The 144179-nt window shown below is 42.1% G+C and overlaps 1 protein-coding gene and 1 non-coding gene across 10 annotated transcripts; one reads left to right on the plus strand and one right to left on the minus strand.

The window, feature by feature from the left end:
- The first annotated feature begins 3098 nt into the window (after positions 1 to 3098).
- GPATCH2L (G-patch domain containing 2 like) lies at positions 3099 to 63105 on the plus strand. Of its 9 annotated transcripts, none has more exons than XM_020901060.2 (11): positions 3099 to 3182; positions 5367 to 6038; positions 20695 to 20759; positions 26559 to 26735; positions 28616 to 28695; positions 31691 to 31758; positions 33045 to 33099; positions 34607 to 34642; positions 34991 to 35076; positions 51448 to 51542; positions 57989 to 63105. In XM_020901060.2, exons 2-11 carry the CDS (start codon positions 5377 to 5379, stop codon positions 58147 to 58149), a joined length of 1485 nt encoding a protein of 494 aa, XP_020756719.2. In that variant the 5' UTR covers positions 3099 to 3182; positions 5367 to 5376; the 3' UTR covers positions 58150 to 63105. The 9 variants fall into 9 exon arrangements, with proteins under 9 accessions (XP_020756719.2, XP_020756720.2, XP_020756718.2 ...); XM_020901061.2 differs by lacking the exon at positions 33045 to 33099 and adding an exon at positions 32954 to 32993 and having other exon boundaries at positions 3101 to 3182; positions 5363 to 6038; XM_020901059.2 differs by having other exon boundaries at positions 3101 to 3182; positions 5363 to 6038.
- On the minus strand, positions 31465 to 31538 carry TRNAT-AGU (transfer RNA threonine (anticodon AGU)). Its single transcript has one exon. It is a non-coding gene; the product is annotated as a tRNA-Thr (tRNA).
- Positions 63106 to 144179: the final 81074 nt, after the last annotated feature.

Here is a 144179-nt window from a genome sequence, read left to right on the forward strand (position 1 = left end):
AAGTGACACTATGGGAGCTGATATGATTTATGGGAGAGAACTTCACTTAAGCAGAAAAGAGGCTGATGGCTGTGGACACCTTTTGAACATTTCCATCTTTTTGTCCTGTGAGAGTCACAAATTCAGCATGTCCAAAGTGGAATTAATCATCTTTCTACCAAACTTTTTTCTCTCCTTGACTTCTCCAGCTGTACAAAAGGCACCAACCCCTCTGTTAGCCCAGTATTCTTGGGCTTCCCTGTGGCTCAGCTGGTAAGGAATCCGCCCACAATGCGGGAGACCTGGGTTCGATCCCTGGGTTGGGAAGATCCTCTGGAGAAGGGAAAGGCTACCCACTCCAGTATTCTTGCCTGGAGAATTCCACAGACAGAGGAGCCTGGCAGACTACAGTCCATAAGGCTAGTCCATGGGGTTGAAAAGAGTTGGACACGACTGATTTTCACTTCATTTCACTCTGCTGGTCACTCTGGCTCAAAACTTTGTCTACTCCTTTCATTCTTTACACAATGTGTCACCTATAGAAAATTCTGAAATCCCATAAAAACAACATGTAGGAGATACAATAACTTATAATGGAACTATTTTGGATGATAAGTAATGTATTATTATGGTCATGTTCCTATGCAAGTATAGATTTAATTTCCTTTATGCATGAACAGTCTCATACATTTTTAAAAGTTTTTTTCCCCACTTTCTTCTTTAAAGGAATGCTTTAATTAAAGCACAACCATTGTACAGAAATGTACACAATCAGAAATTGATGACTTTTCATGAAATTAAATATTCTTCTATAATCACTGTCAAAAGGCTGCAAGGTATTCCATCCAATAGACATACTGTAGTTTAGATAAGTAACCCCTGCTGTAGGATTTCTGGCTTTTTCTGGTATTCTCACGCCTCCCTCCTACAGTGCTCCTGTCAGCTACAAACTGGTACTTGCCATCTACCTCTACAAGGAATAAATCATACTGACTTTCAACAATTCAGGGTGGAGGGCAGAAATAAGCCACTCTCTGCTCTGGGGAAAACTGGCAGAACAAGTCTTCAGAGGGTTAAATAATTTCAGAGTCGATTTTATGAGCCCAGTTCTTATATCTTCTTACATCCAGAGAAGTCCTAAAGTCCTTCATGGTGATGACTGCTTCTGGTGACTAGCAGAAACATTCTGCCAAACAAAAGAAAACGTGCTTGACTGCATGTGCTCCCGCTTTACCAAAACCACATACCCACTGACCTTCCCCTCCACCTCTTTGGAGCAGTTTCTCAGAGCTATCTGAGATGCTGTCTCCTGGGCTCTAGTCCTCATTTTGCCCAAATAAAACTTAACTCGCAACTCTCACATTAGGCATTTTTTCTTTTTTAAGTTGGTACTACAAAGATTAATTATCTGTACTTTACATTGTCCATTTCTAATTTTTTCTTTAGACAAAATTCATAGAGGCAGAATTTCAGGGTCAAAAGTTATTTAAAAATACATTTTAAATTTCACAATAGCTTTAGGTTTCCAAGAAAATTCAGAGGTACTACTGTTCCCACATACCCCACACTCAGGTTCCTCCATTATTAACATCTCACATTGGTAAACAATATTTGTCACAATTAATGAACTAATGTTGGGACATTATTATTTACTAAAGCTCATAATTTATCCAGATTTCTTTAGTTTTTACCAAATATCTTTTTTCTATTCCAGTATCACATCAGGATACAATATTACATTTACTTGGCACGCCTCCATAAGCTCCTTTTGGCTGTGGCAGTTTCTCAGACTTTATCTTTGAAAATCTTGACAATTTTGAGGAATACTGGTCAGACATTTTGTAGAATGTCCCTCATGTGGGGGCTGTTCACTTTTTTCCTTTCATTGAGACTGGGACTATGAGTTTTAGAAGGAAAGTATCACAGAGATAAAAAGCCATTTTTGTCATATCATTGGTAATGCACATACTATCAACCTGATTTATCACTGTTGATAATAACCTTGATCACCTGACTGAGGCAGTGCTTGTTTAGTTTCTCCACTATAAAAGGTACTCTCTTTCGCCCACTTTTCACATGGTACTCTTCATAAGGAAGTCACTGCACAGTCCACATTTAGAATGAGGAATTAGGCCTCATGGTGGAGTATCTATAAAAATTGTTTAGATTTCTACACCAAAGACTTACCTCTCCTTCCCCACTTATACATTTATTTGTATAAGTGATTCATTTACCCCAGTTTCACTATGGATGTTACCTTTCAGTTTAGTTCAGTCCAGTCGCTCAGTCGTGTCCGACTCTTTGCGACCCCATGGACTACAAGGCCTCACTGTCCATCACCAACTTCTGGAGTTTACTCAAACTCATGTCCCTTGAGTTGGTGATGCCATCCAACCATCTCATCCTCTGTCATCCCCTTCTCCTCCCGCCTTCAATCTTTCCCAGCATCAGGTCTTTTTCAATGAGTCAGTTCTTCACATCAGGTGGCCAAAGTGTTGGAGTTTCAGCTTCAGCATCAGTCCTTTCAGTGAATTTTCAGGACTGATTTCCTTTAGGATGGACTGGTTGGATCTCCTTGCAGTCCCAAGGGACCCTCAAGAGTCTTCTCCCACACCACAATTCAAAAGCATCAATTCTACACTTCAAGTTATAATCCAGTACTACTTTTTTGTTACTCAAGGCAAAGTGCATCTTTAAAATAGTCTAACTCACTACGACGCTATCCTTCCAAAGGCTGTACAACTCCCATAGTTAGGAAATGAAGATTCATTTCCCTAACTTCCACACGCCTGTATAAAGCCGGTCAGCAAGCAAGGACAAGGCCCCTCCCTAGGGCCCAATTTCCTGACGTCTCCAAGGCAGACGAGGCCTGCACGGGGAAGGCTCTTCCCCAAGATGGGCACCTCAGCGCCACGGTCCTGTTAACCCCGGTCCTTGGTTTGCCCCCAAAACACCACCGATCCTGACCCCCTCGCCTTCCTTCCGGGTTCTCGTTGCCCCCAGCGTCCCACGGGACGGAAGTGGCCGGGGCTGCTGGCAGGAAGCGCCGTGCTGGGGCGGGGCCTCCCGCGCCGCCAAGTTCCTCCCATCCCGCCGCCGCCCCACCCCTCCGGCCCAGACCGGAAATGAGGTCAGAGAGGAGAGCTCGGCCGGGGAGACTCGGCCCCTCAAGCGGCGGCCTTTGGAGGTGGCTGCGGCTGCGGGTGAGGGGGACTGGGCATGAGAGGGTCGGGGTCGCGGGAGTCGGCGCCATCGAGGTTCCGGGCTCTGGGCCGCGGCGCAGCGACCGGAGGGTGTCAGGGGGGCGGCAGAGGCTGGCGGGAGGGGGTGAGGGTGGTGGGCCTTGTTTTTCAGGGCCCATCTCCCCCCGAATCCGAGGGGGATGAGGGTTTCGGGCCATCTGCCAAGCGACAGTCATCTTCTCTCTCCTCTACTTTCTGGCTCTTTTGGGGCTGGCGACAGGGTTTGGTGTCCCGAGCTGTGGTCGCCCTCGTCCTCGGGGGCGGGCCCCTGACGTGGGAGGAGAACCCTTGGAAACATTTTTTTTTCCCTCATAGATGTGGTCATGTTGCGACCCCTGGCACGGAGGGAGTTTAGATCTCCAGGGCTTGCATCTTCGCAGTTTCTGCCCTGGAAGAGCTGACTCCCTGCTCCTCGGTCGCCCCAACTGATAAGTTCTGTCCTGTCTTCCCCCAGCGTCTCCCCCCGCCCCAACCCGGTCTCCACCTACACGACCCTGCCCCTGCCTGCCTCTTTTTTTTTTTTTTTTTTAAACTTCTGCTGGTTTCTGGTCCCTTCCTTTGCGCGACTCGGACAGCCTTGCCTCTCCCCGAGTGCTTGCTTGCCTGGCCCCGGATCCTCTCGGACGGTGCATCCAGGGAGGGTGGGAGTTCCAGGGTTCTTCTGTCTGCTGTTCCAATTTTTGCAGTCTTTGAAAGGCTGGCATTCGACTGCACAGGCAAGGCATTCAGCTTCTAGTTGTTTGGTAACTTCGTTCCGTGTTAAAGTTTGTACAGTTTTACCTGAGTTTTTAAAGCAGGATGTCTCAATGAGGGAAATAGGTAAGTGCGTCCCTGCTACCTATTTGGTTTTTAGGGATAGTTGTCTCTCCAAACCCCCGTCATGGCATTTTTAAACTACTTACTGCTTAAGTGAGTGTGGCTTTTGACACTTTGAGAAGTTTTGTTTGGTTGGTAGTTTTGGAACAAGGTGTCGCCATTGCTCCTCCTGCCTTTGAGTTGGTTGGAATGGGGATGGCATGAAAATAGGTTTTTAGAAAGTCCTTTGCAAAATGTAAACTGTGTGAACGGAAATACTGTTTGAGAGTGGCACCATAGAGTTTTAAGCTCTAATTATTGTCTTGAAATAGGTTGAACTTTTAACGGCTAGGGACAAAGTGCTAATTTAACAAGTATTTATTTAGGTATACATTTCCCTTTAAAAAAAGGCGTTTTGAAAATTGTTCCTCCTGCTCTCTGCCTCTGGAAGGTTTGCCTCTGAAGTGATCCCTGAAGTATGATGGTTTTGAAAATAATGAGTTGGAAAATAGGAAATTTTGGAAAGCTCTTATCTAGAAATCTTAGAGACTACACGCATTGTCATTTCAGCCTCAGTTATATCCTGTTTCTGTGTGATTGTCTGGCACCGAAGCACAGAATTTGGATGATCACTTTACTTTCTGAAGGAGAGTGAGAAGAACTTAAAAGTTGCTAATTATTCACAAGTTTATGACACACTCTTTAAAGCTCTTTGCTTCATAGCCTCTGGGTGGTAGCTGGAACCAGAGTGAGTGCAAAGCGTCTTTATTTTTTTTTCCCCGTGCACGCTGCAGACCTGGGTCTCTACAGGTTCTTGGGTCACCAGAACTGCAGGCAGCCCTGTAGAGTGCGTCACTAGGTTGTGTTTCTGTTCCTGCCAGGACACTTCTTCTAGGGACCCAAGACTACAGAACAGTCTTTTCAGCTATGGTTTTGAAGTTAGTGTTTTTCTGTTCCTGTCTAATGAGACATTCTCTAAAGCTTTTAGATCTCATCATCAGGTAATTTTGTTGAGCAAGTTTAATTGGGAAAAGGGAGAGATTTATTCCCCTGAGTTTGCTTGTTTTTTCTAATAACCCACTTGTCATCTGGTGAGTATTTTGAGTTTTTGTGCTTAAGAACATGATGGCTATAGGCATTTAACAAGGGCCAGACACCTATTTTTAGTGACTTAATGGAGCATGGATGGTAGGAATATAATCTTAAGTGTAGCCAGGTGAACACAGGTTAATTTTCTATAGATGGAGTGGACTCTGCGGTGCCACAATCTATTTAAAAAATTATCCTAAAGCAACAGATCCTTTTCAGTCTTTCTCTTGTCTTCTTTTCTTCTGAACCTCCTTTAGGTAGATGTGGCCTCATGGATGAGCTGGTTCATGACTTAGCCTCAGCCTTAGAGCAGACGTCTGAGCAGAATAAGCTTGGTGAGCTCTGGGAGGAGATGGCTCTGAGCCCGCGGCAGCAGAGGCGGCAGCTTCGCAAACGGAGAGGCCGGAAGCGCCGTTCAGACTTCACTCACCTGGCAGAGCATACCTGCTGCTACAGTGAGGCCTCCGAGTCCAGTCTGGATGAGGCTCTCAAGGACTGTCGAGAAATGGCCCCCGTCACCAATTTCAGTGACTCTGATGACACGATGGTAGCCAAACGGCACCCAGCTCTCAACGCCATTGTTAAGAGTAAACAGCATTCTTGGCATGAATCTGACTCCTTTACTGAAAATGCACCCTGTCGACCGCTCAGGCGCCGGCGGAAGGTGAAGCGAGTGACGTCAGAGGTGGCCGCCAGCCTTCAGCAGAAGCTCAAAGTGTCAGATTGGAGCTATGAGAGAGGCTGCAGGTTCAAGTCGGCCAAGAAGCAGCGTCTGTCCCGCTGGAAGGAGAATACTCCCTGGACCTCATCAGGTCACGGGTTGTGTGAATCAGCAGAAAACAGGACTTTCCTAAGCAAAACGGGAAGGAAAGAAAGGATGGAGTGTGAAGCAGATGAACAGAAACAGGGCTCTGACGAGAACATGTCAGAATGGTGAGATCTCCCTTACTAAGTCAAAAGATTTTCCTGGTTAATTTTACCCAGAGCACAAATCCAGTCTTGATGATTTCAACTTTTTTTCAAACCAGCCTCTGATAAATACTGACTTTGTAGCTTGCTTTTAACCAGTCAGGTTGTGTTTATCTCTGGCTTCATGATCCTGTTACCCCGTATCAAGAAGGCTATATTTTATAGCAACACATTTATTTCTGAAAGTCATTTAAAATGTGTACCTCAAATGCATAACCGAGAGTTTTATTTTTAAAACATTTTGCTGCTCTTTATGCCATGCAGTTCAAACATACATAACTATTCTTTATGTATAGTTATGCTGAAGGAGGGCCTCAGCAGAGACGTGTGTGTGTGTGTGTGTGCGCACGTGTGCGTGTGCGTGTGGGGGAGAAAATGCCGGCGCCAGGCATATGGAGTTTTTAAATGTCCTTGGTAAGCTGCCTTTACCCATTAAGAATCATGGCTTTAGATGGTGATATCTCTGGGCTCTATTTGTGTTCTCTACTCCTTACAGTGTAACCGTATGGAGTTTATTTTAATGGCTGACATTCAAGTTGTCGAAACACATGGTAGACTTTGAAAATAACAGTACTGAATCCCATTAGTCTTACACCAAATGTCATTGAGCCAGCAAAATTTGCTCTGATGGGTCCACGCTTAAAATGTCAGTGTAGTTTTGGGTGACTTTTAAATTTTTTACATCTCAAATAGGTAGTCTTAGAAACATCGATACTCCTCAGCTTGATGCTTTAATGTTGTTATGAATATTAATGTGTGATGTCTATTTCTCCATGCTGATGCTGTTGGTGTTTTGGGTGAGGCAGTTCTTTGTGATGAGGGATGTCCCATGTTTGGCGTCCTATGTAGTTGTCACCACCCTTCATAGTATCAAAACAAATGCCTTCATGGATGCTCCTTCGTAGGGTTGAGTACTCTCAATTGAGGACCAGTGTATTACTGTTACTGTTGTGGTTTAGTCGCTAAGTTGTGTCCTACTCTTGTGATCCCGTGGACTGTAGTCCGCCAGGCTGCTCTGTCCATGGGATTCTCCAGGCAAGAATACTGGAGTGGGTTGCCATTTCCTTCTCCAGAGGATCTTCCCGACCCGGAGTTGAACCCAGGTCTCCTGCATTGCAGGCAGATTCTTTATCGACTGAGCTATGAGGGAAGCCCTTAACAGTGTTAGTTAGCATTTATTAAGCACTAACTGTGTGCCAGGCCCTGTACTGTTGTGCAGAACATACATTCTTTTTTAATGTTCACAACTCCCCTGTCTGGTAGGGACCACTGTTTGTATTTTATAGACGAGGAAATAGAGCTTATGAGTGTGGAGATAATTTGCCCAAGGTCATCTAGTAGCAAAACTGGGAATCGAACCTAATTCCATAGCTCATATGTGTTTCATTGCTCTTTGAGCTTGCTTTTTCCATGGCACTTTTCTGTCTCAGCTTAACTTTTACAATTGATAGAACAGATGATCTTTCTTAGGGTTTTGCTTCTTCTGACATTTGTCTGAAAAACAAAGGTGTAAATCTTAGGAACTTCAAGGTGAGACTTTGTCAGGAATAGGAAAAGCTGTTCAGGGCTGTATGCCTGTACCTTTCATGGATGGTTTTTAATCTAGCTTTAAAATTTTTTCTTACTAACTTTATGTTTGCCAGGCTGTGCAACTAGGTGGGGCTTCCCAGGTGGCTTAGTGGTAAAGAACTTCCCTGCCACTGCAGGAGATGCAAGAGACAGGGGTTTGATCCCTGGGTCGGGAGGATCCCCTGAAGAAGGGAATGGCAATCTGCTGCAGTACTCTTGCCTAGAAAATCCCATGGACAGAGGAACCTGGTGGGCTACAGTCCATAGGGTTGCAGAAAGTCGGACTTGGTAGGCTTATAATTTGGCTCTCCTGATTTTCCTTCACTGTATATTCTAGGGCCTTTTTACCCAATTTAAATGTATGATTTTGGATTATAAACCCTTTTTTTCCCCTCATCATGCTATATTTAATCAGACAAGAAATGCTTAGTTAACTGGTATCCTTGCATAATGGTGAAACTCTCAATTGAGGTGTTCAAGTTTGTTTCAATATCAAGCTTACATACCAAATAATAATCATCTTACTATTAAGAATGACAAAGAAACAACAACAGCTTTTTGGGATGATATTTTCAGGTGTATGTATTTCTTCCCCAGAATTTCTTGTTAGACTGTGACTTAATTGTGTGTGTGAGTGACTGTTAACTCTGTCTTCTCTCTAAGATCACAGCCCAAGTGTGGTTGCAGATACAGAGCCTATAACTTTGCAGTGAGGCACTTCAGTCTTTCTAGGTCCTTCTTACCCCAGATACATCTGTCACACGTTATAGTCAGATTGTGATAATACATATCTAGTTATCTGCGAGCTTGGGTAAGTTGAAGTAGGTCATAGTTCTTAAGAAATTCTTCTCTTTTCAAATTGAGGAGACCTGTTCCCACATTGGGGCTATCTTCCTGGCGGATAACTTCAGAGTTCTTTCAAAGAACAAGAGATTTTTGGTGGACACCAAAATCCTTGTAGCTAAGGGAATATTGGGTGGAGAAGTAGCAGACACAGAATGAGAAAAATTCTTTAGAGTGTATTTAGGAGTCTTCAGCTCACCTTGACTGATGCTGATTCATCTTAGTTACAAGCAGATGTGCTTTGTATTTTTCCCCTCCTAAATATACTCTATGAGGAAGGAAGGTGATTCTTTTTTTTGAGGGGGGGCATGCCTTGTGACATGTGGGTTCTTAGTTCCTTGAACAGGATCCTGTGTCCCCTGCAGTGAAAGTGCAGAGTCTTAACTACTGGACCACCAGGAAAATCTCATGGTGATTCTTAGTTATTCTTTGACTGCACATTATGTTCTGCCTGTTAACAGTAAATTGGAACCAAACTCTCTGCCTTAGATTATTAAATGCACCCTATAAACAGGACTAGCATTAGCATATGTTTTAAGTAGGCAGTAATTCATGATTTAGATGTTATACTGTCTTGGTGAGTTGATTCTGTCAAAAATTTTCAACCTTTTTTCTGCGTTAAAAAAAATCCTTTTAAGAATCCTCTTGGTTATTACTCTGTCATAAATCTGCTTGGATGTGCCAGTTTGCATACAGATCAAAGTGTAAAACTTTGTATTAGTGTTTTTGAGGGTTCGCAGAATATGTGATCCAGTTTGTAAAATTATTAGGATGAAGTTGATCATTAAGCTTTACTTTGCCTAGTGAATAGATAGTTCTTTTAAAAAGCATGTATTAGGTGTTTTAAGTTTGAAAATCTATGTCTCAATCAGACAACTTTATTTCTACTTTCCTTAAAATTTATTTTACTTACAAATATAGGGTAGTTTTAAATTTAACCTATAATTCTTTTTGCTTTTCTGTTTCTGTTCTTTCTTCAATTCTGTACCAACCAATCCCTCAAGAGTTCTGAGGGACTGAAAGTGGTTATGATGTAAAAAGCTCAATTATTATTTTAATATTTTTCCATTCGTGTGTGTTCCATTCTAGAATGGATCAACTCTTTTGTAAAATTACTTTCTACTCATCTTTATTCAAATTGTCTGTACAGTGACTATTAATTAGGTGAGTCATAGCCCAATTTTGCTTTATTCTTCACTAACATCATTCATTTTTTCCCCCTTGAATATAATTTAGCTTCTTTTCTTTCGTAAGTGAATTGGTTTGGTGGTGGCCTGAAGTCGCAGTCAGGAGCCTTCCTAAGGTGATGTATTAGAAGCCAATCTCACAGGAAAGAAAATATTCTCTTCTCTTGGAAGTCAAATGACAGAGATACAGTGCTAAACCTCCCCCCTCCTGCTCTAGCCCAAGCTGACCTTCTGCGGCCCCTTGGTGCCTCTTGTTTTCTTATTTTTATAGAAAATCAATATCCCTTCTGACACAAATAATAGCTCAGAAGCAAGAATAAATGGTGGAAAGCTGAGATCTCTGTCCATCACCTCTCACTTTAACTCTCCCAAACTCTTTTTAATTATGAGCATGCTTTGCTCCAGGTGTTTGCAGCAGTGAAATTGCTAAATGAGGACCATTTTAACCAAAGATTGGGTGATCAATAACACTCTATAGCAGTAGCTTGTTGGATCAATAGCATTCATTATTTCATGGTTAAGGTAAGTAGCCTCCTTTGCAAGTGGAGGTCATTAATCAGGGGTTTACTGGAGCTGTGGAAAAAACTATATGTGGTAGGTTGAGGATGTTCTGTTTTCTATTCTGCAAATAGGGATGCTGACCAAGAGGATATTTACCATTGTTGCCGTTGTACCGTCTCATTTGAGAGTATTGCATAGCTGGCACAGTGTGCTTACATAGATTTATTCAAAGCTCTGCTACTATATGCTAAGGAATAACTGGGGGGAAAAAAAACCAACTTGGGAGGTGGATTTAATGTTGCATTATTGTATTTAAAGATCTGTCTCTTAAATGTTATGATTATTCTGTGACTCTAGAGGAAGGAACTAGAATTCATAGATACAAAGTGGAGAGTGTGAAGTGTTGCCTCACTATAAAATATAGCATTCTGAAAATTAAATCTCCATAAAAATTGAGTTGTTTTACCAGGTAGATCACTTCAAGTCTGGGCGTGATGACCACTTATTGAATTATAGAGTTGGAGAGGCTGAACTGAATGATCTATAAGGTCCCTTGTAACACTGAGATTCTATAATTGTTTTGTCACAATCTCCTTCACATCATTATAACTTAACATCTTAAAAAGCATCTGATAAGTAACCTCAGCCGCCCCCTAAAATATTTACGAAGATGTGCAACATTGCAAAGTCACATTGCCAGAGACCAGAACTTAAAGCTGACTTATTGCCAAGATTTTGTCAAACTCCAAGGTTGATAGAACTGCTTTGGAGAGTGCAGTAGGAAGCCCATAGCAGTGCTGAGCACACCCTGACTGTCAGTACTGAGGCCCTGCATTCTTTCCCTGTAGTCTACTCTTGGTTCAGAAAGGCAGGATTCGGTTCAGTCAGGAAATTAGGCAGCTGTAGTTTTAGCCAGAGTGTTGTTGCACCCTTAACTTCCCAATCAGTATCCTTGACTTTCTGTTTGGAGGCTGTAACTCCCAGAATGTACTCGGATAGGGAATCATAGTGTTTTCTGTGTGTATATATATGTTTGGGAGTAGAAGGCAGTCATAGCATATTGAGGCCTGGTAAATAAGTCTCCAAGAGTAGTTGGCGTAGACAGAGAAGGAAAAAGCACTCCTATTAGTAGTTCATTCTGGAGACTGTAGTATTTTATATACCTTCATTTATTGCAGACTCCTGGAATGGGGTCAGAATCAGGCAGTGAGGATCAGAAGAAGATCCCACCTCAATCTCCCACATAGCTGTATGAAATAAAAATCTATGGGTGAATTAGGCCAGGGGCTCTGCCTATCTTCCTGACTTGTTGTAGATATGAAAAGAGCGTGTAACCTGTATCCAAGGGAGTAGAGAATGGGACCAGGAGTAATTTAGCTACCCCTTCTGTTGGCAGATACCAAATTCTAGGTAAACCAATTCTCAGCAAGAGGCTTTTGAGCAAGTTCTGCAGAATAAGGGGGAGGGCACACCCTCCTGAGTGTTCAGAGGAAGAACACATCTTTGAAAATGCCAGCCAGTGAAAACTGGAAGAACATTTTAGAAAATCTTCATAAGGATGCAAGGAAGTATAATCACTTTGAAACAGGAGCAGTAAGTCATAAGGACAGAAAGATAGCTGTTTGACAACCCAGCAGTATGGGAGGAAAGAGTGTAGGGAGATTTGAAATGTAATGTTAAAATGAAGGACAATTCATTCTGCAGAAAATTGAGTTGATGATGTGGAAAACTTTGGAAGCCCTCCCAAAATGCACAGAGGAGATAAAAATGAGAGAGAAGGTGATAGATCTGGAGCACAGGAATGGAGGCCCAGTCTGCAGGTACGTGAATACTCCCAAGGAAGAAACCAAAGCATTGGGATAGAAGAATGATTTAAAAAATCTAACTGGAGAGAGAAAATGTTCCCGGGTTGAACAAATTAAGCGTATAGATTAAAAGGGAAAGCTAATGAAAAGAGACCTTTACCGAGTCATATCCTAGCAACATTTTTGCATTCTGCATTGGTGGTGGGAGTGGAACAGTTAAAAAGAAAGTCTTTAAAGGGATGAAAATAAGGTTGGTGTCCATCCCTAGAGTACTATACTCCAGGGGCTAATAGACTTGCCTGTAGAATTTTGAGGGGGAAGGGTTGCTCCCCTCCTCCTCTCCCCTCCCTACCCTGAATTTTATGTATAGCTCAAATAGCTGGGAAGACGCCAGAAAGATTCTCAGGTAGTCAAGTCGCAAACTACATGCTTTTTAAAAACTTACTCTGAAAAGGCATCTTGTCTTACTGAGGATGAATCTGTTAACTAAGCTGTAAAAGGAGGGGGTGGACTTCTCTAAGTCACTGCCGCAGCTCAGTAGCAAAATCCTGACAGAAACCATTAGCTCCATGAAGTATACCTGATTGCAGTGGCCATGTTAATTGACCTGTGAAACTGGAGAGGTTGCTGCCTTCTTTCGTGGGTGCCATTTGAAGAAACTGAAAAAATAACCTCGTTCATTACACATTCTCATAACTTACTGTGGGAATAATTTTGCAGTTGGTGAGAGATACTTCTCTGAAAAATCTGTCCCTCAGTCATGTTTGCTTTCATAATCAGAAGTTATTACATATGATTACAAATATACCACTTTAGTTTAGGAAAAAAAATCCAGGAGAGGTGTTTCAGGTGATAGGTCTGGGAGTGACCTTTCTGTTTTTGTAAATTCTAAGACAATTAAATTTGTTTAATGTATTTATTATTATTTGATAAAAATTAAAATGAAGCCCCTTATTTTTTAGCATGATACTGTAAGCCATTAACTCTATCCCGCTTATTTCTTTTAAAATTAGTTGTAAAAGATACATCTTACTTAAGCTACTTGGTTCATAATCTTAAATGGGTGAGAATCCCAGGTGGTAAAGTTACTGATACAACTTTTGAGTATAACTGATAGCACAAATTCTGTACCTCCTTACTGTAATGGTGACAGGTATAAAGTACTCCTATTCAGGTCTAAATATGTAGTTTTCTGTGGTCAGGAATTTGATAGAATTAGTAAGCTCTCAGGTCAGAGGCTTCCCTGGTGGGTCAGATGGTAAAGAATCTGCCTGCAATGCGGGAGACCTGGGTTCTATCCCTGGGTTGGGAAGGTCTCCCGGAGGAGGGCATGTCAAGCCACTCCAGTATTCTTACCTGGAGAATCCCCATGGACAGAGGAGCCTGGAGGGCTACAGTCCATGGGGTCACAAAGAATTGGACACACCTGAGTGACTAAACACAGCACAGGTCAGAGAACTAGCTCTTAGTTGTGGGAATTCAGAGATTCGACTTCTTGAAGTTAGAAGCTTCTCATTAGGGCTAGAAGGCAAGGAGAATTCATAAAGATGCTGTATTTATTGCTACGGAAAACGTTGCCCTAAAACTTAGTAGTTTTATAAAACAATGGCTTCAAGTTCAGTTCCTGAAGTCAGGAATCGAGGAGCAGTTTGGCTGTGCGATTCTGGTTTAGTCTCTCTTTTGCGATCTCACTGTCGGTAAGGGTTCTCGTCTCAAGGTCAGCTGGGGCTGAGGAATCCACTTCCATGGTCACTCACAGGGCTGTTGGTAGATCTCATTTCCTTATAGCCTGCTGGATTGAGAGTCTCAATTCCTTTCCATGGGCCCCTCTTACAGGGCTGTTAGCATCCTTGAGAAATTGTCGTTGGCCTCCCATGGAGCCGATGGTCTGACAGGAGAGAGCAGGCTCTCCCTTAAGTGCCCAGATCTCAGACGTGAACAACCATTACATCTGCCTGTGCTGTTGGTTACCCCGGCCAACCAGGGTGTGAAATGCCAGAAGGCTGGCGGCGTCGGGGGTCACGCGGGAGTCTGGTTACCACAGGTGGCTACTGGTCTTCTGAAAATTGTTTGTTACTTAGCGTGAAGCTAAATTCAGGAATAATATTCTCAGAGTAATTATTTCCCCAGAACAAACTAAGAGAATGTTTTTATTTTGACTTCAAAGAAAGGACATTCAGGAACTATAAAGGCCAGAGATGTAGATTCCTGAGAATGTATTGTTGTATTTTAAGTATACGGAAAATGGATGTTTATATTTTAAATTTTAAGATGTAGCACAAAGGGAGAGAGGATCTTTTCTGGAGTGAGTTTGTAATTCATTTTGATGCTATTCAGCACATATTATGCATTTTTAGCTTATAAGCTGTAGCCATCAAAATACAGCTAGAATTTCAGCTGTTGTCTGAATGTTCTAAGTAGCAAAAAGCAAAGAGTAAACTCCCTAGTTCAGTCAGTCTGTTTGCGTTTTCACGTAAATGAAAATGAGAAGTGCTGAAATGCATAATTATGTTCTGAGTAAATCTGAACTGACTTTCAGTAAATGAGATGGCTCTGCATCACCTGTGTTTCAGTGGCCATTCAGTGAGTACCTGGGCTGTGGAGATATACTACCCAGCTTCTGATGCTTGTTGTGCAGTGTGGGGCAAGTTGCTTAATCTTTCTAAGCCACCTTCCTTCATCTGTAATATGAGGTTGACATAGTTATCTCATAGACCTTTAGGGTAAAAGAAATGAAATAATAAATATAAAGCACTTAGTACTTTGTTGGGTCTATAGTAAAACACAGTAAATGATGTTATTGGTGTCAATAGGTAATAGTAGCCTTTGTTTTAATAATTAAATTTATTTATTTTTAGTTGAAGGATAATTGCTTTGCAATACTGTGTTAGTTTCTGCCAAACATCAACATGAATCAGCCATAGGTATCTATGTCCCCTCCCTCTTGAAGCTCCCTACCACATCCCTCCCCAACCCACCCCCTAGGTTGTTACAGAGCCCTGGTTTGAGTTCCCTGAGTCATACAAAATAGTAGCTTTCTGTATTAATAGTTTTTCTAGTAATTCAAGGGCCAAACCTCTTCTTGGGACCCTTGTCTAATATCTGCTGAGAGCAGTGTCTCCCTCTCTTGGGTGAAACCCAGTGTGGAAAAAATGCTAGATTTCATAGGTCACATATTAATTTTCCATTCAAAGTGAAAATAGATTTGAGTCCTACAGAATTTTTAGATTGAGGTATAATTGAAAGTCTCATTGAATTTAGATGATTATTTTAATAAGAATGCCAGTGAGGAGATTACTACTATTAGCCTCTAAAATAATATTATTTGGAAACATACAAAAATTACCACCCTAGAAGTAGCCTTTGAGTCTTTCATCCTTTGCCTTTCTATAATAGCTCTAGACTCCACAGATACATCCGAGACTCCATACGTGATAATGTACGTGATACATCCTCATATCACATCCTCAGAACAATCCATCCACATTTTAACGTGCATGGAAGTAGGATTAGAGAGGTGCAGGGACGTGACACAAAAGCTGTACAAGGGGAGGCAACAGAGCTGATTTGAATGAGTTCATTTCATTTACGCAACATTTACTGAGTGCCTGTTGTATGCCAGGTGCTATATTAGGCATCGGGGACATTGAGGTGAGCGAAGTATTTCCTTCTTTCCCAGCCTGGATCTTTCTCTTCCATGGCTGTAGGATATTCTTTCTGTCTGGGCTAAGCTGGGAAGGGTGACCTGTACAACTCGTAAGGAGTTTCAGTTCTTCAGACCAGTTAGCCTGAAGGTCCAGCTACCTGCTCATGGTGGGATCTGCTAGACCTCAGACTGAGGCCCTGACTCAGTCCTGGCGACAGAATGACATTGTTGTCATTGTTTCTTCTATACGATGTTGACCTCTGCCCCTCCTCCGAAGTGGTTTCCCTCCTTAACTGTGATGTCCCACCCCCTTCATCCCTCCACTTTATTCATCACTCTAGATGAGGATTCTCACCTTTGATGCTGCCAACAGTTTTGGGCCGGATGATTCTCTGTTGTAGGGGCTGTCTTGTGCGTTGTAGGATGTTAGTGGCATCCCTGGCCTCTGCTTGCTAAATGCCAATAGAATACCAGCTCCCTCTACCTACCTCCAAGTCCTGACAAAAAAAGCCTTTCCCAGATATTGCCAAGTGACCCCAAGGGCTGGGGTGGGGCAGGAAGATAGGAGAAGGGGGACAAAATTACCTCCAGTTGAGAACCACTGCTCTCAATGTTTCTGGTACTGAGATGGAGTTTTTTACTTCATTGACTCTGCTTTTACCAACAAGCATGACTTTCAAATTAGAATACTCAGTAAGACCAAAACATTGATTTCTTTTATAGAATAAAAATACTATGATTTAAAAATGGAGAGTTTTTCCTAATTTGAAAACCATATGTTTTAAAATTGTTCTTGAAAAGGACAGGCAATTCATTTTCAGAACTCGGAAAGAAGAGCAGTTCAGATGAAAGCATTTAAAAATTTGCACCAAAATTTACAATGTTTAGCTAACTCCACCCTGGAATTAACTATTTAAGTGGATGAAAAATATCAATAGTATTTTATTAGGCTTGATTCCTATAATAGTCTATCCCTCTGAAAATGGATGCCATGCCCAGGCATTTGGTTTACCCAGAGTGCCTTGAATCACCAAGATGATTGGTTAAGGTTAGGCAGACAGATGTGTGACAAGACAAAAAAAACCAAAATGTTAATTGCAATATCTAGGTGATAGAGTGTGAGTGGTAAGTTCTTTCAGTTTTTTTGTTTGTTTGGATGTCTTCATAATGTTGAGAGAGGAAAGCCTTTGGAACTGCTGGTTAGGTTGACTTTCTTTACATTTATGTATTTCAGTTGGATATGGTTCAGTTGTTTTTCTAACAATATTATAAAAAGTAGGTAATATTAATACAATTAATTGGTCATCCAAAAATCTAGGCTTTATTTATTTTTTTGGTCTTGTCTTAAATAGCGGCTATGCTGCTAAATTTTGGAAACTTTTCTTTTTTCAGTGAAAACCAGGGGAGTGTGCTGTATTACTACTATTTTTACTCACATATGAATATTTTTGAGGAATTTTCTGGCTTCTAATATGGGGTGGTTTTCTCAGTATTATAAGGTTAAATTCTCAACTTGCACCATCCCTCATTGAAGAATTTTCTTCATTGGAAAGCACTCTTCTTTACGTGTTTTCACAGTCTTCTCCCATGGACTATACCAAGTTTTTTTTTTTTAAATACATGCATTTAAATCGTAGTTGGCCTGCTTCCTTGTTAGTTTTAGTGCTGGTTATAGCAGGGTCTGGTATAAAGTAAAACTTAATAAATGCTTACTAAGTGAATGAGTGAAAATTTAGGGGAAATAGTGGGGAAAATCCTTCCTCCTCTTTTTCCTGGTGGAGACTTTTTATTGCCCCAATTTACAATAGAATATTGTTGAATGATGTATTGTAGATTGATACATTTCTGCCCCAAAATATTTTCAAAATATTCAATGAAGACTTTTATATGCAAACTCTCTATAGATTAGAATCTTGTGAGACTAGGAGCACAGAACAGTTCCCCAGGCAAAGGCAGGAGGCGTGGTGCCTGTAGGAGTTGCTGTCATTTTGGGAAAAGACAAGATTTTCATTACCTGCCATCTTTGTGGGCTGTGTCTTGTTACTTTTTCTGATGATTAATCAAGGCTGAGTTTCTGTCTTCCTGACTAAGCTTCAGAGAACTATAGTGAAGTGGATACTAGAGGTAGGATCTCATTTTCTTTTTCTTATAAAAATGAGGAACAGAGCTATTTTCCTTGCCTAGTAAAATTGCCCATATCAAAAAAAGGTGTAACCTCTTCAAGATTTTGTAATAGGAAAAATGTGTAGTAGTCTACCATCTTTTAACTTTTTGACCTTGTGATCTGTAAAGGTACTAAAAGACAGTTATTTTTATTGGAAGATAAGTGCTTATTTTTAACAGAATATTAAACATTCTGTTTAATTAACTGAATTAACATTTTACAGTTGACTGAATCATTATTAAAATCCTACTAAATCTGATTAATTTTTTTAATGGTAATCTCTGATTCAGAAGTGAATGAAGGCCACAGGACTCTGGCCTATAAATTGGAAAAGGAAAAATTTGCTTCTGTTTCATAGCTAGCCCTACATTTTTGTATGCTGTATCATAGTGTTTATGTGCAAAAAAAAAAAAAAACTTATGCCATGAAGTTCTGTTTTTTTGTCCTCAGTAAATTATGCAGTTTTTTTTACCTGCAGTTGGATTTTCACCATGCAGGTTCTCCTGGGGACATAGATAGAATTAGCAGATGCTATCAGATGAAATAGTCATTTCCAGATATTGGTGGAATGATGATACTTCTATGTAATAAGTGTTCTGTAAGGCACACATTATTTTCTCAGTGAAGAAAATATATATCTCCCTTGAACACAGTCTTAAAATCCTAGGGATATTTCTATGACATCATTGCTGTTACTCTAATTAACTATATATAGAAAACTTACAGACAAGTTTAGTTCAAGCTCTTTCAAGAACAGTGAGTCTCCTTAAATACTGTTGACAGAAATAGAAAATATACAGGGACAGGAAGGTTTTAGGTTACCCATACCTTCCTGGATCCAGCAGATCATTCCCTTTATTTAGAGTCTGAGGAGATAATGGAATCCATGCAAAAAAGGATGAAAGAAACATGGTATCTTGTAGTGTTACAGGTGGCTGGAAATGAATGGGGGCAGAATCCACAGACTTTGTAAAAAGGCCATAGTTTTAATTTCTTAATTGGAAATATTCAAACAGAGGAGCCCATAGACATTGCAGGGTAGAACTTGTAACACACGTAGAGCAGGAAGCAGCAAATTTCCTCTGTAAAAAGCCAGCTAGCAAATATTTGGGGGCTTCGTGGGTAATATGTGTTCTCTATTGCAACTCCTCAACTTTGCAGTTGTAGTGTGAAAGAAGGCAGAATCTGTAAGTCAATGAATGAACAAAACTGTATTGGAACTTTTTATTCCAATAAAACTTCATTTATGGACACTGAAATTTGAATTTTGTGTCATGTCTCTATGTCACAGTCTCCATATGATCTCCCCCCTACCCGGTGATTTAAAACTATAAAAACCATTCTTAGTTCACAGCCTATACAAAAATAGTTGACGGGCTGTTGTTTGATGACCCTTACATCTCAGTGATATGCTAACCAAGAATGCATATAACACAATGGTGGAGTAGAATGTTTGTTTTATGGTCTGATGTGCTTTTTAAGCCCTCCTTAACATCTAGAGGAGCTGAAAAATAAACAAAATATGCTTTACCTTTGAGATAAGATGATAGTAATAAAGTAGTTGATATGAGAGAATGTGTAGTAAGATTCAGTGGAGTTAGAGTATACCATTAATACTCTCAGGAACTTGCTAAAAACAAAAACAGCACCATCAAGTTAGCAGGCCCCATTCCTTAAACTCGGAAGTAGGGAGAATGCGGTACCCCGTGAGGATGTCTTCTGGATTTAACTGCAGAGCACTTTGAAGATTCCAAATCCATCAGAATCCAGTGGTGCTAAGTTTTGTGAGACATTTCTCCTAATGACACTGGAGAATGTTCCCATTTATAAGTGCAGAGGAAAATGAAAGAAGCTTTAAAGAAATCAGGTATGTTTTATTGGCTCTTACTGCAACAAATTTCTTGGATCTGTTACCCAGAGACGAGCTTAAGTGAGGAAACACTGCTACATAATTTAACTGGCATTTTTAGGATTTAGTGTTGGCAAGACATTTGGAAATGTTGCAAAATACAAAATATTTTCAGAGTTTGGATCCAGAAGTGTAGACTGGGATTTTGCCAAGCCTATTCTTTATACAGCAGGGTGAGGATGCGTCTCCTGTTTTCTAGAGCACGTGAATGAACTTGACTAGCTTGGAAGGAAACATCCCCATCAAGGAAATGGCTAGTATTGTAAAGAATAGAGAAATTTTTCTTGCGCCAGATAAATCGAATTTGATGATTAGGTGGGAGAAACGCAGCATCCAAAGAGGCAGAATCAGTTGTTGGAATTAGCTCAGGATGAAGCTGACTTGGACAGCATTCTGTGGCGCCAAAGTTTTTATTTTGGTGAATTCAAATGGAACTTGTTTTTACATTTTCATTTTTAACCTTATTTTTAAAGTGCATTTTGTTATATCTACTTGATATCAAGAGACATTAAATTTAGAAAATATAATTTTTGTCATACTGATTTTTTTTTTGTGGATTTTTGTTTGCTGCTTTGTAAACTTGAAACATGCTGGATATCTTTTAAGTTGCATGGCTTCATTTGAAATTGATAGTTGACAATATTTAAAAATAAAAATCGTTGATAAATTTGTGTTATTTAATATACCAAGGCAGGTTGGAAATTACCTGAATGAGCATCTATAAATAACTTCCTCTTGGTAAACTAACAAAGTGACTTGTGATCTTTTGAAAGTAGTTTAAAATATAAGTAAAAGTTTTACAATTCTCCTCTTCTTTTGTTTGGGGGAAAATGAATTTATCCCTATACTTAAATGTGAAATTTATATTTCTGATTGGCTAATGAGTTCGAGTGAAATGAGGGAAACTTGGGATCTTTCGACCTGAAAACCAGAAGATGAATGGACAGTTTTGTTTTGACTGGGCCTGATGTGTTCTCTTGTTTTACTTTCTTCCAGTGAAACCAGCAGTGTGTGTAGCAGCAGTGACACGGGGCTCTTTACCAATGATGAAGGCCGGCAAGGTAATCATGATCCTAGCTTTGGGACGTTGGTTCAGCGTTTCTGGGAGGATTCGGATGGTTCTAGGAGTGCCTCACTGCGAGTATGATGGTTGTCTGTGAAAGTGGTTCTCAAACTTTAAGGCATAAAAACCATGTGGGGAACTGTTAAAACTGCAAGTCCTGAGCTCCTCAGTTTGGTCTGGAGTTAGCCCCGGGAGTCTGCATTTTCCGTAAGTACCTGTGGTGATTTTTTTTTTTTTATGCAGGTAGTTCAGAATTTGAGGATCATTGATCCAGGGGTGTTATAGTGTCAAGGATGGAACTTTGGAAAGTTGCTTTTTATTAAAACCAAAAAATAACCTTATGTATTACTGGATGATAAGTTGCTTTTTATTAAAACCAAAGAATAACCACAAGGTTATTTTGTAACATTGTATTACTGGATGGTAAGACATTCTTATTTTCACATGGAGAGAATTCACTTTTTTAACCTTATTTATAAATGACCATTTATATAGTTCATGAGGTTCTCATGACAAGTATACTGGGGTGGTTTGCTATTCTCTCCTCCAGTGGATCGCGTTTTGTCAGAACTCTGCTGTGACTCAGTCATCTTGGGTGGCCCTGCATGGCATGCCTCAGCCTCATTGACAAGGCTGTGATCCATGAAGGGGGCATCACTGAAACAATGAATAGGAACTTGGGCAAACTCTGCGAGATGGTGAGGGACAAGGAGGCCTGGCGTGCTGCAGCCCATGGGGTCGCAAAAGAGTTGGACACGACTAGGCGATTAAACAGCAACAATAAATGACTGTAGTGTTCTGGGTGAATAGATTATAGAAAAGATCTTTTTTCTGAAGTCTAGTAGAAACTTCCTGTGAGGAGGGCTTGTGTGTGTTAATTATCAGTTCTTTATTTTTTACTATTTAAACAGTAGTTTGATCTTGTACTATACACTTTAGTGCTACCCTAAGTGTATAACAGTAAGAATTTTATATAGCTCTTTTAGACTGTGGTTTTCTTTTCTTTTTTTTTTAATCTTTTGCAGAAATCAGGTATAAGGCAATTTATTTATTTGTTTACATATATTAAGTTTTTAATTCTAAACAGATATCAATCGTATGGAAAGTAAACAAAATAGAATAATGAACCTCATGAGCCAGACAGTTTCAACACTTATCAACTTTCTTCCGTTATTTCATGTTTCCACCCACATTCTACCCCACATTCCATTTATTATTTTTATCACTTTTTTGAGTTATAATTTATATAAATTGAAATGTGCATATCTTAGCTACACGATTTTGACAAACAAATGAAGTCTTGTAACCTCCCAACTCATAATATAGAACATTGCTATCTATCCAGGGATTTCTTTTGTGTCCTTTCTTTGTCATTCCCTGCCCTGGCAATTAATGTTCTGATTTTATTTTCCACTTTAGATTAGTTTTGCCAGTTGGAGAACTTCATAAATGGAATTACAGAATGTCCATTTCTTTGTGTTTGGCTTCTCCTGCTCATCTAAAGTCTGTAAAATTTATCTGTGATATTTCCATTTATGAGTATTGTTCCCTTTTATTGCTAGTTCAGTTCAGTCGCTCAGTCATTTCCAACTCTTTGTGACCCCATGGACTGCAGCACGCCAGGCTTCCCTGTCCTCCACTGTCTCCCGGAGTTTGCTCAAATTCATGTCCATTGAGTCAGTGATGATATTTAACCATCTCATCCTCTGCTGCCCCATTCTCCTTTTTGCCTTCAATCTTTCCCAGCATCAGAGTCTTTTCCAATGAATTGACTCTTTGTATCAGGTGACCAAAGTATTGGAGCTTCAGCTTCAGCATTAGTTCTTCCAATGAATATTCTGGGTTGATTTCCTTTAGGATTGACTGGTTTGAGAATGTAATTTTATAAAGGGTAGACTGTGGTTTTCTTAATCTAAGTGAGTGATTTGTAGATCTCTAAAGTCCTTTCTGAAATCCAGTGATTTTTCTCCGCGGGTTAAGTGATTGAAAGCCAGAAGCACAGTGGCTATATGTCTAGGGTGATCCAGATTGACTCCTTAGTAACTGAAGGGATCCCAGGACTGTGAGACTTAGGCGCCAAATCCTAATTTTGTAAAGAGACCATGGGGAGGTGTCTCACCCATGCCTCAGAGTTGTGGGCACAAGTGGAGTTGTTGAGTTTCCCACTCTAATGGAGGCTGTTGTGAGTGCATTCCTATCCCTTTCTGGTCCTGAGGGAGCTAGGTGTCATTAGAAACTGTGCATATATACTCCTGCATAGTCTGTAGGTACGGTTTTGATTCTCTTATCTCATACCAGGAAAGTTTGGTTGTCTTTTCATGAATGAACTGGAACATACTTTCAGAATTACTAGTATTAATATTTGCTCTTTTTCTTTGCTTTTACTGTAGTATCATAATGCATCTCTCAAAGGTTATGATGTGTATACAGAGGTGTAAGAAAGTATCGAGTTACTACAACAGATTAAGTTTTGGGCCTTTGGAAGGCCTTCCAATGACAAGAAATCCTTGGTGTATTATGGAAGGTCATAGAATATTTTATAGCCCCAGCTTTCCCCTTTGTCTCTGCCTCAACTTCACACATTCTGGTGATAGTTAGATGCTTAGAGTTCTCAGCACAAAGGTATGTTTCTTCCTGCTTCTGTGTCTTTCCTTATGTTGGTCTCTGCCTGAAATCTCGTTTTTACCTTTCCTTGAATGGCTGGTTGTCATCCAAGACTGTTCTCAGTTTGCTCCTCCAGGCCATATTTATGGACTACATCCATGGGTTTTTTGCTCTCAGCTTCTGGTTGGGTTTGGCTGTTCAGGAGGCAACAGTGTAAGTGTGTGTGGGGGGGGAGGTGAATGAGATTGGTTGTATCAGTTAAGTTTTTATTATGATGATACTGTTTAGCAGTCCCTAGGTTTCAGTGGTTTATTGTTCGGTTGGCCAAACAGTCTGTTCAGGTTTTGCTGTAAGATGCTACGGGAAAACCCGAACAAACTTTGTGGCCAATCCAGTGCATTCATTTCTTGCTATGGAGCTGGGGGTTGGCTGTGGTTCAGCTGCTCTTGCCTGGGCTCATCCTGTCTCCAAGCTTCAAGTTAGGTGTGTATCTACTCATCTTTTCCTTATTCTGGGACCTGGGCTAAAGGAGCAGTGGCTTTGCGTGACATGGACTTCTCAGGCAGAGGACGTGAGTGCCAAGTGACCAAGCCAGATCATGTGTGAATACTTAAAGCTTCTGCTTGAGTCACATCTGCTAGTGTTCTACCTGAAGCCAGTCTGATGACTAAGCCCCATGTCTGTGGGATGAAAAAGTGTGCTCTTCCTCAAGGGGTAGGCTCTGTGGAATCCCAGGGCAAAGGGCAAAGGGTGTGAATATATCATTCTACTATGGGGAGGCAGTGAAGAGGTGAAAACAATAATGCAGGATACCACATTGGATTAGAACTGTCCCTGGCTGTCTTTCTGCTGGATGTCATGTTTGTGTTCTTCTGCTGAAGGCTACCACTCCTGTTTGGACCCTTCTCCTGTAACCACAGTTCTCTATGTTCTGGTAACCATTCTTTCCTCTTGCTTCTTCAGGTCTAGGAATGGTAAAGACTCACTGCTCTGCTGCCCCGGGGTGCTTCAACATCCCTTTGGCGTCTCTTAATACTGTCGACATGTTTGTAAATAATCACTGAAGTCTCAAATACCCCGTTTAAGTGTACATGTTTCCTAAAGGGATTCTGATACAATCAGTGTACACATCATCTCCTGGAACCCTTAGTTCTTTTTCTTTCCCTGAGCTTACTGCTTTCTTCACTAACCGTATTACTTTATTGTTAAAAGATGCATGTGTTTTCCATTGAAGCTTTTAAGAGGCAGGAGTTTTTTGTTGTTGTCTTTTTTTTTTTATCTTCTACCACAGTAGTGACACATTATCTGGCATATAATAAGCTCTTAATAATTATTGGGGAGCACAGATAAGGGGGAAATGATCCTTTCTCTTCCTGAAACAAAATTGTACACAGAACCTCAAATTATAAAACAACTAAACTCACTGTGATTGAAGCAAGCTCCTAGAGAAGCAGGAGGTCAGAGCCTGACCCACTCAGCCTCTCCCTTATTCTCTGGCAGCCCTCTTTTGAGGAGCTCCTGCATCAGGCATCCTAGTGAACCAGGGTTGAAGACTACTGGCCTAGATGATGTCACAAGGTTCCTTCCAGTTCAGTGAGTCCCTTTTTGTATTATCAAAAATCTGGAGTGAATGCTTGAGAACCAAAACAAACAAAAAAATTCCCTTATAGTCTGCCATTTGCTATCAGAAAATTATGATCTAGGTAAATATACTAATTAATAAAGGGCCCAAGGAATGCTTATGAATAGGAAGGAATCAGTGTATTGACTTGCAATGAAACTAATCATTGTTAATTCTGATGCCTATCTTTTGTTCTTTCTTGTACCTGGTTAGGTTAGATGCTTTTAGACTAATGGTTCTTCAAATGTGATCTCCAGACCAGTTTAGCATCACCAGGGAACTTGTTAGAAATGTGCGTTCTTGGTCCTGTTTAGGCCAGAATCAGAAATTGTGGCAGTATAGCCTAGCAGTCTGTGTTCTAGTAGCCCTCCCCCATCCTTCTGAAGCACACTAAAGATTGAGAACCACTGTTTTGAAAAACAGCTGTTGATGTTGTGTTTTTATGAGGGAATATTTGGAGCAGCTTCTTTAGTGGCTTCTTTTCCCTTTTAAAGATCTCTACAGTGATTTAAGAGTTATCATTAGTGATCCATGAATCTGATACTTCTTGTGATTAACAGGTCTGAGCAGCTTCCCTGAGATCCAGTACCGATCAGAGAATGAATGCAATGTGAACTCTTTAGATGTTCTAGTATAATTTCCTTCATCCTTGCTGTTTTGAAAAGGGTGAGGGGTAGCAGACAGAAAGTTATCCATCTTACTCTTTGTGGGAAGGAATAAGCTCTTTTGGAAATTGAGATGCTATCATAGTAGCCGGTAGAAAGAAGTTTGAACCAAGAGTCTGGCTGTATGGTTCTAGTCTTGACTTTGTCAATAATTGAGTATGGCCTTGGGCAAATGGTATAACTTCTCGACAAGCCTTGGGGGGTTATATTGTCTTTGTGGTTAGTTTTTTTTTTCTGGTAGCTTGGGTTGCTACTGTCAAGATGATTTTTTGTCCCATTAGTGAGGTATCAAGGAAGAAACAAGGTATGAATATACATCGTTTATTCACCTATTACAAGAAATAACAGCAAGAAATCCTGCAGAAATAGCAATTCAAAGTGAGAAATATTTGTGGGTTTTTAACCTCCAAGTTCATTTATGCCACTTAGAATGGTACATGAGAGGCAGTTTATTTTTATGTAAAAGGCTTTGGAGTTATTCAGGCTTTGGATTCATACCGTGGCTTTACCATTACTAACTCTTATCTTGATTTTTCTGGGCTTTAGTTATCTAATTGATAAGTTGAAGTTAGTGTAATGTTTGGAAGAGATAACAAATTTACAGATTTTTTTATCATGGGTTCTGGTAGGTGGACAGGATTTAGTAAGCGGTAACTTTGTTAGTTTTTACTATCAAAAGCTTTCCAGTTTGCCTCAATGTGACATTTATGTGGAACTAGTTTGATGTCCCCGTTTTTCTCATAGTATGGATCAAGAAGTAGCAAACTTTTTTTTTTTTTTTTTGGGTACTTTGATTTTATTTAAAAAAATATGATCAAACCTATAGCACCGAGACATCATCTTCCCATTTGGCTTCTCTTAGAGCACGTTAAAAATTCCAGCTTATGACAGAATCTCTTTCCTTTAGGTGACGATGAGCAGAGTGATTGGTTCTATGAAGGAGAATGCGTCCCAGGATTCACTGTCCCTAATCTGCTGCCCAACTGGGCTCCTGACCACTGCCCCGAAGTAGAGAGAATGGATTCTGGACTGGATAAACTTTCCGATTCCACATTCCTTTTACCTTCTCGACCAGCTCAAAGAGGTGAGTTCCACGGAGACCAAAACACACTTCATACTTTCATGTTCTCTCTGGGGGCAGTCCGCCCATGGCCAGCCTACTCATGCCTGTAAGCATGCATTGACTGTTGAATTTTAGAACTAGGCCAGGGAGTTGTCCAGGAGGTTTAACAGTCAGTCTCAAAGCTTGAGTTTCCCTCCACTCTTACCTGAATCAGTCCACGGAGACTCTTGAGAATTTATGTTAGCAGGGCATGCCTTCAGCTGGCTGTTGCCGTCTGTGCCGGATTTAAGAAGCCTAGCACTGTGTCACTGCTGCATATCCTGCTGTGAAGCCGATGGGCTCCTGACTGCTCAGTGGAAGCCTGAAACCTGGATCTTGGAAGAGAACAGATTTCAGTAACAACATTCACAACAACAACAGGCATAATGTCATTTTTTAAATGGATGATTTTAAATATTAAAAATAAATTTTATTTTAGTAATTCTGTTATTGTGGGCTTTAACACAAATGTGTATCCTTTCCCTGGGCTTTCCCACAGATTATGATGTAACAGAGTGGAGTGGGTAGAGCCTAGGACAGGGGAAGGAAAGGTGAGACTACTCTCTGGGACTGTCTTCCTAGCTCTGTGACTGGCAGTCACTTCATTTTCCTGGGGCATCACAGTGATGACTTAGGATATCATGACATTGAATAGTGTTGTTTCAGAGGTTTCTTTTAGCTCTATAAATTTATGATGCCAAGATCCCCAGAAACCAATAATCATCTAGTTTCCAAGTGTATGTTGAGCATCTGTCGGGGCAGCTTTGCACTAAGAGTTGTAAATTCCTGTTCTGCGGTGTTTTGATATGCATTTGGGTGATTGAAACGCCTTCTTAAAACAGTTGGTTCTTGGTAAGGACGCCTGGCCAAGGCACATAATTTGATACCTTAATAGTTTTCATAAACATGTCAATGACCATTTATAAAAGTCCTTTATGGACTACTTAAAGTACATGCAAACAAGCAAGACTAGAAAGAAGAAACTTTAAATGGCCTGTAATCCCACACCCAGAGTCACTGATAACATTTTCATGTGGATTCTTCCAGTAGTTTCTTCTATGTATAGAACATATACAGCAATTAGAAAACTGGGATTATATTATACATGCTATTTTTTTTTTACCTGTTTCATGAATTAGAATGTCTTAAAAAATTTTTTTTTAAATACTCTTGTTTATTTTTTTTATTTTTGCTGTGGTGGGTCTTCATTGCTCTAGCTGCGGTGAGCAAGGGCCAGTCTTCACCGTGGCACTCAGACTTATTGCCATGGCTCCTCTTGTTGCAGAGCACGGGCTTAGGGCACGTCGGCCCCAGTTGTTGCGACCCGTGGGCTCTAGCGCTCAGGCTCAGTAGTTGTGGCCCGCAGGCTCGGCTGCTTCGCAGTACATGGGATCTTCCTGGACCAGGGATTGAACCTGTGTCTCCTGCACTGGCAGGCAGTTTCTTTTACCCCTGAGCCACCAGGGAAGCCCCTGAGTTAGAATGTTTTTGAGATGATAGCTAACATTTGATTTTTAATTCAAAATTGTTGAGAATACTTTATGTAGTGTTTTCAGTTTATAAAATACCTTCCATGTGCTGTTTCATGGAGTCTTGAAATTCTGTAAAAGAGGACTGAGCAAATGATTGTTCCCTTTTTATAAACAAGGATGCCTAGGTCACGGGTAAAGGACATGCCTAAGATCATACCACTGGTGACAAAGAGAAAGGAATAGTAAATACTTGGCAAGTAGCCTAATGATACTAGTTTAAGGGTCAGTCTAGTAAGACCCCATGTGAAAGGCCTTTGTGTGTTAGAAGCATATCACTGCTAATCAATCTTGTGCATTCAGTTACTGAGGTCTGTCTTCTTTTTTGTTTAGGGTACCATGCTCGCTTTAATCGTCTGCCTGGAGCTGCAGCTCGATGCCTCAGAAAAGGGCGAAGAAGGCTTGTGGGGAAGGTGATAGCTCTCACTATCTCCTAGGCTCACTGGGAGGATAATATTCCCCAAGAGATTTGTATACCCTGTTGGTAATCGAAGGTGCTGAAGAACTCCTTGGGGTTAATAAACCAGATGTATTTTACACGTTCACAAGACTGAACATGAGTGGACATGAGTGGATACATACATGAAAGATGAAGCTTGATTCATACAGAAGTTCTGAACAAGCAAACACTGTCATGACAGTGTCAGTGGTCTGTAAACCTCGAGGCTCTGTCTCTGTCCCTTCTACTCTGCTGATTCTATTATTATCATAGAAGTTGAAATGCTCTTGGCTTCTTTATGACTCCTCTTGAATTCACGAATGCTTCTTTGGTTTTAACTTTGGTCTTTTATTCTAGAATTCATTTAAAAAAAGAGGGAAGCGAGACCTGTTATCGGATTTCAGAAGTCCCTGCTAGGCCATCAGGGAGGACTGCCTGCCAGCTCACCCAGTTCTGCCTCCCAGGGCCTGTGCTGGCGCTCAGTTCACTTAGCCCTCCCAGAGCTCTTGTTAGAAAGGCGGTATTTTCTTTAAAGGACGAGGAAAATGGGCTCAAAGGTGTTACGGAATGTAGAAGTGGCAAAACGCAGAGAATTGAACCCAGGTCCACTTCTCTTTTATCTTTTTAAATGTAATTAATTACTTATTTTTCACTCTGGCTTTGAGATTGAAAATAAGACTGGGGCTCACTACCAGTCAGAGAAGATTGTGGTGGAGAAAGAGTAAGGGTGGGAGAGGCATTTTTAGAGCATTGATATGTTTGTTCATTCAGTAAGTATCTAGAGTACCTGAGTGTGACAGGCCCTGTGCCCAGCCGTGTATGTGGTGATCAGAGCCATAGTCTTCCTGCCTTCAGGGAGCTACTGTTTTTATAGATTAATCAGAGGACTGTTTTCTGCAAAAGGAAATTAGTCTGTTTATTTTCAGATGAATTCATATTTTTATCGGTTTTTAAATTCTATTTCGTAATTAGAAAAATATTTGATTATTGGAAGAATATCTTTTCTTTTGGATTACTCATTTTATAGACAATACAGTGCTGCGTTTGCTATTGTCGGAGCTTATTCTAACAGGACAGCTAGCAGGTAGGAATACATGGAGTGGAGGGAGGCTCCAGGATGTTGGGAGAGGGGAACAGAGCAATGGTTTGACTTTTTTTCTTTATTGGTTAGGCTTGACACTTGGTGTTGTCCCTAACACCTACCTTTTTTTGTTTCAGCTCCTATAAAAGCCTTCCACGCCCATGGAAGTAAATAATTTCATCCTGGAGACCCCCTTTAGCTTGCCTGGAAGGAAAGTAGGGCCTGTTGGATGTGCCTGTAATGATTTCAAATGAATAGGATAATATTTACTTGGTTAATTCATCTTCATCACCTTAAAGGGATATTTGTCATTTCTAGCAGAGGTCACTGTTCTGCCCCCCTTCTTCTACCTCCCCTATCTCTCTCCTCTTTTTCTAAATTGTAATCATAAATAATGAGTTTCATTCACAGCTCCCTGCCAGCGAGCTGCTAATTACGCAAAGTACTGCTTGTAATTTACACAGTAATAAACTGTAAATTTAAACATTACGGCACTTTAAGTTAATAATTTTTCTGCTGTAACAAATAGCTCATTTTTCACCCATCTTTTCTCTTGGCCGCTTTACTGTGGCTGTGCCTGTGACCAAGAGGCGTAGGTGTAAGGAGTGAAAAATAGGAAGAATACAGTATGGGAAGCCTTTTCATTTAGCTCCACTCCCACCCCAAATCTGACCTCCAAGTTAATTTTTCTACAGCCAGTTCTGCTAAAATGTGTACCCTCATATCTAGGCTAATCCACACACAGATGAATACAGATAATAGTGTTGGCCCAGAAATAGATGTCTTTGAGTAACAGGTTTGACATTTTTGACATTCATGCCCATGACTTATGCTCTTTCATCTTAACAAGTCCTCATATGCGTGTAACTCTTGCTCATGTACTGTCAATACGCTTCCCCAAGTTCTGTGATAGATACTCACTGTAAATGTACTCAAGTTAAATGAAGGGTGAGTGCCTTCTGCCATTTTCCAGTTTTTTTGAGATGATTAGTTTCTGAATTGCTCGTGTTGTTATGGGTATGATTTTGTATTACAATCTTGAGAACCACTAATTTAAGAACAAGTTTATACAAACTTGTATTTTTACTTTAGGAGATGATGTTTAACAGACCAAATACAGGGTGATAATTTTTATAAGTTACAGAAATCTTTTGACATGCATACATTTAGTCAGTAGATACTTAGGTGTTCCTAGTGAGGACTCTGTAAATGTCACATTATGAAGGCTCTTGAGGCTTTAAGTGAATGACTCTAGGGATCTTGGTGTGCTGGCTTGTTAAAAATTGGCTGCTGTTGGATTTTTTAAAAGCTGTTTCTATTTTGACATTTTTTAGTAAGTCCAAGAGGTATATTAAAGTACTATACATAGTTTCAAAAAAATACTTTTTTTGAGCACTAAAAGAAACTAAGTCTGGAATAACATGCAATACTTTTACAGTAGGTGTGAAGGTATGAAGTTGCTCAGTCGTATCCAGCTCTTTGCAACCCCATGGACAGTAGCCTGCACCAGGCTCCTCTATCCTTGGAATTTTCTAGGCAAGAGTACTGGAGTGGGTTGCCATTTCCTTCTGCAGGGAATCTTCCCAACCCAGGGATCGAACCCAGGTCTCCCGCATTGTAGACAGACACTTTACCGTCTGAGCCACCAGGAAAGTCAGAGAGTGGCCTGTACGGGGATCAAACCCGCGACCTTGGCGTTACTAGCACCACGCTCTAACCAGCTGAGCTAACCGGCCCTGTAGAGTTCCACAAAAAGGTGTCTAGTTGCTATTGGATTTTAAGATTGACATCTGACATGTGCTTTGGGGTTGCTGGTATAATCGTGGGAAGGTGTGAGTTTGGTGACAGATCATACTTAATGCTTGTTTTACCTTCTTTGCCTTTTCAGGAGTCCAGCATAAGTAATCTGGGTACTGAGAGGATAGGCCACCTCATTAGTGACCCTCGTCAGAAAGAGTAAGTGCTTCTGTATTTACCGGTGCTCTCCTAGCCTGTTCCTTGGAGGAGACCGCAGAAGAATGTTTTATGAAGAAACCTGGAGATTCTGTTGTAGAGCTGAGTGAGGTCATCTTAAAGATTGGTACTTTATACCATGGCTAACATGCTAAGTTCATGAGAATGATTGTTTTTTCCTTTCTAGACTAGTTTTTATTTCTTTGCATTTTATGTCTCTAGGTGCTCTGTTATAAAAGTAGCCTCTAATGAGAATGTTATATTTTAAATCAGTTTTACCATCTTTTAAAATTTTTTCATTCAAAGTATGTGATTGCTTCTGTATTCTCTTCTGTATGCGCTTCCCATTTTTAAACCTCTAGACAGAGAAATATCTTTTTGTTCTGACTACTGTGATAAGTGCTACTGGAGAGCCTGTGTGTAGCTCCAGAAGAATTGTTCTACCTTTTCCTGTGACAGCCTTGCCCCCTAACATGATTGCCTCTTTGGTGTCTCTAGTTTGTGTCGTGGTCAGTGTCCAGTTATGATCCTATATCCTTTCAGCCTGGTTGGTTGTTATAAAATTGACAAGGTGTGGTTTGTGCTCTTGTTGAACTGGGGTCCTGTTCTCACTGCACAGCTGAGAGTGCATTGGTTTCACACCATCATCTTGAGTTGTTTTAGTGTCCAGTCTTCTGTATTCCAACTTTTTACTTTATTTTTTTCCCCCATTTTATTTATTTATTTATTTTTTAAATTAGTTGGAGGCTAATTACTTTACAACATTGCAGTGGTTTTTGTCATACATTGAAATGAATTAGCCATGGATTTACATGTGTTCCCCGTCCCGGTCCCCCCTCCCACCTCCCTCTCCACCCGATCCCTCTGGGTCTTCCCAGTGCACCAGGCCCGAGCACTTGTCTTATGCATCCAACCTGGGCTGGTGATCTGTTTCACCCTAGATAATATACATGTTTCGATGCTTTTTACTTTTTAGTTTTTTATGCTTTACTTTTTACTTTAAAGAGTCATTTTCTGCCAAAAAAAAAAGTTCATACACATTTAACATCTCCTTTTCTCCTCTGATTCCATTTTTTTTTACTGATTTCTTTTTTCTTCACTTCATTAATCCAATATCTTTTTTATCTTCTCATCTCTAATAATGTTCCTACCACTTCTTTTATTGTTTTCTTTCCTCTTATTCTCTCCCTCTCTTTAGTTTCTGGTTACCATCAGCTGGGAAAAGAGAACGAAATCAGGTAAGATTATTTTTCTTTGTCATCTTTATCATTTGATTTCCTTTTCTTTAGAAAGAATAAAGCCTTGGCTTCCGATTTTCCTCACATTTCTGCTTGTGCACATGAGGTAAGGTTCCTGTTCCTTAAGTTATTCTGATTTTCTTGGAGAACTGTTTTCCAAAAATATCTTAGTATTCACTAATAAGAACAAGAGCCAGTTCCCCTTTTTAGGTTCAACTGTGATCTTCAGTTTATTACTTGTAACATATTTCATAGGAATCCAGTTTTTATTCTGGTTTTAAACTTTGCAGTAAGAAATCAGAATGAACTTCATTTGCCTATTTTTGAGTTCAGTATTAGCATCCCATGCTGAGAAATGCAATGTTGAATCCTAAACACATGAAGCAGAGGAAGGTAGAGCTGCTTTGGGTGAAATGGGGTTGAGGCCTTAGAGCCTCTTACTCTTCCCCAGCTGCTCCTGAGGGCGCCCTTGGCACATCTAGGACTTTATAAGGGACCTGATTTAAAGTCGCTGGCTGTGGCTCTCAATGTGTCCCTTTAATGTCTGAGCCTCTGAGTCTTGTTGGGAGAGTTTGCATCATCTTGATGATTGGTTATAAAATAGATGAATACTGATAGGTGTTTTGATTTTTCTGCTTATTAGCTTGTTAATAAGTTGATAATACTTTTTAGACTTGGAATTTTTGTCTTGAAGTTACTATTTCAAAATGGACTAGAACAGAGATAGACCTAACTGGTATGAATCTATATGATTCTAGATGGCATGTGGGTACACAGTTTTTACTTTAGTTATAATAGTTTATAGAAAAATGTAATCATTTTATCAAACTCATTATTTCACAGAAATATAGTGATGACGATGCTGAGTAAAAATTAATATGATGGAAAATATGAAATAAGTAGTAGAGCAGGTGATGGGCAGATAGAGTCATTAAGGTGGAATGTGAGAGACTAAAGTTTGGGGATTGCTATGCTAGAGTATTAACTGTGTTTGCCTCAGAATCTAAAGGCACAGAGACCTGTGATGATCATCTCATCCAGATCTGTTATTTACAGATGAGATGGATTATTTACAAATGAGCTTTAAACTATTTGCCCAAAGTCACACAGCACTGGGACTGGAACCTCTGTGACACACAATTGCTTTATTTGTATACTTTTTAAGTTCTTTTGAAATTATTAACACCATTCACTGTTCTTCTAGTATTCATATATATTTATTTCTGAAATGTGGGGGGAGGAGTATTTATTGTGGAAAAAAATGCAAAGAAGGCTAGCCAGCATAAAGTGAGGTACTTGTATATAGTGTCCCAGTTGATCCTTACTGCCCCCCCCACCCCGCTTTTGAGGTGAATAGGTGTTTTACAGATGAGAAACTGAAATTACTTTCTAAAGCAAAAGCAATATTTTATGTAGCCCTCACCATAATCCCATGAAATAGGTAAGACAGATAGTAATACATCTGTTTTATAGATAAGGATAGTAAACCCCAAAGAGATTTTGTAGTTTTTAATATATGACAACTCAGTGGTAGGCTGGAACTAAACGTTGGATATTCTAATTCCTAATCTAGTTCTGTTTCCACTACACTGCTGCTGGTTTGTGCTAACCAGTTATTCACTGGAAACATCTGCCAGGATAAGGACAAGGTAATTTCATGCTAGTATTCTTGGGAACAAGGGCTGAAAATCAGTAGGCATAAGTTCCCTTTATGTCAGTTAGAAAGTACTGTATTCTGCCACTTAAGTAATTATTATGTATCAGAAGTTTTTGAAAAATTGCTGCTTACCAAGGAATAGTCTGTTTTTGAGGCTGGCTAGATTAGTTATGCTACATTTGTGGGTACACTGCTGACTGTGCAGTTGATTGAACGGTGTCTGTGGTATGACAGGAGAGTTGAGAGTCAAAGGGGAAAAGTAAGCAAGTAGCAGGTAGCCCTTTAGGATTAGGTCTGTTTCACATAAGCCTTACTGAAATAATCTCATTTATTCCTGCAGTTTAATCCTCTCTCTCCCCTTTACTCCCTGGATGTTCTTGCTGATGCTTCTCACCGAAGATGTTCACCAGCACACTGCTCTGCCAGGTAATTGTGTTCCAGTGACTGTTTTTTCTAGATGATACTGCTGTCCTTTTATAACCCTCTTCAGATTAAAGTATGTTAGTGTATACTGTCCACTTTGATTTCTCAACAACTTTTGAGGTCAGGAGTTGTTTGAGAGAGGCAGGAACTGAGGCAGAGTGTTGAAGTATCTTTCCCGTGATCCCATGGCTTCCTGGATGATTTAAAACCTCAGCTTTGACCTAAGTTCTGACTCATCCTCTGTGATCTGACTCCTGCCTTCTTGTCCAGCCTCCTCTCATAGACTTCTTCCTCCTCTCTGAGGGAGAGACCCAGCTGTGCCTGGGAGCTCTGTTTTATTCTTCAGATTCACAACTCTTTCCTGCCGCTGAACCTTCACACGCGTTCCCTCTGCTGGACTGCCGTCTTGGAGCTCTTCCTGTGGTTGGCTCTTTCTCACCGCAGCTGGGGCCAGCTCCTCTGGGAGGACCCCCTCGGGCTATCCTGTGTGAAAGCGCCTGCCTGTACCTCTCACTGCTCGTTATCTCTCTCTTTCCTTCAGAGCTGTAATTACAATCTGTAATGACTTTATTGTTGTTTTGTTTTTCTTACTTTTCCCCTTGTCTCTCACTAGACTCTAAGCTTCAGAGTGCCTGGACCTTGTCTTGTTCCCTGATAAGTCCGTCCCCCACGCCTAACACGGTGTCTGGCGCTTACGGGGCATTCAGTATGAATTTGTCAGGATAAATCCTGCACTTGCATAGCAGAATGAAATCAGTGCCTCTGAATATACATTCTCTCAAGTTGGGTGAAATGCAAAGTAAATATGGTTTCTGTGATGGCATGCCCTAGTGGGTTATTGCGCACACGGAGCAGCTCATAGGCTGAACCATAGAACTTTATTATTTCTCGTGGCATGAAGAGTTTCTTTCCAAGGTTCCAGTGGTTTTTTTTTTTCTTAATTCTTCCTAACACATTGTTAAGCAGATATATTCATAGATTTGGGGGGCAGGCTGCACAAAGAAATTATTTTTTTCATGGATATACTTAGGATATTTGCTATGGCCTGTAATAATGAACTCTGCACTATAACCGCCTGCCTGACCTTCTACTGGAAAAGTAGTATTTCAGTAGGAAAAATCTTTTGAAAAGAGAGACTGTCACGCATGGTGTTAAGTAAAAGCTTGGAAAATTAGAGGATATTAGTAAACTACTGTAATGCCTTTTCTTAGTCGCATGCTATTTAGCCATCATTCATTCATCATTTGCTGACTCCTTACTATGTGCCTTCCTGGGAAGCCTTCATTAGTGGCTCAGATGGCAAAGAATCTGCCTGCAGTGCAGGAGATCCAGGTTCAGTCGCTGGGTGGGACAGATTCCCTGGGGGAAGGGAATGGCAACCCACTCCAGTATCCTTGCCTGGAAAATCCCACGGACAGAGGAGCCTGGTGGGCTACAGTCCCTGGGTTCTCAAAGAGTCAGTCACAACTGAGTGACTAACACTTTGACTTCCTTTCACTTTACTATGTGCCAGTTACTTTGTTTAGATATTTAGTACTATCCTAAAGGAGCTTATATCCTCATGGGAGGGTCAGATGTGGAAATGGACAAGTACAGTTAGGAATGACAGACAGGTACCTAAATGTGTGCACCGGAGTGATAGAAACTTAGAAGAGCAGCTCCTAACTCAGGCTCAGGGAGCTTTTCTTAGAGGTGGTAGTGCTCAGGCTGTCTTGGAAAATGAAGTTGCATTTCATAGGAAAGCAGTCCTCCAGCTACTTGTCTTAATACAAAATAAAATAATGTCCATGTGTGCTCTTTAGGAAGACTATATGAGTAACACTGTGTCATGTCAGATACTGAAGGTGAATTATTTGTCCTCCTCCCCTTACTTCTGCTGCCTTGAGCTGCGTTGAGATTGATATATCCACACTTTTGTCAGGTTTCCTATTGCCTTTAAGGCCTCGTCCTAGTTGGAGTGGGTGTGAGCTTCATGTTTCTTTGTGTGTCTCATTATCCACATCATTATCTTTGTTCTCTTACTGGCCGTGCTTGTGGCCAGACTTGGAAACGTAAGGAAGCCGAGGCTGTGTTTCTGGTGCACTCAGCTCTGTGGAGATAGTGCTTATTGCTTCAGACTATTGCTGAAAGCTGGATGAGAGAGTGTGGATGCTTACAGCTCATCCTTGTCCTGCCTGACATCATTCCTGGGGCAGTGGATACAAAGTGGGGTTGCAAACATGAAGGTTCTTTGGGGCAAGGGAAGAACATTTTTAAACTTACATTTATTTATTATCTTATCCTTTAAGTTATACATATATTAGTCTAGCAGCACATATTGTTGTTTTATGTGTATGTATTACATATATAAGGACTGTTCAGATTTTTTACTGATAAGGGCACATGAGCAGTAAAGTTTGGGAACCCCCGATCTGTGGGAAATGGTCAGCACAAGTGACCTCCACAGGTTTTAGGAAATGTGGGTGATGAGACGCTTACCTCGGGGCTCCCTGTTTTCCTTAACAGCGAGGTCCCTGCCCAGCAAGGGGTCAGCAGAGAAGGAGCAGTCTAGCTCCAGTGTGGCTGACGGATGCAGTTGGGTTCAGAAGTGGATGGTGGGCTTTGCAAAGAGTGGACCATTTAACAAAACCTGGCACCTAGGGAAGGACTGTTAAAGAGCAGTGGTATTAGGGAAGGAGCAGGTGAATGGCCATATTAAAAACTGTTTTGAATGGAAATTTTGTCTTGTTCCATTTTATTTGCCATAAAGATTCCTTTCAAAGCATCTGGGCAGCATTGGGAATTTCACACCCATCATTAGAACGATTTGTGCGTGTGTGTGTGGTGACTATGTTATCATTAGCGGTATAATTTTATTTTGCGAAGAGAGAAGTGTTTCCTGTTTTATCACTGCTTTCCCCGAGGAGGCCTGGTGTATTAATTTGCTGTATTGCCTCCTGGCTGTTCCCAGGCTGTTTTTCCTCTTCATCATGGAATTTTTAATGGCCCTACTGCCTCTTGGGAAGCATGTGAGGAAGAGTTCCTCGGGGAGTGCTTCCCTTTTTTCACATGCCTATAATTACTCTCCTGTAAGAGCACAAAGAGTTTGATAATCATGCCTGAACTGTGAAGGTTTCCTCCTGTTGGGTTACTGAGCTGAGGTTGCTTCCTGCCTGGATGGGACCAGTTCAACTCCCCCCCCACAAACCCTCAGCTGCGAGAGAGGGAGGGTTCCTCAAACACCTCACTGCAAGAGCCTTCTCCAAGTGAGGCTTGGGGCCGCTGGGGGGCGGTGAGTGACCTCAAGGTACTCTCTTGTTTAGCATTCCATTGCCATAAACAGACATAATGGGGACTTGATTTTAAGAGAACATTTGATCAACGTGTCATCTCAATACCGCCCAGATGGCGGGTGCAGTGAGCGCGAACCTTTGTGGTGTTCATACCACCTAACTCATTTGTGGGCTAAGAGGTGTTCAGAAATACCATCCTAAAAATACTGAAGTTTGCTGGTTTTCAACCCTGGCTGTACTTTTGAATCACAGGAGAAGCTTTAAAAAAAAAAAACAAGTATATTCAGGCTGATCCCCAACTTCGCACGGTTCTGATTTAATTGGCCTGGGATGAGGCCCAGGCATTGGCAGTATTTTGAAGCTCCCAGGTATCTGTAACATGCAGCCAGGGTTGGGAGCTGTTGCCCTAAATGCATATGGTTTTATGACTGGTGCTTTGTAATTTACTTAACAGGAAAGCCCATTTCATAATTGGCCTGTGCTTGGGTGTTGTGAGCACAGTTCTGTATGGAAGGGACAATGCTGGGCTTCTCTTACCGTTGGAGAACTGCTGCAGGTGGGGAGAAGAGCAGTCGTGTCCAGCACAGTGCCCAGCTCATAGTGGTGGGCAAATGGGCAGAGCTGGTGGGTGGGTGTGTGGGTAGCTGGATCATGGGCAGGCTATATATGGATAAAATTCGTAAGCCAGCTGTTTGGGTTTGGTTGTTTTGGTTGCTGGTATTGGGCTGTTGCTATTAAAGTAGTAAGACCGGGTGCCGGTGTTAAGAATTGCTGCTGCTCAGACAGCAGATGGTGTGATTGGTGTTCTGGTAGAAGCGCTGGCATTGCTGTCAAGGACACAGTCCCAGAATGGTAATAAGGAACTAGTGCTGTAGGCAGCTTTTTCCAAAATGAGAGATCTATTGATTGAAAGGTAGTTGTTTTTTTTTTTTTAAACCATTATTGTCTTAGAGAACCATAACTGGAACTTATAAATTGCTACATCTCTTTGTATGATGCACAAGTCGCCAGTTGTAGTTTTTGAATATCTTGCGGCAGTTTTGAGTTTCTTCAACTTTCCTGATCTTTCCTCTATTTTGGGTGATCACTTCGTAGTATATCACCACTTCTTTTATTCCTTCTTTTAAGTTTTTAATCTCATATTAGTTTGAGGCAGACTTAGGTAAGAGTCTTGGCTTTTACCTGAGCAAAAGAATTAACCTCCCCATACTTCAATTTCCTCACCTTAAAAATGAAAATATCATTATTTTGGGGGCTAGTGGGGATCAAAATGAAATAGTATACTTGAATATTTAGCATACTGGTAGCTAATACTTATTTTTGTTGTATAGTTAACTACACTACCCTGTTCTAAGGATAACTGCAGTTTTACAAACCTTGAGTTGGCTTCCAGAGTCATTTGCTAATGAGTATTTAGTATAGATTCTTGAGGTGTTTAAAATGACCCCAAGTGGGCTATAAGAGAAGACATTTGGACAGTACTTGGGTGAAAAAGAGAGAGACCTTCCTGTTAGTTGAAATATGATGGGCTGTACTCATTGTAATTCATTTTATCTGGTCACAAACGCTGTGATCTGCATATCAGAGTTGTGTGCCCAGCTGGCTGTGCCACTTGACAAGGAGTTTCAAAGAGCAAAAAGAAGACTCAATTCATGCTATTAATTTTGACCTTTGGAGCCATAGTAAACAGCCTCAGGTTTTACCTCAGGGCTTGGGGGAAAGAACCTTTTATTAGTCCTCTGTCTGCTGGGGATGCTGTGATGCACAGCAGCTCTGCTCACCTCTTTAGTGCTTGGTTTCAGTCTTGTGTTAGGAAATGTTTGTGCTGTAATATTGTCCATAAGGCAGCCCACTCCTACCGGAACTTCCCATTCTGTAGTGCACAGTTCTGGAATCTTCTGTCCTCCGTTGGACAGTCTTGTTTATAGCAGCTCTCAGCCAGCTCGCATCTTACTGCCAGGTATGGAATGATGAAAGCATTTTCTCTCTCTCATTTTGCTACTGTAATATACCCGTCCTTCCAATGGATATGGAACTGTTCTGTTCCTGTGGGTGGCATGAGACAGCTTCATGATATGCCAGCCTTTGCCCAGCAAAGGCAAGTAAGTGGATTACAGAGAATGTTCCGGTGCTGGCGAGCAGTTTGTCACAAACTGCTGAGGGTTTGGTTTGAGTGAAAACACGAGTGAGGTTGCCAGGGTCTCTTCCTAAAACCTCCTTTGTGTCCTCTGATCGGGAGGTGGTTCTCTCCTCCCTACAACACTCCTGTTTCCAGTGTCATGGGCCTGGGTCCTGTCATATGTGCAAGTCTGTGAAGATAATCTCCCTGACTGGGTATTTAGTAAATGTCACCTAGCCCTGAAGGTAAAATCACACGTGAGGGAAGGGATCTGTGCTCCTCAGGGTTAATCCTCTTTTCGGTCATTCTCCTCTCTCACTTTCCTTGCTCTTGGATTACAGCTCTGTGTCTTGTATCACCTGTTAGCTCTTTATGCATCGGCCGCCTTGCCTCTGTTGTGAGCTCCTGGTGGATGGGCCCCTGGCTCAGTCATTTTGTGTATAACCTCTGCACCCAGCACAGTGTAGGCCTCATAAATTTTTGTTAAAAATAATTGAGGTGAATAGATTAGTAATTAAGGAGAATAATTGGAATATATGATGTATGTGACCTTTGGTCTTTAGAAATATCAATAGTTTTTTCCTGGTGTTACTTATTTGTGTGTTTTAAAGGAAAAGTACAGCAAATAAATATCTCTTTAAAATAAATTTTATTTTTATTTCATACCAAAACATGAACTTTTCAATGAATTTTAAAAATGAGTGCTTTTTGAAGGTGAACCATTCCTTAAAAATTAGCTTGCTGTTGACAGAAGAAGACTGTTTTCTTTCCTTAGGAATGACTTTAAACATCTTTGTTCTAAATCTAAAGCAGTCACTTCAGTTATTTATTTTTTGCCAACATTGGTTCTATTAAACATGCATGTATTTCTCAAAGTAAGTTTTTCTTCCCCTAAAAGTACATTCCTGCCCCAAGGACATAGTGACCTGCCCAGTTTCCTAAGTAACACTGCAGTTTTAACAACTCACCTGATCTTTTTAGTTACCTGCAGTAAAAAATAAAATAGATGTGTTGTGTTTACGTGTGAATATACAGAATACTCTTTCAATTAATTTTTAATCTTTAGCATTCACCTTCACAGTTACAATGTGAATTTAGTGATTTTTTTCCTGAAGTAAGAATTTTTAAAGAGTGTATTTAATGTCTTTAATGTTCATTCCACCCCCACCACTCCCAGATCTTTTCAGCAAATGCTGCTGAATGTGATGCTTTTAGGAGAAGTACTGACCCAGCACTCATGCTGTGAAAGAAGTAGTGCCCGAAGAATACTGAGGCCCAGATCAGACGAAACAGAACGAGCGTAGCCTGTCTTTTCTCTGGGTTAATTGCTTGCATACTGGGGAATAATAAATATATTTTTCATCTACATTTATATTCATTTAGTCATTCTGTTATTCTTTAAGTTAAATATTTAGATCTGTTTTATGGACTAGCTTGGCCTTGAGAGTTTTTTTTTTTTTTAAGCTCAGTAATTTTCACAGTAGGTAGAAGCTTATCAGAATTACCTGAGGTAGAATTTCAAAATAAACATATTACAGATTCTTCTTCCATCCCTGCATGGTGGGAGATGTGTATTTTGCAAAAGCTCCTTACATGATTCTGTTAACCATATGACACTTCAGTTGAGAAGGGAGTTTTAACTTGGTGGTGGCTTTAGCTTAACTAGTACTTAGCTTTTTTTTGCCTCTGCATAATTGAAAGATCCCCTCCCTCCTCACACAGTACGTGGTTCACCACACAAGAGCAACTTGTAGTGCTCTTTAAAAGAAAAAAAAAAAGAGTTTAAAGAAGAAGAAACCTAGGTACATTTGCTGCCGCTCAGTGGGTGCGGATCGGGGTCTGTGAGCCAGCGAGGAGGGACTGTTGCCCAGTCCTTTGTGACGCCTCCTCAGCTGTGTGGTGTCCTTTTCAGTTTCTGTCTTAGGAGACAGCGACATTGTCAGAGTGAAAACAACACGGTATTCGTTGTTACTCAGCCCTCGGTTGTGAAGTTATTCTGCCTCTTACGAAGTAACTCTCCAGCCTGGAAATGGTCTTAAGAGAAATGTTCTAAGAGGGAAGGAGCGCTAACCCGAATTTTAGGACTGAGCGTGACGTCTCTTTAGGCCTGCCTCAGTTCCTTTCTATACAGGTTCTGTGACTGGGAAAGCTGTGCTTCTGGAAGTGGGCCCAGGCTATACAGCCCGTTAGGGAAGAGACTGTTTTGTTCACCACCATATCATCTCCCCCACCACGTAGTAACTCAGTGAACAGTGAAAGGAGCAAAACTCCCCTCCTGAGTAGGAAGGAAATAGTCCACACAGAACTACCTACTTTTATGACAAAATAATGTTATCGATTTAAATGTGTTATCTGGTTTCAGAAAGCCTCCAGTTCTTTCCTAAGAGGAATTTATGAATTTTGAAGATGTAACAATTAGGAGTGGGAATGGGATGGTAGAAGTAGACTGTTTACTGCAGAGAAGTGACAGGCTGAAGACTTTAGCAGTAGCAAGTCATTTAATGTAGGGACAGTTAACCCTGAAGCTCTCAACATCACTGAGCAGAGACCAGTGGGGGATCCAGGAAGCACGGCCCAGGGGGCAGGTGGTGCAAGGACCACCTTGAGCACACAGCAGCCTCCTCAGAATGTTGCACTATATAGTGCAGTGGATACCTGTGTGTAGAACCGTAGGCAAGTAATACTTATTTTAATTTTACTAAAATAAGCATTAAAAAAACCCATCACATTTCCATTTAAAGTGGTTTAAAATGTAAACATTTTTATTCCAAAATGTGTCATTCCTTGAAAATGTGGGGCAAATATTACTGACTGGGTCCATAAAGAGTGGTAATATGTGCCCTCAGCCACCTTCCTGACATGTATCAAGCACGCAGAGCTGTGAAATGATGGATGATATGTAAATAAAAGGCAGTGTTTGTTTTGTTTAGCTCATGTTGATACTTTGAAAATTACTACCTTAAAACCCCTTTGAGTGTTTTTCTTATGCTTGTTATTTTATATCTGTCAAAACTTAGCATTTCATAAACATTGACCTTGAAGAAGCAATAGTTTTTAATTAAACTTTTTACTGATGGATAATATATGTACAGAGAAGTGTACAAAGAAATACACACCTGATGAATTTTCATGAAGCCATATCCAAGTAACCCAGCATCTAGATCCAGAAATGGAACATTCCCAGAAAGAATCCCACAAGTTCCTTGGAGCCTTTACTGGTCGCGGTCCCTTTTCCTCCACTATCCACAGCTCAAGGGTAGCCACTGTCTTGATGTCCAGTAACATAGTTTAGTTTGAAGAAATGGGGTTAATGTTTAATCTGAAACATTTTAAAGAGTCCTTTAGTGAGCTTAAGGTAAAGAAGAAAGGAGCATGGCTGTAAACTGTTACCCTTTGCTTGACTTTCTCTTTCTCTCGGTCTTTAGGAGAAGCATGATTGAGCTGGGTTTCCCTGGTGGCTCAGCTGGTAAAGAATCCGCCCGCAATGCAAGAGACTTGGGTTCAATCCCTGGGTTGGGAACATCCCCTGGAGAAGGGAACAGCAATCCTCTCCAGTATTCTGGCCTGGAGAAGTCCATGGGCTATCCATGGGGGTCGCAAAGAGTCAGACAAGACTGAGCAACTTTCACTTTCACTTTTGATTGAACTAGAACAAAGGGCTTGGATAGTATTTACTCAAGCACCTTGCTTGTGGAGAAGATGGAAGCGCTATTCTGTACATTTCTCTGTTTTGAGGAGAAACAAGATTTGTAGTGTCACTTTCTTTTCTGCCTGTGTCTTTGACTTCAAAGGCAATTAATACCTCTACATTTAGACCTGTCTACCTCTGACATTCTGTCTTATATGTTTCTTATTATTAAATCAGCATGCTGATTTAGACTTATTCCCAGAACTCTGTAAGGTATAAAAAATGGATCATTTCCACTATTTTACACATTTATGCTTACATTTCACTTGGGATTTCAGAATTAACTATTCATGGAGTACCTAACTTACAGTCTTTTGCCATATACATGCGAATGATCAATAAAAGGAGACTTAGGTGGAATTTTTTGGACCATAGGCTTTATATTGTAAATATCTGCCTTTTGTAGTATTCTTTGCATTCTAAAATATTTCTTATGATTTCAGTCAAATTCTTATTTTTTCTTGTTTATAAATTGAATTGACTCTTTAAGCTTTTGCTATTTAAAGAGAGAGAGTATATGTGTGTATGTGAGGGTGAGAGGGAAGCATGTGGGTGCACATCCCCATATGCTTTTAAACTGTGGAAGTTGCCAGATTGGGGACCTCTGAATAGGAAAATTTGCCTATTCAACAGTAGTCTTGTTGCTGTGCTAACTAGATTCTCTTAGATTTGACTGAGGTTTCATTTTTAAGGCTATTAAGCTGTGAGACTTGATTCCCCAGCTAGGACTACCTATTCATACCAATTAGGAATTCAAGAGTCTTTAGTATATGCTTTGTACTCTGGCGGTGTTTTTAAAGTTGTATTAAAATATCATAACATAAAATTTACCATCTTAGGGAATACCCTGGTGGTCCAGTGGTTAGGACCGACTGCTTTCACTGCCTTAGGCCAAAGTTTGATCCCTGGTCAGGGGACTAAGATCCTGCAAACTGTATGGCATGGCTAAAAAAGAATTTGCCATTTGAATCCCCCGTAAGTGTACAATTGAGGATTTTTGTTTTTAAAACTTTTATTCATTCACATCCGTTTTAGTCAACAGATACTTAGTGGGTGGGAGTCAGCTATGTGCCTTGTGCTGAAGTTGGTAGGTCACTGGAAGATTATGAAAGAAATGTAAATGTGGTCCTTGTTCTCAAGGACGAGCCTCTTTAGAGAAACCAGATACATATACACCAGTTAAATAATGATTAATGGGCGATAAGGCCTAGAATGTTCAAGGAAAGCTGTGTGCAGATGTGAGACTCACTCAGCTTGGTCCTTAATCAGGGGTAGGATCTGTCTAGGTTGAGAGGAAGGAGGAAGCAGGGAACTAAAATAGCATACCAGCATCCTAGCCATGGCAATCAGAGAAGAAAAAGTAATGAAAGGAATCCAAATTGGAAATGACATATACTATACATAGAAAATTCTAAAGATGCTACCAGAAAACTACTAGAACTCATCAGGGAATTCAGTAAAGTTGCAGGATACAAAATTAATACACAGAAATTTCTTGAATTTCTATATACTAACAACAGAAGACTAGAAAGAGAAACTAAGGGAACAGTCCCATTTACCATCACATCAAAAAGAAAATACTTCTGAATAAACCTACCTAAGGAGACAAAAGACCTGTACTCTGAAAACTGTAAGATACTGATGAGCACACAACATATGGAAAGATATACAATGTTCTTAAGAATCAATATTGTCAAAATACTGTACTACCCAAAGCAGTCTGTAGATTCAATGCAATCCCTATCAAATTACCAATGGCATTTTCACAGAACTAGGACAAAAAATTTTAATTTGTATGGAAATACAGAAGACCCCAAGTAGCCAAAGCCATCCTGAAGAGTGCTGAAGGAATTGGGTTCCCTGACTGCATACTCTACTACAAAGCTACACTCATTAAAACAGTATTGGTACTGGCACAAAAACAGAAATATACATCAGTGGAACAGGATAAAAAGCCCAGAAATGAATCCACACATCTATGATCAATCTGCGATAAAAGGAGGCAGGAATATACGATGGAGAAAAGACAGTCTCTTCCACAAGTTGTGCTGGGAAAGCTAGACAGCTACGTGTACCATTAGAACATCCTCTAACACCATACACACAAAAAAACTCAAAATGGATTATAAACCTAAATGTAAGGCCAGATGCTCTAAAACCCTGAGAAAAACATAGTCAGAAAACTCTGACTTAAATCACACCAATATATTTTTGGGTCCACCTCCTTGAGTAATGAAAATAAAATAAAAAATAAACAGGTGGAACCTAATTCAACTTAAAAGCTTTTGCATAGCATAGGGAACCATAAACAGAATGAAAAGACAGCCCATAGAATGGGAGAAGATATTTGCAAGTGAAGTGACCAACAAGCAGTTAATCTCCAAAATATACAAACAGCTCATGCAGCTCAATATCAAAAAAATAAACAACCCAGTCAAAAAATTAGCAGAAGATCTAAATAGATATTTTTCTAAATAAGACATACAGATGGCCAAAAAGCATATGAAAAGATGCTCAATATCACTAATACTTAGAGAAATGCAAATTGAAACTACAGTGAAATACCACCTCACACCAGCCAGAATGCCTATCATTAGAAAGTGTACAGATAACAAATGCTGGAGAGGGTGTACAGAAAAGGGGAACTTCTCACACTGTTGGGAATGTAACTTGGTGCAGCCACTGGAAAACAGAATGGAGGTTTCTCAGAAAACTAAAAATAGAATTACCATATGTTCCAGCAGTCCCATTCCTGGGCATATATCTGCAGAAAACAGTAATTCAAAAAGATACATGCACCTCAGTGTTCATTGCAGCACTATTTACAATAGCCAAGACATGGAAGCAACCTAAATGCATATCGACAGAGGAATGGATAAAGAAAATACATGTGTACTACACACACACACACACACACACACACACACACACACACACAATGGAGTATTACTGAGCCATAAAAAATGAAATAATGCCATTTGCAGCAACATGGATAGGCCTAGAGATTATCAGACTGAGTCAAGTAAGTCAGAAAAAGACAGATACATGATATCGCTTATGTGGACTCTAAAATACAATAGAAATGAACTATACTTATGAAACAGAAATGACTCACAGACATAGAAAACAAACTTACTGTTACCAGAGGGGAAAGGTTGGGGGGAGGGATAAATTTAAGAGTTTGGGATTGACATGTGAACATTACTATATATAAAATAATCAACAAGGACCTACTGTATAGCACAAAGAACTCAATATTCTGTAATAAGCTATATGGAAAAAATAAAAAGAATGGCTATGTGTATATGTATAACTGAATCACTTTGCTGTACACCTGAAATTAACACAATACTGTAAATCAGCTATTTATTGTTCAGTCACTCAGTCGTGTCCAACTGTTTGCAACCCCATGGACTGCAGCACACTAGGCTACCCTGTCCTTCATTATCACCCAGAGCTTGCTCAAACTTAACGTATATTGAGTCACTGATGCCATCCAACATATCCTCTGTCGTCCCCTTCTGCTGCTGCCTTCAATCTTTCCCAGCATCAGGGTCTTTTCAAATGAGTCGGCTCTTTGCATCAGGTAGCCAAATTATTGGAACTTCAGCACCAGTCCTTCCAATGAATATTCAGGGTTGACTTCCTTTAGGATTGACTGGTTTGATCTCCTTGCAGTCCATGCGACTCTCAAGAGTCTTCTCCAACACCACAATTCAAAAGCATCAGTTCTTTGGCATTCAGCCTTCTTTATGGTCTAACTCTCACATCCATACATGACTATTGGAAAAAGCATAGCTTTGACTATATGGACCTTTGTTGCCAAAGTAGTGTCTCTGCTTTTTAATACAGTGTCTAGGTTTGTCTTAGCTTTTCTTCCAGGAAGCGAGTGTCTTAATTCCATGATTGCAGTCACCATCTGCAGTGATTTTGCAGCCCCAGAAAATGAAGTTTGTCATTGTTTCCATTGTTTCCCCATCTATTTGCCATGAAGTGATGGGACTGGATGCCATGATCTTAGTTTTTTGAATGTTGAGTTTTAAGCCAGCTTTTTCACTCTTCTCTCACCCTCATCAAGAGGCTTCTTGGTTCTTCACTTTCTGCTATAAGGGTGGTGTCATCTGCATATATGAGGTTATTGATATTTCTCCCAGCAGTCTTGATTCCAGCTTGTGCTTCATCCAACAGAGCATTTCACATGATGTACTCTGCATAGAAGTTAAATAAGCAGAGTGACAATATAGAGCCTTGATGTACTCCTTTTCCCAATTTGGAACCAGTGCATTGTTTCATGTCCAGTTCTAACTGTTGCTTCCTGATCTGCATACAGGTTTCTTAGGAGGCAGGTACAGTGGTCTGGTAGTTCTGTCTCTTTAAGAATTTTCCACAGTTTGTTATGATCCACATAGTCGAAGGCTTTAGCATAGTCAGTGAAGCAGATGTTTTTCTGGAATTCTCTTGCTTTTTCTATGATCCAGTGGATGTTGGCAGTTTGATCTCTGGTTCCACTGTCTTTTCTAAATCCAGGTTGAACATCTGAAAGTTCTCAGTTCAAGTACTGTTGAAGCCTGGCTTGGAGAATTTTGAGCATTGCTTTACTAGCATGTGAAATGAGTGCAATTGTGCAGTAGCTTGAACATTCTTTGGCATTGCTCTTCTTTGGGATTGGAATGAAAACTGACCTTTTCAGTCCTGTGGTCACTGCTGAGTTTTCCATATTTGCTGGCATATTGATTGCAACACTTTCACAGTGTCATCTCTTAGGATTTGAAATAGCTCAAACTGGAATTCTATCACCTCTACTAGCTTTGTTCATAGTGATGCTTCTTAAGGCCCACTTGACTTCATACTCCACAATGTCTGGCTCTACGTGAGTGATCACACCATCATGGTTATCTGGGTCATGAAGATCTTTTTTGTATAGTTCTTCTGTGTATTACTGCCACCTCTTTTTAATATCTTCTGCTTCTGTTATGTCTCCATTTCTGTCCTTTATTGTGCCCATCTTTGCATGAAATATTCCCTTAGCATGTCTAATATTCTTGAAGAGGTCTCTAGTCTTTCCCATTTTATTGATTTCCTGTATTTCTTTGCATTGATCACTGAGGAAGGCTTTCTTATCTCTCCTTGCTGTTCTTTGGAACTCTGCATTCAGATGGGTATACCTTTCCTTTTCTCCTATGCCTTTTGCTTCTCTTCTTTTCTCAGCTATTTGTAAGGCCTCCTCAGACAGTCATTTGCCTGTTTGCATTTCTTTTTCTTGGGGATGGTTTTGATCACCACCTCCTGTACAATGTCATGAACCTCTGTCCATAGTTCTTCAGGCACTCTGTCAGATCTAATCCCTGAATCTATTAGTCACTTACTACTGTGTAATCGTAAGGGATTTGATTTAGGTCATACCTTAGTGGCCTAGTGGTTTTTCCTACTTTCTTCAATTTAAGTCTGAATTTTGCAATAAGGAGTTCATGATCTGAGCCACAGTCAGTTCCCAGTCTTGTTTTTGCTGACTGTATAGAGCTTCTCCATCTTTGGCTGCAAAAAATATAATCAATCTGATTTCGGTGTTGACCATCTTGTGATGTCCATGTGTAGAGTCTTCTCTTGTGTTGTTGGAAGAGGGTGTTTGCTATGACCAGTGTGTTCTCTTGGCAAAACTCTATTAGCCTTTGCCCTGCTTCATTTTATACTCCAAGACCAAACTTGCCTGATACTCCAGGTATCTCTTGACTTCCTACTTTTGCATGATGAAAAAGGACATCTGTTTTGGTGTTAGTTCTAGAAAGTCTTGTAGGTCTTCACAGAACTGTTCAGCTTCAGCTTCTTTGACATTAGTGGTTGGGACATAGACTTGGATTACTGTGATATTGAATGGTTTGCCTTGAAAATGAATAGAGATCATTCTGTCATTTTTGAGATTGCATCCAGGTACTGCAGTTCAGACTCTTGTTGACTGTGAGGGCTACTCCATTTTTCCTAAGGGATTCTTGTCCACAGTAGTAGATATAATAGTCATTTGAATTAAATTTGCCCATTCTGGTCCATTTTATTTCACTGATTCCTAAAATGTTGATGTTCACTCTTGCCATCTCTTGTTTGACCACTTCCAATTTATCTTGATGCATGGACCTAACATGCATTGAACTTTACTTTCAGCACCATACATATCCACAGTTGGGCATTGTTTTTGCTTTGGCTCAGCCTCTTCATTCCTTCTGGAGCTATTTCTCCACTCTACTCCAGTAGCATATTGAGCATCTACCAACCTGGGGAGTTCATCTTTAAGTGTCATCTTTTCACCTTTTCATTCTGTTCATGGGGTTCTCAAGGCAAGAATGCTAAAGTGGTTTGCCATTCCCTTCTCCAGTGGACCACGTTTTGTCAGAACTCTCCACCATGACCCATCTGCCTTGGGTGGCCCTACACAGCATGGCTCATAATTTCATTGAGTTAGACAAGGTTGTGATCCATGTGATCAGTTTGATTAGTTTTCTGTGATTGTGATTTTCATTCTGTATGCCCTCTGATGGATGAGGATAAGAGGCTTGTAGCAGCTTCCTGGTGACTGGCTGTGGGTAAAACTGGGTCTTGCTCTGGTGAGTGCCATCTTGACAGATATTAAATCAACTATACTTCAATATAAAATAAAAATTAAATAAAATTGCCTGCCAGCAATTTCAGTGTTAAGTCCACTGCCTTTCAGAGAATCTTTTGCTTTTCTAGCTTTGAAATTCTTGCTCTTTTCTTTTTTAAATACGCTGACTATTTATTTCAGGGAACCTATTGTTAGCACATAAATTAATATTTTTAAAAATCACAGAAACTAAACTTATTTTGTGATACAGTCACTATTAAAAATCCAGATGTATACTGATAGAAGTGTTAAACCTGCCATTAAAGTTCTATGCAAATGTCTGTGTTCATGCAGCATTAAACTTTTCAATATATTACCACTTGGGAGTAAGTATTTCATTAACAAGTTTAGAACAATTGTGGTTTTTATGAAAAATAATTGTACAAAACCAGCATGTAATGAAGCACATATTTATTGAAATTAATCTTGAATGTCTGTTCTGAATTCAGGTAATAAGTTTAAAATGGGTATATATTGTGTGTAAAGAATAAGTTAGGATTAATTCTGAATAATCTTGTACTGACACTTGATGGCAAAGGGTGGTGCCCATTTTGTTAGTATATGTCTGTAATGGGTGAGGAGTTTCATCTGGGCTGAATATAATGTCTTACAATAAGAATTACACAGTTAAAGCAGTATTTTTTCTTCCTCGTATCTGCAGACAGGCAAACATACACCTGGGGCCCCCATGTTCACGTGACATCAAGAGGAAACGGAAACCTGTGGCCACAGCGTCTCTGTCCAGCCCAAATGCCGGTAATTATATATGTAGTTATCCTTTATTGACCACCTGCTATGTGTCGGGCACTAAATTATATGTTTTATACACCTTTTCATCTCACCTTTATGAGAAAGTAGGTCATTTTATTCCCATTTTATATGGGAAAACTGAGAATGTGAAAAGTAATTTGCTTAAAGTCTCTCTGACCCAAAAGTCTGTGCTTTTTCACTGTCTTATGCTTTCTTGAGTTTGAATCCCTCTATTTCACCATCAGCAATCTGGAGTCATCTGCACTTCTGCAGCAGACAGGAAGTTAGATGTGTGGTAATGAAAACCCTGATAGGGTGGCAGTTTAGTCAGTAGTGAAGGAGCCACATGGGTTTATTTACTCTCATGTTTGGTGTACAGTACAATACATTATCACTGTTTTAATGTCTATAGAGTGCTAATATTTTTCTATTCATGAAATTTCTAATTAAGTTTTCAAGTTAAGACTTAAATGTTTTCTGGGCAAAATTAGTTATAGAAACCAAAATAGTAGTTATGTTCAGTATAGGATAGGGACCAGAGGATGACATAAAATTTTCTGCGATGCTGGAAATGCTTTATATCATGAACTAGGTGGGGATTACATGAGTATATGCACATATAAAGATTCATTGATTTAGGTGCTCTGTATGTATGTTAGCCTTAGATGAAAAAGGGGGGATGATTATACATTTATATCATCAAGAATATTGGATGTCTGTAGATATTTTTCTTTGGAGTTAAGATAATTAAATGTAATTAGTAATCATGGGAAATACTTTATATATTGCAATACATTTTAGGATAAATCACTCTGGTCAAACGGAGCAGGCAGTGGCAACCCACTCCAGTGCTCTTGCCTGGAAAATCCCATGAACAGAGGAGCCTGGTGGGCTGCAGTCCATGGGGTCGCTATGAGTCGGACACGACTGAGCGACTTCACTTTCACTTTTCACTTTCATACATTGGAGGAGGAAATGGCAACCCACTCCGGTGCTCTTGCCTGGAGAGTCCCAGGGACGGGGGAGCCTGGTGGGCTGCCGTCTATGGGGTCGCACAGAGTCGGACACGACTGAAGGGACTTAGCAGCAGCAGCAGCAGCAATAGTCTGGTTAAAAATTAACCATATCAGCTTGTAGGACCTATCAGAAGTACTTATGGTTATTTTCTTACTGATGGTGAATTCACTCTGAGGGAATTGAGTATATCATAAATTATTTTATTCTCTTCAGAAAATAGATACTGGGTTGGCCAATAAGTTCATTCAGATTTTTCCATTATAGCTTAAGGGAAAACCCGAGCGAACTTTTTGTCCAGCCCAATAATATATAGATCAGAGCACTTGATACCTGAGTAAAAGAGTAGACCTCAGACAGATAGGAACTCTTATCTCTCTAACTTATTAGTAAGTTTCAGCATACTCCGAAATTGACCTGTGTAAGCTTCTGTTTGGATGGCTACTTGATAGTGGTTCATAATGAACAGTCTCAATCACAGTTCTGATGGTTGTAGGAAACTTTTTTTTTAAAGTGAGTTTTCACATGTCCATGCCATGAACTGAACATTTTGTTTGAATTATTTCACTTAATCTCTAGAAACAACTTAACAAGGGAGATGCTGTTTTTAATTCCCAATTTACACACAGGAAAATTGAGGCTTAGAGAGGTTAAAATAGTCACTGAGGTTACATGGTTGATAAATTGTAGACCAAGAATCAGTCCAGTTTCCCTATGACTCTCAAGCTGCCCTCTTAAACACGGCAGCTGTTTGGTCTTGTATATGACAGGATTGCTTCCAAACCATGACTCCATGTCAAAACCCAGGTCTTCATCCAGTCTGTGAAATTAATAGAAGCAGTGAAACATAGTCTCCCCTTTTCATCTTTTTGTTCTTTTCCCCCCCTTGATATCTAGCTCATGTTTTTAGCTTTTAATTGCTGATAATAGCAGAACTGCTGAGAAGAGTTCACAATCCTTACTCCATATTCAAATCAGGAAGTGTACTGGGAGATATTAAGAAGACTTGAGCCTTAAACATTTCCCCTCCTGAGCCCAGCTCCTCTCACTTGTTGACTAAGGCCTGCTTCACTGAACATTTTCTTTTTTTTTTCCCCTATCCACAACCTGAGTGCCCCATGGAGGTGAAGGACATAGCCCAAGCCTGCGCCATCAGTCAGTAGAACAAATGGGCTTGCTCTGCCTAACATCGGGCCATCTCGGATTCCACCTCTTTTATAGAAATGAGTGATGAAGAGAGGTGCGTTCCGCTTTGCCGCTGTATTAATACACATCAGGGGCCAGCTCCTGGCACTAAATCACGCTCCTGCATACATCTGTTATCGGACTCTTCACCAGTGTGATGAACAAGACTGCAGATAGAGGCTTCCTTGTGTCATTCTTTATAGGATTTTCCTAAAAGAATAAATAGCTCAGATCTCTGCCAACACTCTCCCCTGTCACCGTGATGAATTCAGCTTCTTTCTTAAACATGCAGCCACAAATCTTTTCCCTTTCCCCCTCCCCCATTAGTGGAAAGTTTTGAGTTGAAATTGACTGGATTTAAAGATATTAATAAGACTAGAAAGGTGAAGAACAAAAAGGAAAAACGTGCCTTCCTGTCTTTTTGTATTAATGTTAACAAAGACCAGGGAGAAGGACCTTGTCGTGGGGTCGTTGGGTAGATCCATCTCCACTCCTCTTCCCTCTGTGGCTTTGAAACATGCTTGTGCTTAGTGCACAGGGGTCCACCCTGGACCCTAGTCAGTGAGTGCGTTAACCTGCCTGTAAGGTTGATACCCCAGAACAGGGAATGCCCAGTACCATCTGTCCCATGCTGAAGTCAACCAGCCATTGTGTGTGTTCTTAAAGAATGCAACTGGAAAAGAAAAAAGGGTTATTTTCTTGAAAATTTGAGAGACTTAAGTAGTTAAAAGAAGGGTAAGGAGCTCAGATGAAAGCAAGACTTCTTTATCTTGTGATGATTTTCTTCGTTACGGTGACAAATCAGAGCTTTGGGTGTGCAAATTCCATTTTTTTCAAAAGGTAAACACATAGCCTTAATTGATGGAGAATTGGGATGACAAGATGTTCTGTTGAGAGCCCTGACTATTTTTTTCTGTGTGTGGGGGGGTGGGGATCTGAATTTCCCAACTGTGCTCCCTGCACTGAAGTACAGAGTCCTAACCACTGGACTGCCAGGGAAGTCCCAAAAGCCCTGACTATATTGGCCCTTCCAAGAGCCTTTTTTGACCTTCTTGGGATAGGATATGTGTCCTTGAAAGGGTACCCAACAGTTAACCTGTTAATTAGTTGTATAAGATTTCAGATACCAGGCCAGCCATTGCTAACAGTGCATTCACCAGGGCAGGAAGTTTTACCTGCCTTACTCACTGCTGTACCCCCAGCATCTAAAAAACAGTACTCCACACATAGAACAATCTCCTTAGATATTTAATGTATGAATTAAGTGAATAGAATCTTTAAAACAGGGTTATTCTCAATATTATTCTAACCCTGTGATTGGATTCAGTAGTTCCATTTTAGGTTGGCCCTTGTCTCAGGAGTCATAGAGCAGATTCTTATTGCCCACTATGCCTTTTAATTAGGTTTAAATGTTTTTTAAGTTAAAAATGTTTTTGAAAATAAATATTGAATGGCCGCAAAAGAACATTTATAGAATATGTACATGGTGTAAAGAAAAACAATACAAGTATCCATGTACCCACCATCTACTTTACAAAAAAGAGCATCAGGACTTTTCTGGTGGTCCAAGGCTGAGACTCCGCCTGAATTCAATCCTTGGTCAGGAAACCAGATCTCTTACACTGCAGCTGCAAGAGTTCACACGCTGCAACTGAAGATCTCACATGCTGCAACTAAAGATATCGCATGCTGCAACAAATGGTATATATTTTTGGTTAATTATTTGTCATTCTTTGTTGTTTTCAAATAGTTTTGACAGACACATGTATCTCTAAGCATTATATTGTTTTACATTTTTTGAAGCTTCTGTAAATGGAATGTCATATCAAGTTTCACCTAGTTCTTGATTCATTCACACTTTATCCTACCAGAATCCATTCATTATTGCCATATGTATAGTATTCCATTTCTGAGCATGATGAATATGTTACAGTTAATCATTCTTGATAAACATTTCAATCATATTCTTAAGCTGGTTTATGCTAGTGGGGAAAGTATTGCACATTCTGTGGAAGAACATACGCAAAAGTTTTTCTTGGCCATTTCTCAGTTCTTATGATGGCCCTATCAAAACAAGCAAACAAAAACAAAAAACAGCATACATTGTTTGAAGAATGTGGAAAAATTGGAAACCTTGTGTATTGCTGGTGGGATTATAAAATAGTGCAGCTGCTCTAAAGTCTGGTGGTTCCTCAAAAATTTAGACATAAAACTACCCTGTGATCCAGCAGTTCTGTTTCTGGATATATATCACCAAAAAGAATTGAAAGCAAGGATTTAAATAGGTATTATGTACACCTGTGTTCATAGCAACATTATTCACAGTAGTCCAAAAGTAGAAACAACCCAAATGTTCATCACTAGATGAATGGATAAATAAGATGTGATCTATACATTCAATAAGTTATTATTCAACCTGAAAACTTTCATTATCAGAATGAAATTATGACACACATTACAATATGAATGAAGGCAGTGTGTTAAGGAAAATAAGCCAGACACAAAAGGATGAATGTTATTTGATTCCACTTATAAGAGGTACCTGAAACAAATCAAATTCATAGAAACAGAAAGTAAAATGGTGGTTGCCAACGGCTGGGGGAGGAGGAGAATGGGGAGTTATTGTTTAATGAATTGAGAATTTCCATCTGGGATGAAGAAAAAGTTCTGGACATGGGTGTTGGTGATGGTTGTGCAACAGTGTGGATGTACTGATGCTACTGAGGAGTATGTTTAGAAGTTACTAGAATGGTACATTTTATGTGTATTTTGCCATAATAAAAAAATATATATTTGTAGCCAACACAAAAAGTTTTTCTCAGATAAGTTTTTTTCCCCATGGTTGATGACCTTGTGGTAATGGTAGGTAGTTTTTATGAAATTTATTTTCACTTGTATAAGAATGAATGAGCATGCATACTTGTGTATGAAAAAGAGAGATTTGGGTGATGATGTTATATGTATTTCTTGCTGCTGGGATTGAGGTTCTGAACTGTTTGAAAACTACTGCCCTCTAAAAAACTTGTATGTGTGCCATAGAGTAATAGCTTTCGATTTTTTTCCTGATAACTCACAGTAAGAAATTCATGTTTGAATATATATTGGGTGTACCTGTAAAATCTGAAATAAACCTTTGGGTGCCCTCTGATATTTTCTGTTCTTTTTCATTAAGAAAAAAAAAGTATTTGTCACGACCTACTACATTGGTTTTGTGACCCATAATTTGAAAATTACTTTTCTAGATTATATTCCTGGGAGTAGAATTATTATGACAGGATAAAAATGAAAATTTTTAATGTTTTGCTTTATTTTAGTGTATATTTGTTTTCAGTAGAGTGATGGTGGTTTGTGCTACTCTGCTCAGGGGGCATTTGCAAATGTGGGAGCAGTGTTGGCTTATCACAGTGACTGGGAATGCTTTGAGCATTCAGGGATAGGGTTCAGAAGGGTAGGTGTCCTAAAAGGAATAGGACAGCCCTGCACAAGCAGTGGTTATCCTGTCCAGAATGTCTTAATGTCCTTGCTGAAAAACAGATGGCCTGGCTGTGTAATTTTTCTACCATTTGCCTTACTGTTCAGTGTTTATTGGTGACACTGTCATATTGGAGGCATGGAACATTATAGAGAGAGCAGAGGGCTTGGAGTCTAGTATATGATTTTGAGTCTTACTGCTTAAACAGCCATGTCTCTGAATGAATTATCTGCTTCCTCTATGCCTCAGTTTTCTGACCCAAAAAAAATGGAGATGGCAATACCTATTTCTAAGAGTTTGCATTAAGAAATAAGATTGTATGTACCATTGGGTTAATTAATGAACTTTGCAAAAGGTCAGAAGAATAACTATATAAAAATGATAATTTCTTGGCTATTGTGCATCTACTAAATATTAAACCTATGTTCAGTTCAAAAAAAAAGAAGATTGTTAAGTATGCAGTGTTTATATAGTACAGTTCCTGGCACGTAAATGCTTCTTAAGTGGTTATTAGTACATTAAGAATTTGTACTCCTGAATTTATTCATTTATTCAGTTAAACCTATTTTCTGATGTAGAGAAATACTTATCATACTTAAATCTTGCCTTTAGTTTTTGGTTAAAAAAAAAAAAAGAAACCCTATGTGACTGTGTAGCTGCTTGGTTTAATAGGACATAAAATACAAGGACTGAGAAAGTTTTGTGCTGACATGGCTCTCATTCTGATTTGTCTCTCTCTGACTTTTTCCTCTTTACTTTAATGGTAACACGCTTACCCCAGCTCACACGGATGCAGTGGAGTCAGCCACACCAGCGTCACAGGCACCCAGACCTCCAGACTCTGCGTGGCTGGTCAGGACCTCTGCCGCAGAGAAAGCCACTGACTCAGCTGCAGCCGCGTTTTTTAAAATGCCGCAGGAAAAGAGCCCTGGATGCAGCTAGACCGCAGCATTTCACCCACCAGGAGCTGCCTGGATGTTGTTGAAACAAATACTAGACTTTGTATTATATTGTCTTGCATATCTTAATTGACATTCCCAGTCCTTTCGCCATCGGGATTGACTCCTCTTCACACAAAGAAGTGAACTCTTTCTCTTAGAAAATCATGTTGTGCAGATCTTTTTTTTATTATTATGAAGTATTGAGACCACAGTTTTTTAAAAAAGGCCATCCGATGCTGTATGTGTTAAATTGCTATTGTTGTCCGACAGTTACCTACAGCTCTGTTACACAGCTGCTGATGTTTGCAGATATGTCTTGTATTTCTTGAAAAACCAGTAACTGCTTCGTGTATTTTTTGTGTAGTGCTTTTAATACCATTTGAGGAAGTTCTAAATTTGCAGTCAGTTCCAAACACAGAGTTAAGACCTATGTGTGGAATTAACTTGCAGGAGATAAAGCTTGCCTTTGAGCCTGGTCTTGATTCAAGCATAGTGCCAATAAGATAAATCCAGAACGTTCTTAATATGATGCCTCAGAAGAGACACCAGCAGCATGGGCCTTGGGAACTTACTCTGTTTTTCTAGATGGCCTGTTGGAATCGCCAGCAGCTACATTGTATGTTGCCTCATCTCCAAAGTCTGTGTTCTACCGAAAGAGGATCTATATATATACACACAGATTGGTATAATGAAGAAGGTCCTTTAGGTATACAGCAATTTTAAAATAGTCAGTGAATTGTGTCTAAATACTTCATGTCACAGTGTAAGCCTTTGTGTACTAAATGAGACTTTTATTGTTAGTATTATAGGTCAATAACCTGTAGCAGAAATTCATACTCTATTATAATAATGGCTTCTTGAGGTCATACTTTGGGGAGGAAAAATGTCTTTTCGACATGGCTTTATACCTGGCGTGTTTATGACGGCTTAGCTGCCTGTGGAGTTATATATACAGCCATGCCTCAAGTTGGATGATCCTTTGTCAAAATGAGGAATACGTGACTGCCTACAGCTATTGGAGAAAAGCCACCCTTTCTAAAAAAGTATCATCAAGAGTATCTGTCATCCCGGGACCTGGTTGGCAGAAGGGCTCTTTTTTGGTACAAATTGAGTGCTTTTCCTCTGAAATACACAGGAGCCGTTCTCAAGTGCCCACTGCTCTGGTGACGCTCTGGAGCACCTCGCACGCCAGCACCTGGCGGGACAGAGCCTCCCCTCCCGGAAGCGCAGCTGTGCCTCTTTTCTCTCACAGGACGTAACGGTGGGCTGCTCCATTGTAGTCCTTTGAAAACTGTCATCCTCGCCAGTGGTCCATGTCAGTGATGTGGGTGTGAATCCAGTGGGCAAGGGGGACCGGAAGCTAAGTTTCCGTAGCACTTTATTGAAGACTGAGAACCTGGCCGTCGTCCGTAACAAGGGGTGTGGTGGAGCGAGGGGCAGGTGGAGGTTACGGGGTGAGGGGTAGTGCTCAAGCCAGCCCAGCTTCCCTGGGAGCCACCCGGGCGCTCCTGTAGCGGTGCGTGGCCTTCCTTGCCTCACGGGCTGCACCCGTACCACACCTGTGCCAGTATAGGGATCACGGTCTGTTGGCTATAGAGGGGCTCTACTCTTGTTTTCAGTGATGAAGGCAGCTTTCTGTTGTCATATGTGCATCCTTACTTAGTCCCAGGAGTGTCCTGAGGCACACATCTCTAGCAGAATTTGTTGGATTTGGGGGAGAAATCCACGAACATAATGCTTTTATTTTCTCTGCAGTAAGCTCCGTGGCTCCTGCAGAGATCAGTCTTGTGACAGCAGCCTGTTGAGACCTCTGTAGTTTGGGTAGCATCTTTTTCTTCATGACACATAACCTAATAATTCTCCTTTTTACCTCTGATTAAAAGTAATTTATATGAACAGCTTTACTTAGATTTTAAATATCTCTGTGATGAAAAGGTAGGTGATTACTACTATTTTATAGGGTTAAGAATAGTCACAGAACTTTGTGACTTACCCCAAATCACATAATCAAGCCAAGACTAAAATCCCAGACTTTCAGACTTTCTTAGTCCTGGGTTGTAATCTTTTGTTTTTCACTGATAGAACTGAGTCACTCTGAGACTCATATTTTTGAAACAGTATGCCAGACAAGCTGTATATCCTCTTTCTTGATCAGTCTTCCCTGCATATTTTGACTACTTTGAGCAGGGAGCACCCCAGAATGCCATGCTGTGCTGTGCTTAGTCGCTCAGTCGTGTCCGACTCTGTGCAGCCCCATGGGCTGTAGCCCGCCAGGCTCCTCTGTCCATGGGATTCTCCAGGCAAGAATCCTGGAGTGGGTTGCCATGCCCTCCTCTAGGGGATCTTCCCAACCCAGGGATCGAACCCAGGTCTTCCGCGTTGCGGCCGGATTCTTTACTGTCTGAGCTACCAGGGGAGCCCATGAATGCTCGAGTGGGCAGCCTGTCCCTTCTCCAGGGGAGCTTCCCGACTCAGGAACTGAACCGGGGGTCTCCTGCATTGCAGGCGGATTCTTTACCAGCTGATCTACCAGAAAGCCCCAAAACGCCATATCTACCTGCAATAAGCAGGAAAGAAAATTAATTGCCTAAGAGAATAGCCATTAAGCACACAAGTACATTTCCAACACAGGGTTATAAACTGTGCTCCTTCTTTAAAGCTGCTGCATGAGCATGCTGATAGAAGACTCACTGACTGACTCTGCTTGTTTTTTGTATGAGTCCATTCCAGAGGACTAACCTTAGAATCAAGTGTATTTTGAATCTTAAACTTTAAATTTCCTTTTTATACAGCAAAGTGTGTAATGTTACAAATTAAGAAAAATCTGTTACCTTTCAACAAAAAAATAATTTCAAAATCAAGTTTTGTAATCTGTTGGAAGAAAACCCAATAGCTTGACTTCCTTTGAGGATAATTTTTGAGCCCACATACATATGATCTGCTCAAAAGTAATAACTGAAGTAGAGTTCCACAGTTCTTCCTTATTTCAGGATTCTGATTTATCCCAGCATGCTATGTAGTCTGCCTGTCTAGATCCTAGTCTTGGGTATTTTTCACAATGGATGAAAGTCAAGACATTATCTACTTGCATGAGCATCTTTCATAAAGGGTAATTCTGCTTACAGGTTCAAGAAAATTTGAGATTATACTTCAAATTCAGTGTTTTAAAGGGAACAACATTTGCATCAGAACTTTTGTTGCATTTTGGTAAGAACTATTCAGAAGAAATTAGTAGGTGTTTTTTGGTGCCAAATTTGGAGGAGCAGAGTATGATCTTTGTTGAGTGGTGTGTTCTTGATAAATAGGCCTTGAATTCTATAGAAACCAAGCATAATTGGAAATTTCAGGTGACACTGTTTTGCTGGGCTGTACAGACAGGATGCAAAAAAGGCCATTTTGGCAACAAAATGACCAAAAGCTGAAATAAAGATTCTTAATCTGTGATGCTTATGGCATCCTTTGCTAAGTGAAGCTCAACACCTCGGACAGGTAATTAAACTATTTCTGAATCCCAAATGGATGAATCTGAGATATCGCTGCATTTTGGAACCAGAAGTGCAGTCTAGACCACAGCACAGCAAGTTTTGATGCTCCCAAGTACAGGAGCAGAGTTATCACAGAAGTCCTCTAGAGTCGAACAAGTCACAGTGTTGAGTGAGGGAGCTAGGTGAGCACTGTCGTGGCTGGTGTGATGGGTTCCCCACTTCGGCTCAAGGCAAAGGCTCCTGGTGATGCATGATTCATGTCAAGTCTTTGCTTGATTTTGACTTTACTAAATGATTCTGAGCCACAAGCTTTTGTTTCCTGGGGATCTGGGTAGGTTAAAAATCTCAGTGTTAGAATCCGTATTCAGCATTCTGTATATTTGGGGAACCTTACCTTGAGCTGGGATGAGAGCAGAGTGACTTTGTCTGGCAGCTGTGTCTACCTTCTGGTTGGGGCATAGCTAATAGACTGTATCATGGTTCGTATGATGGTGGGAGGGGTCGTGGAAGCAGGTTGCTGTTACTGTCAGCAGCTTCATTGGTTAATGCCCATTTTAGTTGTCAGTATTTCCTTATCTCCTGATCTCCCACTCTAGTCATGACAGTTAGTGGAGTGACCGACAGTGACAGCATTCAGGTTGGGTTTCTAGCCATTAGAAAATTGGCACAGAGGGAGAAGGTGAGGAAATTGGTGGGTTCTGCTGTTAGCACTGAACACAAGTGGTCCAGTGACGCCTTCATCTACGTTACGGTCACAAAACAGATGAACATCAAATGCCTACAAATAGCAACATTGAAAAGAAACAGGATATCGAGTAATCTTGGCTGAAGAGTGTGGATTATAAAGTTTGTAAGAAGCTCAGCAAAACAAACTTAATGGCCCAAAGAAAACATTTTCCTGCCACTGCACTAGGTAAAATTGCCAAATATGGGGAATAAATTTTTCAAGCACAGTATTTGAAGAGTGGGGCAGATCCTGAAGATGTTCACCAAGGAAAGGAATATTGGCAAGATCCGGAGTGAGAAGGCGAGGGGAAGAGAAGGAGACGCTTAGAGCAGGCACGCTAGGACCCTGAGACCAACAGCACCCACACATTCTCTTGCCGACCAGATTGGCAGAATCAGAAGCTGAGGGTGAGGCCCAGCACTCTTATAAGCCCTCCAGGGGACTCCACATGATGTGTTAGAACTGCAGGCTTTGCCATAGTTGGAAAGAAGTGTTTTAATATACCAGTATCCCCCCTAAGCTCTGAGGTGCTCTTATACTTTCCTCCTATAAGTATAGAAATGTTTTGTGTATGGTTCTTTGCAGAAACTATTAAATGTCTTTATTTACCACACTTTTCCCCTCAAGGTCCTGAAAGATCTGAAAATACTGAGATAGGGTGATGTGGAGAAAAATGCCATCAAGGCTGTTTTTAGATGGATGGAAAACAGCTTTTTTAAGAAGTGGATTAAAATATAACAGTGGATTTTTAGTCTGTGAGTGATAAGTTGTTTTTCGCCATTGATGGTAAAACATTTGTGTAAGATACTGCTATCCATGATTTTATGATACCTGTTCATTACATCTTAGTTTCATGGGGAAATGTCATGTATTCTCCAGCATCATAATGCTGAAGCTTTTAAAGTATGGCTCACAAAAACGAAAAAAAAAAAAGGAAAAAAACCCCACCTCTAATACATAGCTATTGTGTAATAAATACCCGTTGGGTTATTGGTAGTCTTTTGTTGGGAATTAATCTCAGTACTTCAGAGCATGTGAAAATCAATTTTCAGTGATCCCAGTTAATCACACCCTATCGTCTTTGTTTTACATTTCACCTAGTGATTCCAGGGGGGTTGGGGACCCGTAGTAACAGCGTGTTACATGTTTTCTTTGGGTGACTTCCTATTCAGTATTTCAGAAGACAATAATCTTGAAGCTTTGAAATGAAGTCATGGCCATTTTTCCTTTAGATTTTATTTCTTTGAATTGGCCTGGGTCCGACTTTATTACTAAAACCTGGGAATATGTGTAGCTACAGAGGAGTTCTCTAGTATCATTTCCTCCGATGCTCGTGTTTTGTGCCTGGATCTTTATAAATGCAACTGAGTGGTACCACGGAGAGAGGTCGGTGCCCTTGAGAGAAGAGTCTGATGTTACAGCTCCCCTAGAAACAAGAGGCATGGTTTGCCAGGCAGGGCCACACCAAGTTTGGATCAGAAGGCAGGGGATGGGAACAAGCGATAGTTTTAGGCCAGAGCCTTGATGGGGGTTTTCTTGGGAAAGGCAAAGCAGGGCAGGGAGAACAGTTTAGGAATGGCTAGTGAATAATTCCCAATAATTCCTGGTCCTTAAGGTTACATTTTAGCCTCTAGTTGCCGGGTGCCTGGCCTGGGCTGATTGCAGCCTGAGATGCGCAGGCCAAAGGGAGGAGGTATGTCTCCATGGACTTGGTTAGTTTGCACATCAGATGCACACTGGGGGCTGAGTCCCTTGCCGGGTCTAAGAACTGGCCAGCCCTGGGAGGGGCAGTCTCCCCATTCAGAAACCTTGTTTGAGGTGTCAAAACATCATAATACATAGGAAATAAAAAACCATGATTAATACACATGCATAATAGACTGTTTAGCTCACCTTTCCATTTTTGTAGTGTTTTAAAGCATCACATAATTTTTCTTTTCAATCTTGAAAACCAGTTAAAAAGCACCTCTGGCTAAACATGGTAGTTTTACTAGATTTTATCAAGATATGGGAGTATAAAACATTTTCAAGACATTAAAGTTATGAAAATCAATGTTTTCTTTCTCTAGAAGTGATTGCAGATCCCTTATGCAAATGTTTAATTAAAAAAGGAAAGAAATTATCCAAGAACTCCCCAACGGCCTTGGTGATGTAAGTCAACTCACTGGGTATAGATTCTACACCTTGCTCCCTGCACACCCGCCCGGCCCCCGTCCCCCCCCCCAGTGGGCCATGTATTTCTCCATGAAACATCTGTCACCACCAAATCATGGTGACAATTTCAACTGCTCTAAATATTTGTCTTACTCATTCTCCCACCTGTTGTCACTAGCTCTCACAAACTGACCATTTTAAACCCTTTCAATCCCCACCTTTCACTCCCAGCTGGGACTCTTACCTTCCCTAAGGGATAATAGAGCATTAGAGGGGGAAAGCCCACTTACACACCTTCACATACACCCTTCCTCACCTCCTCTTTGTCTTGGAAATGCCTGTCCTGCCCCTAAAGAATCCCTTCTCCTACACTCAGAGCCTTTCCCTAGATCAGATGCCTTGCTCAAGACAACTTCTCACTCCTGACACGTACAGCTTTGCATTTAAACATGTTCAAAGACTTCCCCTTCAAACAAAAATACCTTTCCTCAACTCTTTGAACCTCTTGACTAGCACTAACAGTACTGCCCTTTCCTGCACTTTCTGTTAATTCTCAATCCACTGAAGCAGTAGTTTTTAACCCTGGCTGCACACTGGGATCATCTGGGGAGATTTAAAAAAAAAAAAAAAAAAACACCCTCTAATTCCCTCAACTGAACCCCAGGCCAGTTACACAGGAATGGGGTGGTGGCAGGACAGTCTTTTTAAAACAAGGTGGTGCAGCCAACGTGCCCCTGGGGCTGAGAGCAGAGATGCTAAAACCTGGCTGCCACCCTCACCAGTTGAACAGTTATAATTGTTCTTGCCTGGTTCACCAATGACCTCTAGTTGCCAAAATTTAGTCTTTAGGTTGATCTTTGAGCTTCCCAGGTTGCGCTCGTGGTAAAGAACCCACTTGCCAATGCAGGAGATATAAGAGACACTTGTAAAAAAAAAATTTAATTGGAGGACAATCACTTCAATTACTGTGGTAGCCCCTGCCACACATCAACACGAATCAGCCACGGGAATACCTGCACCCCCTCCCCCATCCCGAACACCCCTTCTCACTTCCCTCCCCTCCCCATCCCTCTAGGTTGTCCCAGAGCACCAGCTTTGAGTGTCCCGCTTCATGCATTGAACTTGTGCTGTTCATCTATTTTACATATGGTAAAATACATGTTTCAATGCTATTCTCATATCATCCCACCCTCACCTTCTCCCACATAGTCCAATAATAGTCTGTTCTTTACATCTGTGTCTCTTTTGCTGCCTTGCATATAGAATTGTAGTTACCATCTCTCTAAATTCCATATGTATGTGTTAGTATACTGTATTGGTGTTTCTTTCTGACTTACTTCACTCTGTATAATAGGCTTCTGTTTCATCCACCTCATTAGAACTGAGTCAAATGTGATCTTTTTTAGAGCTGAGTAACACTCTATTGTGCCTATGTACCACAGCTTCTCACCCATTCGTCTGCCAGTGGGCTTCTAGGCTGCTTCCATGCCCCAGCTATTGTAAACAGTGCTGCAGTAGACATTGGGGTACATGTGAAGAGACACTGTTGATGTCTTGATACCACATAACTGCTTCCTTTCTGGAATTCTGCCTTTGCTGAGCCTGCTCCCCTGATCTTTCTCCTACTTCTATACTGCCTCAGCCTTCACAGATGGGCAGACTGGTCGGTAGGTCAATTCAACACAGACTGAAGTCTGCCTCTGCCCTCGCTGCCTTTACTTCATGAATACCCATGTGCTGATGAGTTCCTTTGCCATGCCGCCTTAGTGTGCTGGCTTAAAGCACTGATTGGAGGGAAGCACTTTGTTTCATGGATAACTATCATCCATAAGGAAAGCCAACTCAAGGTGTCTGTTCCTTTCGTCACGTCTCTTTGTTCCTCCTTCAAGCCCACTAGAGTAGGAAGAATTGCTAACCACGCTAGTCAAGCTCTATGTTGGATCACCCCTACTTACTAGTGGGTGGAGTTGCTGTTCTTTAAAGTCAGGCCAAACTGTGGTCCCTTTTCTGCTTTCTCCCTTCCAGGGTCTTGGACTGTCACGGAGGCCTGGGCCCACTTTTACAAATAAGGAGGCTACCCCCTCATCTAGTGCGTGCTTTAGTTTTTTTTTTATTTGCTAAACCCAAGAGTTTAGTTTGGGTTTCAGGGATGAGACAGACCCATTTTGTCACCTCTTTTTGACCTTGGGGGACTTGTTGGAGCTTCCTTTCTCAGAGAACTTCTCGTTGGGAGTCTCAGGCATTATCCTTACTAATGATGAAGTAGAACTTGATTTTCCACATCACTGCGTGCTGCCTCTGGATCTCTGTGTAGGGGTTCCAGAAGTGACTCCATATGTTTCTGTCTTCTTCATATCACTAGTTTCTGATTTAAAACCTGGGACAGGTATGTCTGATTAGTCGTCAGGTTGCCTGTGTCCTGACTGCGGGAAGGGAGAATGAGATCATCTGGAATGTTTAGCTTCTGTTGAGTATGGATGAATCCCCCAAACACAGGAGGGCAGATTAGATACTGAACAGCTGATGGGAATGATAAAGTTCCACTAGAACCATTGCCCTGTTCACTGATACAACAGGTGATTACTGAAAACTCACTCAGCTTTCCTCGTCAGGCACTTCTGGGGAAGAGGGTGGCTGCCACAAAGAAGGACATCCCTGGGTCCCTAGACACTCTGCTGGAAACCAGTAGACTACTATTCAGAACCCATCGTCCCCCTCCTAATAACAGTGACTGTTTACTGAGTATTATGTGCTATTTGTAAACAGCATCTTCCTTAATCCTCAGCAACTCTAAGATAGGGACTTTATCTCTGTTTTAAAGCAGCAAAATACACTTACAGTTTTAATTAACTTACTCAAAGTCACATAACTAATAAGTATCAACCAGAATTCAAATTTAAGTCTGTTTGATGCTGGAGGTTCTATTCCCAACCAATACCCTATGCTGCCCTTTTTACGATACTAATGAACTGTGGGCATGTATATCTGAAATAAACTTGTGCCACTGGGCCCAGGGCCGGGTGTCTGGTGAGATGCCTTTACTTCACTTATGTGTTGTTTCTGGTGGGCTGTTTCTCTATGAGAGCATCTTGTACACGGCCTGGTCTAATCTCTCTGCTTATAGCCCTGAAAGAAGACAGCCAGCTTCTGTGACACCTCCTACACTGACCTACTTTTGTTTTTGAAAGTGACAAGAGCACAAGTCAATAAAACCTAACCAATCAATGGCTACAAAAAGGTACTGTCCTTTGTGTGCAAAGCGAAACTGATCCCTAAACCAGGAGAACATGGCTCTGAGTTGTTAAGGGTAGTGAGGGACTGTAACACCTTGCTAACCTTATGGAACTGCTAGTCAAATAGCTATCTTTTAAGTCTTGGCCTTCATAAATGTCCTTTCAATCAGTAGATGTGTATGCCTGCCTGATGCCTGCTAAGTCACTTCAGTCGTATCTGACCCTTTGCGACCCCATGGACTGTAGCCCACCAGGCTCCTTTGTCCATGGGATTCTCCAGCAAGAATACAGGAGTGGGTTGCCATGCCCTCCTCCAGGGGATCTTCCTGACCCAGGGATCGAACCCTTGTCTCATGTGTCTCCTGCATTGGCAGGTGGGTTCTTTACCACTAGTGCCACCTGGGAAGCCCCATAGATGTGTATAGAACACATTGTTAAAAAAAAAACACATTGTATGCCAACCATTCTGCTGGGAGCAAAGAGGGAAGGCATTTCTGCTCTTATGAAGTTCATGGTCTTCTGAAGAAGAGACAAGGAAAGCAAATACTACAATGTGGAGTGACTTTGAGATAAGAATTTTAAGGTATTTTGGCAGCAAGGAGGAAGTGACTCAACTCAAAATGAACAGAGGGAGGATTCAAAAAATACTGTAACAGATCTTGAAGGATAAGTAAGTGTTAAGAGAGGATGAGGCCATCCAAAGGAAAAGAGCATGGTCTGTTTAGGGCCCTGCAAGTCCTTTGACATGGCTGGCATATAAAACATACAGATGGGCAGGGAACGGTAGGCGGGAGACAGAAGGTCGAGGGCTCTGTGGACACAGGCTTGCTTGTTGATTTGGAGAGCTGTGACAGTCCTCTTCTCTGTGCAGTCATGGAAACCCTACCCATTGTGTGAGCAAAGCCCTGGAACTGAGATGGAAACTGGTTTGCACCTCCTTAATTACTTTTCTGGGAAATATAATCAGATCTCCCTATTTGTAAGAGCTACTGACGTACTTCGGACATACATTAAACCTAATTGGAAATACCAGTTTATACCATGGCTGACCAGTTCCCTTACTTGTTCTATTGGTGATACCGGTCTGAAGTTATTCCCCTTAAATCATCTTATCTTGGTAGAATTTAAAGCACAATGTGATGGTCTTAATCCCTAGTACTGTTCTTCAGTAACAGAGCTGTTGCTGTCAACCACCAGTTATGCCTTTGAGGCTTTATTTCTCAGTAGTGACAGTAAATGTGTTGATCCTTTCCCACTTTTTAGATCAGGGCCTTTCACAATCTTGGCAGTTTCAAGATTGTGAAGTAGAAAACATCCATAGGATGAAACAAAGCATCTGGCCCACTCTTAAGTGCTGATCTGTGATTTTCATCTTATTGATACCATGCTGTAAGTAAATAAAGTGAGCGAAACCCTTTGAAACTGTGTAAAGCAAAGCCAATTAAGTGTTTCTGGTCAACAGTGGTGACCAGTGGCCCTTTTTCTGGTGTGCCACATTACTGTGACTCAGTCTTCTCTCTGTATTCTCTGGGGTCTGTGATTCAAAACCTTATTTTTTATTTATTTTTTATTTATTTTTATTTTTAAATAATTTTTGACTGAAGGAAAATTGCAAGAATAGGACAAGGAATTGACATATGCCCTTCTCCCAATTTCTAACCTTGGCAAATTTACATAGCCAAGATATAAGTATCAAAACCAGGAAATGAACATTGACACAATCCTGTTAACTAAACTGCATGCTTCATTTGAATTTTACCACTTTTCCCAATAACGTGCTTTCTCTGGTTAAGGATTCAATCCGGGATCAACATGCATTTGTGTCTCTATGAACTTTCTCTTCTGTTCCATTGGTCTATCTGTCTCCTTGTACACAGTACCACACTGTTTCAATTATGGAAAACTTATAGTATATTTTAATGTCTGAGAGAGCTAGTCCCTGTCATAATTTTTCAGTGTTTCCCTAACCTTACATGTTTATATTTCTATATAAACTTTAGTATAAACCTGTGTAACTCCATAAAAATAATGTGTTGATATTTTTGAGATCATATTACATTTATTAACTAACAGAGAAAACTGACATCTTTACAATCATCCTATCATCCTATCCAAGAACAGGGGGCGTGTTTCTACTGTTCAAGTCTATTTGTGTGCCTTTTAAGGACGGTTTTAAAATTTCCCTTGAATAGCTTTAATGTGCTTCTTGTTAAGGTTATTCCCTATGTATTTAATCCTTGTTGCTAGTAAATGGGGTTTTCTCTGCCATTATGTCTTCTACTTGGTTATTGTTCTTTTATATGAAGGCTGTTGATTATTATATGCTAATTTTTTATCCTGCTAACTTACCTAGTGCTTTTACTTTTGGGGTTAGTTTTATCATTGAGGGTCAAGAATAGCTTTCTACATGCACAGAGCAGAGGCAAGAAATGAAAGAATCTGGAGAGGGCAAAAGGGATGGGAAAGCTCGAAACTTGGGAGTCAAGACGAAAGCCATCTTTCACCATGAAGGTACCTGCTGAGACTTGGTCTCCTTGAGTCTCTGCCTGATGCCTTTTGAGTGCAGGAGGTGAAGCAGGGTCTGCTCAAGGCAGTAAGATCTGAGCCCTCCCAGAGCTCGGAGCTCGGAAGTGCCACGCTTGCAGTGTAAGGGTAAATGCTAAATAAACACACCAAGCAGAAATAACAGCAAGGAAACACAACTTTCTTGACCTTAGCCCTGGGTGGAGGAAGGACTTTTAATTTAACCTAAAAATCTTTAACAAGTTGTCCCTTACAGAGGTTTGTGGCCCAAATTCATACTACTTGTGTGGTCCAAAATACTGCAAGTAGGAATTTAATTTATAGTGGACCAAGGTAGGTGGTAACTCCAGATGACTGGCAGAAGCAAACACACACTTTTCTGGAAGAATGAAACTCCAATCTAGGTATCAAAAAAATTTTCACAGATAAAATTACAAAGAATATGGGTAGCCCACACTTAAAAACCACAAACCCAAGAAGGAAATATGATACCATGAGTGAAAATCATGAGAAACAATATATAGGAGAATCAGACTCACAAACAACATAGATATGGCACTTATTAGCACAAAATATAAACATGTTATACATGTTTTAAATATATTTCAGGAAGTCAAAGAGAGGCTTCAAAACACCAGGCAACAAAAGCATATACTTTTGAAAGGGGTTGATGAGGTTAACATGTCTTACTGCCCTTTAATTGTTCAACAGGGGACTAAAGAATCTTATTAATTTGGGACTTTAGTAAGTAGATATGTTAAAATATTTGGAGTAACTATTAAAAGAGTAAATATAAATAATATAGCATTTAAACTGATAATGGATAAAAGGTAAAGCAAGAAAATAGAGAGTTAAGAAAAATAAAAAGTATACAAGATGGTAAAAGGATTCAAATATAGTAGTAAATATACCAGTAAAGTGTAAATTATTTATAATTGCCAAGATAAGGAAGCAGCCTAAGTGTTTATCAACAGATAAATGGATAAAGAAGATGTGGTATATATACACAATGAACTATTACTACTACTCAGCCATGAAAAAAGAGTGACGTTTTGCTATTTGCAACAGTGTGGATGGACTTGGAGGATCTTACGATAAGGGAACTTATGATAAGTCACAGAGAGACAAATACTATATTTGTGGAACTAAAAAATATGACAGCAAGTAAATATAACAAAAAAGAAACAGACTCACAGATATAGAGAACAAACCAGTGGTTAGGGCTTCCCTCATGGTCCAGTGATTAAGAATCCATCTGCCAGTGCAGAGGACTCAGGTTCAGTCCCTGGTCCAGGAAAATTCCACATGCTGTGGGGCAGCTAAGCCTGTGTGCCACAGCTACTGACGCCTGGGCACCCTAGAGCCCATGTTCTGCAACAAGACAAGCCACCACAATGAGAAGCCTGCAGACCGCGACTGGAGAGTGTCTCCCACTTGCTGCAAACTAGGGAAAGCCGCACGCAGGAACAAAGACCCAGCATGGTCAAAAATAAATATAAAATTATTTTTCAAAAAACAAGTGGAGGTTACCAGTGGGGAGATAGAAAGAAGGAAGGGCAAGTTAGGGATAAGAGATTAAGAGATACAAAGTATTCTATATAAAATGAATAAGCTACAAGGATATATTGTACAACATGGGGAATATATTTTATAATAACTATAAGTGGATTATAACCTTTAGAAATTGTGAATATACTATACACTTGCAACCTAATTAATGTTGTACATCTACAATACCTCAATTGGAAAAAACAGTATGGAGGCTCCTCAAAAAGCTAAAAATAGAACTGCCATATGGTTCAGCCATTCCACTCCTGGGTATTTATTGAAAACAAACAAATAAAACCCCAAAATACTAATTTGAAATGATACTTGCATTATTTACAATAGCCAAGATATGGAAGCAACCCAAGCACCCATCAGCAGATGAATGGATAAAGATGTGGTGCATATCTTTATCTATAACTCTGTCTATATATACAATAGAGTATCGCTCAGCCTACAGTAAAACCTTTGACTTTGTCGATCACAACAAACTGGAAAATTCTTGAAGAGATGGGAATAGCAGATCACCTTACCTGCCTCCTGAGAAACCTGTACACAGGTCAAGAAGCAGCAGTTAGAACCAACATGGAACAATGAACTGGTTCAAAATTGGGAAAGGAGTACGTCAAGGCTATATATTGTCACCCTGCTTATTTAACTTATATGCAGAGTACATCATGTGAAATGCTGGGCTGGATAAAGCACAAGCTGGAATCAAGATTGCCAGGAGAATCTTGAGAATCAATAAGCTCAGATATGCAGATGACACCACCCTTATGGCAGAAAGCAAAGAGGAACTAAAGAGCCTGTTGATGAAGGTGAAAGAGGAGAATGAAAAATCCAACTTAAAACTCAACATTCAAAAACCAAAGATCATGGCATCTGGTCCTATCACTTCATGGCAAATAGATGGGGGAAAAAATGGAACAGTGACAGACTTTATTTTCTTGGGCTCCAGACTCACTGTGAATGGTGACTGCAGTCATGAAGTTAAAAGACACTTGCTCCTTGGAAGAAAGTGAAAGTGCAAGTCACTCAGTCATGTCCGACTTTTTGCGACCCCATGACTATACAGTCCATGGAATTCTCTAGGCCAGAATACTGGAGTGGGTAGCCTACCCCTTCTCCAGCAGATCTTCCCGACCCAGGAATCAAACCAGGATCTCCTGCATTACAGGTGGATTCTTTACCAACCGAGCTATCAGGGAAGCCTTGGAAAAATGCTGTGAACAAACCTAGACAGCATTTTAAAGAGCAGAGACATCACTTTGCCAGCAAAGGTCTGTATAGTCAAAGCTATGGTTTTTCTAGTAGTCATATATGGATGTGAGAGTTGGACCATAACGAAGGCTGGGCACTGAAGAATTGATGCTTTCTAATTGTGGTCCTGAAGAGGACTCTTGAGAGTCCTTTGGGCTGCAAGGAGATCAAATCAGTCAACCTGAAAGGAAATCAACCCTGAATATTCATTGGAAGGACGATGCTGAAGCTCCAATACTTTGGCCATCTGATGCGAAGAACTGACTCATTGGAAAAGGCCCTGATACTGGGAAAGATTGAAGGCAGGAGGAGAAGGGGGCAACAGAGGATGAGATGGGTGGATGGCATCACTGAACCAATGGACATGAGTTTGAGCAAACTCTGAGAGATAGTGAAGGACAGGGAAGCCTGGTGTGCTGCAGTCCATGTGGTTGCAAAGAGTCAGACATGACCATCCAACTGAAAAACAACAACAAAATTACCCAGCCATAAAAAGCAATGAAATTCTGCCATTTGCAACAATGTGGGTGGACCTAGAAAATATTATACTTATTGAAATGTTATCACTTGTATGTGGAATCTATAAATAAATGTATATAACAAAACAAACAGACTCACAGATATAGAAAACAAACTATTTAATACCAGTGGAGAGAGAGAAGAGGGAAGGAGCTCAAAACAGACAGGATTAAAAGATACAAATTACTATATATTGAATAGATAAGTAACAAGGATATATTGTACAGAACAGGAAGTATAGCCCTTATTTTGTAATAACTTTAAACGAAATATAATCTATAAAAATACTGAACCATTGCACTATACGCCTGAAATATAATTTTGTAAGTCAACTGTACTTATTTTTTTATACAATAAAAAAGAAAATATAAGGTAGTACCTTAAGTCAGTGAGGAGGAAAGATGACTATAGAAATGAATGGTATTGGGATAACTCAATAGTCATATGGAAATGAAAATTGATCTATTCCTCATACTATGTGCCAGAATAATTTTCAAATTGATCAGAGATTTAATTGTACAATATTAAGACATACTGGAAAAAATAAGGTGAATTCCTCAGTAGACAGGTTGGTCCAAATCTGTGAGACTATTTTTGGACTGTTGAAAGCTAAGTAAGAATTTTTTTTTCACTTTTGAAGGGTTTAATAAGGAGGAGAAGGAATAATACATGAACGTATCTGGTTGTAAACTCTAAAATATTTACTTAAATATTTTTTAAAAGTTGTCATTCCTGCTCTATAACCTGGGAGTGAGGAAACTTTCCTAACAGTAATGATTAGTCATTGCATAATAACACCACATGTCTTTCAGTCTCCTTGGGTCAGTAGGAAAATATTCTCCACCCAGGTGGTGGAAGGGATTGTAAGTTCACATGGTAAAGCGTGGGGATACAGATAAAGGGTGAAGAACTGGGGCTAATGTATCCTCCAAACTAAAGACAACTTAAAAATCTAGATACAACAGAGCTATATTTGGCTATGCTAAAAAACCAAAACAAAAACATCTTTTTTGCATTTCAAATATACCAAAGTAAGGTAGAGTACAAGTGATAACTAAGAAAACATCATCAATATATTTCACAGGTTAAGGGCTAGTCTCTCTAATTTATAGCTAAACTGATGCTCAGTCCTGTCCGACTCTTTGCAACCCCATGGACCCCAGTCCATGGAATTCTCCAGGCCAGAACACTTGATTGGGTAGCTGTTCCCTTTTCCAGGGGATCTTCCCAACCTAGGGATCAAACCCACGTCTTCCTCATTGCAGGCAGATTCTTTACCAGAGCCACCAGGGAAACCCCTCTAATTTATAAACAGCTTCTAAAAATAGAGGCGATCCTATGGAAAAATAGGGAAAGGATATGAATAGATCACAGAAAAAAATGTAAATACCCCTTAAACACTTGAAAAAATGCTCAACTTTCCATAGTTATTTGATTTTCACAGCAACGTAGTGAGTGAAGTGGATATTCTTAACATCCTATTTTACAGAAAATAAAACTGAGTCAAAAGAGATCAAGTGTCCTAATAAATGCTCAACTAGTCAATAATGGTAGTAGGATTTTAACCCAATCAACCTGGCTCTAGCTAGGAGTAGTTCACCATGACAAAATGAGGTTTATTTCAGGAAAACAAGGCTCATTTCATATTAAGACTGTTTCCTTAATATGATAAAATATATTTATCTCAATCCTAAACCAGCATCATGCTTAAATGAGAATTAGAGAAGCAATTTCATTAAAGTCAGAAGCAAGACAAAGACATTTACTAATCATTACCATCATTTAAAATTGTTCTCTAGGACTTAGACAAAACAATTAGACCAAAGAAGTTAAAGGTATAGAAATTAGAAAGGAAGAGAGGACAGGCTTTTAATTTGTAGATGATATGACTGGATTGTTTACTTAGGAACTAAAGGAAGACCAACCAAAAACAAATCAGAATTTAATCAATTAAATTGGTACAAAATTAATTTTCAGGAAATAGCCTTTGTATGCACAATGTCCAGTTACATTCTCTAAGGAAAGAAAAGGTCATTTTATAATAGCTGAAAACATAAGATACAAAATACTTGGGAATAAGCTTAAGAAACATTATTTTATAGGAAACTTTAAAATGCTAATGAGGGACATAAAACAAGACCTGAATAAATCGAAAGACATACCATGTTCTTGAGTAGGAACAATCAGTATCATAAAGATGCCACCTCTATGTGATACCTAATATCAATACCAATAGGATTAAAAAGAAAAAGATTTACACAGGTTGATTCTGAGATTCATATGGAAAAACAAATAAGCAAGAATATACAGGCAAGAAAGGGATGGTGACAGAGGGAGATTAACTCCATAGATATTTTAAAACTTGTAAATTTACAGCAATTAAAACAGTGTGGTCATACTTTATAAGTAGATCAGCATAACAAAGCAGTTCAGAAATAGACCTAAATATGTATGGGAGTTGAGTATATGGTTAAGGCAGCTTTTCATTCAGTGGGGAAAATATTCAGGAAGTGGGGACCACTGAATAGTATTCTGGAAAAAATTTAATTGAAGCCATGCTTTACTGCTAACATGCAGTTGTGTATGTGTGAAGTAACTTCTGACTTTGCTGGTCATTAGAATTCACTAGAGGTGTGTCAGGTTCAATGCACGTGGTAGGGGGAAGAGATTAACAAGGGCTTGAATGACAAGAGGTGAAGATCATTTGGAATCATTTTAAAGAAACTACTTACTATGTGGAAAAACATTTTAAAAACCTAACTCTATACTGCTTTCAAGAGGCACACTTTTAAGTGTAAAGACAAAGAAAGATCGAAAGCAAAGCAATGAAAAAATACACCCAGCAAAGACTAACCCAAAGGAGGCTGATGTAGCCATACAAATAGCAGTCAAGGTAAATTTAAGTCAAGAAGTATTACTGAAGATAGAAGATCAGTTCATAAAGATAAAAAAACAAGTCTGTCAAGAAGATATAATAATTCTGTGTTTTGATGCACTTAATTCAGCTTTAAAAGCACAATCACAGAACTATAAGGAACTGATGGAATAAAGAGTGAAAAAAAAAGGAGAATATGGAAGAGAGGCACCTGGCGGGCTACAGTCCACGGGGTCACAAAAAATCGGTCACGACTGAGCAACCGAGTGTACACACAGGAGACTGCAACTACGTGAGTAATAAATTTAATCTAATTGACATACATACCATACTACAGTCAACCTTATCTGAGTATGTATTCTTTCTAAGTAATCATGGAACATTTACCATATGCTGGTAAGTTCCAACAAGTTCCAAAAGGTAAAACCATCCAAAATATATTCTTTGACCAAAGTGGGATTAAGGTAGTAATCAATAACATAAAGGTAACTAGAAAACCCTCACATATTTGGAAATCAAGCAATATATTCTAAATAAACAATAATTCAAAAGAAATTACAATGAACATTAGTATTTTGAGCTAAATGACAATAAACTATGGCATACAAAAATTTGAAGAAGAAAACTAAAGCTGTACTTCTAGGGAAATTTGTTTCTTTAAAATTTCATATAATAAAAGATAATAAAGGTTAAAAATCAAGCTAAGTGTCTGTCTCAAAAAGTAGAAAAATAATAGCACATTAAGTCCAAAGATAGAGGAATGGAGGAAAAAACTGAAGATATGAAAATACTAGCAGAAAGTAATGAAACAGAAAAATAGGTAAAAGAAAGTCAACAAATCCAGAGGTAGGTTCTTTGAGAAGACCAATATAATTAATAACTGCTAACAAGGGAAAAACTGCCAGATCAAGAAAATAAAGAAGAAAAAAGAAGGTACAAGTTATCAGTGTCATAAGTAGATACTACAAAGAATTTCATGTCTATAAATCTGAAAATCTACATGAAATTTCTAGGAAAACACAATTACCAACTAAAGGGGAAAAAGAAAATCTAAATGTTTTATATTTGTTTAAGAAGTTGAATCTGTAACTGAAACTAGCGATTTTGTCTAAATATTTAAAGAAATGACCATAATCTTACACAAACTTCCAAATAATAGAAAAATAAGAGAAAATTTCCAACTCATAATTTTAAATACCAAAGGGTGGCTGGTATGCTATAATAAGCAGAATTATAGACCAATATTTCTCATGAGCACATTTACAAATATGCTAAACAAAACTGTAGCAAGTAGTGTCCAATTACATGCTTTATTTTAGGAATACAAGTTTGGCTTAACATTACAAAATCAAACTGTTTTCAACAAATGGTGCTGGCACAACTGGATAGCCACATGTGAAAAAAAAAGTTGGATCTCTTCATATACCATATGTAAAAATTAACTCAAAATGGATCAAAAATCTAAATGTAAGAGCCGAAACATAAAACTCTTAGAAGAAAATACAAGTGTAAAACTTCATGACATTGTTAGGCCATGGCTCCTTAGATGTGACACCAAAAATACCAGCAAGCAAAAGACAAAGAAAAGATAAATTGAACTTCATCAAAAGTTTAAGCTTTTGTCCTCCAAAAGACTCTATAAAGAAAATAGATAACCCACAAAGTAGGAGAGAATATTTGCAATTCATACATCAGATAAGGGTCTAAATTCAGAATATTTAAGTTATTCTTACAATGAAGCAACAAAAAGACATACAACCCAACTTAAAAAAAATGGCAAAGGACTTGAGTAAACATTTCTCTAAAGAAAATATACAAATGGCCAATAAGTCGTGAAAAGATGCTCAACATTATTAGTCATTAGGGAAATATAAGTCAAAACACAATGATATACTACTTCACACCCATGAAGAAGACTGTAATAAAAATATATATATATTATATGTATAGGCAATAATGAATAAGGCAAGGATGTGAAGACATTGGAACTCTCACAGTTGCTGTGGGAATGTAAAATGGTGTAAGCCACCCTGGAAAAGAGCTGGACAGTTCCTCAAAAAGTTAATCACAGGTTACCATATGACCCAGCAGTTTTACTCCTAGGTATTTACTCAAGAATGAAAAACCTATGAGCCTATCTCCCCATGTGCATAGGAGCATGATTAATAATAGAAGAGGAGTGGAAACAACCCAGATGTCCATTGACTAATGAATGGACGAACAGATGTGGTCTATCCACATGATGGAATATTATTCAGCCTGTGAAAGGGGATGAAGTACTGACTCAATACAATGTAAATGAATCTTGGTAACATTGTGCCAAGTGAAAGAATTCAGACACAAAAGGCCACATAGTATGAGTCCCCTTATATGAAGTGTCCGGAAAAGGCAAATCTACAGGGACGGAAAGTAGGTTAGTGGCAACAAGTCTGGGAGGGAGAAGTTAATGAGGAATGATTGCTGATGGGTAGGGAGTTTCTTTCTGGGGGTGATTGAAATGTCCTGGAATTCGATACTGTTGATGCTTGTACAACTTTATAAATATCCTGAAAGACCACAGAACTGTACATTTTAAAAGGATGACTATTGTGGTATATGAATTATATCTCAATTTAAAAATGAGTCTGTTTAACCAAGTTAACATAAAAAAGTAGAAAAAGGATGAGATCATCTCAATAGAATGAAATATGTAAGTATGCGCTTGGTTGTGTTGGACTCTTTGAGGCCCCGTGAACTGTAGCCCACCAGGATTCTCTCCTGGCAAGAGTACTGGAGTGGGTGCCATTTCTTACTCCAGGGGATCTTCCTGATGCAGGGATCGAATCCGTGTCTCTTGCATCTCCTGCATTGGCAGGCAGATTCTTTACCACTAGTGCCACCTGGGAATCCCTAAATGATATAGATAGATATAGAAAAAACATTTAATAAAATCAAGTGCTTTTCATGACAAATACTCTTAACACACTAGGAATAGAAGGAAACTCCACTAAATTGGTAAAGATCATCTATAAAAATCTTACAGAGTATCATAGTTAATAGTGAGATATTGAATGCCTTCACCCTGAAATTAGAAATACCTCTTAATATTCCTTCTATTCAGTATTGTACTAGGTTAGGAATTCTAGTGATTCTAACCACTGTAACAAGAGAAAAAAGAATTAGTGAGTCTAACCATTGTAACAAGAAAAAAAGTTATAAAAACTAGAAGTGAAAGTCGCTCAGTCGTTTCCAACTCTTTGGGACCCCCTGAGTATACAGTCCATGTAATTCTCCAGGCCAGAATACTGGAGTGGGTAGCCTTTCCCTTCTCCAGGGGATCTTCCCAACCCAGGGATCAAACCCAGGTCTCCCGCATTGCAGGCAGATTTTTCACCAGTTAGGCCACCAGGGAAGCCCAAGAATACTGTACTGGGTAGCCTACCCCTTCTCCAGCAGACCTTCCTGACCCAGGGATCGAACCCAGGTGTCCCACATTGCAGGTGGATTCTAGAAAAACTAGAAAGGAAGAAATTAAACTGTCCTTATTCACAGATAAAGTTACTGCTTAAGGTAGAAAATTCTAAGGAATCTATAGCTAGAATTATTAAAAATAAATATAGAAAGGTCTCTGGATTCAAGAACTACATATTTCTACATATCTGTAATAAACTGAAAATGAAAATTTAAAATACTATTTATAACAGCATCAAAGATACAAAATACCTGGGAATATATCTAATGAAAGATATACAAGGCCTTCACAGAGAAAGTATTGAAAGATCAAAAAGACTTTATGGAGAAGTTGCAGTGTTCATGAATTGAAGGCTCAACTATCAGTTCTTAGAAGGAATGCAATCCAGTCAAAATCAAAGCTTTTGCGGGGGAGAGGGGGTGGGAGGGGGAAATTAACAAGCTAATTTCAATATTTATATGAAAATGTTAAGGACCAAGAATAGAGATGATAATCTTGAAGGAATAAAGCTGGAAGACTTATACTGCTAGGTATCAAGACTTCTTATAAAGCTATGGTGCTATGCGGTATTGATGTACATATAGATAAGTAGACCAGTGGCATAGAACAGAGATAAGAAGTGACCCATATACATATGATCTCTTGCTAAGGACAATGATGACTACGTAGCATAGTGAGGAATGGATGATCTTTCATAAAGGTGCTCATTCAGCTGAATATTTACTTGCAATATAAATCTTGAACCTTATCTTTACCAATTAAACAAAACCAGTTCCATAAAAAATTGTATTATAAAGGTGAAAGAATAAAACAATAAGGCTTCCAAAAGAAAAACAAAAGCAAAGCCAGGAAAATGTCTTCATTACCTTGAAGTAGGTAAATATTTCTTATGCAAAATAACAAGTACTACCCAGTGAGATAAAGACTGATGTATGAGGTTAAATTAAAATTAAAATTTTTTCATTCGAAGAACTCCATTAAGGGTAAGAAAAAAAAAAGCCACAGGGTAGGAGATTATACTTGCAATACAAATACTTGACAAAAGACTTGCATCCAGAGTCTATTTTAGAAACGGCTACAGATCAATTAAATAAGCAGATAATCCAACACCAGGCAAATGACTTGCAGAAAACGTCACAAAAGAGGATATCCAAATGGTCAGTAAGTGTATGAAAGAGGGTTAAACATCATTAGTCATTCATGAAATGTTAATTAAAACCACAAACCATACACTCTCAACAGAATGGCTAAAATGAAAAAGACTGACAGTACTGACAATGAGTACTGGTAAGGATGTGGAACAACAGACAATCCCCTCAACTGCTGGGAAGGGTGTATATTGGTCTAGCCACCTGAATGGTTATTTGACAGTATCCACTAAAGCTAAACATATGCAAACCTCGCCACACAGGAATACCATTCTTAGCTATACATGAAATAGAAACGTGTACATATGTGCCCCAAAACACAGGGACATAGCCACCCTATACATAGTAGCCCAAACTGAAAATGACACAAAAATCCATCAACAGAATGAATTCATATATTGTGATATAGTCATACAGTGGAATACTATTAATACGTACAAATAAAGATTAACAAATGGCATGAAGCAACATGAATACAGCTCAGAAACGTGATGTGCATTTTTCTGGAGATATGTCATAGTCAATGATGCTGCTGCTGCTAAGTCGCGTCAGTCGTGTCCGACTCTGTGCGACGCCACCAGGCTCCCCCGTCCCTGGGATTCTCCAGGCAAGAACACTGGAGTGGGTTGCCATTTCCTTCTCCAGTTATAGTCAATAAAAATAACACAAAACAAACACCAAAATGTATGTGAGCAGGGGCAGTGTTTTTGAGTGTAGGAGTATGTCTGAGAGTCAGGACAGGGCATTATAGACCTCACCTCCCCTTGACACTGAGGAACTGGGCAGGAAGTACTGCTCAGAGGCCCTCCTGGACCACCTTGAGGGGTCCTCCCACCCTGGCATTTGGGGATTCTTGAGGGGCTCCAGCATTTCCTTTCAGAGTAGGTCATGGGGCCACATGTAATTCTCCATGATGTTTGGAAAGGATCTTCCACAGTAAAGGCCATGCTGGGACTCAGCACCCCAGGCTTCTGGCCAGCATTTTCTCTAGGATAATTGCTTTCCCTATAGGATTATCTCTGGTGTGGTGGTGTTTGGTCACTGTCATGTCCAACTCTTTGCAACCCCATGGACTGCAGCATACCAGGCTTCCCTGTCCTTCACTATCTCCTGGAGTTTGCCGAAACTCATGTCCATTGAGTCAGTGATGCCATCTCACTATCTCATCCTCTGTCACTCCCTTCTCCTCCTGCCCTCAATCTTTTCCCAGAACCAGGGTCTTTTCCAGTGAGTTGGCTCTTCACATCAGGTGGCCAAAGTATTATCTCTGGTGTGGGACTAAGCAATTGCCCATGGATGTCTCCCCAACCTCAAAGCACCTATCTGGTCAGTGTGGAGTAGAGGGGAAAGCACTCAGGCAATAGGGGAGGGAGACTGAGGGAGCCCCAAAGCCCAGGGGAGAAGGACTCAGGCAGAAGTGACTGCGACCAGCTGACGGGGTTAGAACCCAAGGCATGAAGTTGACCCACTGTGGGGCGTTGGATCTGGGGACATGTGGAGTCATGGCCTCAGGACCATTCTAGGATATTCGTGATCCACAGTCTCTCTGGTGGCGTTGCTTGCAAGTCATTTGTGAATTGAGTAACATAAAATGAATCATGCTCCTGCTAGGGACACATGTTTTCTCTAAGTTATTTAAGAGTAGCTCATGTTTGTAACACAAATATGATTCTATACGTGTAGAAATGCATTGGGAAAAGTACTGCCTGTAACTATTGGAATTGGAATCCACATATGTAGGTATGTAAAACATGGATTACTCAATTCTACCTATAAGCAGAGAACAGCCTCCTAGTCCCGGCCACTCTGGCCATCACCACAGAGACCCTACAAAGAGACTGAGAGTTGGAAAGCTCATTGGAGGTCACCTGGTCCAGCCTTCCCCAACTAGAGGGCTTAGTCCGTGATTCCTGGGCCTAGGACATAAAGTGAAAGTGAAGTTGCTCAGTCGTGTCCGACTCTTTGCGACCCCATGGACTATACCCTACCAGGCTTCTCCGTCCATGGGATTTTCCAGGCAAGAGTACTGGAGTGGGTTGCCATTTCCTTCTCAGGAAGTGGAGTTAAAAATGTCTATTCAGTTCTCCTGGGTCAATTCCTACATGAAAGGAGAAAATAGCAGTAGATAATCCTGTAGCTTTGCAGAAGCAACACGGCCTTATGGGTCTCTGTGGCTTCAACTCTGAGGAGGTTAAATGCTAATAAAAAGCCCTGTCTGGAGCTAGAAAGTAAGTATAAACTCTAGGTATCAGGATATTTCTGGTTTGCACCTCTACTTAAAAGACAGTAAGGTAGTGTTGCTTTCTCTTCCCACAGACCCCATAGGGAACAAAAGTTCCCCTCTGTTAGATCCCAGATTCTCAAGCATTTTGTTTCAAAATGTTGAGTTCCTTTTGGGGAGGGAGGAACATAAACAGTTTTGGTGTTTGATTTGTGTGTGTGTGTGTGTGTGTGTGTGTGTACACAAAGGAAGGTTGCTTCTTCCCTCTCACCTCCCCACATTACAAGTCTCTGCCTCTTTCTCTGAACTTGTAACTTTCAGCATTGTGCCAGGGGGCATGCAGTTTCTAGGTTGTCAGTTTTCCAAGGTCATCCTTTGAGACTAGCTGACTGCTGGATGCATCAGTAATAAGTCAGACAAGGGTTTCTTCGGCTGACTTAGTTGGCTCTTCCCCTCTGATCTGAACCTGCTGAGAAAGTTTCTGTGTATCCTATAGCCTGTTTAGTGACTGTGAATTCCGAGAAGAAAATGAAAGCTGAGTTGTTTAATAATTCCCGGTGCCTGTTCCTTATCTCCTCTCCCCTTCCTCCCTGTCCTTTGATGAGTGTGAAAGGACATGACAGAGTCTAGAGGAGTTGGTGGAGAAAAACAGTGGCCTGTGGGTTGGAACTCAGAGAAAGAGGTTATCCTAGGATGAAATACAAACCATATCACATTGATTTTCCCTTTGGGGGCCCGGATATCACATCCTTCCATTTCCCTTTAGTCCCTGCCCGCCATCGACAGGGAAGCATTAACAGGGAATAATCAATGGAGCTCTGTCCTGAAAATAAAAGGCTTGTCATGTCTCTCCATTTGGTGGAATGGATGTGGGGCCAGAGGTCATGTGGCCAGCTTCCATCTGTCTCCTGACACAGGCACTGACTCAGACACGCTTTCCATCCCGAGGGCTGCAGCCCGCAGCCAGGTGATGGCAAACTCTCTACAGGCATCAAGAAAAAACCTGACTTCAATTTCTTTGAACTCTTGGGTTAGGAGCTCTGCTAACTACCAAACATGGCAGCTTAGGAGTGGCTTTACTAAACTTTAATTTCTGGGTTACATAATGGACTGATGTCCCTTAATATAATAGATGCTATGCTTGCCATTAGAACAAGGCTGTGTATTCATGGTTTCTTGATAGAATCACAGAAATTCAGAATTGACAGGGACTTAAATCTGTGGTCTGGCCCTATTCCCCATCTGATTTATGAAATTTATGTAATTTATCCCATCAGGTAAACCCAATGGTTTCCTGAATACTACTGCCTCCCAGAGTTGCTCATCCATTGTCAGAAAACTCAACTCTTCGAACGTATTTTCTCACACTAGCCCAACTCTGTTCTATGCTGCTCGTGGACATCACTCATAATTTCCTCTTCAAATGCCCCTCCACCTTCACTTAGATCCTATTCTCACATGGTTCCCAACCCCTTGTTCTTTCCCATTCATAATCCTATTAAGTTCCTTAAGATTTAACCCTTGTGTTTTGTTACTCATCAAAGAGTCTGGTTTGGAAGCATACCTGTGGTCTTTCTCCTTTCAAACTCCTTGGGTATCCTTCCTGCTCCTGCCTAATCCCCCATCATCAGCCCAGACGTAAGTGGGAGGCATCCCCTTCCATTTTCTGTACTTGCAGTCAGTAAAGAAAGCTTTGGAAGACATCCTTTGGATTTGTTTTGAAATAGCTCTAATCTAAAATCTCTTTGCGTTTCTAATATATGCTGCAAAACCATTTTTCTACCCTATGCTCGTATGATTTGACTATATTTGGATCTATATGAAGAACAGTACAACTATTACTATCACATTTTGTCTTGTTAGATTGGTTTGTGGATCCACCTTCTTCAGATCCTGAATATCAGATCCTGCCATTGCAAGCATGTACCTTCATTCACAGCTTTGGTTTTCCTGCACTTGGATAAGCATACATTTTTGTCTTGCCCTCTATCACTGGTGAAGATGAGAGGATGGCATCCAGGACAGGGTCCTTTAGAAACTTTCTTTAGTTAATATCTCTGAGGCAATCCCACTGGGTATAATAGTTACTGACTCTCCCAGTTAAACTAACAGCTGTGCTATATTTTTAATGTTTATTTGTTTAAATTGAAGTATAGTTGATTTACAATGCTGTGTTAATTACGGCTGTACAGTAAAGTGATTCAGTTGTACGTATATATATTATTTTTTAAAAAATATTTTTCATTATGGTTTATCATGGAATATTGATTATAGTACTTTGTATTATACTTTAGGATCCTGAAACCCCTCCTTTCCCCAATCCCCTCCCCATTGGCAACCCTTAGTCTATTTTTTATGTCCCTGATTCTATTTCTGTTTCATTTGTGTCACATTTTAGATTCCACATAAGTGATATCACATGGTATTTCTCTTTCTGACTTACTTCATTTAGTGTGATAATCTCTAGTTGCATATGCTGTTTTCTTAACAATGATGATTACTTACTGAGCCTTACTATGTGCCAGATTGTCTCATTTAATCTGCATAATAACCTAGTGGGGTTGGTACTGTCACCAATCCCATTAAACAGACAAGACCCAAAGAGGTTAATTAACTTACCTAAGACCACAGAGCAGAGCCAAAACTTGACCCCAAGTGATCTGATGGAGTCCATACTGTTACCCACTCTTATATCGCTACCTCATCCACTGCAGTGTGAAATTCCATGTCACGTGTGGGTCCTCTGGGACCTTCAGCAGCTGCAGGCTTATGCAAGCCAGTGTGAGAGCTAGATTAAAGTCACCGTGAGCATGGAGCCCCACTCGGGGACCCGTTCCAGCTTGCCTTCCACCTGCCGCCTTCGCTGTGGCTTGCTCATTGCTCTCCTGGTTTCCCTGAGATTGGGTTTGACGGGGGTGGAAGTGGATGGTTAAGATCCATTTTCCTTCCCAACTTGAGGACCAACTGAGAGACAGACCCAGTTATCAGAAAGATGGAGACCAAGAAGCCAGCTTAGCCCACCCCACCACATTGCTACTAACAGAGCAGCGACTCCCGTGGGCAGGCTTCAAGAGAACCCAGAGGGGGCTGGTGGACACACTCCGCTCCTTCTCAACGTGCACCAAGGGAGTTCTGCTCCTCCTGTCCAATTAGTAATGTTAAGCCTTTTATGGCACCTTTCCATTTATGAACCACTTTGCTGTGCGTTCTCTGATTCACTCCTATCTCAACTCTCTCATGGGCAGAGGAGTGGTTTTCTCACTAAAATACTCCACGTGTAAGCACAGGCCCAGAAGGCAGATCACCCCAGGGGTCCAAACGTAGTTCATTCACCTTATTTCCAGCAACATTTCTGTTCTTTGGGGATCTGTCATCCTCTGCTGTTGCTTCACGAAGTTTAGATGAAAAGTCTCCTCCCCTTCTCCAGACTCAAGGGGTGGGCCCACTAAATGGAAGGTTGGGACAGTGAGTCCCACTGCTAACCATCTTGAGTGCTGAAACAAGGACAGTGTCCGCTCCCCCAGAGACAACACCAGATCCACGCGTTCCAGCGAGAGTGCCCTGACCAGACAGCTCTAGCCAGCTGAGTCCTGCTCATCCTTGCTCGGCCTCTCCACCTTCCTACTAATTCCATAAGTTCTCCCATACTTACCATACTTCTCCCACTGTTCCCATTAAAAGTATGAAATTATCTGTTGCTTGTTGCAATATAACTAAGAAAAATAAAGTATAGGTTTTGGCTGTTACCAGGCTCTGACCTAGCTTTCCCTGATTCAGCTTTTGGCCCCATTAACACAGGTTTCCTGGGTGATGCCCCTGACACGCATCCACATCCATAAGGATAGTCGGCCTTGTGCCTGAAGGGAGGGGATCAGGAAATCCCTTTGTTGAATTACAGATATGCCATATCAGAGAGCCTAACATGACAAAGACAGAAATGATGTCAATCTGATATTTCATGGGTATATTTATACATGAATCCATACAGCATCCTGAAGTTCGCCATTTTGTATTCTAGTGCTTAGAGCTTACTTAGAATTTGATACTCTTGTTTGGGTGGCAGTAATAAGCTCCTTTATTTGCAAAATAAGCTACCAGTGGGACATTTGGCAGGTTTCTTAGAACCTCACCATCCTCATCTGTAAGATGAATGGAACAGTTAAATCCCTCCCACTTACAATTTCAAGCTTCTGTATGCAGCTTTACCATTTAGCATTTATTCTCACTTAATCCAACTATACTTGTTTGCTGCAAAGAACAGGCAAGAATTTGTATGAAGATACTTAGTGAAACATAATGCATTAGATCTAGGCTACACTTGCCATAACCCCACTCCAGTACTCTTGCCTGGAAAATCCCATGGACGGAGGAGCCTGCTGGGCTGCAGTCCATGGGATCGCTAAGAGTCGGACACGACTGAGCGACTTCACTTTCACTTTTCACTTTCATACATTGGAGAAGGAAATGGCAACCCACTCCGGTGCTCTTTCCTGGAGAATCCCAGGGACGGGGGAGCCTGGTGGGTTTCCGTCTATGGGGTCGTACAGAGTCAGACACGACTGAAGTGACTTAGCAGCAGCAGCAGCACACTTGCTATAATAGCCCCAACCTGCCTCTTCCAGAATCTTCTGTTCTTCCAGTTACATCCAAGATCCTTGACAATAATTTAGCAATCCCATTTGCAAGAGTTATCAGCATCTAGGAGAATAATTCATTGAGGTAAGTGACTTTAATTCGTTAGAGTAGCTAGAAAACAGGTGCACTTTTTATAATCTCTTCACTCAGGGCTTTAATTCCCTCTTATCAACATTTGTGTTACACATTTCATGGTAAAAGGTTTTATTGGACAGTAAAAAGGGAACAAATTAGGGAATATAGAAGTTCTGCCTTATTTCTGATAAAAATCTCTGCCATTCCGCAACAGTGCCCATGGCATCTTTTTCTTTAACTTGCCCTGAACTTAAACAGCAGAAACCATTTTTAATGCCTTGGCTGTTTGCAAGTGTCCCGTCATTGCTGGCTTCAGCCAACTGACCCTTTAACCACAACTCATCTTGTTTATTAAAGTTTTTATTCACATTCAGCTCTGCTAAGAAGCCCATGCGAAGAGAGGCGGTGTTTGGGAAAGTGTTTTGAGTACTGTGTCAATTCAAGGCCCCGTTGCTTCACCTAAGGACTGAAGGCTCCGCTGTTAGTGTTAATCTGGAAGTGATCTGAAGGGTTTGCCAGGGCACAGCCCCCATTATAGACACACATCACCTTGTCATCACGGACTTCTCTTCTGTAGCACTGCCTGTCACTGTTCGTAGAGCTATGTGGGTCCCTGGTTTCATGTTTCTTCTTTCTACCCTTCATATTTGTGCTTGTCAGAGCTCCTCTTGTAGCTGCTTAGATTTCCTTACAGTGCATCTTCCTTTCTTTCCTTTGGGTGACATTTTTAGTTAGTCAGGTTTGAGCTTTTGAGAGTTTCCCAATCACAAACTACCTTATGCTATGGAATCATTGCTAGAATTGAGGGATTAAACACACTTTTCTGATTATTGAAGTAAGTTATACTTATTGTATAATCTCCAGTCCCTCCAGACACAGAGTGTATGCTATGGGCCATATAAGTTTAGAGAAGTAGAAAAATCTCCAACACCACAGTTCAAAAGCATCAATTGTTCAGAGAAGTAGACAAAAAAAAAGTCACAATCTTACTAGCCCAGAACAGCTACCCACTGGCATTTTGGTGTACTTCATGTACATGTTATTCTACCTGTATTTCAAAATCTACATGCGTGTAGTAAAAATACCCTACATCAGACTTTTAGTTTTGGACATGTAACATACCTTCCCTCTTATTAACACAAATTCTTTATGAGTGCTACAATTAATGTCTGCATAATATTGCACAAGTCTGTTCCATTATGGAACACTGAAGTCATACCTGGGAATTTTTCTTCTATAGGTAACCCCATGTGAGGTTAGAGGGGGCACAATCCGCAAGACTGCCCTAATTTCTGACACTAACTGCAAAGTTAGGGAACAGTTCACATGACCACCCTCACTTGTGACACCCTTGTAAATTTAGGGGTCCTCAAGACCACCTTGAGTTTCCATAATTCACTGTAGGACTCACAGAACTCACTGATAGCTGTTATACTCATGGTCATGGTTTATCACAGCCCAGAATAAAGATGAAAATCAGCCAGGGGAAGAGCTTCTAGCAGTCCTCTTCCCATGGAGTCACAGACTCTTCTGGCAATGGTGTGTAACATGAATCAGTACTGCCAACCAAGGAGGCTAACCTGAGCCTTGATGTCTAGAGGTTACAGGTAAACCATATCCAGTTTCCCTGGGAGAATGACCCTTTAGTCTCCAGTCCCTCCAGACACAGAGTGAACACCGGTTGGCCCAAGAAAAAGTGTGAAGTCGCTCAGTCATGTCCAACTCTTTGCGACCCTGTGGACTATACAGTCCATGGAATTCTTCAGGCCAGAACACTGGAGTGGATAGCTGTTCCCTTCTCCAGGGGAATCTTCCCAACCCAGGGATCGAACCCAGGTCTCCCACATTGCAGGCAGATTCTTTACCAGCTGAGCCGCCAGCGAAGCCCCCACTTGGCCTGAAACACCCATCGTAAATCACAGCGTTAGACGTTTCAGTGGTCAGGACTGGACTTCTCTTTGGTATACGTCCTGTAATGACTATCTTTATGCATAACTTTTATCCATTTTGAGGGCTATTCCTTTAGGGTAAATTCCTAGAAATGGAATTATTAGATCAAAGGATATTGAACATTTAAGATTCCTGATACATATTATCAAGATGATTTCTTAGACTCCACCCTGTCTCCATCACCATCCAGCAACACATCCAGCCTCTGTTTCATCACATCCTCATTTTGCAATGGGTACCATCACATAAAAAAATTTCTTGCAATTTGACAGACACAAAGTGACCTAACGTGGTTTTTGCTTGTCTGTGATTACTAATGGGGCTTCCCTGGTGGCTCAGATGGTAAAGAATCTGCCTGCAATGCAGGAGACCCAGGTTCGATCCCTGGGTCGGGAAGATCCCCTGGAAATGACTAACAATGATTACTAATAAGGGTATATGCTTATGTTTATTTTTAAACTTTTATAACACAGGATTTTGAGTACCTATGAAAGCTTAATAACTTAATGAACTCCCATGTGTCCATCATCCCAGCCCCACAGCCATCAGCCTCTGGGGCACCTACCTCGTTCATAGCTCTACCTTCTCTCACTCTCATAGCTTTGTAAAGAAAATCTCTTAGCGTATCATTTTATCTTTTATATTTCAGTATGAATTTCTAGAAGGTCAGGACTCATTAAAAGTCCACAAGTAAAATTTCAAACTTTAATAATTTCTTTATGTCTTCAAATATCCAGTTGATATTCAAATTTCCAATTGTTTCATAATCAACAGGTTTCTAAACATTAAAAACATCAGGATCCAAATGCAGTCCAGATGCTGAGGTGTGCAGGTATAGTTTTAAATCTCACATTCTTTAATCTCCAGATTCTCTCTCACCCTCCCACTTCTCTGCTCCCATCTCCTTCACCGCCTCCCTCTAGGACACGGGCTGTTCATGACTGTCCTCCTGGTGTCTATACCTTTGTGTAACCCCATCCTCTTGACTGATTTCCTTCTACAAAGAGAATACAGTAAAGGCAATGGCTGTCGCTCCCATGACTCTGCTATGTAAGACTCCATCTTGCTGTCCACCTTTCTTTTCTTCGGTCTCCGTCTCCTCGCCACTCCAGCCTCTCTCTGTTGCTGGCTTTGGAGAAGCGAACTGCAGGTCAGGTGACAAGGGACAGTGCTCAGTCACTAGGAGACGAGGGTAGATTCCAGCAAGAAACTAAAACCCACACTCTGCCACCCACAAGAACACGATATATGCTAATAATCTGAAGGAGCCTGGCATCAGGTCCCTTGGTTGAGCCTCTGATGAGAGCACAGTCCCAAGTGACACCTTGATGTGAGGCAAAGAACTCAGACTAACTGTGTGCAGACTTCTGACCCGCAGAGACTATACATCGTGAATGTGTCTTTAAAGATGCTAGTGAAAGTTGCTCAGTCACGGCAGACTCTCTGTGAGCCTGTGGACTGTAGCCCACCAGGCTCCTCTGTCCATGGGATTTCCCAGACAAGAACACTGGAGTGGAGTGCCATTTCCTTCTCCCAGCCCCACAGGAATTGAACCCATTGAACCCATTCCTGAAACAGGAATTGAACCCATGTCTCCTGCGTTGCAGGCAGACTCTTCACCATGTGAGCCCCCAGATGCTAAGTTTGTGGTAATTAGTTAAATGGCATAGAAAATGAATATGGTGGGTGTTTGCTAAGCCTCAGTTTAATACTGAAGGGTAGTTAAGAACTGGTCAGATACTCTGCCTCTAGCTGAATGAGTCTTCCAGCCTTTGACCAGGTGGTCAAATATCACCATCTCCACCATATTGCCTTGGAGGTGGTAGTATGACCCCTATGGGCACTGGCTGAGTTGGCCAGGTCCTCCTCCTAGCCAGGATGACTGCACTATACTCTAACCAACTTGCCTTCCTGCCTCCTTCCCCCATGATCTCCTCTTGGCCTGCTTCCCCTGACCTTAGGATGAGCTTCTGGAGGGTAAGCACCCTCAGGAGAACTCTAAGGATTTCCACCTTCTCAATATGCCTGTGCTTTCTTCTGATGTGGATGACACTGAGTGTGTGGGTTTAGGGTGTCTACCTTGCACTTTGTTCACACTGTGACGATCTCTGCCTTTGATATAATTTGTCTTCTCCTCTCTGCACAGCTCCCCCAGTCTGATTGTTGGATGGTTGTGAACTGCTCCCAACAAAAAGCTTTTGAGGGGGACATGAGCCTGCATCCTTGAGCTGACCCTGTCGGCTCACCATGCATACAGGCCACCCTAGGAAGCTTCCTTGCCTCCCACCTGCAGGAGCAGCTCTCCTCTTTGTCTCCAGGGCCCAGGGCTTCACAAACTCCCTGTTCCTAGTGCTCTCTCTACCACCTCCCCCATTCCATCCAGCCTGGGGTTTAAAAACAAGCCTTGTCAGAATATGCCATTCAATCGGTTTTCATTTTTTTCTTGTAAAATGAGGAAGTGAGAACTAGCCGTAAGACCGCAGATGAAGAATGAAAGAATTCCTCCCAGCTGTTCAGGGATATATATTTTTCCTGCAGTGGAGTGAGACGGATTCCCATCGCAGCTCAGGGACCTGTTCCATGAAGCCTTTCATCTTTCATGCCCCTGGGGGAAGGGGAAGGTGCAGAGATGGCATTATGGATGTAACTGGTCTCAGAAGGGACTGATCAAGGTTGACGCTGCAGTTCTGATGGAGCTGTGGATGGAAATTTTCCTGGCTGGGGAGTGGGCCCCTCCACACAGCCCCCACCACCCTGCTCTGTGGCTGACTCCCGAGTCCTTTCCAGTCAGCCTGCCTTGAAGCTGAAATAAGTCCCTCCAAGATAGCTACCCAGGGAAAATACCCTTGACCTGTTCCAAACTAGATAGGAAATCAAAGCAATATTCTTTCAGTTTTGCAATAAGCCTGAACCAGAGGCCCTTAATTGACTATGCTTCCCTGTCCTGAAGCCAGCCCGTCTCCCTGGGAACTCTGAGCCGAGTGGAATCAGGGTGGTCTGTCCCTGTAGCTGGTTTGTTATACCCAAAGGGAGAAAGGCTTGGGTCCAGAAGGTAGGCCAGCCTTGTGTGGATGCTGACTTAGTCTTTAAACGAAGGAAGACAGAAATAGGTCCATTTCATAGATGGAGAAGCTAGAACTCAATTTCCTCTCTGCCTCCCCCCTTCTCAACTCTAGAAAACAACTTGCACAAAGCTTTTCTGCCACCAACAGCGGTCTTTTCCTGTTTGCCCTTGCTTTTCCAGAGGCTGATCCGGATTGCCATGCCCTCGGCCACCACTGCTGGAGGGGGTCAGGGAAGTTCCCGTTGGACCCTTCTGCTCCTCCCAGGTTTTCAGTTTGCTTGGGAAAAGAATCCCTCCACCTTTTGAATTCATATTGCCAGTCTTGTTCCTAAAAGGATTTGAGATGTCTGACAAAACTACGAACAATGCAGCAAGGTAGACGGTCAGGGAGCAACATCAGGCAGGGGAAATAAAGGCAGGAAAATAAGACAGCCACACGAGGCTCTTCTACCAAAGGCCGATTGATGTGTACTTGCTAATTTGATTCTGAGTTTTCCAGAAGAAGGAAGCATAATCAACGATTCCCTTCTCAGTGTCTAGGAGATAAAAGCAAACGAGTTGTTTGGGAGAAAGTTCTGAAGTACCAGACACATCTCTGGTGGGATGTTTGTTCTTTCAAAGCTGTGAACAACGCCCTCAATAATGCTGAGTGTCGTGGGGCATAGGATTGTTGAAAATGTTTAAGGCTGTCTTGAAGATCACTGGTGTTTGAATTCTGTGATTGTCTTAAGAATTGATGTCTTAGGGAACCAGGTCTGAAATACATGATTTTTCCTCCTCCTTCTCCTTTTCTTCTCTGCCTCCCTCACACCGCCTTATTTTTCTTAAAGACTAGACATTTTCTACTTTCTGGAAATCAAGAAACCTAGGCTCTGATGCTGATTCTAAGCAGTTATCTGACTACAAGCCACGCGTCCTAATCTCTGTGTATTTCTACCATTTTTTATGCACAAACAAGAGTAAATGAAAAGTATCCAGTCCAATTTATTTAACCAAGTGATTATCAATTACATGTTGTAAGTTGAGGATAGGATTTTTCTAAAGCTTGAACATGTATCAGAATCTCCTAAAATGCTTGTTAAGACACAAATGGCCAGGCTCCACCTCCAGAGTTTGACTCAGAAGGTCTAGGTGGATCTGAGACTTTGCATTCCTCCTAAGTTTCTAATAGTTAGTGCTGTTGGTCTTTGTCCACCAATCAAACTTTGAGAACCACTATTGTAGAAAATGGAGAAGGCAATGGCAACCCACTCCAGTGCTCTTGCCTGGAAAATCCTATGGACGGAGGAGCCTGGTAGGCTGCAGTCCACGGGGTCGTGAAGAGTCGGACACGACTGAGTGACTTCATTTTCACTTTTCACTTTCATGCATTGGAGAAGGAAATGGCAACCCACTCCAGTGTTCTTGCCTGGAGAGTCCCAGGGACAGCGGATCCTGGTGGGCTGCCATCAATGGGGTCGCGCAGAGTCAGACACGACTGAAGCGACTTAACAGCAGCAGCAGCATTCTAGAAAAACTTCCTTTTCCCTAAGCCATCTTAAGTTGGGCAGCCAGTTAATGTACATCTGGGAGTTCCCATCCCATTTTTTTCATGTTCAAAATGAAAAAGGGAAAACCAGCCAAAAATAACCTCCGTCTTCCGGCTTTATTCTTAACCCAAACTAGGACTCTGTCTGGACACAGTTTAGAGAAGCTCCCTCTGGAGTCGCAGGGGCACAGATTTAGACCTTGTGAATATATTCACTCTATATGGACTAGTGCTGGATTTTTCCACAGTGCTGGATTTTTGATGATGATACTCAGATGCTAGAGAAAGTTCTGAAAATGAGATGAACATTATCCACATGTGTGGAAAAATATGTCAATACAGGTGGCAGGCTAAAAGATTTAATTTGCTGAGGAAAGATCCAGGCTCTATTCCCAATACTGTCATCTGAAACTAAAAGCACCTGCTAGTCAGCATTCATTTTGGCCAGAGTCTGGCCAGTTCCATCAACCGAAGAGGGTTTAGAGAGGGCAAAGAGCAGGTAGGGACATGATTTTTTAGCCACCTGACACCTTGCATTCCTAGGGCAGTTGGCCACTTTGGCAGTTGTGTGTGTATTCAGCTATATCCAACTCTTTGCAACCCCATGGACTGTAGCCCACCAGGCTCCTCCATCCATGGGATTTTTCCAGCAAGAAGTCTGGAGTGGGTTGCCATTTGTTTCTCCAGGGGATCTCACCAATCCAAGGATCAAGCCTGCATCTCTTCTGTCTTCCCCATTGACAGGCAGATTCTTTAACTCTGAGCCACCCGGGAAAATGTTATTAAAAGTTTGATTTTCTCCTGTTAATCAGTCTCATGTCAGTTTAATTCTTAGATCAGCCAGAAAAATCTAGAAGGGTAGAGGAAAATTTCTTCCTCTCCAACACATGTGATAGACAGGGAGGCCTGGCGTGCTGCGATTCATGGGGTCATAAAGAGTCGGACACAACTGAGCGACTGAACTGAACTGAACACGGCATGTCTTTCCAGTTCAAGTCACTGTGTTTTTGTAATGTTTTACATCTTTTATAGGAGTACATACAGTTTTTGTAATCTTATTCCTAAGTATTTTACCATTTCTGTTGCTATTGTTCGTTTTCCCCTCTCTTCCCCTCCCCCCACTTTATATCTTTGTATGTAGTCTCATTTGTATTGATGAAAATACAGATTTCTAAATAAGTGGATGCCAACTGTACCAAAAAACAGTATGGGGCCACATAAAGTCAGGTACATAGGTCAATGGAACAGAATTGAGAGTCCAGAAATAAACTCAAGCACATACAGTCAACACATTTTTGACAAGGGCACCAAGAATACACAATGGTAAAAGGATAATGTCTTCAATAAATGATGCTGGGAAAATGATATTTACATACAAGAGAGTTAAGTCAGACTCATCTTACACCATGAACAAGAATCAACTTAAAAATGAATTAAAGACCTGAAATGAACGTAAGACCTGAAACTGTAAAAATTCCTAGAAGGAAATATGTGGGAAAAGCTTCTTGATATTACCTTGGTGATGATTTTTTAATATGACGCCAAAGGCAAATATAAAGTGAGACTATTTCAAACTAAAAAGCATCCACACAGGATTTTCCTGGTGGTCCATTGGTTAAGAAATCTACCTGCTAATGCAGAGGACATGGGTTCAGTTCCTGGTCTGGGAAGACGCCACATGCCACAGGGCAACTAAGCCCGTGCACCACGACTACTGCGCCCCTGCTCTAGAGCCCATGAGCCGCAACTACTGAGCCTGCACATTCTAGAGCCTGTGCTCTGCTACAAGAGAAGCCAACACAATGAGAAGGCTGTGCACCACAGCTAGAGAGTAGCCCCTGCTCACCGCAACTAGAGAAAGCCTGTATGGAGCAACGAAGGCCCAGTGCAGCCAAAAACAAATAATAAATAAAAACATATTTTTAAAAAGCATCTACAATCAACACAGTGAAAAAGCAAGCTATGGACTGAGAAAAATATTTGCAAACCATGTATCTAATGAACCATCAATATCCAAAAAATATAAAGGAACTCATACAACTCAACAGCAAAAAAGCTAAATGATCCAATCTAAAAAAAAAAAAAAAGATCAAAGGACCTGTTGGACTGCACCTGCAGGCCTGCAAGCTTTGTAGGGAAACAACGGCATCTCACTGCAGACCCAGCCATCAAACTCATTTCACAGTGAGGCCACTATTGTCACCCAGTCTGCAAACAGGTTTCCCTCTACTTAGACTAGGGGTGACATGGAAGATGTTTAACAGGCATGATACAGGGGAGATCGTGATCATTAGGCAGAATACAAGCCGTGGTAGCACTCTGAGATAACACTGCCCCGACCTGAGGTCTCCATCCTGGCTGGCCCCCTCAGCCCCCACAGCTGATGCCAAGTACTGGAGAGGCGGATTAACAACAGAACACAGGGCTAATATGATGGTGCCTAGCCTCCTGAGTGGTCTTGAGTGGGGCAGGTAGAAGACAGGTGAAATCTAAGTTCTCTTCTACTCCTGTTCCCCATGGGGTGCAAACCCAAACCACCAGGGACATATCCTCCTGTCCCACGGCTTTTTATAATGTGACCCCCGGGTGGGTCCTGTGGCAAGGGCAAACCTGAGTCACTGTCCTGACCGATAGTTGGCAGGGGTCCCTCCACGGTTAACGGCAGAACTCACATGGTGTTGACTAGTTGCCTCTGTGGGTTAACACAGCACGGCACCAGGATGACTGCTCCTGGGATGTTCAGTTATAGCAGTAAGGCTCCAGTCAGCCCCCTGTACCTCATGCTGAGAAAGCAGGTTTCCCACCTCAACTCTTGTTTAGGTAGTTTGTTTACCCTTCCAATTAGCCGGATAGTGGTGGGGCTGTGGACAGGTGGAAGTGCCAGTGTTTGTCATTTTTATCAGCCCATTTCTGAACTTCATGGCTGGTAAAGTGGATTCCACGTTGCTATCCAACGTCCATGGGGGGGGGGGGTCCTTATATCATACACAGGTGTTTCAGACCCTGAATAGTGATTTCTCTGCCTTACTGGATGACCCAGGTAGGCCATCTGTAAGGTCTTCCACCTGCTGCAATGCTCTGTAGATGCACGGGGCTGGTGCCCCAAGTATGGCAGCTCTGCCCGCATCCATAGCTGCCCCAGAGGCCCAGGGGCGCTCTTACTACTTTGCTGTTGCCACAGGCCCCAAGCAAGCCCTGCCGGGTAACTGGCCACGTCCAACTCACAAGTCTGTCCCTGAATCAATATCCCTATAGCCTGTGTCCATAACTATTTAATGATCGGATAACACCTAAGTATTTGACAGATAATCTCAGTCCTTGAGATTCTGTCTGTGTTCACCAGCCACCCCCATGCAGTCAGATGAGCCAGGACATTGGGCTGCTACTTTTAAGCTAGAAAGAGACTCTGAGGTTTAACAGGACGCCACCAATATAAGGGAAGAGAAAGACGTCTTCCGTGGTGGTCAGCTGCCACAGGGCCCCACAGGCTGGCGGACGGCCACCTGAGAATTATCCCTGCCATTTCCCATTTCCCATTCCCATGTCCACATTTCTCGACATCTCAGTGCTCACGGGAGTTTCCTTGGCCTCCTGACTGGCTCTTCAATGGCTGGGCCACACCCTACAGGCCAACAAGCCTTGTAATTGCCCAGCCTGGGGACTGAAGACAGAGCACAGAGTCGGCGAAAGAGACATCACTGGATTATTGGATGGGGATCTTACCGGCCTGTACCAAGAGCTCCTGGAGTGACTTCTCACTGTGTGCGGCAGCCAGCAAGCAGACCATGGCGGCCATTGTTGCTACTTGGTGGGGAAAGAGGCTGCTATTGCTGCTAAGTCACTTCAGTCGTGTCCGACTCTGTGCGACCCCATAGATGACAGCCCACCAGGCTTCCCTGTCCCTGGGATTCTCCAGGCAAGAGCACTGGAGTGGGTTGCCATTTCCTTCTCCAATGCATGAAAGTGAAAAGTGAAAGTGAAGTCGCTCAGTCGTGTCTGACTCTTAGTGACCCCATGGACTGCAGTCTGCCAGGCTCCTTCGTCCATGGGATTTTCCAGGCAAGAGTACTGGAGTGGGGTGCCATTGCCTTCTCCGGGGAAAGAGGCTACTGACATTTATAGGGGGAATTCACATCAGGTTGGCTCTTCAGTTACCAGGGAAGCCAGCAGCTGGGGCATGTTTCTCAGCCCCTCAGATTAACGACCCTCACGAGGTCAGATATTTCCCTTTAATAAACTAGCAGGTGCAGCCATTCTGCCCTGAGGATTAGAACAATCACTAGCTAGGGGTAGGGGGCAAGCGTGTTTATGCAAGTAGAGTGTCGGTGAAGCCGGGACTGGCCAAGCAGGGAATGCACAAAGAGCAAGAGAACAGCCCTCTTGAGTGGTCTGACCATGCAGGAACTTAATAGACAGTCTTCCCAGAGAAGATCTACAGATGGCCACCATGAAAACTTGCTCCACATCACTAATCCTCAGGGAAATGCAAATCAAAGCCACAACGGACTTTGTACGGGTGGCTATTTTCAAAAGATAAAAGGTAAGGGTTAGGATGTGAAGGAAAGGGAACCCTGGTACACTGTCGATAGGAATATAAATTGGTACAGTCATTAAGGCAAACAGTACGGAAGTTCCTCAGAAAATTAAAAATAAAACTTACCAGATGACCCAGAAATCCCTCTTCTGGGTACATGCCAGAAGGAAATGAAAGCAGTATTTTGACGAGATGTCTGTGTTCCTTGCAGCATTATTCACAGTAGTCAAGATATGGAAACAACTTAAGTGTCCATCAGCTGATGAGTGGATAAAGAATGTATTGAATTGTATATATGTATCCATTTCCTACATTGTAAGTGAAACTGGAGGACATTGTACTAAGTGAAATAAGCCAGAAACAGAAAGAAAAAGACCATATGATCTCACTTATATACGCAATCTTAAAAAGTTGAATACATAGAAGCCAAAAGTAGAACCAGGGAGGGAAGGCGAGGCAAAAACAGAGATGTTGGTCAAAGGATCCAAAGTTGCAGTTATGTAAGTTGAATAGTCTAGACAGCTAGTGTACAGAATGTTGATTAAAGTTAATAATACTGTATTGTATACTGAAAATTTGGTAAGAGGGTAGATCTCAGGTGCTTTTGCCATATACAAAAAAATGATAACCTTGTAAAGAGAAATGTAATTAGTTTGACTCTAGTAACCATTTCACTATGCACGTGCATATCAAAACATCATGTTATACATCTTAAATATACCCAATTTTTATTTTGAAAGATTAAATACAAGTAAAGTTTTTACTTTCCCTTTCTCATTCTTTTCCTTATCCACTTTTAATCACCAGCCCCTCTCAAGGGTAACTGCTCTGCTTACTTCTAAATACATGGATCAGTTTTGTCTATTTTTAAATTTCATGCAAATGGAAGTATACAGTGCTATTTTTTTAAATTTTTTTATTGAAGCTTTACAGAATTTTGTTGTTTTCTGTCAAACCTCAACATCAATCAGCCATAGGTATACACATAGCCCCTCCCTTTTGAAACTCCCTCCCGTCTCCCTCCCCATCCCACCCCTCTAGGTTGACACAGAGCCCCTGTTTGAGTTTCCTGAGCCATACAGCTATCTATTTTCCATATGGTAATGTAAGTTTCCATGTTACTCTTTCCATACATCTCACCCTCTCCTCCCTTCTCCCCAGGTCCATAAGTCTATTCTCTATGTCTAGTGCTATGTTTTTGGTCTGGCTTTTTTTGCTTTTTATTATGTCTGTGAGATTCATTCAGTTTGTTATATGGATCAGTAGTCCATTCTCATTGCAATAGCATTACATTGTATAAACATACCACAATTTCTGTGTTCATTCTACCATTTATGGACATCCAGGTTGTTTCCACTTCGAGACTGTTACAGAGAGTGTTGCTGTGAACATTCTTGTCCATTCTTTTGGTGAATATATATGTGCATACATCAGGGCTAGGTTGATGATAGAGTAACCTGTTAAAAGTATATGTTCAGTTTTGATATCTATAACACCAAATGGTTTTTCAGATGTCTTCTTAGTCATCTACTTACATTTCTCACCCTCTTGTCTTTCTCCCTTCAAATAACCTACTTTGCACACAATGGAGACTTAACAAAAAGTCATTATATAATATTGTATATATTGTGTGTGTGTGTGTGTGTGTGTGTGTGTGTGTGTTAGTTGCTTGGCCGCGTCCAACTCTTTGCAATTCATGGACTGTAACCCTACAGGCTCCTCCGTCCATGGGATTCTGGAATATCCAGCAAGAATACTGGAGAGGATTGCCATGCCCTTCTCCAGGTATATTACATATGTGTGTCTATATCCATATCTATGTCTTTCCTTGCTGTATCTAATAGAGTTAAATATAATAATAACCCTAATAAGTCAACAGTCAAACTTGCTATGCTGGGGTCACAAAGGGTGCGAGGTCAGTTGGGGGTGACTGGGGGAGTCCCATTCCCACCTGAAATTTGGGTCAGCAAAGGAGTTATTCATTGGTGTATTGCAGTTGCCCTTTGTCTGAATTCTAGAAGCTGGTACAACTTCTTTCTTGTGTTAGTTGACCAAATGGAAGCAAACCTTTGGGAGGAAGTGAAGTTAATGAAGAAAAAGGTTATCTTTCCTCCACAGTGCTGGAATGGGAATGAAAGGGTCATGGTAGGATGCTTGGAGAAGAGGAATGAGATCTTCGGTGAGGGAACAATCCAGTAAAAAGCTTCCAAGTCAAGGTTCTTAGATGTTGTATTAATTTTCTTAGACTCATTTTCATTTCAACAAACTACCCTTTCCTGGATGTGTTTTCTGATTCAACCTTTAGAAAGGACTTGGCTTGTACAGTGACGTTAGCACAGCTCTTCTGTGAACTGTCTTCCAAAACTAGGAACAAATTTCAGAATTTCTACAAATGGAAACGTTATAGTATTGGGGGATTTTTTTTTTTTTAATCACAGGAGAACTTTAAAATGTGTAGTGTAATTTGCTTGCATCTTGACTGGTCTCATGTGCAAATTTAATGTCACTAAGAAACATATTTCTCATTGATGCTGAATCTCTTTCTTAAACTATTAGTATCCAGGAACCCTGTGTGCTCCTGAAAAGGGATAGAATCTGTGACTTTGGCTAGCCACCTACCTGTTTTCAGTTTCTACTGGAAAAAAGAACTTGATAATCGCAATCCAGGACCTCTTACAGTGAAATTGTGTGTATGTGGTGGGGATTCATCAATCTATCTTTTTTCATAAGGGATATGGGTGATTCACACTGAATGGCAACATTGCAGATCTTTAAATCAAGTAATTGCAAAAACTGCAGATTCCAAGTAGATCTGCACATGTGTATCAGAGAATACTACAGAATTCATAACAAAGTTGATATTTTTGAAACCAAACCACGTCACTAATAATTTAAAAGAAAGAAGGATGAGTATTAAAAACCCTGATCGACTTAGGACAACGCTGACTGACAGCACACTGATAATAAATTGTCCTTTTCAAAAGCCGTGGGACTTGGAGGAGCCAAGATGGTGGAGGAATAGGACGGAGAGACCACTTTCTCTCCTACAAATTCATCGAAAGAACTTTTGAATGCTGAGCAAATTCCACAAAACAGCTTCTGATCGCTAGCAGAGGACATCAGGCGCCCAGAAAAGCAGCCCATTGTCTTCGAAGGGAGGTAGGACAAGAAAAAAATATATATATATAAACGATAATAAGGGAGTCAAAAGAGCTACGGACGGAGACCCGTCCCGGGAAGGGAGTCTTAATAGAGGAAGTTTCCAATCACCAGGAAACCCTCTCACTGGCGGGACTGGGGGAAGTTTTCTGCATTCTAACTGGGAGGAAAAATTAAACAAGGCCCACAGATTACGTGCCTAAAAGCAACTCCCAGCAGAAAAGTACCCCAGACGCCCGTACCCGCCAGCAACAAGCGGGGCGGAACGGAGAGGAGCGGGCGGCATTGCTTAGGGTGAGGTCCGGCCCGAAGACCCTGAGAGCAATTGGAGGGAGCTTTTTTAAAACTGTGGGATAGCAAGGGACAAAATTAACCGGCCCGAACACACTGCCGGTGGTTCGCAAAACAAAGGGACTGAGAATCTCCAGAGAAGAGCCGGCCCATCCCCGCTGGAGGTAGGAGGCAGGGGGGAGGGGAAAAGGGCAAACTCAGCCCCTGAGAAGCCACCCCCTCCCACACTGCAAACAGGCCTCCGGGTTCTAGCTAAAGACTTCCTGAGACCCGACTGGCGGCGCGCGCCGTACCCGGGAAGATTGCGCCCAAGCCTCTGGCTGCCTGGGCCGCTCGCCGCGGAGGGAAAAGGCGCGCCGCACCCGGGAGAGTACGCCCAAGCCTCTGGCTGCCTGGGCCGCTCGCCGCAGAGGGATAAGGCGTGCTGCACCCGGGAGAGTACGCCCAAGCCTCTGGCTGCCTGAACCGCTCAGGCCGGGGAAGGCACAAAACGCAGGAGCAACCGAATCTGCGCTTTTGTGGAGTACCCAAAAACTGGAACCGCACTCAACGCAGGGCCCGCTCCATATAGAGCAGCCGGGAGCCTGAGCAGTGTAGACGGCGAAAGCACAGACACCCGTGAGCGGGGCAAACCCAGTGTGGCCGGAACACGGTGAGCGCTATCCACACAGAGCAGTATCTGTCTGCAGCGCCCCGCCCTCCCCGTAGCAGGACTGAACTGAACTAGAGAACCTAAATAAGAGATCACCTCCGCCCGCCTGTGTCAGGGCGGAAATTAGACACCGAAGAGACAGCAAACAGAAGCCAAATAAACAAAGGGAACCGCTTCAGAAAGGACCAGTGCAACAGATTAAAATCCCTGAAGGTAACACCGACTACACGGGAAGGGGCCTAGAGATATCGAGAAGTGTAAGCTGGAAAGAGGAGCTATCTGAAATTGAACTGAACCTATGCTGACCGCAAAAGCTGTGGGACTTTAAGTCTATGCATCCATGTTCAGGCTTCCCAGGTGGTTCTAGTGGTAAAGAAACTACCTGCCAATACAGGAGACATAAGAGACATGGGTTTGATCCCTGGGTTGGGAAGATGCCCTGGAGAAAGGCACAGTAACCCACTCCAGTATTCTTGCCTGGAGAATCCCATGGACGGGCTACAGTCTACCAGGTCACAAAGAGTCAGACAGGACTGAGCGACTAACACTTTCACTCTTCACTTTTAAGGGGTTACTAGTAAGAACCCCTTGTATGTCTGCTGTGCTCAGTCATGTCCAACTCTTGGTGACCCTTTGGACTATTAGCCTATCAGTCTCTTCCATCCATGGGATTTTTCAGGCAAGAATACCAGAGTGGGTTGCCATTTCCTCCTGCAGGGGATCTTCCCGACCCAGGAATCAAACTCATGTCTCCTGTGTCTCTTCCATTGCAGGCAGACTCTTTACCATTGAGCCATAGTACCCCTTAGTCATGTAAAAAAAAAAAAAAAAACAACTTTGCAATTGTTCATTATTTGCCCTGAGAAAAACCAAGAAAGAACTCGTGCTAGTTCTTGGCCCAAAGGGAACCCTACACAATGCAACAGTTGGGTGTAGACCTCCTGAGAATCAGAGTCCTATCTTGCTATGGAAATAGGAGTGAAAGCCCCAGTCCTCTTTGCAAAGAAGTTTAAATGGGATGGGTTAAGAGACATGCCCTAAAAGAGCAGAGTGCAGTGCTAGCTATGTCTACACAGAAACCCTGTATCAGCAGCCAAGTGAGTTTGGTTGAGACTTGGGTGTGAGGTGATCAATTATCATACATGTTATGGTGGGGTGAGTGTGGGTGTTGAGGGTAGCCTAGGTTGGGAGAGGCCTGGTCAGCACATTGTCTGATTATTTCTAGTCTTCTCTCTAGGTGATTTTCAATCATCTGTCATAGCTCATAGATACAGTTAATTATCAAATAATTTCCTTAAAAGGCAATCAGTAAGCCGGGAACTGATTTACAGCTGAAGTCAGTTTCCATGTATTTGGTTCCAAATATATATTTCAAGGCTCTGCATGGTATACAGAACCATACAGAGATCAGAAAATATACAAAGATCAGATCCTGTCATTTGTGAATTTGGTGAATTATATTATTTGAATCACCACTTGAAGGTGTGTTATCTTACAAGTCTTATGTATTCTCGAAATAAAGGAGGCCTTCGGATACCCAGGTGTCCAATTTCTCTCTTTTTTAGCTACCTAATATATTTTGCATTAATCTCCACTTTGCCTTTCTTAGTCCTCAACCACTAAGCATTGCTCTAACCATATTCCCAGTTGATTATTTTTTAAACGAGTGTGCTTGTGAAGGTTGCTTATAAAGATAGTTGCACATCCTGAGTTCCTGCAGGAAATCAAAAGACAGAATTAGACATGAGCCTCCCCCTCTGTGCTCACCATGAAAATATTAAATAGGCTAGAGGCATGAGGAAGGCATAAGAACACACACCTTTGTAGTTGGGCTTTTCCACTAGAACCTGCAGGTCCGTCTACATTTTGTGGAATATTTTTACAAATGTGTTTATTGACTGAGTTTTAGAAAGGTAGGTGTACCTGTGGTTTATCCTGTGTTAGCTACCAGTAGGCTTAGGATTTCCTGCCTCATGTGTTAACTAGATGTCAGGGACCTGTCATGCTAGTAAGTGATGGAAGGCCACCGGGACCTGAGGAAGTGCCTAGTGTGTGGACAGCTCTGTAATTGACTTGTCGACATATCTAGTTTGGTCTCAGAACAAAAATAGACAAATTTAGAAAGTCTGCTTTATTTCTGTGGTTGGTATGTCTTTATTCTTTACTCTGAAGTGCTAAAGAATATTCTCCCAAACTGCAAATTTTAGCATTCCAACCTGTTGTAACTGCATTAGAAGTTGTCAAATACAATTAATTCTTTCTACCCCTAGGAACAGAACTTTTACACAGAGCCACTTCCTATACTGGCAGGGGGAAATATGAACTTTCCTATAATTGCCACTTAAATGTCTTGTACCCTTCCAAATGCTTGGGGTCTCCCAAAGCTTGATTGGAAGATGACTGGGGAGGTGTGAAAGTCTATTGGGAGTGGCAGGCAGGAATGAGAAATGTGTGGAGTTGGAGAAAGAAGCAGAGAATTGAGTAGAGGATGAAGCTGTCATGATGATGGAATCAAATCCTTGGAAAAGTGGAGAAAGCCTGTAGCTCAGAGAACCAGCACCGATGTACTGACACACCTTGAGTTAGACAGGATTCTGGGATCAAGAGTCCTTGGTAAAAAAAGCCTTCCTCTTAACGTGTATGTCCACTTTTCACATACTCAGCGGCAAGGGTGCCTTCACAGTCTAGGGAAAGGCGAGAGCATCTAGCGATTAGAGTCACTATCTCTTCTTCCAAAAGGACTTCTCTACCTGAAGGAGGATGGTCAGCTTGATGTCTCTTGGCACTTACTGCTCAGAGATATAGTCAGAGAAAGGGAACTATTCACTCTAAAAGTCCTAATACTATCTCTATTCCCATCATCTGAGTGGCTCCTTTTGTTTTTGTAAAGGATGTTTCACGGAAGGTCTTTATCTTCATGCTTCTTGCAGATAAAGCTTTCCACTTGTTTCTAACCACACTTCAGTGGCAAAGAATCCAAGAAAGATGATGAATTAATTAGTGTTATTGACTTCCTAAAAGGGTGAGCAGTTCATCTCACAGAGTCCAGTAATTTTCCAAAGCGAGAGGAACGGGTTTGTGCATGTAGACATGTGCATATGTAATGAACTTTCTAATGTATAGAACGTACCACACACTGGGACCATGCTTAAAAAATTAAACAGATTCTCATTTAGTTTCGTCACATATCCAATCAAGCCTGGAAAATGGCTAACAACTCTGGTCAGTTAAGCAGACACTAATACTAGTGCCAGAGCTAGTGTGATGGTGGGCTTCTCATGTGTGTGAGACAAACACCCCAACAACACACATCATTTGAGTCCATAGATTGAAGCTTTTCTTTTCCACCCAGCCTCACTGCTCCAAGCAACATCTCTTAACTCTTTAATTCAAGTCACTAGCAACAATCCACACAGTTTGGCCTCATTTCCTCTCTCTTTTTCTATCCTTTCTTTCTTTCACACACCTGCGCCTTGCGGCATACAGGATCTTAATTCCCCCACCAGAGATGTACACCCTAACCCCCTGCTGTGGGAGCACGTAGTCTTAACCACCAGACCGCCAGGGAAGTTCCATTTCTATCTATTCTTAAATTGATATTCTGGGGAGTCAATAAACAATCAAAAGCAAAACATCATGAGCGGTCTTCAGAAAAGCAGAGCTCCTTGGACACCTATGGGCTTCGCTGGTGGCTCAGAGAGTAAAGAATCTGCCTGCAATGCAGGAGACCTGGGTTCAAGCCCTGGGTTGGGAAGATCCCCTGGAGAAGGGAATGGCGACCCACTCCAGCATTCTTGCCTGGAAAAGTTCAAGGACAGAGGACCCTGGTGGGCTAGAGTCCATGGGGTCACAAAGAGTCGGACTTGACTGAGCGACTAACACTTTCCCTTGGACGCCTATAGAGTAGGAGTGCTTTCTGTATCCAGATTAGTTATGTGTACTTAGGAACTAGGGGGCCAATCCCCTCATTCTCTCCCTCTCCTTTCTCTCCTGAAACCCAATTCCACCCCCCCCCCCACAACTGAGTGCCTGGATGTATCCACCATCGCTCACCCTAAAGCTGGGAATTAGAGCTGCGAGGGGAGAGTCCATCTGCCCTCATTACCAGTTTTGACCTTGTTTGCTGGCCGTATGTGTGTTCGCGTGTGGGCGTCTGCACCTACGGATTTCTTTATTCTCTTTGCATGTACCTCTAATTGATCTTGAAAAGAAGGGACAGTTAAAGAAGACGTTAAGGTGAAATGAAGCCATAACTGCAGCTAGAGACTTTTATTAAGTGTGGCAAAGTTCCCTGGGCTGCGCTGAAATTGTTTATTGATTTTGGTATGGCTGGGTGCTCGGGAGTAATCGCCCAGAATGCCGCTAGAGAGAGCGTCTTGTTAGCTCACGCTCCGCGTCTCCTCAGCACAGCGCTCACTCTGGAGCTGGCCTCTTTAACCTGTAAATAAATACCCCTGGTTAACTCCTGAGGTGCCTCGGCCTGGGACCAGAGCTGCTTCGGATCCGAAGTTGCGATCCCCAGCAGCATTCAAAGACTGTAATGGGGCTTAAGTTCCTCCTTTGGAAAAGGTGGTCTTGAGGGGGAAAGAAAACAGGGTTAGATTTGACAGTAAAGACGTGTATCACTTTCCATCTTTAGCTTATGTCTGGTTTGTTTTTTTGTCATTTCCCTTTTAGTGTTTAGGTGGGAAGTCTGAAGCAACAAAGTAAGCTGAGATTTTCCCCACTGTCCTGACTCTGTCTTTCTTGGTGTGTTTGTCAGATTCATGGGCTTTGTCCTTGCCTGGGCCTTCCTGGCTTTCCCATTGTTCTCTCTAAACTTTCTCTGGAGGAGCCGTACAATCAGTTCTAGTAGGGAAGTTGTATGGCAAGAACAGGGTGTGTACATGGTCATATGGTCCACGCCCTGTAGCTAGCGAGGAGCTGGGAAGAAAAGGCTGGTCCAGGAACACGTGAGGGAGGGATCCAACTGTGGGATGAGAACCAGGATGTTTGGGGCAGCTGGAAAAGGGCAGGCTTAACCCTGGAGCATCCCTTCTCCAAAGATCAGTAAGGTTAGTGTCTCTCGGGGGTTGACTTTGAATAGAAGTACATTCCTGAAGGTACTCTGCTTCAGAATTAGGGTTGGCAGTGATGGGGAACTGCCATCAATTGCATTGATGGATTTTATTCTACATCATCCAATAAAATATCCCCATGGTTTTTCTTTCCTTTCCTTTGAGATCCTTCCATAATTCCCAGGGACATCATTTTTTTTTTTTTTTTTTTGCAAACTCCATGACCATGCTACTCACGGCACTGGACAAATTGTTCCAAAAGAGCTTCAGAGCACAGGGGACCAGGGGTTTACATTAATGTCCTTTGGATCTATTAAAAAAATAACATTCTATGAATTATTTCTTTTCAATTATTCCTAAATAATCTCTCTCAAGACGCTGATGTAAAAAAAAAAAGATGCTGATGTCATGTCATGTCCTTTGAGAATCTCTCTGTACTTGCCTTTTATTCCTCACTTAATACTTCTTTTTTTCAGACAGTAGCATGTTTCATCATTCCATTCTGACCACAATGAGGGTTTTTTTTCCCTCCTCTGAGTTATCAGTCATCAGTTCCTATGAGTTATCCTATCTGTTCCTATCAGTTATCTGAGAGAATCAGATATTCTTTGGAAAGTGTTGCACTCTGAATAAGTTCTACAATTTTCTACCTCCTTCATCCTGAATATTATGACAGCTGTGCCCAGTGTCTGTGGAGACGACTCTTCTGCCAGGGGAGGGAGTGAAGATGAAAGACAAACACAGAGAAGACTTGAGTTGTCCCTAAATCACTACTGATTACACCTTATCACTGCCTTTTCATGTCCCTACTTAGCCTCCTTGAAAAGGGGATTCATATTTGTCCCCCGCATCGTTAGTACTGGTCAAGATAAAGGAGGAATGTAGAGCTATACAGACGAAATGGACCATAAGTTGACTCAAAGACAAATACCATTACCCTGAAATCTCAGCATAATCAAAAGATTTCTAAACCTAAGATGATATCTTCTTTAACCTCAAAAACTACTCAATTGAAAGAGTGGGGTTTAAGTAGTCCTTGGGCCAAATTTGACTTGTAGATATTTGACTTAAATAAATAGCATTGTTAAGACTGAACACACTATCTTCTTCTTTGGAAAACGGCACACATCTATGGGAAATTTTTTTGCATCAAGCAGACTTGTATTCAAATCCCAGGACTGTCCTTAAATCTGATCTTGAATAAGTTATTTAACCCATGAGTTAAAGTTTTCTTATGTAAAATGGAGATGTGACAATTAACCAAGATCCTATAGATGTTTTCTGAAACAGGCCAGATGGTAAATATTTAAGGCTTTGCACACCATATGGTCTTAGAGCTGATACTCAACTCTATTACTATAGCAAAACAGCCATAGACAATATATAAATGAATGGACATGACTGTGGTCCAATAAAACTTTATTTACAGAAACAGCCAGTTGTTGGATTTGGTCATATTTTGCTGACTGCTACTACAGATGAAGTATTTGGCAGATGATCTGGTATTCATAAATATGAAACGCCTTCCCTTTCATTGATCATAGAATAGTTGACTAAGACTATATTCAGCAAACTGGTGTGTCCAGTATGAAAAACTAATTAAAAAAAAAAAAACTTCTAAAAGCTTGTACTGGGTATTGATCCTAAGTTGTAAATCTGTTCCATCTTCCTAGTTAATTTTTTCTTTTCTCCCTAAGCTTGAATGTCACAGACCTCATTCTGAGCCCCCCACCCACCTATTTGGCACTGGGTTACCTTGGTCTTCCATTACTTCCGCAGCCCACCCCCTTTAGAGAATCCAGAATTCCTGTTAGAATTCCGCAGTCTGTTGCCTCCATTGGAAAGAGTTATTTTTGACCTACCCTGACCCCGTCTTGAACAACAATAAAATGGGGATTGGGAGAAATGTGACACAAATCAATAGGTTAGCCCAACAGACGTGATCTTTGAAGCTGTTTTTTCTCGGACATTTGCAGCAGTAACAAAGATAAATAGCGACTCCCTCGCATGGCCATCTGAGCCGTCGGTGGCTCGGTGGATCACGAGGTGACCGCTAGTCTGGGTGAGAAGCAGGTGTGAGCAGGATGCGGGACAGGGAAGAGCACAGACTCTGGCCACCAGGAGGGAAAAGGAGGTGGCCAAAGGGCGCCTGGCACCTGTTTACAGTCACAGTGGCTGGTACACGTGGGTTTGCTGCCTGCTTTTCAGTCTGCTTTGCTCACTCACTCACCCGCTTTCCCATTCATTTTACAGTCATTCACTAAACACTTCTTGAGCACCTGCTCTGCACAGGGCACTGGCATGATGTCTCAAGCGTTAGTAGTGGCTCTGGCGTTCCTCTGCCTGATTCCGAGGCAAGTGAGGTTGAGAATTGATTGCCGTGGCTGATTCCAAGACCTTGCAGACAGGGCAGGGGAATATAATGCCGTGCCTTTCTCTTCTACCTTCCTGAATGCTGGAGTGAGTAGCTATTCCCTTCTCCAGGGGATTTTCCAGACCTGGGAATTGAACTCAGGCCTCCTGCATTGAAGGCAGATTCTTTACCATCTGAGCTACCAGGGAAGCCATCTGGGTACCCAAGCTGGCTGAAGAGTGATCAAGAGCAGACAGAAGAGATGAAGGGAACTCTAGTGCCTCTTGTACGGGCTGTGTGCTCCTTTCTAAGCTCCTGCGGTATAGTGAAGATGAAACTAGTTGTGATGATAATTGAAAGAAAAAAAAAGTGAAAGTGTTAGTTGTTCAGTCGAGTCCGACCCTTTGCAACCCCATGGATTGTAGCCCACCAGGCTTCTCTGTCCATGAACGTCTCTGGGCAAGAATACTGAAGTGAGCTGCCATTCCCTTCTCCAGGGGATCTTCCTGACCCAGGGATCAAACCCGGGTCTCCTGCATTGCAGGCGGATTCTTTACCATCTGAGCCATCAGGAAAGCCCAATGATGAAAATAGTTAACAGAAATATCAACCAGTTGCTATATACAACGTATATTCTAGCCATCTTACCTGTATTTACTCATCTAAACAACCCCATGAGGCGAGCATAATAATCATTCCCATTTAAATAAGAGGAAAAGACCAGCAGAGGCTAATTCACTTGTCATCACACGACTAGGATGTGGTAAAGCTGGGAGGGGAGGCCAGGCCTGGCTCATCAGCACATTTATCTCACTGTGTGATAAGTGTTTGATTACATTTCTGCTTTCCCAGCTCGATTGTGAATTTGTTGGCTGTACAAACATTCAGTTGAAAAAACAATTTATAAGATATAGCACATATACAGAGAATTGCACAAAACATAAAGGAAAAAGTGCAATGAACTATTGTAAAACAAAATTCTGTGTTCACTGCTCAGACATTGCCAGCAACCCAGAAAATTCCCTCCATTCCCTCTCAATCCTTACCCCTCCTTATCCCTGCAAGTAACAATTCCCTTGACCTCTAGCACCACTGTTAGTCTGGTCTATTTCTGAACCAGAGCAACTTGGGATCTTGACATAAATTCTCTTTTGTGCCTGGTCTCTTTTGCTCAACTCAGTTTTGTTACAATTAGCTGTAATTAATTTATTTTCACTTGGGTATGTACTCTATTGTAGGAACTTGCCCAACAGTTTATTTATCTAAACTATTGTTGATGGATATCTGAGCAGTTTTTAGCTTTTGAATATTATGAAAAGGCTTGCTATAAACTATAAACATATGTGTCCACATCTTTGGTGTTCCTGTGCACACATTTTTCTTAGCTGTGGATCTAAGAGAGGACTTTCTGAATCAAAGTGTTCACTTTGCTATTACAAGTTTCCCTCCCCCAACATTGCATGACAGTCCCTGTTGTTTCACATTTCTCTAGAACAAAGATGTCAGGTTTTTTTTAAATAGATGGAGGTAACTCATTCCAGCCTTAATTTGCATCTCCCGGATTTGTAATGAGGTTAACATTTTCCTCTTTACTGGCTCACTGGAATACTCTTTCTGAATTGCCTGTTCAAGTATCTTGCCCATTTTTCTTTTTTTATGTTTGTCTTTTAAAATAACTGATATGAGGGAGTTATATATTTGAATGTAAGTCCTATGCTGGTTATATGGTTGATTCTTGGTAAGAATCTTCTCTTACCGTGTTGCTTGCTTTTCACTGTCTCAATGAGGTCTTTGATCAAGGTTGGAGAACAGTTTCTTAATTTTAACAAAGTTAGATATATCAATCTCTTTCTTTATAGGTAGTGCTTTTTTCTTACATACTGTCCTCTAAAAGTTTACTATCCTCTAAAAGTTTTGCTGTTCTGTTTTTATTATAGTTCATTTGCAGTTGATTTTTGTGTATGATATGAGGTAAGGGTAGTCTTAATTTTTTTATTTTCCTTACTGAAAGCGATTTGACCCAGCTCCATTTATTCAAAAGACCATCTTTTCCCCGCTGTTCTGCAATATCACTTTTGTTATAAATCAAATGACCCTATAAATATGGGTCTGTTTCTGGACCCTATTTGGTTCCACTGGCCCATTTGCCTATCTTTGAGCCAGTTCTATAAAATCTTAATTATGATGGCTTTATAATGTCTTATACTCAGTGGATGAACTGCCACCCAGATCTTACCTGAATCCTATATTTCAGCGCCCAGTGCCTATCACAGGGCTTGGCGTGTTATAGATATTCAGTAAGTATTTGTTGAGTGAGAGGGCCCTGGCGCTGGTTTTTGTGGAGGTGCCACTGTGGAAGGCTATGGAAGAGGATGGTTTCACCCCTCTTCCAGGATGGAGGCTGGGTCTAGAGGGTGTTTTGGACCCATGGGTGTTTTGTTGGGGTAAAAAGACTTTATTGTCTATATTAGGCCTATGCACCAAGGCCATGGGGGTTAGTGGAACTGGGAAGCTCTGACAGTGACTGGCATTAAGGCTGGGGCAGAAATGGTGGGGGGAGTTAGCTGTGTGCCCTTGGCAGTGACAGTGGCCTCCAGCTGTGCTCCTGGGGGGAGGCACAGTGTAGAAATGTAGAGAGCATTTGCAGACTGAAGCTTTCACCGACTCTAACCCCAAAGCTCTCCAGGCCACTCACAGGGGCTCCTTAACCTGGAACTGGGCCTTGTCTCAAACAAACTGGTGGGCTGCCTCCTTCTCTCTCCACCTCCCAGTGCGATTCTGGGAGCAATCCTTATTTTAGTCGCTTCCCTGACTCTGGCCTCTCCCTGTCCCTGTAGGCAGCTAAGCTTCCTCAGACACCACCTTCAAACTGTCACTCCTCTACCCCAACACTCGCCATTTACAACATACATTCCGAACTCCTTAGATTGGACTTTAAACCTTTCCACAATCTAACCCCTAAATACCCAATTTTCCCTTTTCTCTCCCAACTGTTCTCTGGTTAGTTTGCTTGCACGTGTGCTAAGTCGCTTCAGTCGTGTCTGACTCTTTGTGACCCCATGGACCACAGCCTGCCAGGCTCCTCTGTCCATGGGATTCTCCAGGCAAGAATACTGGAGTGTGTTGCCATACCCTCCTCCAGGGGATCTTCCCGACCCAGGGATTGAACCCTTGTCTCTTTTGTCTCCTGTATTGGCAGGCAGATTCTTTACCACTAGTGCCACCTGGGAAGCCCTGGCTAGTTTACTTATCTACTATACATAAAATGCTTACTTCCAACCTCAGTTTCATCTTTCCCCTAACTCAAATCCTTTCTATTTCAGCACCCTGTTCCCCCTCATTTCTGAAACTCTTCCTGTATTTTTATCCAGTATTGAAAAGTTGCTTTTTATGTTTCTTCCCATAGATTGAGCAAAAGAAAAACCAAGATTCTTTTGGTAGCTGTATTAGGATGAAATGGTTAGATAGCATCATGGACTCAATGGACATAAATTTGAGCAAACTCCAGGAGATACTGGAGGACAGAGGAGCCTGGTGTGCTGCAGTCCATGGGGTCCCAGAGTTGGATACAACTTAGTGATTGAACAACAACTGTATTAGTCAGGGTTCTCCAGAGAAACAGAACAAATAGCATGGATGCATAGATAGATTGATAGATAAGAGGAGATTTATTATAAGAACTGGCTCAGGCTGTTATGGAGCTGAGAAATCCTACACTCTGCCATCTGCAAGCCAGAACCAGGAAAACTGGGGGTAGAACTCCAGTCCTAGGTTCTAGAGTCTGAAGGTCTGAGAACCAGGAACTATGATGTCTATGGCAGAAAACAATGGACATTCTTCTTTCTGGAAAAGAGAGAATTCACCTTCCTTTACCTTTTTGTTCCATTCAGGCCCCCAACAGATTCCCAGGTAGTGCTAGTGGTAAAGAATCCCGCCTGCCAATGCAGGAGACATAAGAGACACTGGTTTGATCCCTGGGTCAGGAAGATCTCCTGGAGGAGGAAATGGCAACCCACTCTAATATTCTTACCTGGAGAATCCCATGGACAGAGGAGCCTGGCGGGCTACAGTCCACGGGGTCACAAAGAGTCAGACACGAACGACTGAGTGCCTAAGCACACATGCACACTGGAGCGGGTGAATCTCTTTACTGTTTTCTGAATCAAATGCTAATCTCTTCCAGGACCACCCTCCCAGACACACCCAGAAATCTTGCCTTATCTGTTTTCTGGGCATCCCCGTAGGACTGTCAAATTCACATAAAATTAACCATCATGGCTGTAACAACGAAATACCACTGACTTAAACAACAGACATTTATTTCTCATAGTTCTGGAGGCTAGAATTCTAAGATCAAGGTGTCAGCAGTCTGGTTTCTTCTGAGGCCTCTATGCTTGGCTTGCAGACGGCCACTTACACACTGTGTCCTCACAAGGCCTTTTCTTTGTTTGCGTGAGACTGTGGGACTTCTCAGTACATGCAATTTCCTCTTCTTATAAGGATACTAGTCAGATTGGGGTACAGCCCACCCTCACAGATGCATTTCAATGTATCACCTCTCTCTAAAAGTCTGTATCTCCAAATCCAGCCACATTCTGAAGTACTGGGGGTTAGAGCTGCAACCTATGAATTTAGGGAGACACGTTTTAGCCCATCATAGTGGCAAGCCAACTGGGGCTTCCCTGGTGGCTCAGATGATAAAGAATTTGCCTGCAATGCGGTAGACCTAGGTTCGATCCCTGGGTTGGGAAAATCCCCTGGAGGAGGGCATAGCAACTCACTCCAGTATTCTTGCCTGGAAAAGTTCAAGGACAGAGGGGCCTGGTGGGCTACAGTCCATGGGGTTGCAAAGAGTCAGACAAGACTGAGTGACTAAGCACAGCGCAGTGGCCAACTCACAGTGGATAAAGCCAAAGAGAGAAGTGATCACCCCTAGTATCTGAAAAGTTGTGGTTGATCAAATTGTTAGAACTCGGTCCAGGTACCACATGTTGTCTAGAACCTTGTGCTTTCCCTTCCTCATCTCCATGTCTTCTGTGCTGACATCATTCCTTTCCTTGGTGGCAAGATAGCAGTCATAGCTCTTGGCTTGTCTTCTGCCTGTTCAGCAACTCTAGGAACAAGAAATCTATCTCAGAGGTACCAGGAGAAATCCCAGGATCAGTTCTCATTGACACTGACTATGTACCCCTATCTTCACCAATCACTAAGATTCTATTTAGACTGACCTTGGCATCCACCACACCACCCCCTGCTCCACTCAGTTCAATTCTGTTCAGTTGCTCAGTCGTGTCTGACCCTTTGTGACCCCATGGACTGCAGCACACCAGGCCTCCCTGTCCATCACCAACTCCCAGAGTTTACTCAAACTCATGCCCATTGAGTCAGTGATGCCATCCAACCATCTCATCCTCTGTCGTCCCCTTCTTCTCCTGCCTTCAATCTTTCCCAGCATCAGGGTCTTTTCAATTGAGTCAGTTCTTCACATCACGTGGCCAAAGTCTTGGAGTTTCAGCTTCAGCATCAGTCCTTCCAATGATTATTTAGGACTGATTTCCTTTAGGATGGACTGATTGACTCTCCTTTCAGTCCAAGGGACTCTTAAGAATCTTCTCCCACACCAGAGTTCAAAAGCATCAATTCTTTGGCACTCAGTTTTCTTTATAGTTCAACTCTCACATCCATACATGACTACTGGAAAAACCATAGCCTTGACTAGATGGACCTTTGTTGACAAAGTCCACTCACACACACTGCTCCACTCACACACACACACACACACACACACACAATGTGGAGTTAACCTGATGAAATGACAGAGATTGAAGGGGACAGTGGTTCCCAGTAGAAAAGTCAAGACTTTGTTTTAGAAGAAGGGCAACAGGAGGCAGAGTAAGAGAACAAGAAATAGCCATTTCAGCCAGCTTCCGATCCATCTTGTTTTGATCTACACATTAACCCCAAAGAGGTAGGTTTTGTTTATTCTCATGTTCACTATGGGGAAACGGAGGCTCAGGGAAGGTAAGTTCAAGTAGCTGGTAGGCTGAGAGCCAAATGTAAGTACCAATCTATCTGACTCCAAACTCTCTACTATACCATCTCCCTCAACTTCCAGCCTGGGACTTAGCTTTCCCCTTCCTCCACAATTGGCCCAGCTGCAAGAAGTCATTTTTTTTTTAAAGTCACTCAGTCATGTCCGACTCTTTGCAACCCCATGGGCTATACAATCCATGGACTTCTCCAGGCCAGAATACTGGAGTGGGTAGCCATTCCCTTCTCCAGGGGATCTCCCCAACCCAGGGATCGAACCCAGGTATCCCATATTGCAGGAGGATTCTTTACCAGCTGAGCTATCAAGGAAGCAAGACGTTATAGGTGCTCAAGAGATGACAGAGGCCAGAGGCGGGTGGTAGTTGGCTGCATGTTGGATGTGCTGCCAGGTGTGTTCAGCCTAGGGCTGGTGTGGGGGCAGGTATGGCTCCGGATTGGGAACAGAGGGTGTGTGAGCCAAGGAATTCTGGGTTGAGACAGTGAGAGGGGTAGGGAGGAGAGAATCAGGAGGGACCCACAGGAGCAGGTCAGTGAGTGGAGCTGGTATAGTTCACTTCCCACGGCTTTGCCAGGCATGTGGGGCTCTCCTGGGAGACCTACCTGCTGTCTCCTATTTCTTCCCTCTAAGACTTGAGTTTTGATCTTTTAATGAGGGTGGATCTACTGGCTCCTTCAGATCTCTCCCTTTGTTCTTCTTCTTCTTCATAGATGCTTATCCAGACTTCTGAACACTGGAATGTTAAATTAGAGATTGCTCAGCTCACTGCAGTAGAGTGGAGTGCTTAAAAAAGCCCGGAGGTGGTCTCCCGGGCTCTGCCACTTGGTTGCTGTGTGGCCTTGAGCAAGTTATTTAACCTCTCTGGGCTTCTATTTCTTTATGGGTAAGATGAGGAGAGGAAAGAGGGTGACCTTACAGAGCTAAGCTACTAAAGCTTCTCAGCACAGTGTTCCACTCTCTGTATGTGCTCAGAAATAAACATGCCAGGTGTAACTGACTCAGCCAGAGAAGCCTGGCTGGGCGGGAGCTGCCCAGTCCAGAGCAAAGACCCTGGTGAGCAAAGGTGAGCTGGCTCCTTGTTCAGAGTGTTCCTGCAAACTTAACTCAGAGTTACTGCTTCCTTTGGGGGAGAGTTCACTGGCAGGTGGTCAGGGTTACATCTGAGTTCACTTTCCTTGAAGAGGGCTTAGAATAGGCTTCTCAGAAGAAGTGAGTCATAGGGAATGATCTGAAGAAAGGAAAGTTGTTGATTAATAGGGTGGCATGAAACTTCAGAAGCTGACCTCCTTAAAAATTTAACTGGTAAAAACAGCAATTTTGTACCCCCCGTGATTATTAAGTTCCAAGGCTCCTTTGCCTTGGAAGTCTATATCCACTGATAACCCCAAAAGCACCTTTGATTTCAGAATGCACATGTATGTATATATGTATTTGGCAGTAGATTTACTTCCAGATCATGTTTGCAGCTTAAATTAATATGGAAATTAACCCTGAAACCCCAGACCAAAGCCCTAGGTTTTACAGATCTTGAACTACTCTAAAATAAATGTTGAAAATGCGAACTGCATGAAAAAATAAAAGCTGAAAGTTTTAATTTAATTTCATCTCCATTAAAAATATCACAAATGATTTATTGAGCTTTTCAAAGTGAAAAGGCATATGCTCCGTTATGAGCACGTGCCACTTACAGATGCAGGTTGTTAGAATGAAAAATGGCGCTTTTGCCAGATGCCAGTTTATGGCTGGATCCCAACCAGGAATAAAGTTTTGTGGGTTTCACTTTAATGATAATCTCTATGAACACATATCTTCGTGCAGAAACATCTCATATCTTTTGCCAAGTTTTGTCACATTCCAGATTTTGGAGAGAATAAATTTTAAGCCATCTTTTACCATGGGTCTGAGTTCGTTCACTCACAATATGTACTGAACACTCACTACGTTCCCTGCTCTGTGCTATGTGTCTACTGGAATGGTGGGTAAAGAGAGCAGATGTAGTCTCTGCCTTCATGAAAATAGTAGCCTGGGGACAAGGGAGATACGAGGGAAATGAGCCCGGATGAATATGTAATAATAATTTGGAATAAGTGCTTGAGAGGGAATTTGAGAGGGAGGTTTAATCTGGTTTGCAAGAGGCCTAAGAAGCCATCACTGAGGAACTGACCTTTAGCCTGAGATGCAAAGAAGGGTGAGGACTTTGCCTTTCATATACACAGGTTACCTTTGCACACATGTGTTACGACGTGTCTGCAGGAAGGTTGCAATGATCCTCACGTACCATATACTTAGCTCAGGTGAGCGGACGGGGCTTTATGGGCAGGATTCTAATGTGTGTCATTCCCAGCTCAGAGGCTGTCACCTGCCCCCAGTCACACTCCTGATAAGTGGCACAGCTGGGGTTTGAACCCCTGTCCCTGTCTCACAGTGCACACTCTTTCTCTCACACCACAAAGCCTCTCAGAAAAGAGGTGCTTTCTCCCCCACTTATATTTCCAGTACTTGATCGAGGGCCACTGGGCAGGCGGTTGGAATTTCATCTGCCTTCTTCAGTTTGCGTTGAGACAATGGGTCTTTCTCTTTCCCCGAGGAACGCTTTGGACCTCAGGACCCGAGCTATCACGTCCCCACTCTGAGGCTGTCTGTCCACGAGGTATCTCACACGGACGGGCGGCTTACAGAGGACAGTTGTAACCAAAGCTGAGGAGTTCCTTTGGATGTTGAGAGGTTTCTTTATAGCGTCTTTCTTCCCAGCTAGAATCCTGTGGAGATAATTCCATCACCATCTGGGGGAAGGAGCGATAAGGCTGGAGGCTGAGGATAAGTGGACCGGCCTCGGGGGCAGAGAGCAGGTCAGGAAGTGCCAAGTGTCAGCAGGATGGCCACACATGTGGGGGTGGGGGAGATGTGGCCTTCTGAGCCCCAGAGAAGAGCAGCTTCTGGCCTTTGTTCTTTTTTTCTCTTTAACTGACATTTGAAAGAACAATTCAAGTATAATTTACTTATAATAAAGTGAGTAGCTCTTAAGCTCGGCTCCGTGGACTATGACCATGTGTTTCCAGTAGTCATGTATGGATGTGAGAGCTGGACCATGAAGACGGCTGAGTGCCAAAGAATTGCCGCTTTCCAACTGTGGTGCTGGAGAAGACTCCTGAGAGTCCCTTGGATGGCAAGATCAAAGCAGTCAATCCTATAGGAAATCAACTCTGAATATTCACTGGAAGGACTGCTGCTGAAGCTGAAGCTCCAATTCTTTCAGGTCACCTGATGTGAAGAGCTGACTCATTGGAAAAGACTCTGATGCTGAGAAAGATTGAGGGCAAAAGGAGAAGGGGGCAACAGAGAATGAGATGGTCGGATGACATCACCGACTCAATGGACGTGAGTTTGAGCAAACTCAGGGAGATAGTGAAGGACAGAGAAGCCTGGCATGCTGCAAGTTCATGGGGTCACAAAGAGTCGGACCTGACTTAGCAACTGAACACCACCACCTGTGAAATTGATATGCTATAGAACAGTTCCGTTATTACAGAAAGTTCTCTTATTCCCCTGCCCCCACCCCACCGTAGCAAACCGATGTTCTGACTTCAGTCATCATAGATTAGTATTGTTACCGTAGGTTAGTCACCATAGGCTGGATTTCAGTTACATGAAATCGTGCTCTATTGTAGTCTTTTGTGTGGCTGCTATCATTCACTGAACAGAATTCTGCTGTATGAATGTATATAATTTGTTTATTCAGTTTTCGTCGGTGGGCCTTGGGTTGTCTCCAGTTTGGGATTGTTATGAGCAAACTGCTATGAATATGTGTCAAAATCTTTTTATAGATCTGTGTTTTCTTTTGGGTAATTATCTAGGAGTGGAAGTGCTGGGTCATGGGGAAATCTAAGTACCTTTACTCTGGCTTCTAGTGGAAGGAGAAGTGGCAGGGAGATGGACTCTCACCTGCTCATGGCTTTGCTGTCTTTTCTGATAAACTTCAGTGGGTGTTGTGTATTTAGGTCCTGCCCCCACTCTGGTGCTGCTGATCAGACAGCCCTGAACAAATGCTTGTGGACATTGCTCAGTAGGGTGCCTCTGACTGGAAGGGCTGGCTCTCACCCTAAAATCGTCTTTCCTTGGCTTCATTTCCTATCTGCTCTTTTTTTTCCTTTTGGCCGCACTGCAGCACATGGGGTCATAATTCCTGGACAAAGGATGGAACCTGTACTCTCTGCATTGGAAGCGCAGACTTTGAACCGCTGGACCACCAGGGAAGTCCCCTTCCGTCCAGTTCTCTAACTGGACGGTTAGGTTAGGTCCATCTCCACGTGTCTGCTCCTCATGCAGCAGGCAGGGGCTGTTGTATAATTGGCAAGCTTTAGAGTCGAGCAGATTTGGTCTGTCTCACGCTCTGCCACTTACTAGCTGAGTGAAATGAGCAATTGCTTAAGTCTCTGAGCCTTGGTTTCCTAGAAACTGTTGAAAACATTGAGGGGTAGTTACAGGAATTACAGCAAGGCAGCCATGTATGACCATGCAGGTTGCTCAAACCCAGAGGGACCAGCCCACGCTGTGCCCCATGGAGGGCTGTGTCGCCATGGAGGAAGGGGCATCTTTGATTATTTGTCTGCCAGAGGGGGAAATTTACAAGTCCCCCCACCCCACCAGACTTGTAAATTTCCCCCCACCCCACCAGAGTGGATATCTTGTAATTCATATAAAGGCAGCTGTAGTCAAACTACAAAGTGTACAATGTTTCACATTCAGAAGGTGCTGAATGAATGGTCTCTCTTATAATGCAAATTGTGTCAGGGAAGACTCTTGGTTGCAAGCAACAGAAATTGGCTGTGGCTCTCTAACGGGTCAAAGGGAATTTTCTACAGGGATATCAAGGGCTCACAAATTTGTTAGGAGCCAGGAGAGCCAGGTATTGTGCAGCAGGAACTCCGACCAAGGCCACCTGAGCAGGAACTGGCAGGTCTGTGCCCTGAAGTGACTGCTGAGATAAACACAGCCTCCAGCTGCCACATGCTTGAAACACTTGCTCCAGGGAGACAGGTTGCCACTCACCAATTGGAACTCACCCATCTTCGCCCATCTTTGAGGATGGGTCAAAAGAGTCAAGACTGAACTTCCTTCATGATGGACATGAGTTTGAGCAAACTTCTGGAGATAGTGAAAGTCAGGGAAACCTGGCATGCTGTAGTCTATGGGGTCACAAGGAGTTGGACACAAATTAGTGACTGAACAACAACAATGATGGGCAGGCCCTTCTCTACCCCCAGGATGTCACCCGTGTGCAATTCCCCATTTTGATGGACAAGAGTTTCTTTCCCAAGAAGTCATCCAATGTGAATTTTCCATATTGGGATGATAACAGGAAGGGGGATTACATGCTGGACAGTCAATAAAATGACAAATTCCCTATTTAGGTCTGTTTTGAGGAATGGAAGATGTTCAAATTTATTGCCAGGAGTCCTCATCACTTGGTAAATGAAGCCTAAAAAATGCGGGAGTCTGTTAAGCCAAGTCTTCTCTTAAATTATAGAGGGACAAAAGCCCTCAGACAGAACAGGGCACAATGTCTCAGTATTTTCCACTTTGATATTTGGAAAAACACTCATTCATTATTATTTTTAAAATGCAGAATCACTGGAAGAGATGCCATTTGAGTTCTTGGAGGGCTGCCTGCTGACATCCAGAAGATTTATTCATCACATTAATGACTTATCATAGGAGAGTGAAATGTGACTGGGAAAAACTGTGAAAATAGTAATGATCATGGTGGTGATCAAGGCTGATTGGAGGATGCTGTTGGGGAGAGTTGAAGTTTTGATTTATAGCTTTCAGTTCAGTTCAGTTCAGTCACTCAATTGTGTCCAACTCTTTGAGACCCCATAGACTGCAGCAAGCCAGGCTCCCCTGTCCATCGTCAACTCCCAGAGCTTGCTCAAACTCATATCCATTGAGTTGATGATGCCATCCAACCATCTCATCCTCTGTTGACCCCTTCTCCTCCCACCATCAATCTTTCCCAGCATCAGGGTCTTTTCAAATGAGTCAGTTCTTCATATCATGTGGTCAAAGTATTGGAGTTTCAGCTTCAGCATCAGTCCTTCCAATGAATATTCTGGGTTGATTTCCTATAGGATTGACTACTTTAGTCTCCTTGCTGTCCAAGGGACTCTCAAGAGTCTTCTCCAGCACTATAGTTCAAAAGCATCAATTCTTCAGTGCTCAGCTTTCCCCCCCCCCCAATTATTTTTATTAGTTGGAGGCTAATTACTTTACAATATTGTAGTGGTTTTTGCCATACATTGACATGAATCAGCCATGGATTTACATGTGTTCCCCATCCTGAACCCCCCCTCCCACCTCCCTCCCCATCCCATCCCTCTGGGTCATCCCAGTGCACCAGCCCCGAGCACTTGTTTCATACATCCAACCTGGACTGGCGATCCGTTTCACACTTGATAATATACATGTTTTGATGCTGTTCTCTCAGATCATCCCACCCTCAACCTTCTCCAATAGAGTCCAAAAGTCTGTTCTATACATCTGTGTCTGTTTTTCTGTCTTGCATATAGGGTTATTGTTACCATCTTTCTAAATTCCATATATATATGCGTTAGTATACAGTATTGGTGTTTATCTTTCTGGCTTACGTCACTCTGTATAATGGGCTCCAGTTTTATCCATCTCATTAGAACTGATTCAAATGTATTCTTTTTAATGGTTGAGTAATATTCCATGGTGTATATGTACCACAGCTTTCTTATCCATTCGTCTGCTGATGGGCATCTAGGTTGCTTCCATGTCCTGGCTATTATAAACAGTGCTGCAATGAACATTGGGGTACATGTGTCTCTTTCAGATCTGGTTTCCTTGGTGTGTATGCCCAGGAGTGGGATTTCCAAGTCATATGGCAGTTCTATTTCCAGTTTTTTAAGGAATCTCCACACTGTTCTCCATAGTGGCTGTACTAATTTGCATTCCCATCAACAGTGTAAGAGGGTTCCTTTTTCTCCACACCCTCTCCAGCATTTATTGATTGTAGACTTTTGGATAGCAGCCATTCTGACTGGCGTGTAATGGTACCTCATTGTGGTTTTGATTTGCATTTCTCTGATAATGAGTGATGTTGAGCATCTTTTCATGTGTTTGTTAGCCATCTGTATGTCTTCTTTGGAGAAATGTCTGTTTAGATCTTTGGCCCATTTTTTGATTGGGTCATTTATTTTTCTGGAGTTGAGTGTTCAGCTTTCTTTATGGTCCAACTCTCACATCCATACATGACTACTGCAAAAACCATAGCTTTGACTATATGGACCTTTGTTGGTAAAGTAATGTCTTTGATTTTTAATATGCTGTCTAGGTTTGTCATAGCTTTTCTTCCAAGGAGCAAGTATCTTTTAATTTCATGGCTATAGTCATCATCTGCAGTGATTTTGGAGCCCAAGAAAATAAAGTCTCTCACTGTTTCCATTGTTTCCCCATCTATTTGCCATGAAGTGATGGGACCAGATGCCATGATCTTAGTTTTTGAATGTTGAATTTTAAGCCAGGTTTTTCACTCTCCTCTTTCACTTTCATAAAGAGGTTCTTTAGATCCTCATCACTTTCTGCTATAAGGGTGGTGTCATCTGCATATCTGAAGTTATTGATATTTCTCCAGGCAATCTTGATTCCAGCATGTGCTTCATCCAACCCAGCATTTTGCATGATGTACTCTGCATATAAATTTTATAGCTTTAGCATCAAGGAGTCACAGGTATCTCTGTTTCAGACTGTATTGGCACCTGATACTAACCATTGGGGCGGGCTACAGAAGGACTCAAGACTAAGTTTTGGGAGGGGTACGGATTCCAAGAAGAATGCATTATGCATTATGTGGTACAGTGACGATGTAGTAGGGTTGGGGATAAGTGTAGGGTGAGCACTAGGATCCCAGTTCCTAAAGAAAGAAGGTCAGTCTTATGGGGCCAGGGAGGGAAGGTTCTAATGATGACTCTTCATGTCTTGGGTCTTTCCAGGTGGCGCTAGTGCTAAGAGTCTGCCTGCCAATTCAGGAGCGATAAGAAACCCGGGTTCAATCCCTGGGTCGTGAAGATCCCCTGGAGAAGGGAATGGTACCCCACTCCAATATTTTTGCCTGGAAAATTCCATGGACAAGAGGAGCCTGGCGGGCTATAGTCCATGGGGCCGCAAAGAGTTAGACATGACTGAGCGATAGAGCAGCCGTGTCATTAACCTGTCCCAGCTGCTCTCAGGGCTCAGGTTCTCAGGGCAGATCTTTCCTGATGGCAGGAGAGGGCATGGAGCCTCATTCCAGCTACACTGATGGCTGCACCCTAGCCAGATGGTCCAGGAGAGGAGAAGTAGAAAGAAGGAGGACGGGTGAGAACTGATCGGAACTTAAGCCACCGAGGCCCCTTTCTCTAAGCAAACAGCCCCAGCAGAGTTGCAGAGAGGCCTGAATTCTGGTGGTGGAGCTGGCTGCACTCCTATCTTCACATTTGGGGTCTGTGAGCACAAGTGGCTTCTCCCTCCAACCCTGGTTTCCCATGTTTTTTGTATTCTGAAGAGATACCCCATCCCCAACTAACTGGAGCATGACCATGATTATTATTCTTGCCTGGAGAATCCCATGGACAGAGGAGCCTGGAAGGCTATAGTCCATGGGGTCGTAAGAGATGGACATGACTTAGCAACTAAACCAACCAACCAACCACCTCCTGTGTTAGACTTCCTTAAACTTGCCTCACTGAAGCATCCACACAGTCATTCATTCCCTCACCCATTCCTTCATCCCACAAATATTCACTGAGCACTGCTATATGCCAGGTACCATGTGGTCCCCACAGGTTTGGCAAGCAGTCCTTGCCCTCAAGAAACTTACAGTTTGGTGGGGAAGACAAATCACTCTCTTCTATAGCTCCCCCAACCCACAGACATCCATGCTATTCTCTCTCACCACCCATCCCCCAGTGCCTACAGCAGAAGCCCCTGAATCCTCCCTGCAGGACAGATACCACGATGACAAATGCTGGGCTGCTCCTCAAAGACTCCATTGAGAGCAGGTCCCTGCATGCAGAAAGCAGCAGTGTTAGTCCTGAACCTGACCTGGGGAGTACGGCTTATTGTCAGCATTGTTTGGACAGCGCTTGACAGCAGGTATCTGTCAGCCCTCCATTCCTCCTTCCACCCCCACCCCCAACACGCACACACAACCTCCCAGTGTCACTTCAGTTTGGAAAGCATGGAGGGAGGGAGGTGGAGAGAGGAGCCAGGCATCAGGCTGCCGGTTGACCAGGGATGGGGGTCAGGTGTGGCCAGAGGACACAGGCAGCTGTGCTGAAACAGCCCAGGGGCGTGTTGCCGCACCCCGCACCCGCACCCGCCTTGAGGATGAAGGGAGCAGGGGTCACAGGTCCCTCATCTGCAGCACTTCTCTCTGCCTGTGCCGTATCCTTGTTGGGGGGCTGCACTGGTTTGTCATTGCTGTTCACGGGCTTTCTCTGGTTGCAGCGAGCAGGGGTTACTCTCTGGTTGCATTCTGCGTGCTTCTCATTGCAATGACTTCTCTTGTTGCAGAGCACGAACTCCAGAGTGTGCAGGCTTCAGTAGTTGTGGCGTGTGGGCTCAGTCGTTGTGGAACATGAGCCCAGCGGCCCCTCGGCAGGTGGAATACTCCTAGACCAGGGATCGAACCTGCATCCCTTCATTGGTGGGCGGATTCTCAACCATTGGACCTCAGCCACAGGAAAGGCCTTTCTGCCTGTGCTTTTGAAGAGGGTCGTTTTCTTCCCTAGACCTACCATCAGAATATGTCTCTCAATGTCTCGCCCAGCAGAAACCATAGCTCCCACTGTAGGAGCAGGGTGATGAGAGGAAGGGGATATCCTGGTTAAGGGTGTGAACTGCCAGAGACTGATTTTAAGGGAGGAGAAACAGAACAAGCATAAGGTAGTGAGTTAAAGCTTTGGGGTCAAACACACCTGGATCTGAAATCCAAATATGACCCAGTGATTTCATTCCTAGATGTCTTCCGAAGGGAAATGAAAATATCTGTCCACTGGAAGATATGTATGTAAATGTCCATAGTAGCATTATGCATAATAGCAAAAAAGTGGAAACAATTCAAATGCCTCTCAACTGATGAATGGACAGATAAAATCTAATGTGTTGATACGGTAGACTACAATTCAACAACACACAGGAGTAGAGTGCTGGCACGTGCTACAACATGGATGAACCTGAAAGCATTAGCTGATGTGAAAGAAGCCAGACGCAAAAGCTCCCATGTTGCATGATTTCATTTATCTCAAAGGTCCGGAAAAGGCAAATGTCTGGATACAGAAAGTAGATGAGGGGTTGCCTGGGGCCAGGGACAAGGGGTGGGGGTGGACAGGGAATGACTGCAAGGGGGGACAAAGGTGATCTTCTTAAGGATGTGGAAAATGTTCTAAAACTAAGCAGTGAGGGCTGCACAGCTTCATAAACTTACTGGAAATTGTTAGATTGTGCACTCAAAGTGGGTAAGTTTATGGCATGTAAATTATACCTCAGTAAAGCACCTTCAGAAATCCTAATTATGCGACTCACTAGCTGACAGATCTTGACAAGTTACTTTATGACTGAGTATCCCCTTCTGTAAAATAGGGATAATGATACCAACCCCACAGTCCCATTGTAAAAGTCAAGGGGCCTGATTTATAATGAGTAGTCAGGGACTTCCCTGGTGACCCAGTGGTTAAGAATCCACCTTCCAATGCAGGGGACGTGGGTTCGATCCCTGGTCGTGGAACTAAGATTCCCACAAGCAGCGGTGCAGTTCTCAGCTAGAGAAAGCCTGGGCTTCACAACTAGAGAAAGCTTGCGTGTGCCACAATGAAGACCAAGCATGGCTAAAAAAAAAAAAAAAAAAAAAAAAGCAGCTCTTGCTACTACTCCACTTTTAAAAATGATTTGATTTATTAAGATACAGAGACAGATACCAGGAATCATGGGTATTAGTGAAATTACAGACTTTGAGAACTTGAGATGTTACCTTCTCTCCCTGTTATTAGGTAGATTTTTTTTTTTAATGGTCTGTCTCCATGTACATTCCTGAATGTTTCTCTGAATACCAAGGAGGCTGGTTTAAAAAAACCCAACTCACACCAGCCAAAAGCATAATGGAGTTGCAGGTCTTATACCAATATTGACAGCAAGGGGGGTGAATTATGCTGAAGGGAAAGCAGAGGAAACCCTTGGGGTCCAGGTGGTGGTGACTAGTGGCCCTTTCTGTTCCAGCTCTTCATTCTTATTTATGAATCCAGGAATGTCTTTGAAGTTTACTATGAGCCACAGATGGGTCAAAAGATCTTTCTGTGAGCCAAGACCCTCCTCAATGCAAGAGCAGAAACATAATGCAGACTGGCAAAGAAAAAAAAACAGCTCCCAGATCTAGAGATAGAATGGGATTTAAGTTTGTCTGGATCTGGGGTCTCAGATGAAGTTGATCCTGGGCCCTATACCTCTTAGCTTGGCTTTCCTCTTGCATTAGTTTTATTCGCAGGAAACTTGCTCCTCTCATGGTGACAACAGGGTTTTCAGCAACCCCAAGATCATAATCATTCAGCTCAACAACCCCTGGGGAACTATAATTCTTCCCCACTAGTTTCAGCCAAACCCCCAGGTTCACTCTCCTTCGGTGTACCTAGACTTCATGTGCATCCTGAACCAGTCGCTGTGGCCTGGAGAACGCACCATGCTGATTGGTCAGACTGGGGTCACATGTCTGTGGGTAGGTGAAGTCAGCCCCACCTCACACACATTAATGGAAAGGGAAGGAGGGGAGGTCCCTCAAAGGAAAACAAAGAAATTCTTACCAGGGGAAAGAAGAACCAACAGGCAGAGAAAACAGAGATGTCCACTCTGACCATCCACCCTGGGCCCTCTGCCTTCCTTGTGCAGATCTTGGAGAAATTTCAAAACTCTTATTTGGGGAACTCCTTGGCTCTGTTTGATAGATCTCCTTAGTCTGCTGTTTTCCCCAAAGCTATCCTCCTATTCAAGCCTCAGTACCAGTTAGCAACTTCATCTTTCTAAGAGAATGTTAATCCTACTTCTCACCTGGTTCATTTTCAAAGTGTATGTTTCAGCACTTCACTGGAAACACAGTATCTGCCTGATATATATAACCCCAAAGATTTAACTGGCCAACTCTGATAAAAAAATTTTTTATTTCAAAATGTAATTCATATGGAGACTGTCTGGAGCACTTACAGTGTGATCGCTTCCCCAGATATTCCAGACTTCCACCCTGGGTCTAGCCAGCACTACCCGAGAACCATATGGCTACTTCAGTTGTATGGTTTTGGCTGCCCTATACAACCATCTCTTGGGAACATGCCCTTGGCTTTTGCTGAAGTGTGCTATAAAAAGCCGTTGTATTAGTCAGGATATCCCAGGCCAAGATGCAACAACAAATAAACCCTGAGTCCTCAGGGGTTTAGCACAATAAAGCTTGACTTTGTGTTCACCTTGCAGGCGGATGTGGGTCAGTCGATCCTTCTCCCAGAGAGACTCAGGAATCTAAACTGCTTCTACCTGATGCCTTAGCTGTCTCTGATTTCTTTTCTTTCATTCTTAAGGATGAAGAGGCTGAAAGGAATGAAAACAGTGAGTAGAATTCATTGACACATTTTTTTTTTTTTCCTGAAAGTTCAGCTGCATGATCCCAAACTAAAAGGGAGTCTGGGAAATGTCATCTCCCTGAGTGCCCTGGAGGAGAAAACAGGTTGGTGAACCTAGACCATTGGCTTTGTCACATTCATTTCAGTTCAGTCGCTCATGTCCCACTCTTTGCGACCCCAATGGACTGCAGCACGCCAGGCTTCCCCGTCCTTCACCAACTCTCAGAGCTTGCTCAAACTCAAATTCATTGAGTCAGGGATGCCATCCAGCCATCTTATCTTCTTTCCTCCCCTTCTTCTGCCTTCAATCTTTCCCAGCATCAGGGTCTTTTCCAATGAGTCAGTTCTTCGCATCAGGTGACCAAAGTATTGGAGTTTCAGCTTCAGCTGTCACATTAGGTGTAGGAAAAGCACAAGCCTATTTATTATAAAAAGGCTGTTGAGACATAGGATTAAGTAGAACAGGTAGAAACACGTGCATTTATTGCTAGTCCTCCCCCAACCCCAGCTCAAAGTATGGTAAATGGATTTTCGAAAGCTATGAACACTTAAGTACAAAGAGAATGAGAAGCAGACAATAGCAGTTAGATTTTGGAAGCTGGAAATGAGCAAACAAGTGGTTACTGGCTACTTCTCGGAAAGCTGAAGCCTACTTCAGGAGTGGGGGTAGAGGTGGGAGTTAGAGAGAGGAGCCCAGAGGCAGGTTAAGCCCAATTGCAGAAAGGCTTAGGTGTCAGAGGCACAAGGTAGTATTTGGAAAATGAGCAGACAGATGGTGCTAAAAACAGAAGGACTGGTTTAAATTTGGAAAAGTACCCTCCCCGACACGTGTGCAACCCATTTCTCTACCCCACCCCAACAAAAGAAGAGAGGTTTATCTTCTAGAGAAACTGAGCCAGAAAGACTCTGGACTTCTGCCTCTGGATGCCGCTTAGGGCAGGGGTCCCCCGTGGACAACAGAAGCTTTAGTGCAAGTCGGCACACGGAGGGTTAACCCCCCAGGCCTTCCCCAACAGGCTCCCAGAGCTCCAACGGTCAGGTTTGTCACATAAGCCAAGCTGGAGAGCAGCGGAGTCCTCTCTGAGGAAACTCATGAAGCCTAGAGACCTCCAGGAGCTCGCCGTTTCCTTTATGGCGAGGTGCCCTCTCTCAGACCTTGGCTTTGCTTCTGCTGAACAGCCCAGAACACTGTCTTGTGAACGTTGTGAATCTTGTAATGAAGGGAACGTCCTCCTTTGCTTTGTCTCTGGAAAATGTAACTGCAAATTTTCTGCCTCACTCAAGAAGTTGTGTGGAGCACTCTGGTATATATTTCTGGACACTAAATTCCTTCCTGATTTCATGCTTCCCGTGGTCAAGAATCGACCTGCCAATGCAGGAGACACGGAGTTGGGGGTTTGATCCCTGGGTCAGGAAGACCCCCTGGAGTAGGAAATGGTAACCCCCTCCAGAATTCTTGCCTGAAAAATCCCATGGACTGAGGAGCCTGGCAGCCTGCGGTTCTTGGGGCCACAAAGAGTCGGACACAACTGAGTGACTGAGCACCTTACGATGCCACCTTATTTTAACACCACCCTGGTTTCCATCCACTGATCCACTCAGTCATTCAGCAAACACATGTGGACTGAAGGCGCTCTGTGTACCAGACAGTAGAATCAGTGCAGGGGTCCTGGACTTCCTCCGCTTGTACCTACACGTTGGCATTGTGTGCAGTTTGGTAGGTATCCTCAAACTTGTTTCGAAAGTATATGCAGGTGTATGGTCGATAGAAATGAACATATACAAAGATTAGAGCTGATTATCCCACTATGATGCTGGAGAATAGACCTCATTGCAGGGGCTAAATTCTAGTGATGTCTTAGTAGACCCGCCACCACAGATGGTTAGGTGGGGGTGGGGGCAGGGTGGGGGTGGGAGTGCATGGTGCAGGGAGGGGTGGGTTCGGAAAATGTGTGCCTTCTCCTAGAGGGACCCCATACTTTGAGGAATTTAAATAGGAGAGACAAAGGACTGGGCTCACAGTCTTTCTCCTCAGGTATCTCTCAGCAGAGTCTTTACTCTGAATTGAGGCTCCTAGGTGCCTGAGTTACCCTGCAAGACCAGGGTGTTACAGAAAATTGCCAGCCCATTTCAGGAGTGATAATCTAGGTCCAGTTACTATTTCCCTCAATGGCTGATATTTGCTGTGAAAGGGGGTCTCACTGCCCAGATCCACCCTCTACCCTACCACCCCCTGTTGGCTGAGTGAGGCTGGGGTGTGCGGTTCACAGAGAGAACTTGCCTCTGGGATATATAAATACATACTCTGTCCAGGTGGGTCTGAGGAAGGACCCGGCTCACCTCCGGGCAGTGTTAGCAGGGTGGCCCCCATGTGTGCACATATGCACAGGCTCACGTGTGCACACCCTACGGGGAGGTTAATAGAGATCTACAGCCCTCGTTACCATTTGCTTTCATAAATAAATATATTAAATAGGGAAGCCAAATTTATTTCCAGCAACAGCTTGCTGGCTACACCTCCCCCTCTTATTCACAGTTCTCACGGCAACCCTAGCCTCTTCCACCCCACCCCCAGGCATGATTTTCTCTCTTAAAATTTTATTTTTAATTTGTTGTGATGAATGAGTGACACCTCTGACAGCCGATTCTCGGAGATTAATAGAAACGACACAATATTTACGTCGGCGCTACGAACAATTATCCTGCCATCTATCTCTGAGATTATCTTCCTGATTGAAAACTACTCATCCATGTAATCGGAATTATTTGGAATTAGAAGGGAATTTATAGCCCCCCTGAAGCACACTCTCTCCCCTGGCATCTACACCCCGGGCTCCATCATTCTCTCGTCCCTCCTCGGGGCCTTGGCCTTCTCTTCCGTCTTGGTGACGAGCAGCGAAAATTCTCCTCTCTTCCAGGAGGCCCTCTTGTCAGGGCGGTGGGCCTCTCTCTGGTGTGGCTCCGGGGCTGTGTGATGAGGGGTCTGGATGCGGTGGTTGGTGGGAGGGAGCCTCTCGGTGATGTGGGAAGAATCAGGGGTCAGCAAGGGCGGCTTGTGAGCTCAAGACAGATGAACACAATCTGAAGAAAGAGGTTAATGTGAGGGTGGAGAAGAAAGGTGACTTTGTGAGGTGCACGGAGTCAGGTTGTGCCAACTGCGAGGAAGCCAAAGAAGCAGACTAGGGCTCCGAGAACGACGCTGAGATTGTGGTGGAGGGGCCCCTTGAGGAGGCTGAGTCGGGTGGTCCAGAGCTAGACCCTGTTAAGGACCACATTTGGGTTGCAGGGGTCGGGGAGGGGGGCGGCATGACAGCTTGTGCAGATCTTGGGAGGCCAGGGAGTGGAATTCCGTATATGAGAGAACAGAGATGCCACGGCTGTGTTCTTTCTTCTCTGCCGGCCCCTGCCTACTTGCCAGTGGCTACTGAATCAGACAGACCTCGATCAGACTCCTCACGCTGCCACTTTGAAGCTGTGTGACCCCAGGCAAGTTTCTGAACCTCTCTGGGCTTTAATTTTCAACCTCTAAATCTCCAATTTACAATCCTCCCCTTAAGAGTGTGCACGAATCTGTAAATTGAGGAGAGGACCAGTACCTGCTTCACAGGTTTGTTATGAAGATTAAATGAGATAATGTATGCAGAGGGCTTGACACAGTTCCCTGTATATAGGAAAGAAACAATGTATGTGGTCACCCCACAGGAGACAAACATAAGCCCTGGACCCCTTTAGGAGATAAAGACCTGGGCTCCAGGAATAGCTCTGCTTGCCAGGTTCCTTTCACCATCCTTGGCATCCTCATCCTGCTGACCTGCAGCCTCCTGCTCCCCTCCCTCTCTAGTATGTCCTGGTACCTGCATCTGCAGAAAGCAGACAGGTTCTTGATTTGATGTGTGCATGTTACTAGCTCAGAACCTCTTTCTGGTAGTTCTCCTGTCTTCTAATCCTTGTAACTGCTCATGTGTATTGAACATACACTTCCCAGCCACTGTTTTAAGTTCTTCACCAGTATTTAATCCATGTAACATCCCCATAGGCTGAGAAAGTGGAATTGTTAATTGCTTAGTCGTGTCTGACTCTTTGTGACCTCACAGACTGTAGCCCACCAGCCTCCTCTGTCCATGGAATTCTCCTGGCAAGAATACTGGAATGAATAGCCATTCCTTTCTCCAGGGGATCTTCCTGACTCAAGGATCAAACATAGAACTTCTGCATTAATCCCACTTCTGGGCATACACACCAAGGAAACCAGATCTGAAAGAGACACATGCACCCCAATGTTCATCGCAGCACTGTTTATAATAGCCAGGACATGGAAGCAACCCAGATGCCCATCAGCAGACGAATGGATGAGGAAGCTATGGTACATATACACCATGGAATATTACTCAGCCATTAAAAATAATTCATTTGAATCAGTTCTAACAAAATGGATGAAACTGGAGCCCATTATACAGAGCAAAGTAAGCCAGAAAGATAAAGACCATTACAGTATACTAACACATTTATATGGACTTTAGAAAGATGGTAACGATAACCCTATATGCAAAACAGAAAAAGAGACTCAGATGTATAGAACAGACTTGTGGACTCTGGGAGAAGGCGAGGGTGGGATGTTTCAAGAGAACAGCATTGAAACATGTATAGGGTGAAACAGATCACCAGCCCAGGTTGGGTGCATGAGACAAGTGCTCGGGGCTGGTGCACTGGGAAGACCCAGAGGGATCGGGTGGAGAGGGAGGTGGGAGAGGGGACCGGGATGGGGAATACATGTAAATCCATGGCTAATTCATTTCAATGTATGACAAAAACTACTGTAATGATGTAAAGTAATTAGCCTCCAACTAATAAAAATAAATGGGAAAAAAAAAAAAAAGAACTTCTGCATTGCAGGCAGGTTCTTTTTTTTTTTAATTAATTAATTAATTAATGTTGTTGTTTTCTGTCAGACCTCAGCATGAAACAGCCTGTAGGCAGGTTCTTTTACCTTCTGAGCCACGAAGGCTATGTGCTATTAATTAGTAACGTACCCATTTTACACATGAGGAACCTGAGGCCCTGGGAGGTTAGATAACTTGCAAAGCCACATGGCTATTGTGCTGGGCAGCCTCTAAGACGCCCTCACTGGTCTCTGCCTCAGGCATTCACACCCATCCTCTGTCCTTGGATGCGGGCTGGACCTGTTCCTTCTTGTTTCTAGAGAACAGAGTAAGACAAAGTGATGGATGCCACTTTAGAGATTAGGTCCTAGAGACAACTGCTCGGTCTCTTCCTAGCTTCGCTCAGGTCCCTTGCTCTGGCCAAGTCAGCTGCTGGGCTGTGAGCTGCTGTCTGGAGAAGCTTCAGGGAATTGAGGGCAGCCTTTGGTTAATAGCTCATGGGGAGCCAAAACCTGCCAACAATGCTGGGAGTAAGTTTGGATGCAGGTCATCCCCGGTGGGACCCTAAGGTGTCTACAGCACCTAGTCAGACACACTTTGAAGGTCACCTTGTGAGAGATGCTGAGTCAGAGGACCCAGGCAGGAAGGTCCCAGGCCCACACAACCGATAAGATAATAAAGGTTTTAAGCTGCCGAGTTAGGGGAGAATTTGTTACACAGCGGTGAAGAACCTGTACAACTCATAAGAACCGAGTCAGTATTTGGACCCAGGCAACCTGACTTCAGAGCCTGTGCTCTGGACCACTTTGCTCCCTGGACCCTGAGGAGTTCTCTGGAGCTCAGCCACTCAGTTCTGCAGTCCTGTCTGAGATGGGCAAGCGAGCTCACATGGCTTTTCATGTTGTCACAGATTCACATTGCTCTTAAAGAAGTGTCCTGGTTTGAGAGAGTAGCAATGAAACATGTGTATTACTATAGGTGAAATAGATGACCAGTCCAAGTTCAATGAATGAAGCTGGACACCCAAAGCAGGTGTACTGGGACAACCCTGAGGGATGGGATGGGGAGGGGGGTGGAAGGGGGGTTCGGGGCTGGGGGACAGACATGACACCCAGGCTGATTCATGTCAGTGTATGGTAAAAACTACTACAATATTCTAAAGTAATTAGCCTCCAATTAAAATAAAATTTTAAAAAAAGAAATGTCCTGATGGGAAGTAACTTGCAAACACCACCTGGACAATGTCTCTTCTCCCTTAGACCCTTAGGGTTAATTTAACCCTGTCCAAGAGAAAGAGGAGAACTATATATTGTTTAGGTCTGCTGCTGCTGCTGCTAAGGTGCTTCACTCATGTCCGACTCTGGGCGACCCCATAGACAGCTGCCCACCAGGCTCCGCCGTCCCTAGGATTCTCCAGGCAAGAACACTGGAATGGGTTGCCATTTCCTTCTCCAATTGTTTAGGTCTAGAGAAGCTTTATTCTTTAGGCAGCTGATAGGCAAGGAAAGGGGCTTCCCAGGTGGCGCTACTGGTAAAGAACCCACCTGTCAATGCAGGAGACATAAGAGAAACGGGTTCGATCCCTGGGTTGGGAAGATCCCCTGGAGGAAGGCATGGCAACCCACTTCAACATTCTTGCCTGGAGAGTCCCCTGTACAGAGGAGCCTGGTGGGCTACGGTCCATAGGGTCGCAGAGTCAGACACGACTGAAGCAACTTAGCACGTACACAGGCGAGGAAAGAGCTCGCCTTTGTGAAAAAGTGGGTGTCATCAGGGGACCCTGGTGAGAGGAATCTCTGACAGCATCCTCTAGAATGCTTCCAAGCCAAAGAGGCTTCCTGTGGTCTATAACAAGTACTCAAGGGCTGGCAGGACTTGTCTTCAGCAGGGAGATGGTCCTTCACCTCTCACATTGGAGCCCAAGCTTACCCCACAGACATGAGCTCATCTCCTCTGGGTCATGGAGAACCCCCTTCCCTTCAAGGACTCCCATCCACACCCAGTCCCTTTCCCCTGCCTGTGTCCAGTGTGTGTCCTGGAGACCTAACAGGACCGGGCAGAAGAGACGAGGGAGGAAGCAAACGTAAAACGATGGGTACGGTTTACCATTTCTCAGGAACCACTTCGGATGCAAAGCGACGATTCTGCAGAGGACCAGGGCAGGGCCCAGGGACAGACACTGAGCCTTATTTAAAAACGACAGTGAGATGTCTGTATTTGTTTGGCAGTAAGGATCGTGGGGGCAGGGGGGCACCACGGTGGGGCCGTTGGGGTCTCAGCCACCCCAAGCCGAGACCCCAAGCTGATCGGCATGAACTCTCCTCTCCTTGGGCAGCACCTGGCGCTGGAACAAAATCAGCCCAGAGCAAGTCCTCAGAAAGCAGGCTGCCTCTTCTTGAGAGGGGCCACGGGGAGGGGGGTGCAGGCGGGAAAGTCATCAGGGTAACCAGCCTTAATAAAGGTAGAAGATGAAAGGCCAGAGGGGTGAGCTGGAACAGGGGGAGTCGGGGCGGGGGTGGGGGCGGCAAGGAAATGATTGCCGGAGAAACAGATGCGATTGAACAAGACTCCTGGAGATGGATTTCCCTGCCTTGGTCCACACTCAAATCCCTGCGCTCAGATTAATTAGCAAGGAAATATTTTCCTGTCTGCAGAAAAAGGCTGCTGGATTGCCAGTGGGACACGAGGGTGGGCAGTCTATCAACTAACTACTAATTAGGTTACTTCCCACTGCTGTTGACATGCTGGGGACACGTTCCTGGGCCAAAATAAAGGAGGAGGGAGGAGGGGAGAGGAACAGAGAGAGAGAGAGAGAGAGAGAGAGAGAGGTACAGGCCACGATCCTCTCCGCTCATTGTAGGAAACTATTGGCTGAAATTAGAAAGGAGACCTGGGTCCAAAACCCAAAGGGGAGATGGCAGAAGAGAAGCAGTGCTCTGATTAGCACACAGCACTTGGCCAAGAACTGCACTTGGGCTTGCATTGTGCGAGGCTTTCTAACTCTGAAAGTATGCGTAGAATGGCAGTCCCCGAGAAGCTTTAGGTGGGAATTTGAATGACGACAGTAATGACAATAGGTGCTTTTTGAGCCTTTACTACCTCCCTGTAGCACTTCATCCATTCAAGTATGAAATGAGGGATGGGGTAAGGATGGGAGCTTGACATTCATTTTCCTCATCGTTTCTCATAAATAGGGAGAAAGTATTTTAGCCCCTTTTATAGGTGAGGAAATTGGACCTCTGAGAGGTGAAGTAACTTGCCCGTAGTCACACAGCAAATAAGAAGTAGTGAAACTGAATTTCGAACCTCAAGTGGTCTTGATTCCAGTCCTGCCTGCCCTTCATCACTGTTCAATGGATAACGCACATTCAACAAAGACATTGCCTTCCTTTGCTCAAGTTCCCTGATTCTATCCTCCCTTTCTCGAGGCATGTTTTCCAGTACGTCACATGCGGGAACTTTAAATGTCCTGCAGGAGGGCAACCATCGCGTTTCCCGAGGCCTGAGGCCACCATCTAGCACCGTATTTTAGAGAACTGAACAGGGAGAGTTGGCCAACCCTTTCCACTGGCAGCGCCATCAGGTCATCTACATTGTGCGCATGTGGAGTTCACCTCTTTCCTTACACTCTCTCGTTGCAGACAGGACAGCGAGTGAATCAGCTGCCATGTAAAGCAGCTCATGGCTATGTCCTCTCCTGGGCCAGTCCATCCTCCACCCTGCACCCTTTCCTTGGGAGCAGAGCGGGACGCAGGGTACCACCCTCCTGCTCTCTGGTTGAACCTCCTGCCTGGTGAGTTCTGCTCTGCCCCATCCTTTCTTTCTTTAAGCTCCTCCTGCTATTTAAGTAGCTCTTTGTACCCTGGCATGCTGCAGTCCATGGGGTCACAAAGAGTTGTACAGGACTTGGCAACTGAATAGCAACAATTGCAGCCTATGGACAAGTTGGTAAGTTTCTTGAGGTCAGAGACTCTGTCCTGTTCACCTTTGTGTTCCCTGAATGTAATATTGTCCCAGGGACCTCATGGAGAGTGTTTCATGAATGTTTGCCAAATGAGGGGGTGAATGCCTGGATAACTCTTATTTGGCTCACATCCAGCCTGCCTCCAAATGTTTCCCTAATTTGTAATATTGCACCAGACACCGGTACTGGAGTGTCTAAGGATTCTTCGCTAAGTAAGTATGGCAGGAAGATGACAGTGCCCCTAAGATGACATTTTACCCTGTGTGCATCCGAGTTCCCTCTTAACATTGAAAGAGTGCGGACTTCTGAACAGAGGAGTTGCTGCTGCTGCAGTCGGTGACTAGAGTTCGGGCACTGCTGGGCCTTTGAAGGCAAATCCAGACCTGAGGGCCTGGCATGGGGAGACTGATGACTGGAGTGGGGAGATACATCAGAGTGGCTGGGACCGAAAGAGTGTCCGGAAAACCTGCTTCCTCGGAGAGAGCCGTGTGTGAGCAGAAGGAATCCATCCACAGAGCAGTGAGGTTGCAGAGCAAGTGGGTTACCTAAAAATAGCAGCGCTGGTTTCCCACGTTTGGAGATGGGTCTTCTGTGAATCGTCTTGCCTGGTTTGTGCACCTTTGCTTATTTATTGAGGGTCAGAGAGAAGAATCAAATCATTCACCTGAAGAGGGAAATCTACAACCCCTTCTACAAAGAGCAACCAGGCAGAGGAGCTGAGCTACAGTCTTCTGAAAGCCAGAGGCCTGGGGATGGCTGGGGGTCAGGCAGGCAGGCCTAGGAACTTCTCCTCCTGCCTCTACGGCACAGGTGATGGAGGACAGAACCTCACTTCAGTCACGGGGGAGTTGGGTGGAAAGGGCATATGTATACAAACAAGTGCCCATAGATCTGTAAGAATGTGTATCTTTCGGGGGGAGAGGGGTACATAAATGACTTCACCCAGCACAAGGCACCTATAATAAGTGCATAATACATGTTAACTAGGGAGTCAATTGGGTGGGAGTGAAATCAGGGCGGGAAGAGGCAGGGAGTGAGAAATATAAAATAAAACAGCTGTCATATTTTTTAAGAAAAAGGATGGATTTTTGGAGTTAGGAAGATTTGGGTTCAAATCCTAACTCAGCTGTGTGCTAACACTGTAACCTCAGGTAAATCACTTGCCAGAACCACTGTCTTCTGTAAATTTTTTAAATGTATTTTTAATTGGAAGATAATTGCTTTATAGCATTGTGTTGGTTTCTGCCATAGATCAACATGAATCCGCCATAAGTATACACACATCTCCTCCCTCTTGAGCCTCTATAAAATGTTAAAGAATATTTATTTTCATTTATTTATTTGGCTGCACCAGGTCTTATTTGTGGCATGCGGGATCTTCCATCTTTGTTGTGGCATGAGAGTTTTGTTCTTTTTTTTTTTTTTAGTTGCAGCATTTGGAATCTAGTCTCCTGACCATGGATTGAACCCGGACCCCCTGTGCTGGGACCATGGAGTCTTAGACACTGGACCACTAAGGAAATCCCTATAAAAAATTTTAAAAGGGGGATAATAATACCTATCTCATAAAATTGTTGGGATTATTAAGTGAAATTATACATAGAGAGTACCTGTACAAGGCTGAGTTCAGTAAGTTAGAGCTATTTTTCTTTTTATTATCATTTGTTATGAAGAGCACCAGCAGGGAGGACTTTCAGATTACTAACAAAATATTACTTTAAAAAAGAATTCAAGTTAAAGATGCCAATTTTCCCCAAATTGATCTATAGATTTAATGAAATCCCAAACTACCAATTTTTTTTAAAATAGAAATTGATGGACATATTCCAAAATGTATATGGAAATGCAAAGTCCTCATAAGAAACCAAAGATGAAAGAGCTATACTACTAGATTTCAAGACTTAAAAGTTACAGCAGTAAAGTATTGGTGTAAGAATAGACATATTAATGAATGAATTAGAACAGAGAGTTCAAATGTAGACCTATAGATATTTTGGGGTGATTTTCTACATAAGTGCCAAGATTTTCAGTGGGGAAAGGATAGTCTTTTCAACAGATCATGCTAGAATGGCTGGATATCCATTTGGAGAAACTATAAAACCTCAGTTCTTCTTACCTTATACCATATACAGAAATTAACTCAAAATGGGCTATAGATTTGTGATGGCTAATTTTACATGTCAGCTTGACTGGGCTGCCCAGATATTTGGTCAACCAGTATCCTGCATGTTTCTGTGAGGATGTTTTGGATATGATTAACATTTAAATCAGCAAACTGAGTAAAGCAGATTCATCCAATCAGTTGAAAGCCTGAATACAACAAATATCTCATACTCCCTTGAGTGAGAAAGGATTCCTTCTATTTCCTACCTTTGAGCTGAGGCATTGACTTTGTCTTGCCCTCAGACTTGACTGAAACACCAGCTCTTCCTGGGTCTCCAGCTTGCCAACTCACTCTGCAGATGTTGGGACTTGTCAACTTCCATGTTTCCAAGAGCCAATTCCTTATAATAAATCTCTTTCCATAAAGATGCAGCTATATCTCCTACTGGTTCTGTTTCTCTGGAGAACCCTAATATGGAAAAAACAAAACAAAACAATTTTCTTCATTGAAAGACACAGTGGTAGATCGAATGTTGGCCTTCCCAAAATGTCCATGTCCTAATCTTGGAACTGGTTAATATGTTACCTTACATGGTAACAGAGACTTTACAGATGAAATTACATTACGAATCCTGAGATATGGATATGTTCCTGGGCTATCCAGTGGGCCTCATATGATTGCAAGAGGCCCTTTTAAGAGGGAGGCAGGAGAGTTAGCGATTGAGAGGAGATGTGATGATGGAACCAGAGGTTGCAATGATGCGGGGCCACCAGCCAGAACGTGTATGCAGCCACTAGAAACTAGAAAATCAGTTCTTTTCGAACCTCTAGGAAGAATGCTGCCCTGCCAACACCTTGATTTTAGACCTGTGGAATTGATCCCCAAAACTATAAAACAATAAATCTGAGTTGTTATTAGCCACTAGGTTTGTGATAACTAGTTACAGCATCAATAGAAAACTAATACAGATACCACTGAGAAAACACACACACATAGGATTTGTACCAAGACTACATAAAGTTTTATAGCTCAATAATAAGACAAACAACCCAATTTAAAAATCGACAAAAGATTCAAACAGACAAAAGAAGACATACAAAAGGCCAATAAGCACACAAATAGATGCATAATATCATTAATTATCAGGAAAATGCAAATTAAACCATAAGATACTCTCTCATGATCATTACAATGGCTAAAATTGAAAAGACTGCCAATACCAAGAGTTAATGAGGAGGTGAACCAATTGGGACACTCATTTATTACTGGTGGGAGTACAAAATGTTCAACCACTTTGGAAGATAACTAGTTTCTTATAAAGTTAAACAGAGATTTATTATATAATTGAGAATTAGACTTTGGTAAATATTGCTGCTTTAGCTGTTTTATGTGTAGTTGTGTGTCTGTTAATCCGGAACACTGAACTTACTCTCATCCCCTTGCCTGCTCCTGTTTCCTTTTTGGTAACTATGGGTTTGTTCTTTATGTCTGTGAGTCTATTTCTATTTTGTAAATAAGTTCATTTGTATCACTTTTTTAGATTCCACATATAAGTGATATCATATGATATTTATCTTCATCTGACTTACTTAGTATAATAATCTCTAAGTCCATCCAGTTGCTGCAAATGGCATTATTTCATTCTTCTTCGGGCTAAATAATATTCATATATGTACAGCATCTTCTTTATTCATTCATCTGTTGATGGACATTTAGTTTGCTTCCTTTATTGTAAATATTGCTCCTTAACATTGAGGTGCATGTATCTTTTCAAATTAGTGTATTTGTCTTTCCTAAATAAACGCCCAGGAGTTGAACTGCTGAATCATATGGCATCTCTATTTTTAGTTTTTTAAGAACCCTCCATCCTGTTTTCCATAGTGGCTGCACCAATTAATTTACATTCCCACCAAGAATGTAGAAGGTTTCCTTTTCTCCACACCCTCTCCAGCAGCTATTGTTCGTAGACTTTTTGATGATGGCCAATATTTTCCTCTATGGTTAGTGCTTTCTATGACCAGTTTAAGGCATCTTTACCTACTCCAAGGTTATGAAGATATTGCCCTGTCTTCTTCAAAGAGCCTTATTGATGTATCTTTCACTTTTAGTTGTTAAATCTGGAAATGGCTTCTGTGAATGGATATCCAAGTGACCCAATCCCATGTATTGAAAAGGCAAGTTTCCTACTTCATTGCAGCTACAACATTGTCATAAATCAAGTAACCCTTGTGTGGGTCTATTCTGCTCCATTGGTCTCATTTTCTTTCTTTGTATCAATACCATATTGTTTTTTCTTGTAAAGTCGTTATTTGGTTTTTATATTAGGGCGATGCTGGCCTCATAGAATGCATTAGGATAAATTCCCTTTTATTCTATCTTCTGAAAGAGATTGTAGAGAGTTGGTATAATTTCTCTCTAAATTTCTTTCTATAATGTTCTCTCTAAATTCACTATAATTCATCTGGATCTGGTGCTTTATGTCTTGGAAAGTTATTAATTATTGATTAATTTTCTTTAATAGTATAGGCCTATTCAGATTGTGTATTTCTTCTTGTGTGAGTTTTAGCAGATTGTGTCTTTCAAAGAACTGGTCCATTTCATCTAGGTTATCAGACTTGTGAGTATAGAGTTGTTCATAGTATTCCTTAATTAACATTTTAATGTCCATTAGATTTGTATGATACATTCTTTTTCATTTCTGATATTACTAATTTGTGCCCTGTATTTTTTTTCTTAGTTTCTTTTTTTTTTTTTTCTGGCTAGAGGCTTATTGATTTTATCGATCTTTTCAGAGAACAGCTTTTGGTTTCATTGATTTTTCTCTATCAATTTTCTGTTTTCAATTTCATTGATTTCTGCTCAAACTTTTATTATTTCTTTTCTTCTGCTTGCTTTGAATTTAATTGCTTATTCTTTTTCTAATTTCCTAAGATGGAAGCTTAGATGAATGATTTTAGATCTTTTTTTCATTTCTAACATATGGATTCAATTGCCCTCTAAGCACTATTTTTACTGCATCCCACAAATTTTGAAAAGTTATGTATTCACTTTCATTTCATTTCATTCAAAATATTTTAAAATTTCTCTTGAGATTTCTTCTTTGACCCATGTGTTATTTAAAAGTGTGCCTACTATCTTAATTAGTGAAACTTTGTAAAAATTCTTCATATCTTTTAATAAGTCCTCAAATTTTGTTTTCCTTCGACATTAGGGGATTCTTTTGAACCTTAACATTTTCATATAAATTTTAGAATCAGCTTGTCAATTTCGTAAAAAAAAACTGTTTGGGATCTAATTGGGATGACACTGAATATATACATCAATCAATGAACAATTACCCTCTTTATAGTTCATGAATATTTCTTATCCCTCCATTTATTTGTATTTCACTTTCTCTCAATAACTTTGTAATTTTTTATGTAAAAAAGTTTTGTACATCTTTCATTATATTTACTTTCAAGTATCTGATTTTTAAAATGCTATTGTGTGTATGTGTGTGTGTATGTTAGTCGCTTGATCATGTCCGACTCTTTGTGACCCCATGGACTATAGCCACCAGGCTCCTCTATTCATGGAACTCTCCAGGCAAGAATACCGGTGGGTAGCCATTCCCTTCTCCAGAGATCTTCCCAACCCAGGGATCGAATCTGGATCTCCTGCATTGCAGACAGATTTTTTACCATCTGAGCCACCAGGGAAAATGGTATTGTAAGTGATATATATTTTTAGCTTATTTATTTATTCATTTTTGGCTGCAGTGGATTTTCATCGCAGCACAGACTTTCCCTAGCTGTGGTGAGAAGGGGCTACTATCTAGTTGTGGGGCACAGGCTTCTCATTCCAGTGGCTTCTCTAGTTGCAGGGCACAGACTCCAGGCACATGAGCTTCAGTAGCTGGCACGCGGGCTCCGTGGTTGCAGCACGCGGGCTCCGTGG

This window comes from Odocoileus virginianus, chromosome 6, assembly GCF_023699985.2.
Source record: "Odocoileus virginianus isolate 20LAN1187 ecotype Illinois chromosome 6, Ovbor_1.2, whole genome shotgun sequence".
Lineage (NCBI taxonomy): Eukaryota > Metazoa > Chordata > Mammalia > Artiodactyla > Cervidae > Odocoileus > Odocoileus virginianus.

Coding starts and splice junctions, on each gene's coding strand:
- GPATCH2L (XM_020901060.2), top strand. CDS start 5,377: ATGGATGAGCTGGTTCATGACTTAGCCTCAGCCTTAGAGCAGACGTCT. Junction 20,760..26,558: donor CAATGATGAAGGCCGGCAAG/GTAATCATGATC, acceptor TCTTTCCTTTAG/GTGACGATGAGCAGAGTGAT. Junction 31,759..33,044: donor AGTGACCCTCGTCAGAAAGA/GTAAGTGCTTCT, acceptor CCTTTTCTTTAG/AAAGAATAAAGCCTTGGCTT.